The following is a 144,179-nucleotide window of genomic DNA, read 5'->3' on the forward strand; positions in this document are numbered from 1 at the left end:
CATAATTCCCTGACAACATCATTATTAAGCAATTTTTTCTAGGATATCCATTTTTCATGCTTCACATGCTAGCGGCCATCAGTAGGTAAAGTGTCATATGAATCCCATATGATTTCTTGATCATTACAAAACACCACATTTGAAGCCCAATCAGCTAAGCCATTTGTTTCCCTATAATTATGGGATATAATGCAATTTTGAAATGAATTAATAATATGGCCTACCTTAGAAATAATATTGCTTATAGTCTATGAAGGTGGGTAAATTTTCTTTAAGAAGTTTATGATATTAAGGGAATCACCTTCAATCCAAATTTTCTTAAAATTCAAATCTTTGGCAAAAATAAGACCATAAAGAGCAGTAGAGGCTTGGAATTAAATTTATAATCACCACTCCATTAGAATTTATAATCACCTCCAGTTATTAATATTTAGAATTTATAATCACCAAAAATCACCAAAAATCACCATTAGAATTTATAATCACCACTCCACAACCTACAATGCTTGGGTTCCCTTTTGAGGCCCCATTAAATTTCAACTTGAACCAATTGGTCGAAGGACAATCCCATCTAGCACTTTCCCTTGGGTTAGGATCCTTTGTGTTCAATATCAAAGTCCTAATATTCCAGTTATTAATCACCTCCATATCCCATTCATTAGAAGGTTGCTATCCCTTAACACAAATTTTGATATTTTCATGTAAAAGGACCTTGATTTTATGGAAAACCTAAATAGGATTGGATTCCACCCCTCTAAATATCTTGTCATTACATTCTTTCCAAACACCCTAGCAAAGATAAGGAAGTATAAAATCCCACAATTTAATAATTCGAGGGTTCTTAGAAGGAGCTTTCCAACAAGAAAAGAATAGTTGGATCGTAGCATGAGAGACCCAGTCCATGTTCATTAAACTCCAAATTATATCCCAAACCTTATTAGTAAAGGAACAATGGAGCATAATGTGATCCACTGACTCCTCATCATTCTTACAAAGAACACATCAATTAACAATGAAAAATCCCCTATTTTTAAGATTATCAAGAGTTAATATTTTGTTTTGCAAAAGAATCCAAAAAAAGATATTAATTTTAGGAGTCATACCTTTCACCCAAGCCATAGCCTAGTAGGGAATGCCATGATCCTCAAAAGAATTAGCATAAACTGATGCAGTAGAATACATGCCACTAGGATCCTTTTTCCAAATTAAAACATCCTCTTCATGATCCAGACAACAAACATTCAAACATTTTGCAAGCTCAGCCAAATTTAGATCCACCCTAAGGAGATTCACCCAAAAATCATCCTTCTAGTAATTGCTAACTAAAGTACCAAACTAAGTTTTGCACTGCTCCATAAACCCATTCCACCTTTGGTCTTCACAAAGGAGATAATCCAAAATCCAAATATCTTCCCAAAAAAGGATTTTCAAACCATTTCTAGCCTTCCTTTTAACTCCTTTGCTTAAAATGTGTTTAAATTTTTGAGCATTTTTCCATTATGAGATTCCCCTTGATCAGAATCAAAAAATAGGAAGTGCTAAAAATCAGAGTTACTCCAATTATATTTGTAATCCTAGATATTCCTCCATTCCCCCTCTTCCTTATACCATCTCCAAATAAGTTTAGTCAATAAAAGTTCATTCATAAAAGAAATCCTCCAAAGCCCAAGCCCTCCCTTCCCCTTGGGAATGCAAAGATTCTCCCAAGCAATAAGAGGAAGTCTCTTTTTGGTCTCCATACCTGTCCACAAGAAGGATTTCTATATTTTCTCAATAGCAATTGAAAACTTTCTAGGGATTTTAAAGACACTCAAAGCATAGCGTGGCACACTTTGAAGGATAGATTTCAAAACAATAACCTTCCCCACATGACTTAGGAGAGATCCCTTCTAGCCAGAAAATTTCAAGTGAATATTGTCAATTAGAGAGTTCCAAAAGCTATCAGGAGGAGATAAACTCAAAGGTAGCCCCAAATAAGTACCTGGCAAGGTTCCACTCTCACACCCAATAATCCTTTTAATCTTTGATTGTCTAGCCTCACTAACATTGATAAAGTAAATCACACTTTTATTCCAATTAATTGGTTTGGCCAGTAGCCTCCCCATAGTAAATTAAAGCCTTTTTAATGTTCCTAGAATTACACACCAAAGCCTCCCCCATGAAAATAGAGTCATCCACAAATTTTTGATGCGAGCACACAAGAGGAGAGGAAGAAGGGCTGAGACCCACAAAGTCTCCTCTCTCAATCATATTATTTATAAATCTTCCCAAGCATTCAGCCAAGATAATAAAAAGAATAGGAGAAATTGGGTTTCCCCATCTAAGGCCCCTAGAAGCTTTAAAAAAGGAGGAAGGGGAACCATTAACAAGAACTGAAAAGGAAGCTGAAGAAATTAACATAAAGATAAGATCCTTGAATCTCTTATTAAAACCAAATGCTTCCAAACTCCTAAGAAGGAAGTTCCAGTCCACTCTATCATACGCTTTGGAGAGATCACACTTAAGCAGAAACCCTTCCTTCTTAGACACCACTACAGAATGGATGGTTTCATGAACCAAAATAATGGAAACCAAAATCTACCTGCCAGGAATAAAACCATTTTGCTAACCAAAAATAATAGCCAGAAGAATGGAAAGAATTCTGAGAGTTAGAACTTTTGGAATAATCTTATAAAAAGAATTACATAAGCTGATAGGCCTAAACTTAGTATTTGTTGTGTAAAAAAAAATGAACAATTTGTATAGAACACCTTGATAAAAGTCCTAATATTATGATTCAATGTCCCAAAAATGGAAGGCAAGGTGCATGTCCACAGAAGAAGAAAATATATCACAAAAACAATTAGATCAACCATGAATAGAGAAGGCAAAAAAGCCTTTTAGTAAATGAGACTTTCCATTCAGATGCGACTGCAATGTGCCAATAGTCAGTGAAGAGATTAATGAACATTATAGACTAGTGCATCCAAGTGGTGCACTGAAAAAATTGGACTCTGAGGAGGAGTTGGAAGGGGAAGGGGAAATTGAATATATATATATATATATATATATATATATATATATATATATATATATATATATATATATATATATATATATATATATATATATATATATAATTTTACTTTGTACAATGTAAGTAAGTGATGTGTATCCATCAAAAATACTCTTGTAACAATATTTGTACAAAAATAAAGAGATCTTTTCTTTTAACTTTTGTTGTGATGTGTTGCAATGTGCATGTATTTAGTATGCTAATAAAAGACTTTAACATGAATATGAACTTTTACGTTATTATATTTTAATTGTTTTTTTATAAAATTTAGGAACATAATGACTCAAACTAGAGGGCATTAGGGGGAGGAGGGGTAACATTATTCTACGGAATCAAGAACCATTAGAACAAAATCAAGAATCACTAGAGCATAATCAAGAGCTACAAGAACAAAACCCAAAAACTGAAGAAAAAAAACCAAAACACAACAAACCAATATGAAAATGGTATAGCAGTCATCATCAACTTATTAACTAAAGAGAGAGACCAAATACATAACTTGGAGCAAACTGTTAGAGGTTTAAGGGATAGGAAACATTTTGAGGATATTTTAGACAACCCTCGAAGAAATATATAAAAATCCTACAAGAGTTTATGCAAGAGGCCACACTAATTGTGCCTTTATCACCTTTGAGAACCACTATGGGTGACTCTTCTCAACAAGGACTTAATTTCAATCCTTCTAAAGGTATCCAAAACATTGCCCTGCCCAAATTTGATGGAAAAAATGTTGTGGATATTGTTGAAGATTGGCTGATAGAAATGGAGAAGTATTTTGAATTGATAGACTACCCCAAAAATATGAAAGAAAGTTTGGGAGCATATCAGTTAACTTGGGAATTTTCTAGCTAGTGGACCAATACAAAAGAGGGGCATAGTTACAATAAAGAACCTTTGAGCTGGAAATAGTTTGTGGAGCACTTTCATGAAAGGTGCACATTTATATTATGATGAAAAGATGATAGAATTTATGAATTTAAAACAAGGACATTTATGAGTCCAACAATATTGGGATCATTTTGCTAAGCTAGTGAAATTTATTCCTATCTACCAAAAGGGAAAAAGGGTGCAAGCAAGAAAATTCATTCTAGGTTTGAATGCATAAATTGGAGTTGAGGAAATATGTTTTTTCTCAAGGGTCTGAATCAAGTTCTAGAACAAGCCCGCAAGCAGGGGAAAAAAATTAATCCTTAGTAATAGCCAAAAAACCATTTCAAGATGAAAGGAAACCTTTTAAAAGAAAGGTGGAACATAAAAACTTCAAGGAAAAAAGTAATAATAGAAGGAGAGGTCCCCTAGAATCAACAATAACATCAAACTAGTACCAAGGAAATAATTTTATCATGAATACACCAATGACTAGTTGGAATACGTAACCTTGAAAAAAAGGGACTAGTGGGAGAATGTTTTGTGTGAGGAGGCAACCATTATGCTGAAGATTGTACAAAGGTGAAAGGAATAGGTCATAGATAGCTTCCACCACAATGCCAAATATATGTTGCGGTAAGAAATCAGCAAACCAAGCATCAAAACACCCCACTAGAAATAATAGGTGCACTTTTTGGTAAATCCATTTCAATTTTGATAGAAACTCGTTCATTAGAAAATTTGATTTCACCAAAATTTGTTCAAAAAATGCTTTGACTCATAAGGGAAATGGATACATCATGGACGATCTAGTATGGTGACAAGTCTATTAGAACAATTAGAAAATAATTTGAGGACACTCTTATTAAGTTTCCCAAAAATGAAAACTAGACTTATCTTATATGTTTCCCCTTTAGGAACATACAATGTTATAATTGGAATCAATTGGTTAACTGACCATAGAGTCATGTTTTATTGTCTCCATAAGATAGTGCAATGCATAGATGATGATGGGTATGGAGTTGAAATCTACAAAAAACATGAACATATAGCTATAGGAACCATATTAGCTATGCAACTAAGGAAATCAAGGTAGAAGTGGGGAAGTCAAACATATATGGTAGCCTTGAGTGAGAAGGAAGATAAATAACCTCCAACTTTGGAGAAGGGTCCCTTCCTTCAAGAATCTTGCGATGTATTCCTTGAAGAGTTACCAAGTTTTCCACCCAAGAGAGAATTTGACTTCTCCATTCAGTTATTGCTAAGAACTACACCAATATCAAAAGTTCCATACAAGATGAACACTACTGAGCTTTTAGAATTAAAAATAAAGTTACATTAATTGTTAGAAAGGGGATTAACTACACCTAGTGTCTCCCCTTGGGGTGCTCTCATAATATTTTTTGAAAAAGAAAGATGGAATCTTGATGTTGTGCATTGATTATAAAATCTTGAACAAGGTAAATATAAAAAATTGATACTCAATGTTGGAATATTTAGAATAACTAAGAAGGGATGTGAATCAGTTATCCAAGGTCCAATTATACAAATAAATCTTTTCATTACTTCAACTTATACTTATGCATGCATTGATCATTCAATATTGTAAACCTTTGAATATTCTTGTCCTAGGTCAAAATAACTTTGCAAAAATGTAGGCATGAAATACCACAAAATCAATCACACATTTTCACAAGGATTTTACATGGAACCCCAATTTGGAATAAAACACCAATAACATGCTACCAATTTTCGCTCTTCTGAAGTGAGCCCTATGAGGAGCCAACCCTATAAAGGTTACAATGCACATTGTTAAATGTGACCTTGATTAAAGGATTTCAATCACCTTATTAGGAGTGAGCCTTGTTAGAGGACTTCATTATAATAGTACCCTATTAATGGATTTATTCATGACTATTAGGTCAACCTTAATCCAAAGGATTTATCTAGACTGATACAATTTTTAGAAAGTAACTATAGGTATTGATTTGATAACCAAAAAAACTCACTTGCATATTACAGATCTCACATTTAGTCCTCCATTCTATTTGGTATTCATCATCTTTGTCTCTAATAGATTGTTCACCCTTCAAGAATTCATCATCTTAAGCCTTCTTTCTTAGTATACCAACTACTAACTCTTTCATTCATCCACCATATGAGGCAACACCTTAGACTTCTTGCCTTTCTCAAGTTCACACTCATCTCACCTTGCTTCTGACATATTATCTCCTTATATATAAAATTTAGATGTTTTGTCACTTATTCACAATTGTCCAATTTAGAGTTAGGCGAGATTCATTGAATCTACCCATCTTTTCATTTTATTTCCTTCTGGAAACTTCCTTTACAATGCTCTTTGAATTTGTCTCAAAATGGTTTATCTTGAATTTTGTGCCACTAGCTCAACCTTGTTATCTTCCACACACTTTACACAATTCAAGAAATTAACTTTGTCAGCTCATATTCATCAAATATTTGATCAAAATCATTTTTTTGGCACTAAGCAATAACATGTTTTTTTCTCGGCAAACATTGTCTTTTGATGCTTAGCCAACACTAGGTTGCTCAGCTTCAACTAACTTTATGCTCAACCTACATTGACTTGCTTGACTTCCATTGTTTGCTTGGTTAGGCTTGGTAGACACATTTCTTTTCTTAGCTTTCTTGTAGTCTTTGCTTAAGTATCCTTTCATTATAGCCTTAAGTGGATAAAAAAATACACTATATCATCAAAGTCTTGCATGGTCCTAATGCTCCATTTATACACCATATAACTCAACCTTTCTCTAGGTTCTCTTGTTATCCTTTCCTTTCAAATCCTCTTCATTAATAAATCAAATGACAGCATTCAAACCAAAGTAATCAATTGTCTCACTAACAAGCAAAAGGTCTGACATTAGTGAGAAAATAATGATAGTTTTTCATCAATCTTCTCCATTTCAACAATCTCCCTCTTTGGAATTGATGGAAAACCAATACAAAAAAGAAACTTAATACCTTTTCTTGAAATCTCTTCCTCTATCAATATGTGTAAATCTCTTCCCTAGATAACTCCTTCATCTAGTCTTGTCCCACTTTGACAATCTTTCTCCTTCCTTCTCTGATATCTCCCTATTTTTGAGATCTTTATCTCCCTCTTTGACAACAATTCCAAAAACTTGTCATCTAGACATGCAGATATAATCAATTCAGGTTCTCCCTCCTTCACCTTGCATGCAACTATAAATCTTGTATTTTCAACTCCTTTACTTTAGGCAAATCCTAAAGTAAGATCCAATACATCAAATTATACAGTATGTCATTCAACTCAGTTGATGTAGGGCACTACTCTTACTTCTTAAGTAGCTTTGGATAGAGGTATCACCCTAGTTTACCTCTAAGACATTCATGTGAATACTTAGGTAAATCCTTTGTGAATATATCAATTGTCTATTATTTTGTATTCACATATTCCATTCTCACTTCTTTTTTTTGAACCAATTCTCTTAAGTAATTATACTTGATGTCAATGTGATTTGTCTTTGTGTGCATCACAGGTTTCTTAGATATTTTTATAACATTTGTATTATCATAGTAGAGTACCATAGGTTCATCAATTTCTTCCTTCATTCCTTTGAGTAGCTATTTAATCCATACCATATTTATGCAATTCACTATAGCAACCATATATTCAGCTTCAACAATAGATTGTGAAATACAATTTTGTTTCTTTCTAGTCCAAGAGACAAATCTTTTTCCTAAGAGAAATGCTCCTCCACTTGTACTTTTTTTGTCATCAATATTTCTAGCCCAATCAACATCTGTATAGGCTCTTATAGGCTCTCAATTGAAACTTGTCATTTTTCTTTTAGTATAGCCCATAGGCTTATGTTCCTTTCAAGTATTTATTAATCCTTTTAACAATCATTAAGTGATTCTTCTTAGGATTTGTAGAAAATCTTGAAACAATCCCAATAGCTAGAACAAGGTTAGGTTTGATATGAACTACATGTTGCAATTTTTCAAGTAGACCTATGCAATGTTTGATTTACTTCAGAAAAATCATCAGTTTTGGATAGTTTGTATCCTATCACCAAAGGATAACTAACTAGTTTTGAATCTTCCATACCAAAAAATTTCAAGATTTCCTTTACATACTTGGACTGATTAATGTAAATACCATAATTCATCTAATATACTTGCAATCCAACAAAGGAATTTATTTCTCCAAACATAGATATCTCAAACTCTTGCATCATTTCATTTGCAAATGTCTTACACAGTGCATTTTTTCTTCCAAATATGATATCATCAAAAAATATTTCAGCTAGTAAGACTCCTTTACCTCCTCATGTCTTCAAGTATAGATTTTTTCTATCAACAAACTTTTGAAAACTAATGTTCATAAGATAGTTATGTAATCTTTCATACCATGTTCTTGGAGCTTGCTTCAAACCATATAAAGCTTTGTATAGTCTACACACCATGTTCTTATTGTTTGGATCAAAAAATCCTTTAGGTTGTTCAATGTAAACCTCCTCTTCCAATTTACCATTTAGAAATGTTGACTTAACATCCATTTGATAAACTTTAAATCATTTGAAAGTAGAATAAGTAAGTAGAGTTCTTACTCCTTCCAATCTTGCAACTAGGGTAAATGTCTCTCCATAGTCAATTCTCTCTTCTTGTGTGTATCCTTTGAAAACTAATCTTGTCTTATTCCTTGTAACTTCACCATTTTGATCCAGTGTTTTTTTTTCTATACAACCACTTTGTTCCAATAAAATTCTTGGTCTTAGGTTTGGGTACTAGTGTCTAGGTTTTGTTCTTCTCAATTTGATCAATTTCTTCTTTCATGACTTGATTCTAGTCTTCATTGTCTAATGCATCCTTCACTGACTTAGGCTTATGCATGCTTAACAAATATGTGTCATTTCTCAACCTATTCCTTTTCATTGATCTTTCTTCTTTATCTCCAATAATTTTTTTAGTGGGATAATGTCTTCTAACATACTTTGATAACCTTGGCTATGTTCTCCTTTCTACAATGAGTGTTTCATGAAGTTTAATTTCAGATATACTATGCACTTCTCTATCAGGTAAGTTAGCATTCCTTTCATGTAAACTAATCATAGTATTAGAATGTACCTCAAATTTTGATTACAACTTAGCTCCTGACTATGACTAAGCTCTTGAATGCAACTCAACATCCATTGTATGTAACTTGACAATCACTAATTCTTGCTGATTAGAAACTTTGTTTGTAGAATTATTAGCATTGTTAGACATTTCTTCATAGTAGTACATAAAGGTTCTATAATTTTTAAGTTCCTTCTTTGGTTCATCTTCATGCACTTTTGTGTATTCATCAAAATTTACATTTGCACTTTCCACAACTTTGTTAGTGTGAGTATTTAAACACTTACAAGCTTTACTTCTTGTGGAATAACTAGGAATATACCTTCTTCACTTGTAGTTGTTGGCATTACTTTAAAATAATTGAGAGGGCTAGTGAATCAATTATTCAAGGTCCAAATGTTTAAATAAAACTTTTAAAAAATTCAGTGAACCCATAAAATGTTCAAACCCATGGATGCATCCACTATGCATTTACTAAAAACTTGTATGTTACTGTCAAATCTATTTACAAAAATGTAAAGCATGAAACACAACACATTCATCAACACACTTGACATAATTATTTACAAGGAAACCTAATTTGGGAAAAGCCACCAATAACATGCTACTCCTTTTTCACTCTTTTAAAGTGATACCCTTTGAAAGGCTAACCCTATTAAAGGTTACAATGCATACTGTTAAATGTAATTTAGTTAAGGGATTTTAATCACCCTATTAAAGGTGAGCCTTGTTAGAGGAATTTAGGCCATTCATTTGGAATACCAACCTATTAAAGGATTTTCCAATGATTGTTAGGTCCACCTTAATCCAAAGGATTTACCTTAGACTAATACAATTGTTAGAGAGTAACATTAGAGCTTTGATCTGATACAACTTACAACTTCACTTGTAAATTACAAATCTCTATTCAATCTGAATTATGCTTGGCATTCATATTTTTCAGCTTTGACAGCTTGTTCACCCTTCAGTTATTCATCTCCTTAAGCTTTCTTTCTTAATATGCCATTGCAGACTCTTCTCTTGGGTCACTTGATGGAGCAAAACCTTTGATTCCTTCTCCTCCTTAGGTTTTTGCACATGACACTAACCTCTCTCTAACTTTTTTACTTCATGACCATACATTCTTATAAATAGGAAATTAGAATATTTTCCTGCTCATTATCCATCATCCAAATTATGGTTTTGGATGGATTAGGTAGGATGCAAAGTATCTACCCCATATCTTGTCTATTCTAGAAACTTCTCCAAGAATCCATTTGAATTCACCTAAAAATAGTTTGCATTAAATTTTTGTGCCATGAGCTCATCAATCTTATCTTCTTCCTAGTTCATAATTTTCGAGAAAACAAACTTGTCAGCTTAGATTCAGCAAATCTTTGATCTTTAGCATAATGCAACAACTCAGCACTATCAACCTTCTGATGCTCGGCACATACTGTGTTGCTCAACATCAACTATAAAATCACTCGGCATCAACTAAATTTTGTTGATACTTGACAATGACTAAACTTTACTCAACATCAACTATTTTCCTCAGCATCCACTAGAATTTTCTTTCACTCAGCTCCAATTGACTTTTTCCTCAACTTGCACTAACTTTGCTCAACACCTACTATCCACTTAGTCAAGCTTGGCAGACAAACTTTGTTTAACTTATTCTTCTAAACATTCTAAGTGTAGCCAGCCATTATTTAACCTTAAGTAGATTATCAATATATCATGACATCACTATCTTAACTAATCCTTGTGCTTCATTACATAATCATAACTCAACCTTTCCTTTAGGTGCTTTTGTTACATCTTATTGATCAAATCCTCCTCATCAATCAACTAAGTGATAGTACTTGAATCTTATAAGCAATTGTCTTACCAACAAATAGCAAGTTTGACATTACTGACAAAACAATGATTGAAACACATAATCTTTCTTCAATAATCTCCCTCTTTTTCAATCAGATTTCAACAATCTCCCTCTTTAGCATTGATGGCAAACCAAACTGATCAACCAGGTCAATCAAATGATGAATATCTTGTACAACCAATCTAACTAGGTTAAAACAATAAGGTGATACCAAAGAAAGAACTTATATTTCTCCCTTTATCAACAACTTCCATCTTCTAATTAGGTTACAAAACTCTTTCTTAAAACTCCATCTGAGTTCGTTCTTGTATCTCCCTCTTTCTAGGTAGATTAGGATCTCTCCCTCTTTATTTTATTCTAGAAAGATCAGTAGAGTATCTCCCTCTGATGTGATCTTTCTAGCTTTGTGATCAATGTGTTCCTCTTAGTTTTGACTAAATTTTTGATATCTTTCTCCCTCTCTAATCAGCATATTGGTTTAGAACATTCTCCCACTTTATCTCTTGCACTTGATTAGTAAAACTCTTCTTCTAATGATGGTCAATTTAATGCACTTTCTCCCTCTTTGACAACAATTCCAAAGACCTACACCAAAGAAACTTGTCATCTTTAAAATATGGAGATTTAAGCTTTACAGATTTCTTAGTTTCTCCCTCTATCACCTTGCTTATGACTGATTTGAATTTTTAGCTTTCTAATTACTTTAAGCAATTCCTAAATTAAGATCCACTGCATCAATTTGTATTATATGAACATCAACTTGCTTGATACAAGGCACTCCTTTTGTTTCTTACACAACCTTTGATAGGGGTATCACCCCTAGTTTACCTCTTAGATATTCATGAGCATCCTTAGGTAAGGGTTTTGTGAAGATATCAATAATTTTTTTCTTTGAGGTAACATATTCCATCTTCACCTCTTTGTCTTGAACTAATTCTCTTACATAATGATACTTGATTGCAATGTGCTCTATCTTTGTGTACATCACTAGATTCTTTGATATATTGATAACACTTGTATTATCACAATAAAGTATCACTAGTTCTATGATTTCTTCCTTCATTCCTTTGAGTAGCTGTTTGTTCCATACAATGTTTCTATAGTTTATAGTAGCAACCACATATTCTTCTTCAATAGTAGATTGTGAAGTACAACTTTTCTTCTTGCTTGTCCATCTAACTAGTCTTTTGCCTAATAAAAATGCTCCTCCATTGGTGTTCTTTCTATCATCAATGTTTCTAGCCCAGTCAGTATTACTATAGGCTCTCAAGTCAAACCTTTCATTCTTCTTGTAGTATAGACTAAACTCTTATGTTCCTTTCAAATATGTCATTATCCTTTTTCACAGCCATTAAGTGATTCTCCCTGGGATTAGTAGAGAATCTTGCAACTATCCCTACAGATAATGCAATATGAAGTCTACTATGTACTACATATTGAAATTTTCCAATTATAGACCTATACAATGTTTGATTGACCTCAGTTGAATCATCATTCTTTAACAACTTGTGTCCTATTACCATAGGTGTACTTACTGGTTTGAAATCCTATAGTCTAAATGTCTTCAATATCTCTTTGACATACTTTTATTGAGTGGTGTATATACCATACTTCATCTAATATACTTGTTATCCCACAGAAAATGTGATTTCTCCAAACATAGATATTTCAAATTCTTACTTCATCTAATTTGCAAAGTCCCTACATAAAGCATCTTATCCTCCAAATATGATATCATCAACAACTATTTTAGATAGAAAAATACCTTTATCTTTTTCTACTTTTATGTATAGATTGTTGTTATCATCAGTCCTTTCAAATCCAATCCTCATAAGATAAGTATGAAATCTCTCATACCATGCTCTTGGTGCTTGCTTCAATTCATATAGGACTTTGTGCAGTCTACATACCATGTACTCGTTGTTTTCATCACCAAATCCTTCTAGTTGCTTCTTTGTTTCTTGTCACTTACCCATGCTCATCTAGCTTGTTTTTGAATATCCACTTGGTACCAATCACATTCTTGTCTTTTGGTCTAGGAACTAGACTCCATGTTTTGTTCTTTTATATCTGTTGATTCTCTTCTTCCATGGCCTTGTACCAGTCATCATCTTCCAATGAATATTTCAATATTTTGGGCTCCTTCATGCTTAACAAACATGATTCACTTTTCAATCTATTTCTTGTCATTCATCTAGCATCTTTGTTTCCTATGATTTGATTAGTAGGATGATGGCTTTTAACATATTTAGACAATCTTGGCTTAGCTAGTGTTTCTACATTTTGTCTTTCAGCTTTAGAGTCACTGTGTACATCTTTTTTAGGTATCTCAACATCTCTTTCATGTGTACTAATCTTAGAATCAAAATGTGCATTTCCTTCATTTTCCAACTCAGCTTCTAAATGTAGCTTGATTCTTGAATGCAACTCATCATTCACAAGATGTGACTTGGCAGTTACTAAAACTTGATGTTGATTTGTTACTTGATTTGTAGCATCTTCTTTAGTAGGCATTCCTTCATAAAAGTATACAAATGATTTGTATTCTTCTAGCTCTTTCTTAGGCTTAGCCTCATATACTTCTGTAAATTCATCAAAATTCACATTTTCACTTTCCACAATTTTGTAAGTGTTAGTATTTAAAAACTTATAAGGTTTTTTTCTTGTGGAGTATCTGTTGGTGTTTTATTTTGATGTTAACAGTACTAAAACTACTAGGCGACAAAAGGCTTAGTACCTAGATATCAGTACATACACAACCTAAAGAATAGCCAATTCTCATTATCACTTGCATATGCAAAGTACTAGGGCCCAACTTCAACAAAACCTTAGACGGTTTTCTACTCTTTTGGAGGGCGGGTGCACCCGGGGATGGTTCAAAGATGGAATAATTGTATGAGAATTATCCTTAGTTTCATTTTGATTCTCATCTCTAAATCCTCAAACATATAGGTAAATAACTGATAAACACATCCCTTGAACAGATATGGCCAAGAAATCTTCTATAGCTCTGCAGATGTTTCCAACAACAATGGCTAAATGAAGCTAAAACAATCCAGGCAGGCAAGTGCTGGCCAACTTTGAAAATCTTACAGGAAAGATAAATGAAAATTGATTTTATGATGTATTTTGAAAAAAGCTAGTTATAATATACTTCTCTTTTGGCTGAAATACTTTCGATCAGTGCCTAATCCATTGGGAATTCAGAGTCAAGTAAATTCTTAGATCTAATTTGTTGCCTTGCAACGAATTTTCATCAGCAATTCTTACCAGAATTTATCATTCAAAAATCCTTATTAACACCCAAGAAACCTCATCACATTCATCAAAGCCTTTACTTAATCCATTGAATTAACAACAATAACAAATGGATGTACAGTCTTACTAAATTGCAATCAATTGCATAAGCTTTTACTCACACAACATCAAGGTAGCTCAGTATTAAAAAGGAGACAAAATTCAGAGAAGAACAGATATGAGGACAGTTCATAATTTGTATTCATTTCCTTTGAAAATGGTATATCCTTTACAAAGGACCCAGAAAAACCTTCAGAGAAGAAGCACAGTTCTTTCTACATTCATCCATATCTCAGAAATTTTGACAGAAAAAGTATACTATAAATTTCTTTCCCAAAATGTTTGGACCAAAAAGAACTAAGCACAACACTTAGTGAAAATCAAATTCGGACCATTCTTTAGCCTTGGGATCTCATTTAAATAATGTGAGATGCAACAAGCTTCAGGCTACAGAAGGTGACAGGTGTCCTTCTTTTAAAAAAACAAAAAACAAGAATAATAGAAAGGTTGATTACAACAGCATTTCTTGGCGGGTCCCTTTTTGTTATGCTTCTTGGTTGTTATGATTTGCTCTCGCAATCATTCCTCATCTTCAGAGTACATACCCATAAGGTCTGCAAGTGATGTATCATCTTCTGTTACATGCAAAATCACTTTAACCTGGGGATTTTCTATGTCATCATTGCTGACTACAAGAGTAACTATTACTCTTACATCTTCCTCGTCATCTTCTCCTGACATCTGTTCACTAAACTGATCTTTCCATCTGTTGAAAGTATCATCATCTGGCCAATCAAAACTTAGGGTTTCTCTTTGTATCTTTATTAAAGAATTGGCATTTTCTTCTAAATCATCGAATTCTTTTCTTATATCAGCATAATACAATTGTATTTTTACCAGCTCTTCATTTGTCTTTGCCCAAAACCAATAGCCAGTCTCACTGATGATGTTTGTTATTCTGTTATCAAATAATTCATCCATTTCCTTTTTCCATTTGTCTTTTTCCTTTACTGCATCAACAGATTCTAAGGCACAAGGAAATAGGGTGAATTTTTTAGCAAGATATCTTGAAAAATAGAGTGTCAATTTCCTCTGTAAAGAATCTCTTTTATTTTCAAAATTATCTAATTGATTCAATAAATCAAAAATCCTCTCAACCTGATGGTAAGGCATTTGAACTGTAGATATACAAATAATTGTAACATCATTATTCCTCTGTGTCCACTTCTGTGCAAGAGAATCTAGTCCATTCTTTTCTTTATTTAACTCATCTATGAGGGTTACAATCCTTGTCAATTGGTCATAAAAATTTGACCATTGTATTTTATCCCTCAAGTATGTCACACCTTGCCTCCATTTCTCTTCCTGCTGATTTCTAAATTCTATCTGCCACTCATGTAATTTGGTTTTTTCTGCTTCAAATTCCTCTGTAGTATAGAATTGGGGTCTTTCAGGGGTGTCAGGTATCTCAATAATAGGGGTTAATCCCATAGATGACTGTGGGGGATATGCAATTCTTAATGTACTGGATTCTCCCACTTTTCTCTTTCCAAGTACCTTTTCTAATTGAGATACCCTGTTCTCTAACTCAATTCTCCTTTTTACCTCTTGATTATAGGCTTCCACCACTACTTCATATTTATTATGCATATCCATCATTTCCCTCTCTTCTCTTTCCGCAGTAGCCAGGGCAAATTTAGAATAATCCACATTCATGTGGGCTACCTGTACATTGGAAGTGTCAGCAACTCTTCTTACAATGATACTCCCTGTCAATCCTGAATCATCAGACTGTGATGAAGTAACTCTGGATCCTCTTCTCAGGGACCACATAACAAGGGCAGCTTGATCATTGCTGAATGTTGTACCCAAGAATTCCTCTTTATTTGGATCCTGGAGTCCTAAATTATTTGAAACAGAATTAAAAACTAATGCATCAGCAATGTCCCAATTGGGCAATAATAAAACATTAGCATTTTTTACCATCTGTCTTCCCTCATCAGGGGTTATATTTTGGAACTCTTGAACCATTTGTTCCTTTATTAGATTTTGAATGGAGGTCTCATCCATTTCTGGATGTTCTGCTCTCATATTATTGCACCTTTGCTCAAAAATGTGCATGTTTACTCTCCACGCAAACTGATGGAAAGCCCTAGATCTTACAAAATTGTTATCAGACAGAAAATGCTGACTGGCTTGTTCCAAAATAGGGTCCAATTCCCTTCCTCTGAAATCTACTGTAGTTAATTCAAAACTTGGTATAGGGGGTTCCTGAGGGTTCCCTTCATCAATCTCTGCTTGTGTAACAAAAATTTCTCCTTGTGACCCCATTTGTTCGAATTGCACATTGGTGAGTTGTTCTTCCTCAACTCTTATTGGGGTTTGAGAAGGTGAGCCACTTTCATCAGGGGATTCTTCCTCCCTTATTATTCTTCTTCTTTTGGGGGAAGGTTCAGGGGGTCTTTCTTCTAGGATAGTGCTGGAAGATCCAACAATCTATTTTTCTTTATGCACAACGAGCACCTGCTGTCGGACAATAGTATATCCTATTTTCTTCCGTACCACCAGTGGACCTATTCCAATGTTGGGAGTGAAACCCAATTTTCTCATAATTTCTCTGGCTTTATCTGGAAAAGAATTAACAAAATGTTGTTTCTTCTCATTCATTACCTCCATTATCTCAGAGAAATTACTCATGAGCTTATGTATTTTATCTGCATTGTTCGCAGCATTACTAAGAGGACTAAAATTTTTATCAAAACAATTAATGAATTCCAAAACTTTTGAATAGACTCTCCATTTTTCTTTCTTTATTTCTTGCTCATGGAGAAAGTATTCATTTCTTATTATATCTTCTGGAAAATAGAATTCATGTTGAACTGGACGAAGCTTGATTCTCAATCTAAGGGCAGAGTTGAAGAAACCTTCTGTATCACAAAAACGAGCGTGAGACACTGCCATTTTATATTGATCCAAAAATTTATGGAGGAAGACCCACCCTTCTTTAGTTATCACAAACTGGTGGGCTATAGTACAAGTAGGAAAAATTGATCCTGTCCCCCTTTTGTGCAAAAAGGCCTCCTCCACTCCTCCCAACTGCCACAAAAATTCAGCTATCCCTACCTTCAAGGGTACCTGATAGGGTAACACATGGGGTGTTCCTTTGAAACCATAGACCCTGATGACCATTGAGACTGAATATGGGATAATATCTCCCCAATTATGTGAAACTTTTAGATTGTGGGTTTTGTCCATAGGCCTGATAAGGTGCATTAATGCCTTAGGGATTCTGGGATTGTCACTCAATAAGAGGCACCTTAGTTTGGAGGCAAAATTCCTATCAAATCTAACGAAGCTAGCATTTTCTGCTTCCCAGGTGATGTCTGCACTCCATAATTGGACTGGTAGTGCTTCCCCTTCTTGTTCTCTATTCAAAACCATTTCTTTACCAAAATAAGTGGCCCCTTTAAAAAGAAACATATGCATCAGTAAGGAATACTGACCCCAAACCTTTTCCACCTTGCCCTGTGCAATCCCCACCAATCCATGATGGATCTCATTTGCCAAGTAAGATGCAAAATCAAAAATTATTTCCACACCAAAAGAAGAGATTTGGGTGATCATATACATGAAGCTCACCGGAATAAAATCTTCTTCGCCCTCTCCGAAGACTCTGCACAGGGTCCTATATATCTCCACTGCCCTGGCATTAAAACATGATTTCTTGAAGGGCTCTTTAGAAGATGATGTTATGGTTGGGAGGCCTCCAATTTGACCTATGTGGGCTTGCAATGCACCCTGTCTAACTACATCCCTCTTGGATATATATTCTTTTTCTAAATCTATCAGATTAATGGGCACATGATACATGGTGAGGGGTCCCAGACTGAAAACCTTCCTAATCTCCTCGGGACTGATGGTAACTAAAGCCTCACCATCTACTCTCCTCACTACCTTAGTGGCTTGGTCATAGTTTTTTGCTATGGCTTCAAGCAGGTCAAAATCCATAAACACGCTGGGGACAATAAGCTTCCCAAGATCAAAATTCCAAATGTTGGCATGAGGGGCATATAACTTTCTCTCTGCAAACCATTTCTTGAATAAACTCAAACCAGTTTGAGCAGTTTGAGCATCCCGGACCCAATTACCCTTATCATACAATCCATCAGCTACCCTAAGCCGAGGATTGAGTGAGGTTAACCTCTTGACTTGCACCGTTTCTACAGTGGACTCAGGAAGTAACTCAAGCAAATCATCATGCACATTTCTATCCAGGTAGTTTACTGCTCCTGTAAATCCCTTCTTAGGAGGCATCTTGGGCTATCCTTTTTAAAACTTAAAAGCTCACAAAGATGATGGCAGTTTTACTTACTTGAATTCTGTCTCAATTCTCCTCTGTATTCCTGCAAAATTTCAGCGAACAGATAACTTGACAATTTTTTATCAACCTTGGCACGCTTTTCTTTCAGTAATAGCTTCTGCACAAGAATGGCTTCAAATATTTTCTCGCGTGAAATGAAACTGATGCAATCTCTCTGTATTATACTCTGTTTTTTCTCACGGATGAAGCTTTCTTGTCTAATTAATACAGAGAGTGGCACTACATTTTTTATTTAAAACTGCTCCGTTGATCTTCAAAGATCCTACGATCATGCGGTACAAAGAGAACAACTAGGAGTTATACTTGCCATGTCAGTTATTTTACCCAATGAGAGCTTGCCACGTACATAATTCTTTCTTTTGATGGCGCTTACCTTTAGACCCACTGACGTCGGAGAACACGTGTCAGCATGTCGCTACTTCGTTATGCATAAAGAACAAGCACCTTGCCATAACGAGGCGGTGACAACCGTTGATCGGATCAAGAAATGATCGAAAGATACGCTACAGGACTTCTTAAGAAAGAAGGCGGTGGGCCCATCTCGCTATGTCGCTGTAATTATCGTCCATGCAACTCTTCATAGTGAGGTAGCAAGCTCCGTTGATTCACTTCAAGCTGACGTTCCAGATTTCTTGTACATTTAGTCAGGTAGGTATTAATGAGAATCGGATCTCTGCATAGCTGGCACATGTCAAAATTTATCACAGTCATCTGTCATTACACGTCATCATAGATCTTGCCGATCTTTTACCATTTTATGGGACCTCGCTAACTCGCTAACGGTGAAGTGCCTCAATTTTCTGATAGCGAGGTAGCGAGCTTCGGCACTTAAAAGGATTCCGTGCCGGAAAAAGCAAGGGGGTACCCAGTAATTACTTCTGTTAATTAAAACTGATTCTGACAACGGTATTTATGACTGGTCATGCCACCTGGTGTAATTATGATACAAGCAAGATGCAATGTCATCATTTTTAGATTTTCATGTGGCCTCGCTACTTCGCTAACGGTGAAGTGCCTGAATTTTCCGATAGCAAGGTGGCGGAACTTTCGGAAAAATCAACATTCCGGCTCTGATGTCAGATATTCTAGTGGGTCCTTCTTCCCCTTTTTATGGCGAATTGCAAAGTGTACCTGCACAATATAGCAATTAATAAGCAAATCTCTGATCGCCGCACCTTCACTTCATGGTCCCACCGCTTAAAAACTCAATACTTGCTATCTCGCTATACTTAATGAGCATGCAACTCCCAATAGTGAGGTAACGCCAGCGGTAGATCTAATTGGATCTGACGGTTGGGACAAATAGGAAGAAAGGTAACCCGGGAGAAAGGAAAAGGAATACGAAAGCATATTTGCTTCCTTTGAAAATTTGAAAACTTCGCGCCCGACCATTTATGAATAGGGATGAAAATAGGGCTTATATGGCGAATATTTCTTATAGATGGTTTATCCAAAACCTTATACTTCACTTAGACATAGAACATCTGACTTTTCTATGGTTTAACTGAAAAATTTTTTTACTGCAGAAAAAGTCAGACCAACAGTGGCTCTGTCTGGGGATGATAGACTACTTGAGTCTATGCAAGGATTCAGAATCTATGGGAGAGAAGACCACACATCCGGGAAGTGACAACTTCTTCAGAGAGCACAAAGCAACACACAAAAACAAAAACTCAGACTGTAAAAGGATTTACAGAAAACAGGACGCTAGGAAAACCTAAAACTAATGTTCATGGAAGAAACTAAGTATTTTTTCAAGAAAAATACCTCTTCAAGAACTGTCCATGAACTGGCAATTCAAGAATATTATCAAATACATCTTTGATTATGTAGGAATCTTCACCCCAAGCATTCTCAATGAGATATGGGCCTAACCAAATGGGATCAAATTTACCATGTTTTCCTTTATCTTCAATTCTGGCGTTCCACATTAAGACTAGGTCTCCATTTTCAAATTTCTTGTTTACAGTTCTTTTATCATAGAGTGTTTTGACTTGTAACTGCAATTTTTGATTTCTCAGAGATGCTTCTCTTCTGGCTTCGGTCAATCCTACCAATTCATTCATTCTTTCTTTCATTTCATCAGTAGTATCTTCATCATATGACTGGATGTAATTGTATAATCCCATCAAATTGTTCTGGGGCATTCTAGCTTGAATTCCATACACTAAATCAAATGGAGCCACCCCAATTGCCTTCTTTATAGTTACTCTGTCAGCCCATATTGCCAACTGTAACTTGGAATCCCATGCCCTTTTATTATCGTCCAAGGTTCTCTTAATGATTTTCAACAGGCTTTTATTTGTGGACTCAGCTTGTCCATTCCCTTATGGATGATATGGGGCAGACGTTGTTCTTTTCATTCCATATTTATCACAAAACTTGATGAATTCCTCAGACCTAAAACACATAGCATTATCTGTGACAACTTTCTGTGGACATCCAAATCTGGAAATGACATTATTCAATAAGAAATTATTTACTACTTTACTCGTTGCATTTCTGGTAGGGATAGCCTCTACCCATTTTGTAAAGTAGTCAGTAGCAACCAGAATCCAAGAATAGCCAGTACTGGACTTGGGAAAAATTTCGCCTATGAAGTCCAGACCCCATTGTTGAAAAGGTGCTTTAGTTTCAACTGGCTTCAGTGGAGTATTTCCTGAGAATTTCAGCTTCCCAGCAAATCTCTGACAAGGATCACATTTTTTAACCATAATTTGAGCATCTTTGAACAAAGTGGGCCACCAGAAACCAGCTCTCATTATCTTATGCGCAGTAGTTTTGGCCATGTAATGTCCTCCACATACTCCAGCATGCATTTCTTTCAAAATCTCTTTTGCCCTTTCTCTGTCAACACATTTCAACAGAACTCCTTCAAAGTTTCTCCACCATAAGTTATTTTAAACAATTACATACCTGATGGCTTGCAATTTAATATTCCTTTTTTCATTATCAGGCAGATGGGGAGGAACTTCCATGTGTTGCAAATAATGTATAACATTAATGTACCAGTCACACTGGTCCATGTCGCATAAATCAGTTCTGAAATCATCATTTACTAGGTTTATCTGATTAGCTTCCAGGTTAGTTTCGGCCATAAGTTTGGCCAAACCTTGACCTCTGACTAACTTAGTTATCTGCATATCAATGTTAAATTCTTGGATTCTATTGATCCATCTGCATCTCCTTCCTGACACTTCTTGCTGAGAGAAAATATCTTTAACTGCAGCACTAGGTACAAAGGCAATAATAGTAGCACCTACCAAATAACTTCTGAATGCTTTTACAGCCTTTACCAAAGCATATGCTTGTTTTTCATTTATTTCATACTTCAGTTCAGCATGCTGCAGGGATTTGCTAAAAAAGGCAATAGGCTGTTCATACCCTTCTTGGTTTTTCTGTAATAAAACTACAGCCACAGTATGGAAAGATGCAAAAGAAAAAATATGCATGGGTTTTGTATAATCTGGGGTCCTCAACACTGGAGCATTTTTTATCGCAGTTTTTATATCCTGGAATGCTTGTGAAGGTTCACCATTCCAATCTATAACAGCTCCTTTCTTGAGCATTTTCGAAATGGGTCTACTGATTTCAGCGAAGTTGGTAACAAACCTCCTCAGAAAATTAACCTGGCCAAAAAAGGACTGTATACCTTTCACGTTTTTAGGTTTAGGGACTTTATCAATAGCTATTACCCTTTCTGGGTCTATTTTTACCCCATCCTTGGACACTATGTGTCCTAATAACTTTCCTTCTGTGACCCCAAATGAGCATTTCTTTGGGTTTAGGGATACCCCATATTCCAGGGCTTTTACAAAAAAAAATTCCGAATGTTTGCAGTGATCTTCAGCCTTGTTAGAATACGCTGTAAGATCATCCTGGTACACAACCATAAATTTGTCAATATATTCATGAAATGCTACATCCATGGCTCTTTGGAAAGTAGCTCCTGCATTAATCAAGCCAAAAGGCATCCTCACATACACATACGTTCCCCAAGGGGTTGTGAAGGCTGTTTTGAACTGTTCACTTTCTTTTACCAGAACTTGATTATATCCAAAAAAGCCATCCATCATTGACATCAATTCAGATCCGGTCACTTGTTGCAACATGGCTTCCATATTAGGTAAGCCATAATTATCGTTTAGAGATGCAATGTTTAGATTTCTAAAATCCACACAAAGCCTAATATCTCCATTCTTTTTTCTTACAGGAACAAGGTTTGAAACCCAAGTGGAATGCCTAATTGGTTTGATTATTCCACCATCTCTCAGTTTTGTCAGTTCTTCCTGCATTTTTGGGGCAAGGGTAGGATTGATTGGCCTCTGCTTTTGCCTAAAAGGTTTTACATTTTCTTTCAACAGTATGACATGCTGGAAAAGGTCCTCCCTATAAGCTTTAAGGTCATCATATGACCAAGCAAAAACATGCCTGTACTTTCTAAGTAGGTCAATCAATGCTTTTCTGATTTGAACTGGCAGATCTTGGCCGATGTAAACCTTTTTAGGGATTTCATTCGTTCCCAAATTCACTTCTTCTAGCTCCTGCAGTTTGGGGTCCTTTATTTCCGATCTTACTCTGTCTTGGTTATCAAAAATGTTCTCCAAGACTACCAACCCCTTAGGCATCTTATTTGTTTTTAATTGCATGATTTCTTGACCAAAAATGGTTTCTTTCCCATTTATGGTTTCAATCAGTCCATTGCAGTCCATCTCCTGCCCATGGTATTTGTCTTCATTTAGCAAAAAATTTGTGATATCTTTGTCATCTTCAAACACCTGCCAATTGTCAATGTTGTCAGGTATAGAAGGTCTGTTTTGAATCTCAATCTGGGAGATTCCTGCAAATGATATTTCTTTTGGTTTGATAGCTACATTAGCCAGAAGATCAGCCATTTTATTCTGGGTTCTATCTCTCCATGAGATCCCAAATGCATCAAAGAATTCTATTTGATCCCAGACCGCGTTTCTATATTGTTTTAATCTCCTATTTTTTGAGGAGTATGTTCCTTTAATCTGAGAGATGATCAATTCAGAATCCCCTATGACACACAATTTCTTAATTTTGTGATGTGTGGCCACTTTGAGACCTAGCAGCAATGCTTCATATTCAGCAATGTTATTTGTGCAAGCAAACTTCAAGGTGAATGAATACCTGAAGGTCTTATTTTCAGGGGACACAAAGACTACACCTGCCCCTGCACCCTCTTTAGAACTAGCCCCATCAAAGAACATTGTCCATGGTTTTGGTGAATTCATGCAACATTCAACCTCATTTTCAATGATATCAGGTAAGTTTTCCACTTCCTGAATAATTAATTCAGCCCTGAAAGCATTAATCCCAGTGTCTAGGAAACAGGTGGTATCTTTGTCAATTTCTTCACCCAAGATGTGGTTAACCCTTGGTTCCCTATTTACCCTGACAGCTTTGTCCCCTATATGGAAAGTGGCATAAGTAAGGTCACATTGTAGGCTCCCCCCCATGGCGGCACTCCATTTTCTGGAAAGTAGCATCCCGTAATGTGGGGGTATATCCACTACAAGGACAGACATGGTTAATTCCACCTCAAGAAATGCAGCCAGTTTGAATGGTAAGGCATTTATAGTACCTATTACTGGAACCTCTCTAGCATCCATCCCTCGGCATCTACCTTGCTTAGTATCCACCTTCAATCCTAGGGCTTCCATTACTTTAAAAGGCATTATAGTGTTGGAAGCTCCAGAATCTATCATACAGTTTTTCAAGGTTTTCCCTTTTATGATTAAACTAAGGAAAAAAGGATCAATATCTTGTATGAACACAACTAATGAATCATCTAAGAACATCTGAGGAATCTGGGATATAATACCATTGTCCTCTATTATTAATGGGGTCTGTTGGGCTACAGCTTGATTATCAATACTATTGTTGTTTGCTATCCCACCCAACCATGACAAAGCTTTATTTTTATGCTCTTCAATTCTAAAAAGCTCAGACAAGGGTACTTTCATAGTAATTTGAGATAACATGGCAATCATATCAACAGGTTCAACCATAGTAGGTTTTACAATAGTACCTGGGATTGGAGTCTTTTGAGTAATGGGCACCACTTTTAGCTTGACAACATCCGGTTCTGATTTCTCTGGTTGCACTACGGTCTTTGTTGCTTCACCTTTCTGAAATTGAACCTTCTTTTTTGGTTCCCATTTCTGACCCTTGTTCTCCTTGATCTTAGACACATCTATACTGACTTTCTTGTGTTGATCATCTGTCTTATGAGTGGTGTCTTTGATGAACATACTAGATGGCCTTCCTGCCTCATTATTTATTGCTCTATTTCTCAAATTGTAATTACTGTGGACTTGTGAAATCATTTCGGCTATAATTCTATCAATTTCCTCCTTGGAGGGGATTCTTAAGTTTGTGAAACCTACTTCAGAAAATGTATTGCATACCTTATCTGTATCATTCTTTTCATCATCTGAAAATATTTGCTGATGATGTAACTGGTAAGCAATTCTCTGGCTAGTAACATCATTCTCAGGTTCTTCTGAATCAGAATCTATCAAATCATCAGATGTGTTCGCCATATTGCAACTTATATCATCATGGTTTTTTTCTTCTATTTCTTCTTCTGCTTGCACTCCTTGAGCTTGGGCGAATGATTGGGCAACAGCACAATAATCAGCAGAATGAGGTGATTGGCATATAATGCACCAAGGTACATCATCATTCATATTTATAGTGTTCCTTTGCAAGGGGTCTGGGGTACCCTTATCTTTCATATTTTGGATCTGGTTAGGAACTGGTTTACCATCTTTCCATTGGGTGGTGTAAGGGTAATTCTGCATCCTAGGCTGTCTGTTGAAATTGCTGTTATTCATAGGGGTTCTCTCAGTAACATTTGTCTTATTGAAATTAGTGGGATTCATTTTCTTAAGCATTTCTAAAACATGGCCTATGGTAGGTTCTTCAGGCCTTTTTCCTATGGGAGTTTTGTCACCTTCCCTTTTATTATTATTCTTAGGGTTGAAAAGCTTAGGATCATCCCTCCTCCCTAATTTGCCAGAGGCCTTTCTATTATTTTCTATATTCACTGCAACTCTATAGGCATCTCTCAGAGTTTTAGGATCTTTATCTCTCAGTTGGTAGGCCATTTTGCTATCAAAGGCATTAAAATAGGTTGTAAGACAGACGTCTTCATTTAACCACATAAACTGAAATAGTTTGTACATCCCTTTCTGAAATCTCACATTGAAATCAAATGTGGATTCATTTGGATTCTTCTTGATATTGTTGAACTCATTCAACATGAATCCTGCATTAGTATTGTCCCCATATTGTTCTTTGAACAATTTCTCCAAATCACTCCATGAAGTAATACTATCATCAGGCAACCTCCTAAACCAATCCCTTGCATCCTCTGTGAGTGAATGCACAAATAATTTCATCACCATGTCCTCATGTTCAACTTCATAATCATTGAGCATGTCAATGAAAATTCTCAAATGTTCTTCACCAGTAACAGCATTATTTCCAGAAAACTTAACCACTTTATCGATTAAATCAAAAGATATGGGATGGGGGGCACCAGGAATACCGGCAAATGATATTTGTCTATATTTTTCAAGGTATATAGGCTTCTTCTGGAAACCAGGAGCGTTAGAGGTACTAGCTGCATTAGCTTGAGTTAGGAGAGCAGCTTGGGATAGCTGTGGAGGGACAAATGGGACTTGAGTGCCAATATTGGAAGATGAGGTAGGAGCAGATTGGGGTGCTTTCTGAGTCGGGATTATGGGAGCATTAACTGGTGCAGGATTTGTAGGTGGGATAGACAAACTAGGCCATGAATTCAATGCAGAATTAGACTTTATGAATTGGATTTTCTTTCTGGTTTCTGCGGCCTGAGCTTCATTTTCAACCTTCTCAAGTTCTTTTGCAAGGTCTTCCTTCTCCTTTCGAGCCTTCTCTAATTCTAGATCTATTTTTGATATGGAGGATTGTATAGGTTTGGTTGGTATGGCTTGAGGCTCATTTATTTGGATTCCTATAGCCTTGCCTTTCCCTTTATCTGGAACTATTCTAGTGGGCTCTATTGGATTAACTTGAATGGGTTTATAAGCTTGAACTTGAGCAATAATTGGTTCTTGTCTTTGATTTAGGAGTTTTTCCTGTTGTTGAACTTTAGCTCTTAGATTATCAATATTTCCAAAGACGTCCTGATGGAGAGTGGGGGTATTCTCTTCTAATTTTTTATTTTGCTCTTTCAAAGCAGCCATCCTTCTTAGCAAATTATCTCTTTCTATTATTGCATCCAAAGTGGCTCGCTCCCTTTCCTTTTCAAGACGGATGCACTTAGCTTCTTCCTCAGCAATCCATTTCTTCAAAAATCCTATTTCAGATTGAACTTCTTTAGAATCAGCAGAGGTTGCCTCGGAATCAGCAGGATCATCTAGATCTATAAGGTTTGGTTCCATATATGGGGCTACTCTGGGATTAAAAAGGGTATCAGATGAACTCTTGAATCCTAGCCTACAATTTATATCTGCTACAGGCCCTGGTCTGGGTGAAGCAATTCCCATAGTAGATACGTCTTTATCTTGAAAAACTCTCTGATCTGGTAATGGGGTACTGAAAATACCTCCTAAAAGTCTTGTATTTTTGGATTCAGAACTAAGCGAAGATGATTCTCTTGCTATTATCGGTTGATAATGGGAATTTACAGAGGCATTACCTCTAGGCTTCCAAGTAGGATTTGGATCTATTCTTTTCTTATTTTGGTTCTTCCTACCACCTTGGGGTAAATCAGTATACATCGATACATCGGGATTGGCTCTCATGTAAGCCCTTGTGTTTTTTCTCTTGTCAGCCATATTCTCCTTTTGTTACAATAAGCACTAGCTTCAAAACCTTGATTGAGTCGCCACCCTTTTTCGAGAAAATATAATAACACTTCTTACTGACAGAAAGAAAACAATACACAAGTGGAAACAAAAAAATGACACAAAGAGATCAATCACTGATGTTTTAAGACTGCAACTCTTGCTTGTTAGATAAGACACTCGGATAAGCTGGATGCGTCAGTGTGTAGCAATGGTACTTGGGTTTATATCTTCTTTAGATTCTCAAGTTTTGACACTAAAGATTCCCCTATAGCTACAGGCAAAATAAAGATCACACGACACAAACTTACTTAGTAAGACTAAAGACAACTGCAGTACTTTTTACAGATGTGTTAGAGATTCCCCAGCAGAGTCGCCATTTTGTTGGTGTTTTATTTTGATGTTAACAGTACTAAAACTACTAGGCGACAAAAGGCTTAGTACCTAGATATCAGTACATACACAACCTAAAGAATAGCCAATTCTCATTATCACTTGCATATGCAAAGTACTAGGGCCCAACTTCAACAAAACCTTAGACGGTTTTCTACTCTTTTGGCTCTGTAAAACCAGGGCGGGTGCACCCGAGGATGGTTCAAAGATGGAATAATTGTATGAGAATTATCCTTAGTTTCATTTTGATTCTCATCTCTAAATCCTCAAACATATAGGTAAATAACTGATAAACACATCCCTTGAACAGATATGGCCAAGAAATCTTCTATAGCTCTGCAGATGTTTCCAACAACAATGGCTAAATGAAGCTAAAACAATCCAGGCAGGCAAGTGCTGGCCAACTTTGAAAATCTTACAGGAAAGATAAATGAAAATTGATTTTATGATGTATTTTGAAAAAAGCTAGTTATAATATACTTCTCTTTTGGCTGAAATACTTTCGATCAGTGCCTAATCCATTGGGAATTCAGAGTCAAGTAAATTCTTAGATCTAATTTGTTGCCTTGCAACGAATTTTCATCAGCAATTCTTACCAGAATTTATCATTCAAAAATCCTTATTAACACCCAAGCAACCTCATCACATTCATCAAAGCCTTTACTTAATCCATTGAATTAACAGCAATAACAAATGGATGTACAGTCTTACTAAATTGCAATCAATTGCATAGGCTTTTACTCACACAACATCAAGGTAGCTCAGTATTAAAAAGGAGACAAAATTTAGAGAAGAACAGATATGAGGACAGTTCATAATTTGTATTCATTTCCTTTGAAAATGGTATATCCTTTACAAAGGACCCAGAAAAACCTTCAGAGAAGAAGCACAGTTCTTTCTACATTCATCCATATCTCAGAAATTTTGACAGAAAAAGTATACTATAAATTTCTTTCCCAAAATGTTTGGACCAAAAAGAACTAAGCACAACACTTAGTGAAAATCAAATTCGGACCATTCTTTAGCCTTGGGATCTCATTTAAATAATGTGAGATGCAACAAGCTTCAAGCTACAGAAGGTGACAGGTGTCCTTCTTTTAAAAAAACAAAAAACAAGAATAATAGAAAGGTTGATTACAACAGCATTTCTTGGCGGGTCCCTTTTTGTTATGCTTCTTGGTTGTTATGATTTGCTCTCGCAATCATTCCTCATCTTCAGAGTACATACCCATAAGGTCTGCAAGTGATGTATCATCTTCTGTTACATGCAAAATCACTTTAACCTGGGGATTTTCTATGTCATCATTGCTGACTACAAGAGTAACTATTACTCTTACATCTTCCTCGTCATCTTCTCCTGACATCTGTTCACTAAACTGATCTTTCCATCTGTTGAAAGTATCATCATTTGGCCAATCAAAACTTAGGGTTTCTCTTTGTATCTTTATTAAAGAATTGGCATTTTCTTCTAAATCATCGAATTCTTTTCTTATATCAGCATAATACAATTGTATTTTTACCAGCTCTTCATTTGTCTTTGCCCAAAACCAATAGCCAGTCTCACTGATGATGTTTGTTATTCTGTTATCAAATAATTCATCCATTTCCTTTTTCCATTTGTCTTTTTCCTTTACTGCATCAACAGATTCTAAGGCACAAGGAAATAGGGTGAATTTTTTAGCAAGATATCTTGAAAAACAGAGTGTCAATTTCCTCTGTAAAGAATCTCTTTTATTTTCAAAATTATCTAATTGATTCAATAAATCAAAAATCCTCTCAACCTGATGGTAAGGCATTTGAACTGTAGATATACAAATAATTGTAACATCATTATTCCTCTATCTCCACTTCTGTGCAAGAGAATCTAGTCCATTCTTTTCTTTATTTAACTCATCTATGAGGGTTACAATCCTTGTCAACTGGTCATAAAAATTTGACCATTGTATTTTATCCCTCAAGTATGTCACACCCTGCCTCCATTTCTCTTCCTGCTGATTTCTAAATTCTATCTGCCACTCATGTAATTTGGTTTTTTTTTCTTCAAATTCCTCTGCAGGATAGAATTGGGGTCTTTCAGGGGTGTCAGGTATCTCAATAATAGGGGTTAATCCCACAGATGACTGTGGGGGATATGCAATTCTTAATGTAATGGATTCTCCCACTTTTCTCTTTCCAAGTACCTTTTCTAATTGAGATACCCTGTTCTCTAACTCAATTCTCCTTTTTACCTCTTGATTATAGGCTTCCACCACTACTTCATATTTATTATGCATATCCATCATTTCCCTCTCTTCTCTTTCCGCAGTAGCCAGGGCAAATTTAGAATAATCCACATTCATGTGGGCTGCCTGTACATTGGAAGTGTCAGCAACTCTTCTTACAATGATACTCCCTGTCAATCCTGAATCATCAGGCTGTGATGAAGTAACTCTGGATCCTCTTCTCAGGGACCACATAACAAGGGCAGCTTGATCATTGCTGAATGTTGTACCCAATAATTCCTCTTTATTTGGATCCTAGAGTCCTAAATTATTTGTAACAGAATTAAAAACTAATGCGTCAGCAATGTCCCAATTGGGCAATAATAAAACATTAGCATTTTTTACCATCTGTCTTCCCTCATTAGGAGTTATATTTTGTAACTCTTGAACCATTTGTTCCTTTATTAGATTTTGAATGGAGGTCTCATCCATTTCTGGATGTTCTGCTCTCATATTATTGCACCTTTGCTCAAAAATGTGCATGTTTACTCTCCACGCAAACTGATGGAAAGCCCTAGATCTTACAAAATTGTTATCAGACAGAAAATGCTGACTGGCTTGTTCCAAAATAGGGTCCAATTCCCTTCCTCTGAAATCTTCTGTAGTTAATTCAAAACTTGGTACAGGGGGTTCCTGAGGGTTCCCTTCATCAATCTCTGCTTGTGTAACAAAAATTTCTCCTTGTGACCCCATTTGTTCGAATTGCTCATTGGTGAGTTGTTCTTCCTCAACTCTTATTGGGGTTTGAGAAGGTGAGCCACTTTCATCAGGGGATTCTTCCTCCCTTATTATTCTTCTTATTTTGGGGGAAGGTTCAGGGGGTCTTTCTTCTAGGACAGTGCTGGAAGATCCAACAATCTATTTTTCTTTATGCACAACAGGCACCTGTTGTCGGACAATAGTATATCCTGTTTTCTTCCGTACCACTAGTGGACCTATTCCAATGTTGGGAGTGAAACCCAATTTTCTCATAATTTCTCTGGCTTTATCTGGAAAAGAATTAATAAAATGCTGTTTCTTCTCATTCATTACCTCAATTATCTCAGAGAAATTACTCATGAGCTTATGTATTTTATCTGCATTGTTCGCAGCATTACTAAGAGGACTGAAATTTTTATCAAAACAATTAATGAATTCCAAAACTTTTGAATAGACTCTCCATTTTTCTTTCTTTATTTCTTGCTCATGGAGAGGGTATTCATTTCTTATTATATCTTCTGGAAAATAGAATTCATGCTGAACTGGACGAAGCTTGATTCTCAATCTAAGGGCAGAGTTGAAGAAACCTTCTGTATCACAAAAATGAGCGTGAGACACTGCCATTTTATATTGATCCAAAAATTTATGGAGGAAGACCCACCCTTCTTTAGTTATCACAAACTGGTGGGCTATAGTACAAGTAGGAAAAATTGATCCTGTCCCCCTTTTGTGCAAAAAGGCCTCCTCCACTCCTCCCAACTGCCACAAAAATTCAGCTATCCCTACCTTCAAGGGTACCTGATAGGGTAACACATGGGGTGTTCTTTTGAAACCATAGACCCTGATGACCGTTGAGACTGAATATGGGATAATATCTCCCCAATTATGTGAAACTTTTAGATTGTGGGTTTTGTCCATAGGCCTGATAAGGTGCATTAATGCCTTAGGGATTCTGGGATTGTCACTCAATAAGAGGCACCTTAGTTTGGAGGCAAAATGCCTATCAAATCTAATGAAGCTAGCATTTTCTGCTTTCCAGGTCATGTCTGCACTCCATAATTGGACTGGTAGTGCTTCCCCTTCTTGTTCTCTATTCAAAACCATTTCTTTACCAAAATAAGTGGCCCCTTTAAAAAGAAACATATGCATCAGTAAGGAATACTAACCCCAAACCATTTCCACCTTGCCCTGTGCAATCCCCACCAATCCATGATGGATCTCATTTGCCAAGTAAGATGCAAAATCAAAAATTATTTCCACACCAAAAGAAGAGATTTGGGTGATCATATACATGAAGCTCACCGGAATAAAATCTTCTTCGCCCTCTCCGAAGACTCTGCACAGGGTCCTATATATCTCCACTGCCCTGGCATTAAAACATGATTTCTTGAAGGGCTCTTTAGAAGATGATGTTATGGTTGGGAGGCCTCCAATTCGGCCTATGTGGGCTTTCAATGCACCCTGTCTAACTACATCCCTCTTGGATATATATTCTTTTTCTAAATCTATCAGATTAATGGGCACATGATACATGGTGAGGGGTCCCAGACTGAAAACCTTCCTAATCTCCTCGGGACTGATGGTAACTAAAGCCTCACCATCTACTCTCCTCACTACCTTAGTGGCTTGGTCATAGTTTTTTGCTATGGCTTCAAGCAGGTCAAAATCCATAAACACGCTGGGGACAACAAGCTTCCCAAGATCAAAATTCCAAATGTTGGCATGAGGGGCATATAACTTTCTCTCTGCAAACCATTTCTTGAATAAACTCAAACCAGTTTGAGCAGTTTGAGCATCCCGGACCCAATTACCCTTATCATACAATCCATCAGCTACCCTAAGCCAAGGATTGAGTGAGGTTAACCTCTTGACTTGCACCGTTTCTACAGTGGACTCAAGAAGTAACTCAAGCAAATCATCATGCACATTTCTATCCAGGTAGTTTACTGCTCCTGTAAATCCCTTCTTAGGAGGCATCTTGGGCTATCCTTTTTAAAACTTAAAAGCTCACAAAGATGATGGCAGTTTTACTTACTTGAATTCTGTCTCAATTCTCCTCTGTATTCCTGCAAAATTTTAGTGAACAGATAACTTGACATTTTTTTATCAACCTTGGCACGCTTTTCTTTTAGTAATAGCTTCTGCACAAGAATGACTTCAAATCTTTTCTCGCGTGAAATGAAACTGATGCAATCTCTCTGTATTATACTCTATTTTTTCTCATGGACGAAGCTTTCTTGTCTAATTAATACAGAGACTGGCACTACATTTTTTATTTAAAACTGTGCCGTTGATCTTCAAAGATCCTACGATCATGCGGTACAAAGAGAACAACTAGGAGTTATACTTGCCATGTCAGTTATTTTACCCAATGAGAGCTTGCCACGTACATAATTCTTTCTTTTGATGGCGCTTACCTTTAGACCCACTGACATCGGAGAACACGTGTCAGCATGTCGCTACTTCGTTATGCATAAAGAACAAGCACCTTGCCATAACAAGGCGGCGACAACCGTTGATCGGATCAAGAAATGATCGAAAGATACGCTACAGGACTTCTTAAGAAAGAAGGCGATGGGCCCATCTCGCTATGTCACTGTAATTATCGTCCATGCAACTCTTCATAGCGAGGTAGCGAGCTCCGTTGATTCACTTCAAGCTGACGTTCCAGATTTCTTGTACATTTAGTCAGGTAGGTATTAATGAGAATCGGATCTCTGCATAGCTGGCACATGTCAAAATTTATCACAGTCATCTGTCATTACACGTCATCATAGATCTTGCCGATCTTTTACCATTTTACGGGACCTTGCTAACTCGCTAATGGTGAAGTGCCTCAATTTTCCGATAGCGAGGTAGCAAGCTTCGGCACTTAAAAGGATTCCGTGCCGGAAAAAGCAAGGGGGTACCCAGTAATTACTTCTGTTAATTAAAACTGATTCTGACAACGGTATTTATGACTGGTCATGCCACCTGGTGTAATTATGATACAAGCAAGATGCAATGTCATCATTTTTAGATTTTCACGTGGCCTCGCTACTTCGCTAACGGTGAAGTGCCTAAATTTTCCGATAGCGAGGTGGCAGAACTTCCGGAAAAATCAACATTCTGGCTCTGATGTCAGATATTCTAGTGGGTCCTTCTTCCCCTTTTTATGGCGAATTGCAAAGTGTACCTGCACAATACAACAATTAATAAGCAAATCTCCGATCGCCGCACCTTCACTTCATGGTCCCACCGCTTAAAAACTCAATACTCGCTATCTCGCTATACTTAATGAGCATGCAACTCCCAATAGCGAGGTAATGCCAGCGGTAGATCTAATCGGATCTGACGGTTGGGACAAATAGGAAGAAAGGTAACCCGGGAGAAAGGAAAAGGAATACGAAAGCATATTCGCTTCCTTTGAAAATTTGAAAACTTCGCGCCCGACCATTTATGAATAGGGATGAAAATAGGGCTTATATGGCGAATATTTCTTATAGATGGTTTATCCAAAACCTTATACTTCACTTAGACATAGAACATCTGACTTTTCTATGGTTTAACTGAAAAAAAATTTTACTGCAGAAAAAGTCAGACCAACAGTATCCAAGGAATATACCTTCTTAATTTTTTGCATCAAACTTTCCATTCCTAACATCTTTAAGAATATAACATTTACTTCAAAATACCTTAAAGTATTTCACATTTGGTGGATATACATACCATAGTTCAAAAGGTGTTGAATAAGTACCTTTCTTGACTTGCACATGGTTCAAGGTATATACAATAGTACTTACAACTTCTCTCTAGTATTTTAGAGCAACATTCTTCTCCATCATAAGTGTTCTAGCACAATCCATTATAGACCTATTTCTCCTTTTAGCAATTCTATTTTGTGAAAGGGTCTTGGGTGCAGAATTCTATCTTTTGATTCCTCTATCTAATCTTAAGCATTTGAGACTCTTACCTATCTCTTTATCAACTCTTGCTAAGTACCACTTAAACATTTGAAAAGCATCAGATTTCTATTTTAGAAACATAATTGTCATTATCCTACAGTAATCATCAACAAATAGCATTATGTACTTATCTCCTTTGTAGCTTTGTACTTCAATTGGTCCAAATAAGTTAGTATGAACAATTTCTAGTATTTCTTTAAAGATATCAAATTTATTCTTCAAGCTTGACTTTGACATTTTTCCTAGCTGACATTGTTTGCACACTATATTATTAGGTTTCTTCAACTTAGGCAGTCCTCTAACTCTCTTCAAGTTGCTGATATTAACCAAGTTATCAAAATTAACATGACATAATTTCTTGTGCCAAAGCCATACATCATCAAGTTTTGCAATAAGACAAGTAGAATCCTTTATATCTAGATAGAATAGACTACTTCTAGTTTGATCACCTTTTCCAATCGTTATTCTATTTGTGTCATATATCTTGGCAGTTTTGTTTCCAAATTCAACGTTGCATCCCAGATTATTCAATTGTGACACACTTAACAAATTATAATTTAGTCCTTCAACATTGTAAGCATTGTCACATGAAATCTTATCTTTGATTTTGATAGAGCATTTTTCTTTTATCAAACATGGTACATCAATACCAAATCTTACACTATTTCCATCATAATTTCCATCATAACAAGTTAAGGTAATGAACTTACTTTTGTCTCCAGTCATGTGATGTAAGCATCCACTGTCAATGATCCATATATCATTCTTGTTCACACAAGTCACAAGTGCAGTTGTCTCATCTTCATTAAACTTGTCCTTTATTGCAACATATGCCACTTCATCATCATATTCATCAGAGTCATGTTCATCAGCAATATAGCATGACTTCTTGCCTTTTTCTTTGTAATCTTTGTTGTCATCTTATCTTCTATTTTTGTACTTATTTCCTTCTCGATAATTCTTCTTATTTGTACATCTTGCAGCAATATGTCCAACTTCATTGCAATTGAAACAAATTATGGGTAATTCACCTTTGAACTTGCCTTTACCTCTATGAAATCTTCTTTCTAGTAGTGCTTCCAATTGTTCAATTTCTGCCTCATCTATATCAATATCACTAGATGCATATTTTATCTTTCTTGTCTTCTTCTTCTACTTCACCTCATCATAATCCTTCAATAACAACTTAGCTTTGAAAGTAGATTCAAGACACTCTAGTTTGTAATTATCAAAGTTAGATAGCTCAAAAGTAGTGATTCTACCTACCAGACCTTCAAGGGTTATATCATTTCCTAGAATGCATCTCAACTCTTGGATTGTAGAAATTAATAGCATAAATAGGCAGTAATGTTCTCAAGACTCTACTTAACACAGTATCATCATTTATATGACCAGTAGCTCCTCTTATTGCACTAACAACTTCTTTTATCCTAGCAACATATTGAGCAATAATTTCATCTTCTTCCATTCTCATATCACCAAACTTGCTTCTAAGGATCTTAGATTTGGCTCTTTGAATATTTTTGTCTCCACCATAGATGGTGGTCAAGGCATCCCACATTTTCTTGGTAGTATCATAGCCTTCGATATCATTAAATTTGACATAGCTTAGGGCAGAGGAAATCTCCATCATTGCTTGATTGTGTTCCATTTTCTTCTTCATATATTTAGCAGTTAGGGCTTTTGCAAGATCAACATGTTCCACTATAATAGTAGATTGTGCATGATCTCCAAGTCCTCCAAGGTGTAGCTTCATCAAACTTGTCCATGCAGGAAAGTTATCTCTGTTGAGCTTGGGTACTTCTCTTTTAGACATCTTGATCTTTGTGTTAGTGCCTTAAAAATAGTCCTCTTAAGCAGATGGCTCTGGTACCAATTGTTGGAATTACTTTAGAATAAGTTGGGGGGGGGTGTGAATTACTCATGCATGCATCCATTGTGTATTTACTAAAAAATTGTATGTTACTATCAAATCTATTTATAGAAATGTAAAGCATAAAAAACAACACATTCATTAGCACACTTGACACAATAATTTATGTGGAAACCCAATTTGGGAAAAACCACTAGTAACATGTTTCTCCTTTTTCACTCTTCTAAAGTGATGCCCTATGAAAGGCCAACCTTGTTAAAGATTATAATGCACACTATTAAATGTGACTCAGTTAAGGGATTTAAATCACCCTATTAAAATTGAGCCTTGTTAGAGGACTTTAGGCCATTCACTTGGAATGGCACCCTATTAAAGGATTTTCCAATGACTGTAAGGTCAACCTTAATCCAAAGGATTTACCCTAGACTGATATAATTGTTAGAGAGTAATAGTAGAGCTTTGATCTGATACAACTTACAACTTCACTTACATATTACAGATCTCTATTTAGTCCTCAATTCTACTTGGATTTCATACTTTGCATCTCCGATAGCTTTTTCACCCTTCAAGCATTCATCTCCTTAAGCCTTCTTGCTTAATATGCCATTACAGACTCTTCTCTTGGGTCACTCAATGAAGTAAAACCTTTAATTCCTTCTCCACCTTAGGTTTTTGCACATGACACTAACCTATCTCTAACTTTTTTTCTTCATGACTAGACATTCCTATAAATAAGAAATTAGAATATTTTCTTGCTCATTAGCCATTGTTCAAATTAGGGTTTTGGATGGATTAGGTAGGATACAATGTATCTACCTGATATCTTATCTATTCTAGAAACTTCTCTTAGAATCCATTTGAATTTGTATAAAACTAGTTTGCATCAAATTATGTGCCACCAACTCATCAATCTTATTTTCCTCTTGGTTCACAAGTTTCAAGAAAACAAACTTGTCGGCTTAGATTCAAATTTTTTTTTATCTTTATCACAATGCAGTGACTCAGCATTATCAACCTTCTAATGCTTGACACATACTATGTTTCTTGGCATCAACTAAATTTTAGTTATGCTCAACATCAACTAAATTTTACTTAGCATCAATTTTCTTTCTCGACATCCACTAGAATTGTCTTTCACTCAGCTCCAACTAACTTTGTGCTTGGCTTGCACTAACTTTTCTCAGCACCTACTATCCACTTAGTCAAGCTTGGTAGATAAACTTTGTTTAACTTGTTTTCTAAAATTTCTAAGTGTAGCCAACCATTTTATAACCTTAAGTAGATCATCAATACATCATGTAATCATTGTCTTAATTGATCCTTGTACTTCATTACATAATCATAACTCAACCTTTCCTCTAGGTGCTTTTGTGACATCTTATTGACCAAATCCTCCTAGGTAGTCCCACACAACTGGTTCCCACTTTCCACTGTGAAGGAATTGGATGGAAAGTCGGGAAACCAAATTTCAATGACTTTGCATGAAGTAAAGGCTTCGAGCGAAGTGCACATGGCACTTCGCTCAAAGTTAGGTAGCCGAGGCTTCGAGCGAAGTCGACAGCACCAATTCAAAAGTAGTTTCCCACTTTGCGGTTTCGTTCGAAGTTGCTATGAGCGAAGCACTTCAAATGAAGACGTCTTTGCACGAAGCCTCCAAAATGAAACTTTTTTCTAGTTTATATAAAATTCACCCTTTTTTTCCATTTGGAGGGCTCAAACAAGGGCCAAATAGGTCTAAATTTTTAAACTAAACTTGAAAAAATATTCTCCTTTCAATAAGCTTTCTAATGAATATATTTTTAGCATATATTTTTTTGATTATGATGTTATAGTTTTAGTTTTAGTAAGTATAAGTTTTTAAATCATTTTAGAAACCTCAATTCAAAGCTTTCAATAGTAGAAACATATAATCTTCTTCAACAATCTCCCTCTTTTTCAATTAGATTTCAATAGTAGCATCAAGTTTACCATTTTTATTGTCCTTAATAATCTAACACTTGCTTCCAAACACCTTAAAATATTTGACATTGGGTGAGTATCCATGTCATAATTCAAAATGTGTGGAATTTGTGCCTTTATTGATTTAAACTTGGTTCAAAGTATAGATAGATGTACTGATAGCTTCTCTCCAGTTGTAAGGTCTTGCCCTATTAAGGACTTTCAAAGCCATTAAACATTGGCTTTTATGCATGGCTATCAATTGATGGTTAATTTTTCATAATTAATAACATGATTAAGGAAAGTTCAATTGTAATTACTACAATTGACTTCACGAATCATTGTTCAATTGAATAGAGTTGGCCTAGTGTATGTGACCATCTAAATACTATATTGAAGAAATGAATCATGATACATTTCATGTTTGATGGATTATTTAATATGTGATGACATAATTGTGTGTATACCTTAATTGGCTAGCATGATCAACGTTATGCATCATCAATTTATTTTATTAGATGATGATAAATAGATAAATACTTTGATTAATCATTCCATGCCTAGTTGAATAGATAATGAGGTTTAATGAATATATTCTATCTCTATTTATCCATGATATGGTTTTGAAGTTGAATTATGCACATTGGTATTTCCAAATTTTACAAACAATAGATTGATTTATTTAAATGTGAGATGGAGTCATGTTAGTGATAGTGAGTTATTTACATTTTTAACAAATTTATTAGCTACTAATATTTGAATTGTGCATGAAAATCCACATACTTCAGAGAGTTGAGACAAGCTTATGGATAATGGTCTATAATACCTTGCTTTGACATGGCTTAATACATATTACAGAGTCACTTGGTTCCTCAAGCATGTATACGTGAATTTATAATTATATAATATCATGGATATTCCATGTGTAAGAGGTTGATGCGGGAAATGACATGTAAAACTAAGGGTGAGTGTGTTGTAATCTAAGCTCGGTTTGTGCCTTGTAGGATTCCTAAGTGAAACCCTTGGGCAATAAATTTTAAATGAGGCCAAAAGATGTAAAATTCATATGCAAACTCTTAGTAGAGTTTAGGAGGTCCTATGTAGCTCCTAGAATTAGATTATGATCTTATTTCAAGACCCTTATGATATACCTTGGGGTTAGGGTTATTTTTAAGTATATAAATCTTCTTTAGGTGCCTAGGAGACCACCCAAAAGTTAAGTTTTCTAAGCTGGTCAAATTTGGAAGAGTTAGGCATGGGGAACATCTTTGGAAAATGTGAAAAAAAGGGGAATTTCTTGTGTATGGTGTGAGTGGGGAGCCAAAACAAAAACAAAGGGAATCTTCTTGTGTATTGTGCAAGTGGAGGAAGAAAACCAAGGCCACTCACAACATCTCCAAGGAGGTTGAAGATTTTAAGGGGAAGGTTAGAATTTATAGGGGGGATTCATGCTGAATTTTCTTTGGGGGCTAAGGAATAGAGTTGCAAAAAATTAGAGGGAAAAGAGAGGAAGACAAGGGATGGAGTTAAGAGAAAGTAGGAGAAGGGAGAAGAGGGAGACATGGAGAAGGAAGTGGACTGGTTTTCAAGAGAGTGATACATGGAGAGCCTATGAGGAAGATAAGTGTTTATTTCCCTTGTCATTTCATTTTATGTAATTGTGAGTCAAATTTAAATGAAGGGATCTCTAATTGAGATAAAGACACCATTGATTTCCTTGGTGCAAAGAGATCTCTTGCCCAATGGTATGGCTAAGGTTCAAAGGCCCCATGATGCCATTATGGTAGGGTGGAAATAGGAAACTATGTGAATATTTGGTAATCAATGTTGTATTCTTGTAAAGATATATGGATGAGATCTATTAAATTTTATGTATTGTCATCTAGTCCAAGATTTTACTATTTGAATGTGTAAATGTAAAATATAAGATTTTAGGACGTATATCTATGATTTAGATGGGAAATGTTTACTTTATGGGTTATTTCATGTGTTGAGTTAGTTTGGGATATAAGACTATGTAAGAATATATTTTAGTTCCTTATACTTGGTTACTCAAGAAGGTGTGCGATTATATTGTAGGCAAAAGTTTGATTTGTTAGGCCTTAATCTATTTCCACAAAATTAAGAAAAAAAATGTGAATGTTGCATTATTATTATAGAATGATATATAGTTGTAATCTAAATAGTGTGTGCAAATAGATCTAAACTTATGCTTCAAAAAAAATAGTGTTGTTTTTAGCAGTCTTATTTTGGGACATGACAAAAATATTTCAAAGCAACATTCTTCTCCATCATGAGTTTTCTAGCACAATCCATTGCATATATGTTCCTCCTTTCAATAATCCCATTTTGTGGAGGGGTCCTAGGTGTAAAAGTTTGTATTTTGATTCCTCTGTCATTGTAGAAATTTTTGAACTCATTTGATGTAAACTCTCCACCTCTGTCAGATCTCAGACATTTCAAGCTTTTATTATTTTCCTTTTCAACTCTTTCTAGATACCATGTAAAAATTTGAAAAGCATTAGATTTTTCTCTTAAAAACATTATTGTCATCATTCTAGAGTAATCATCAAAAAATAGTATAATGCACTTGTCACCTTTGTAGCTTTTTAGTTCAATTGGTCCACATAAATTAGTATGAACTAGTTCTAGAATTTCTTTTGAAGTATGAATCTTATTTTTCAAACTAGACATTGTCATCTTGCCTAACTAACATTGTTTACAAATCACATTACCAAGTTTCTTTAGTTTTTGCAAATCTCTAACTCTTTTCATCTTACTAATGCTGACCAAATTGTCAAAATTTACATGACACAACCTTTTGTGCCATAGCCACACATCATCAAATTGTACAACAAGACAATTAGCATCATTCATGTCAAGATAGAATAGATTATCTCTAGTCTAATCTCCACTTCCAATTAGTTTTCCATCAATTTCATAGATCTTATCCATCCTATTATCAAATTCAACTTTTCATCCTAAATTATTCAATTGTGACACACTCAACATATTATAATTAAGTCCTTCCACATAGTAAGCATTGTCACCCATGATCTTGTCTATCAATATTATTGATCCTTTTCTTTTTATCAAATAGGGTGCATCATTACCAAATTTAACACTATTTCCATTGTAATACTCAAGTGTAATGAACTTACTTTTGTCTCCAATCATGTGATGTGAACATCCACTGCTAATGATCCATCTATCACTTTTGTTTACTTACGATATCAATGCAATTACACATCTTCATTAGAATCATATTGCATATCAACATAGACAACTTCATCATCATGATCATCAAATTCATCATTGGATTCTTCTTCAGCAATGTAACAAGCCTTCTTTCCATTATCATTATAGCCTTTGTTACTATCATCTTTTCTACCTTTTTATTTGTCTTCATTCTTATTGTTTGAACTTTTAGGACATCTTGTTGCAATATGACCAACCTCGTTACAATTAAAACATATGATGGGTAACTTACCTTTGTATTTTCCTTTGCCTCTATGAAATTTCCTAGCTAGTAGTGGTTATAGTTCTTCTAGCTCTCCATCATTTGTATCACTATCACTAGCAGCATGTTTGACGTTTTTCTTTTTCTTATCTTTTGATTCTTTTAGTGTCAGCTTAGGTTTAAAAGAAGATTCAACATTCTCAAATTTAAAATTATTAAAATATGAAAGTTCAAAAGTAGTGAGTCCACCAACCAATCCTTCAAGGGTCAGTTTACTACCAGGAGTACACCTCAGTTCTTGTATATTAGAGACTCTAATATCATAGATTGGCAACAGGGTTCTCAATACTTTGTTGATCACAGTATCATCTATACTTTGTGGAAAAGATCCTTGAATTGTATTAACATATTTGATTCTTATACAATAGTGGAATATAGTCTCACCTTCTTGCATTCTCATTTCATAAAAATTTTGTCTAAGACTTTCAAGTTTGGCTCTCATCACATTTTTTTCTTCTCCATAGATCTTTTATAGGTAATCCCACATCTTAGCAGAATTACATCCTTTGATGTCATCAAACTCTGAATAACTTAGCGAAAATGCAATCTCTAATATTGTGTGATTGTGTTCCCTCTTCTATTTCAATTTTTCAATAGTTGGGGCTCCAGTTGGATCAATATGTTTAGTGGTGATAGTTGATTGTGTGTAATCTCCAAGTCCTCCTAGATGTAGCTTCATCAAGCTTTGTCATGCAGGAAATTTTTCCTTGTTTAACTTGGCACCTCCTTTCTATATATCTTGATCTTTATCTTTAAGTACCTTCAAACTTTTTCCTTCACAAGCACTTGATGCTTTGATACCAATTGTTGGAATGTTTAGAATAACTAAGAAGGGGTGAATCAGTTATCCAAGGTCCAAATGTCCAAATAAAATTTTTCAATACTTCAACTTATACTTATGTATGCATTGATCATTCAATATCTTAAACCTTTGCATATTCTTTTCTTAGGTCAAAATAAATTTGTAAAAATGTAAACATGAAATACCACAAAACTAATCACACATTTTGATACTATTGGTCTAATTTTTCACAATGCAAAAATTATGGAAAATTTTAGTGAAAAATTATTTGAGTCTTAAAATCTTGCAAATTAGGGTTTTGTTCCTTGTATTTTTCAAACCCATAGATTGCCCTAGTTTTAAAAAACCCTCAAATTTTTTTATTACTTTTACCCCAAGGAAGGGCTTGCGCAAGCATGAATTCATTATAATTTTGTCTAAACTTTATGTGGTCGTTCTTGGCCTATAAATTTTTTGATCATTCTATTAGGAAATACCTCTGATGACACAAAGTCTTTATAATCGTTGATCTTGTTCAGATCAACGGGTGTTGCATTCTCACAATTTTGATAGGCAAGGTTTTTAAATAATGTGGGCATGTGACTCGGTGACATGTAGCCCTTTCTTTTTTTAAGTTTCAGTGAACCATAAAGTTTGTGGGGAGTCATAAGTTGTCAGAAACTTTTGCAGGTTTGTCATTACTTTTCGTGCACATCTGGATTTTCTGCGATATCATTGGTTGAGTTACTAACGGAGATATGCCTTTATCACCAAGAAGCGTCAACCATTGATTTCATTTGAATCAAGGGCTAGCACTTTTCCACAAGAAGGAGATTCTTGTGAAATAAATAATGCATGGAAGTGTCAATAGGAAAAGTGGCATAGTCTAACAAGATGAGCCCGTTGTTCTCAAGGATGATGTTGAGATGTCTTCTGTGGCAAGTGTCAGACTAGTTGGAATGGTTAGATATTTTTTATTCATCACTTCAACCAATGTGGTGTTTAAGATACCTAATTCTATAACCATAGATCTATCAAAGATCAAAGGCCAGTGCATGCCTGCATTTTGAAGCTACACAAGAGATAAATGATGTGGGCAAGCGATTTTTTGACATATGGCAAGGTGGGGTCAAGAACTGTTAGTGTGTGTTGCAGTGTGCCAAGCTATAAAACAATTGTTGATATGTACTGCTAGTTATGCAAATAAAGTGTTTTGTTTGCCAAATCAACTAAAGTTTTTTTAGACTGTAAATCCTTCAAAGATTAAGGGCTAGCGTATGCCCACATTATGAAGCTGCTAGTCAAATAAGGAATGCGGGTATACACCTTTGTGATGCGTGTCACAGTGGGGCTAAATTATAGAAGAATTATGAGTCACACCATGTGGTCTACCACTTGTCCTTAGCTAGAAATAGTTATGATGTGGGGGTGGAAAGTTTCAAAAATTAATGCAATAGTCAGATGAGTCAGAACATGCAAATTGAAAGCAGTCACTTCATTGGCCCACGTGGATGATGCAAGCATAAAATGCAGAATTGTTTTGCACTGTTGATCCTATCCTGATCAACAAAGGGAACTTGCCAACATTAAGAACTTGAGTGAAGTTTAAACAAAGCAAGAATGTGCCATGCAGACATGTGTCCATGGTAACGTCACTTTTCTCATCTTGTAAGGTTTACAGAATCCCAATATTACCACCGTTGATCTTTCAAAGATTGACGACTAGTGTAAGCCCATGATTTAAAGATGCTCATCAAATAAGAAAAGTAGGAATGTGCTAGCTTGACACGTGGAAAGAATGATGTCAAGTACCTACTCACTCAGAAGAAGATATGGGACCTGTTGGTGTGGGAGTTGTTAGAAGGTGCAAACTCATATAAAGGCTTCTTATTGGTCAGTATAGCTGACTAGACTTTGTTCAAATATGAATTGATCTGATTGTTGATCTTGTCTTGATCAATGAGTGGCACTTCCCCACAATTCTAAGGTGCAAGAAATTTAAGAAATGCGGGAAAACGATATTGTGACATGTGGCCTTTTTTTTAAAGCCATAAAGCTTGTTTCCTTTTAAATCAAAGTCATCCAATCTGGTGAAAATCTATGAATAGGATTCAAATTTGGTTGCAATTTGGAGGTAACATTTACTGAGAGTAAATATGGTTCAAATTTCATTTGTGCGATTTTAATTTATGAAAAGAACTCACGATCTCACCATTAATGAATCACCAAAGCACAGAAAGAACATCAGGGCATAAAAAATTCTCAGAGCTAGGGCACAAAAATTTTAGCTAGAGATCCAATAAAATTGTAGAAGAAATCACATAGTGTAGAAGTGCAAATTCTAGCAAGTAAGTACTTTGTGACTCTTTAAAAAATTCAAGTATCTGCTATTATAAAATTTATAGGGTTTTATTCAAAATGCCTCCTCGAAAAGAGTTCACTAGACAAATGAATTATTTGAAGTATTCTATGCACAATGATTTTCTTGAACAATTCCCCTTATCAATACATGAAATAACTAAGGGGAGGAAAATCATCCCAAAACACCCAAGAGTAGCTCTAGCAAAAGGTTTTTATGATAGAACAAATTGGGTAAGAGATGCCTAGGTTTCCATGGGGGGCCTGGAGTTGTTTAAGAAATGGTTTTCAGAGAAAAAACTAGACACTCCTATGAGAAATGTATGGGAGTTTGACATTGGTAAATTAACAGTCCCTGCAATTTTCATTGATAGTGATTTTTTGATGGATTTGGCCAAGAAATATGATCTGATTACAGGGTGGGTAAAGAACCATGCTGGAGTGAATCTCTTTAGGGTTTTCCCTGAATTAATTAGTGAGGTTTTTAACCCCAATACTAACCATTTTTTGTATGAAACTATTGATATAGATGCCTTTCAAGTAAGGTATGATGCATAAAGGATTTACCTAAGAACAGGGCCATTGCAGGAGCATGCTGCTAAAATTGGCACCTTTCCTGTGATTTCAGCTAGCACCCCAGAGCCATTGCTAAGAAGGCATTTCAACCTGAGAGCTCAAGCATTATATTTTTCTCTTTGAAAGATTTTTGGGATGGATGAAGTTGATCAAATTCTAGGCTCTATTGTCCTTATCATGGCTCAAAGTCTTCAATTTGGGATGAGCACTATTCTGGATTTTGCTACTTTCCTTGCAAAAGAAATTCAAAATGGTCTGGTGGGGATAGCATGGGGAAAAGTGGACAAACCATTCTATTGGTATTCATTACTTATGCATGTATTCTTGTACAAGGGATTTACCTTCTTCTCCAAGGGTATGGAGCTAGAAATGACCAGGGATGGAGAGAGGAATCCAGTGCAGCTGTGGAGTGTAGATATGACTTTAGAAGCAGCAGATGCTAGTTATGTGAGATTTGATAGATACTTTGCATCAAATCTTAGGCTGCTTTTGAAAGGGGATAGCCCCAAAATTGCACAAGCATTGTTAGAATTGGTCAGACCCAAGGACCATGCACAAGGACTATTGGTTAGTCATAATTGGGGGGATATAGTCCCTTATAATGTTTCAACGGTAATAAGAGTATATGGTTTTTTGGGAAAGCCACATGTGTTTCCTTTTCATGTGCCCTTGAAGATAGGGATAGTCAAGCTCCTATGGCACATAGGCACTATAGATGAGAGGGAATTGTCTAAGAAGGGTACTTTTTTCCAATTATTATTGTGGTACATGATTTTGTCTTTGTCAGGAAGGGGTGGAAGCACCTGAATTTTTTTTTAGATCGATATAACATGGCAAAATCTCATGCCAGATTTATTGATCTTGAAGGATTCTATGAGCTCTTAAGAGAGAGGTTGAAAGCTTCTCACATGGTACAACAAGTTTATTATCCAGAGGATATAATCAAAAATATTTTCACTTTGCAAGAACAAGAACTGAGGAAAGAAAAATGGATAATATTCAGCAAGACCCTAGAATTTATTACTGCTTTTGACCCCTACTATGACCCATTGAAAGACAAAAAATATTGGGGAGCCAAAATGCAACATTAATGAATAATTTTTTTGTGATCATCCAAACTATGAATGAAAAGAAAGCCATGTATATTGAGACATATCCAAGGCTACAGAAGTACAAAGGAAGATAAGCAGCAAAAATATAGTGGCTCCTGGCCAGTATACATTGTAGAGAATGGTAGGTTATCTCATGGTTCAAAGTGTGCAATAGGCACCCCTTCATTAGAGGCCAAGGTCATGAAGTCCATCTATAGCCAGCTCTCCAAAAAGGCAAAAATTAGAGCAGGGGTCTTCTTCTTCTCAAAAAGAACAATACTCCCCAAGCTAGTCCCCAATCTAAATAGATGATGAAGCATCTCTAAAGGAGCATCTTAGAAAAATTGGTGGATAAGGGGATGCAATTGTTACATCCACAAATTTGGAGATTGGAGAACCACAAGAACCTCCTATGCCTTCCTTGGATTTAATTGTTGTTGATTACCAAGGTAAGGAAATTGATCCAATAGTTGCCCAAGCCTCTAAAAGTTTTATTAATTATGAGAATTTTGTAAAATCTAGGGCTTTTTCTCAATTTTTTTGGAGATTAAACATGGGAAATTTTGAGAAAACCTATGAGAAGATCAAGGCTAAGAAACTAGACAAACCTGATTCAGATATTAAGGAAGAGGTGAAATCTAAATTTTTTAATGATTTTGCTAAATTTACTCTTGAAGCTAGGAGGCAAATAGTTAGAGAGTTAGAATTCCTCCTTCTGCTAGAATGGGATATAGCAAATGCCATTGTTTTTTATTTAGTAAGGAAACAGAGGGATGTTCAACTAAGGACTACTGAAGAAATACTACAGGCTCATAGAGAAGTCAAATTTAGTGATGACCACCAAGCCCTTGTTATATGGTCCATGGAAAAAAGGGAGAATACCAGAATGCATGAGATTCCCACTACAGAGCATACTGGTGCATCGACAATGTTCAGGGTTGGAGAGATAGGTAGTAAACAAATAATTGGGATGGCATCAAAGATGCTAAAATTTGGTAGCATGGTGTCTAGCCAAGAGGAAGATAAATATTCTCAACTCAATGCTAGGTTTGAAGAAGTTTTGAAAGCATATGAGGAGAGGGGTATGCAAATACAATCATTAAAAAATAAAGTAACTCAAATGGAGAATATGCTTGGGAAAAGAAAATTAGGAGAGACTAGTAAACCCAGGATTGCATACCCCCACGGCCACCTGTTGAGCCTTTTAAATCAACACCAATTATTGAGATACCTGATACTCTAGAAAGGCCTCAGTTCTATACTGTAGAGGATTTTGAAGAGGAGAAAAATAAGTTATATGCAATGCATGTAGAACTTAATAATCAGTATGAAGAAAAATTGAGGCAAGGTATCATGTATTTAATAGATAGGATAGAATGGTCCACATTTTTTGATCAATTAGTAGGGATTTAAGCTATCGGGGATGAACTAAAAAGAAATGAATCTATATTCAAACCCATTGTATAGGAATGGACAGAGAGAAATGAAGATATCACTGCTATGCATATATCTTTTATTCAGCAAACTTATCTTCAGATAGAAGAAATTTTTGATTTACTAAATAAGTTGCAAGGTTTTGATGATAAGAAAGATTCTTTCTACAAAAGATTAACTATTTTTTTTTCCAAGTATTTTGTGGAAAATTTTGATTTATTCCCTTGTGCTCTAAAAATAATTGATAAAATAAAGGAAAAGGAAGAATGTAAGAGGGAGCTAGATGAAGTCTTTTGTGAAAGAATGAATAAGCTTATAAATGAAACATGCCATTTCTTACGGACGATGACAAATGAGGAGTTGGTAAAAGTGTAGTTATTCTATAATATCATCATAAAAGATTTTGTTGATTTAGAGGCAAATGCAAATTCTTTAGTAACTGTACAAAGAGAAGTTCTAAATTTTAAATGACCAAAGGACACTACCTACAACAAGTGGAAGGAAGAGTTTATGTCTACAAAATAGAAAAAAGGAGATGATGAGGTGGAGGATGATGATAAAGAAGAGGGTAAAAAAGTAGAATCCACCTTTACCATTGATTATAAAGACAAAGAGGACCCCCAGGTAGCAGGAGATCACTCATAACTGCCACATTTGATGGCCACCTATCTCGAGGAACCAAAATGCTAAACGAATCTGATCAAAGTATTTTTGCCTTTCCAAAGGAAATAACAAAAGTGGACCCACATAGGAATGTTCGATGTATTAGCCTTTCTATTATTTTCTTTTTGTCTTTTGTTACAGGTGTATGTAAAAATATTTTTGAAGGACACATGTCAATCACATTTTCTCTTTGCTTTTTGCAACTCATGTCTATATAAATGAGTTTTCAAGGCAATGTGAAGGTCTGAATCTTGTATAATTTTTAGTCTTTTGAGAGAATACAGTCGTTCCAATAGTGTGTAGTTGTTTTGAGTTTATTTCAAGTTTTATTTTCTGATGATATATTGAAATAAAAGAAATAAAAATCTATTTGGGGCTTCCAATTTGTCTCTATTGATCATTGTATTAGTCATCTGAAAGGATAATACAAAAGGGTATTTACACTATATCTGTATCATCAATTTTTTTCTCTATTTTATGGGGTTATCTACTTTGAATTCATTTAAATAAGGTTTAAATTGACTGAATGCAATCTAGATGGGTTGTATACTAATTTCATTGTTGCTTTTAATTCAAGGAATTATAGAAATGCTTCAGTGAATCAATAGGGTTTATGAATTTATGAGAGGGATACTTCATAAGAATGGGAATGTGTGATTATAATTGATTAATTTATTTACAAGCTATTTGAATTAGATCTCCCGCCAATAGTCAATTTTCTACCCAATGGATAAGGCACTGGTCACATAAGTCAGAAGTGAACAAGGATGAATTCTGTTGCTACATATCAAACCAGTTATAAAATCAAAATTATTTTTCATTCCATTTTGTTCAAAGTTATAAATGTTGGTCACTACTCATTTATATTTATTCTTTGAGTCTTAGGTAGCTGCTATTTCCAGGAATATTTGTAAATCCTAGGAGAATTATGACCAAAATTGCTAATAGGGGATGCATATAGATTTAAGAAACTTGTAGAGAAAATTGATAAACTTTGTATGTACCTGAGGTAAAAGATGAGAATCAGAATGAAACTAAGATAATTTCATACCATAGTTTGCATTAGAATCATCCCTAGGTATACCCACCTTGGTTTAGCAGAGCCTAAAGAGTAGGAAACCATCCTTTGATTTTGCTGAAGTTGGGTCAAAGTGGTTTATTCATATAATTTCTATTAGGAATTGGCTAATCCTTAGATTGTGTGAGTAACTTCACTGTGATTTTGAGTATTTTGTTGGTTAGTAGTTTCAAACAGCAACAGATATAAGGATTTTACATGGAGACCCAATTTAGGAAAAACCACAAGTAACATGCTACCAATCTTCACACTTCTGAGGTGAGCCCTGTTAGGAGCCAACCTTGTTAAAGGTTATAAAGTACACTATTAAATGTGACCTTGATTAAAGGATTTCAATCACCCTATTAGGAGTGAGCCTTATTAGAGGACTTTAGAGCATTCAATTAGAATGTCACCATGTTAAAGGATCTACTCATGACTTTTAGGTCAATCTTAATCCAAAAGATTTATCTAGACTAGTAAAATTGTTAGAAAGTAACATCAAGACTTGATTTGATAACAAAAACAACTCACTTGTAGATTAGAGATCTCACATTAAGTCCTCAATTCTTCTTTGCATTCATCCTGTTCATCTCTAATAGATTTTTCACCCTTCAAGTATTCATCATCTTAAGCCTTCTTTCTTAGTATGCCAATTGTGGACTCTTTCAATCATCCACCATATGAAGCAACATCTAAGGCTTCTTGTCTTTCTTAGGTTTTCACTCTTCCCACTTTGATTCTGGCCTGTTATCTCCTTATATAAAAAATTTAGATCTTTTTTCACTTAACCACAATCATCCATTTTAGAGTTAGGTTAGATTCATTGAATCTACCCATCTTTCCATTTGATTTCCTTCTAAAAACTTCCTTTACAATCCTCTTTGAATTCATCTCAAAATGGTTTATCTTGAATTTTGTGCCACTAGCTCAACATAGTTATCTTCCACACACCTCACATAATTCAAGAAATCAACTTTGTAAGCTCAGATTTGTCAAATCTTTGATCAAACCCATTTTATCAGCACCCAACAATAACATTTTCTCTCAACGAACATTGTCTTCTGATACTCGACCAACATTGGGTTGTTCAGCATATACTATTTTTACTCATTTGCTACTATCATCTTCTAATGCTCAGCACATACTAAGATTTCCTTTGCTTGACACATACTACACTTCCTTCACTCAGCTTCAACCAACTTTACCCTCAACCTGAACTGACTATCGTGACTTCCACTATTTGCTCAATCAGGCTTGGCAGACACATTTGTTTGCTTAACATTCTTCTAGTATTTTCTCAAGTATCCTTTCATTATAGCCTTAAGTACATTAAAAAATACACTATATCATCAAAGTCTTTCTTGGTCTTAGTGCTCCATTTATACACCATATAACTCAACCTTTCTCTAGGTTCTCTTGGTATCCTTTCTTTTCAAGTCATCTTCATCAATCAATCAAATGATAGCATTCAAATCAAAGTAAGAAAGTGTCTCACCAACAAGTAGCAGGTTTGACATCAATGAAAAAGTAATGATAGGTTTCCTCAATCTTCACCATTTAAATAATCTCCTTTCAACACATGTGCCTCAAATTGATGATTTATTTGATCAGATGAAAGGGGCAACAAGATTGACCTTCAGTCAAGGTACCATCAATTAGGGATAAAGGATGAGGATATATCAAAAAAAAAAAAATTGGACTAGATATGGGCATTATGAATTTACAATAGTACCTTTTGGGCTAACTAATGCACCATTCACTTTTATGAACTTAATGAATAATGTTTTTCATGACTATTTAGATAAATTTTTGATAGTATTTCTTGACAATGTCCTAATCTATTCCAAAAATGAAGAAGAACATTTAGTGTATCTCTAGTTAACAATCCAAGGGCTCTAGAAACAAAAGTTATGTAGAAAATTGTCTAAATGTTCTTTCTTTGAAAAAAATCAACTACTTGAGGCATATCATTTCAGTAGAGGGCATTTTTGTAGACCTAAATAAGATCATAGCTAAAACTGAATAGCCAATACCTAAAATGCATATAAGAAGTTTTATGGGCTTAGTAGGATATTATAGAAGGTTTGTTAAAGACTTTTCAAGGGTAAAATATCCTAGTACTACATTGCCAAGGAAGAACCAAAAGTTCATCTAGATCGAACAATGTGATAATGATTTCCTAACTTCAAAGGAAAAGCTAACAACACCCCTATACTAAGAGTACCTAATCCTAATGGTCATTGTACCATAGCTATAGATGCATCCATAAAAGCTCTTGCAGGAATCTTGATGCAAGGTGAAGTTGTAGTTTCTTATGAGTCTCGAAATCTCAAAATATGGAGTAAACTACACTCATCATGACCTTGAACTAACAACCATAGTGCATGCTTTAAAGAAGTGGAGGCATTTCTTACTAGGAAAACCCTTTGAGTTAAAAACATATCATTAAGGGTTAAAATACATCTTTACTCAACCTCACTTAAATGCAAGGCAAATAAGATGGCAAGAATTTTTTAGTAAGTATGATTTCAAAATTGAGTATATCAAGGGGAAACAAAATTGGGTAGTTGATGCTCTTAGAAGAAGAAGACATCTATTGGAAATCTCTCCCTTACAAATCAACTTGAAGCAATGGATTATAATGGAGCAAGTTAAAGACCCATGGTATTTGCAAGTTAAGGATGCACTTGGAACATTTTCTACGAAACCCAAGTATGAAGGATACGCTTTAGAGCCTAATGTGATGGTAAAATATTATGGTCAGATTTATGTCCCTGACCTTGAAGGATTAAGGGAAACTATTATAATTGAATCCCATAGTGCTCCCTAATTAGGACACCCTAGAGTAAAAAAGATGTATTCTGATCTAAATAAATTATACTATTTTTCGAGTATGAAAAAGGGTATAGTCATGAAAATGGCTAAATGCCTTGAATACCAATGGATAAAAGTTGAACATGTGCACCCTGCATGACTACTTTATCCACATAGTGTGCTATAATATAAATGGCAAGTCATAGGCATGGATTTTGTTCAAGGATTAACTATGATATCCCATTGACATAATTGCATTTTGGTAATTGTAGACAAGCTTATAAAGGCAACACATTTTATCTTAGGAAATTCAATAGATGATGCTCTAGCAATAGCTCAAAATTTTATTTAAGATATTTTTAGGCTACGTGGTATACTTGGAAATATTATATTAGATAGGGATGCCAAATTCACATCAAGGGTTTAGACCACCTTAAAATTTTCCTTAGGAATGTAACTGAACTTTAGCACTACATCCCATCTAGAAATTGATGGGAAAATTGAAAGAACTAACCAGGTTTTAGAAGATCTATTCAGTATGTATTCTATGAATCAACAGACCAAATGGGAAGCATACCTATCATTAGTGGACTTTTCTTATAATAATTTCTTTCATGCTACTATTATTATGGCTCCATTTGAAGCACTTTATAGAAGGAAATATCGAACACCATTCAGTTGGGATATATTAAATGGTAGAGTCATAATTGTGCTTGAGATGTTGTAGGACATAGATAATCAAGTACACCTAATCAAGTAGAGAATGAAGGAAGAAACCAACAGGCATAAAAGCTATGAAAATAAAAATGGAACTTTTTGAAATTTGTAGATTGGTGAAAAAGTATTTCTTAGAGTTTTTCCTCATACGAGATCCATATCTTTTGGAAGAAAATCCAAACTAGCTCCACATTTTGTTGGACCTTTTCAAGTTTTGGAGGAGATTAATCTTGTGGCCTATCACTTAGCTTTTCCTCTGGCATTGAGCCATATTCATGATGTATTTCATATTTCCTTATTGAAAAGACATAAACCTAATCCTAAACACATTTTGAACTGGAATAAACTATAGTTGGAAGAGCCTAGAACTATAACAATCAAGTTGTACTAGGTCATAAAGAGGCACCAATAACAACTATGCAACCAAATGGTGGATCAATGCAAGGTTCAATGGGGTCAGTATTCAATATAAAAATTGTTGGTAAATAGATTTATCTTTTCAATAGAATAAACAATTACAACTCTTTCTTCCCAACCACTTGAGACAAACACAACTTTCCAATAGTTGAAGAATTGATATTCTTTAATTCTTCTCAAAATTTTACTAAGGATTAGCACCCTTATCAAATGTTTAATAGAATCACTTTTAAATTTGAATTACTTTTGACTAGAAAGCAATAAGATATCCTATCTATTCTTGGATAGAGGGAGAAATTAGATAAATACAAATGAAATAATATGAACCAAACATACAATAATGGAAATACACAGTTTTTCCATTAGTACATGCATTCAAGAGGAACAATAACAAAACAACTAAATATTTAGAATGTACATCATATATGTATCTAGTAACAAAAAATAGTTCCACAACTCAAAATTGATTCAAAAATAAACCAACAATGAATAACCCAAAGCAAAAAGACTTTTAATAGTTTATGGGACCTTACATTCATTCAAAAATCATTCCATTTTTGTGTGCTACTAATGATTCAAAATACTTGTAGAGAATTCAAAAGTAAATACTAAACTAAAGTATTTAGTTTGATATCAATCAAAAACTACCCACTATCATTTAGACTCATTGAAGATTTTCAATAGGTTAACCAACCTGTTCTTTGTCAAGTTCACTGTCGATCTAAATATTCATTAGGTTCTAGTCATGTTGACATCTCAAATTTTCTCTTGGAATTGGTTTTCCACACTAAGGAGGTATCAGTACCCTTCACACTATTAGTTCTTGAAGATCTCCTATTACCTACAAGTTTAAGGGTAATATTAGAACATTTGGGGTTAGCTAATTTTTGAACACATTTTCTCTTTTTCATATTTAGCCAAGAATTTTTTCTTTTAAAGATGACTTTCATCATTTCAAGAATACTATCTTCCTCTTTTGAATCATAGTTTATGACAACTTGTTTGGAAACTAGGGACTCAGTTGCTTGAGTGTCAATAAGATCTTACTTATCTTCTTTGACACATGTGATCTCCACATCCATATTTAGCTGATGTAGATTAATCTAAGAAATGGTAAACCTAAAGGATTCTCTTTTTCACACTTCCAATTCATCTACACAATCCTCCCAAAAGTCCTCAACATTATGAATAGGCAAAAACTTGACATTGGTTTCAGACAAGCTATGGAATATCCCCTTACTATCAAAATTGTGCCTAGCATGATAGAAACCAAAAATAAAGTTGACTAAGTCTAAAATTATACATATGGAATTGTCCATACTTCTACAAGTTAATTTTCCTAATTTAAGTGGGAGAATAATATATGATGCTTCTTCAGTGGAAAACTTGTTTATGATAGTAATTAGTTGTCGATACACCTTTGCTAGGATAAAGCAATCAAGAGCATATCTACGGAGTTGCATGGGTTCATCATCAAATCCTCCTATCCTCAAATAAGTAAATTTAGGAATATTGAATGTATATGCTCCCATAGGATTGAACAAGCTTCTGAGACTCATGAGAGAATCTATGATGAGAACCCTTCCTTTAAAAACATAGCTTCCTAAAGAAAATATCATGGACTTTTCTAAAATTTTCCAAGGCTTTGTCTTTATGCAACATAGGGAAATAATTATATACAGTGATGTCTTTGGTCCAGGTTTCATGAGGTAAATATTGCAAATCTTGGGTACTAGCTAACATATACATCAAATATGAGTACATATAAAAATGTTTCTTTAGGTTCAAAGCCCACTTGAGTTGGTTCCTCAAAGAGCTAGTAATTAACTCAACCCAATTCAAAAAATGTGACCCTTCCAACACAATCTGGATGTGAAAATACATCCAATCTTCAAATAGACTCACATCTAGAGAACCACGTATTCTACATAGAAAAAATGTTAAATCATGAACTCATGGGGACATGTGATCCTTGATAAGGGTTTTCAACAACCTAGAACCAGCTTTGTAATATGAAATAGTCCATCTCCTTGTGATGACATTCATATAGATGTCTGGAGTTGCTGAAAAATTCACCAAAGATGACATATGAGTCATGTTGGAAAACTCTTTTTCTTCAAGGCAGAAAAATTTAGACATGGATTCTCTGGTAATTCTTAGCAACACACTCCCATCCTTTTTTATAATATTATAGTTGGGTACATCATAATTTGAACACATTCTTGGATCAATTATGGATAGAGATATGCAGGTGGGAAAGTAGAAGCCATAAGAAGATCACAATCCAAGATTTTCATGGAAAAGGGTTCTAAGAGTCTTTCTCATAGCCTCTCCATCATTCCCTCTAAATTAACCCCTGGGAGGTTTTTATGTGATATGACAGGTGACTTACTTTACCACCAAGTATTTTCAAACATATGCAGAGTAGACCTCATGAATCAAAACCTTGCCTTTTGGAAATAAAAGAACTAGTCACTACCCTATTTATCAAAAGATGAAATGAAAGAATGGGAAATATGAAAGTTACATGATGAACAACAACTATGGCAACCATGAAAGCTAATTCTTTCTCTAGACTTCTGCAACTAGCATTCAAATCACTAGATGAAACTTATGCTTCTTTTTCCAAAGAATAATTTACCTCATATAGGCTTTGAGACAATGACAAAGAATTAATTATGAAATGATCATAATGAATGCTTACATGCCATGAAAAAGGGGAGATGGGCCTACTATGGTGTCTAGCATTAATTACCAAGAAAGGAGTTCAAATGATATTGTGTCTTTGCATGTGTCAAATCTTTACTTTTAATCCAAAAATCAATATCTTAGCATGATTATTAATGATGGCCCTACCTCAAAACATTAACCATCTATCACCTTTTCATAAATGATCAAATTGCATACAAGTGTATCAATTCTAGAATGGTATCTAGTAGTAGGGCAATTTCCCCTTGAACTTTGTAGCATGTCCAGCTAGGGCCCACCATAAAGTGTTGTGTGAGAATCAAAAAAAAATTGAACCAAAGGAACCATTGAACTATTGAACTGGATACAAGGGGTACAAAGAGGTTCAAGACTCCTTTGTGCCATTCAAGAGTGGTACAAAGTGGTTCAAGATTACTTAAAGAAACTTTGAACCTTTTAGCTTGATAAAAGAAAAAAACTTGGTATGAGGTTTCATGGGTCAAACTTGGTCAACAATAGACAAAGAAAGAGAAAAGGATACTATTAGGATAGGGTCTACAAGTGAGCTATTGTAAATTGTATATTGCTTCTTAATTTAAGAGATTGACAAAAGGTATAACTGATGGTTCAAAAATAAATAATTCAAGAAAGACTAAATCAAAAAATATATCAAGAGAAATGGTGACTCTAAAATTGCCAAACTAACAAAATGCAACCTGGGAGGATAACACAAAAATGGAGAAACACTATCCATATTTTTTTTGAAATTTTTAACAAGCTACAAACTCTTCTTGTTTTGATGCATGTTATTTTGAGAAACTCCCCAATAACTTGATATTTTGACACTTAGTAGTATAGATTTTAACATTTTATATTTGAGAAATTTTGATATGCATACCATGTTACTAAAATTGTGCAAAAAGATATTTAGAACTTTTATGCATCGGGACGATGCATTTTTTTGGGGGAAAGGTGTTGGGAACTTATAATTAGAACAATTATTGTTTTGTCATTGATGTTAAATCTATTAATGAGAAATATTGCTACCTAATCAAAATATCATACCTATTTGATTGGTGAAGAGAATTTGAGAAGTTTCTCATAATAATACCACCTAGAGGAAAGGTTGAGTTATGAAAAGGAAGTTACATTGGACATTTGATTAGATAGACTTTGATAAATAAAAGTGATTATTTATGTAAAGAAAGTTAAGAAAAGCCAAGAAGAAGTATAGAATACAGTTAGTATTGAGTAATACTAGTGTCAACCAAGCTATAGTTAGTGCTAAGAAAATCTAGCATTGATCAAGCATTAGCATCGACTGAGAAAGACAGTTGATGTCAAGCCAGAAAGATTTATAGCAACTAAGTATTTCAGTGATGACCAAGTGCTAGAATTTATAGATTATCAAGTGACAGTATAAGAATAAATTCAAGGAAATTGTGAGATCAAGCCGACTCAATTAATTTATTGGGAGATGTAAACCACATAGAAGATAAGATTTGCATCATTAAATTCAAGGCAAGGATTAGGTCAAGGCCTAATAGACAAATTATAGAGAAGTTTTTAGAAGAAGATTAAAAATATGGACAGATATAGTGAATTGAGTTGAACCTGATCATAAACCCTAAGATCTACGATGGATGTAGAAAATGGTAAAGAACAAATTGGCTATTTAATGACATAAAGAGTCTAACAATTGGTGTATATGTGTGCAGTGCATATGTGTGTGTATGGGCAAAGCTTGTATGTGAAGAGAGACGTACAGAGCAAGGTTGATTAGAAATGAAAGAGTGTGAGTGAATACAAAGCTAATAGAGAAAGCTTGCAAATATGATGTTTTTATTCATAAATACATTAGAGCAGATTGCTTAAGTGTTGGTGAGAGGAGTTGACTAATTGCTTGAAGGGTGTTCAAGCAAATCAAGATTAGAGATGTAAATGGAAGACTTATCAATAAACTAGCATAAGGATCGAACATAGATCTAAACCTAAAAAAATGAGTTGTAATCACACAAATAAAAACCTATTTTTTTCTTTCTAGTCATTGTAAATAGTTTGTATTGAAATTCTTTTAATAGAGGTTGACCTAAGAATCATCTAAAGACTTAAGATTCTATGTAAATCCTTTAACTAGGAGACATTCTAAATGGAATGATCAAAGTCCTCGTACAAGGCCACTCCTAACAAGGTGATTAAATCCTCTAACTAGGTCACATTTAACCATGTGTTTTGTAACCTTTAATAGGGTTGGCTCATAATAGAGCTCACTTTGAAAGAGTGAAAAAGAGTGACATGTTTCTAGTGGGTTTTCCTAAATTGGTTTTCCACATAAAATCCTAGTGTCAAAACTATGATGAATGCTTTATGTGTTTACATTTGATAATTTTTTCATTATGCAAAGCAAGTTATGTTTAGGATCATTTTACAATATAAATTGAGCAACAACAAGATAAGTAGAATAATAAATTATTTATTGTTTAATTGTTCAAGTGGTATACACTGACCTTGAGTAATAGATTAACCCCCCACCCCCCCTCTCAGTTATTCTAATCATTTCTAACAAAGGGATGCATGTCCTTTGCAAAACTCCTATTTACTTATTGATGACTTAAAAAGTATGAATTGCAATCTTTCATCATCAATTTGCATTAAATTTTTAATTTCTTACAAGTAAATTATTTAAATGTCTTGTGAATAATTAAATTGTTCTCATGCGATGTTTAATTCTATTCCTTGGGAAGCTATTATTTAAATATTTAGTGATTATTTAATTTTTCCCTTAGGTATTGTTCTTATAAATATCTCATGATTATTTAATGGAATTGATATTCCTTAATTTTTTGAGAAGTTATTTATTTGATTATTACTTGGTTATTTGATTTAGTAATTATTTTAGATGTTTTTAAAATAAGATTATTTAATTTGATTTTTGGGAAACTATGTATTTAAACATTTTGAATATATTTAATTTGGTCTCTTAAGTATTAAATATTTTTTCAAATATTTAATTAGATTTCTTTTACATTTTGCAAATGTTTAATCTAATTGATTCTTCTAGATGATATTCATTAATTCTTGCATCTTATAATATTGAGAAAATTTAGAATAGAAAATCATTTCAAAAGACAATATTTGGAACAATTAAATTCAATAGGATTTTATTTAATAAAATAATCATTAAATAATTGGCTTAATGGATACAATATTATTGTACCATCATTTATTGTTATAATAATTATTAAAATTTGGGGATGACCCCATAGCATGATAGTAACGTCATGAACCTAATTTGTATGAGGTCAATTGTTTGAATCTCGATGGGGTGTTCATGTTGTGATTTTAGGCGGGGTCATCAATTTCATTATTTGCCTCATGCCCATGTTTCTCATTGGTGGTTCATTAGCAATGCTCACCCATGCACCTTGTTAGTCATTGACTATGTAGTTGTTGTGCCCATGGGATTAAAAAAATATTGCTGCCAACTGAAATTGTTAGGTGAAGAACCTTCTTGGAGTGATAAGGTGTGGTGTGTATGCTCGTTGTGGTGAATGCACTCAACACCATGTTGGATAAACTTTTTAGGGGTCATTGATTACAATTTGGGAGTCATAAGGTATTTGCAATGGTTGGTAGGGTCTACATGAGGAGTGATAAGGTGGAATAGAGAGATAAGGGGTGGAGGGATAAGGTGAAATGGAGAGATAAGGTCTTGAGTGATAAGGTGGACTAGAGAGATCAGGCATGGATTGATAAGGTGGAATGGAGAGATAAGGTATTATGGACTGATAAGGTGGAATTAAATATATATGGATCAGCAATCATATTCAAGAGGTATTTATAGTTGGAGAGAGTAGAGGGTTGCTAGGAAATAAAATAATAGGAAAGGTCAAGTACGTCTGTTGCTAACTTTCTAGCCTTAGCAAAAAAAACTTCTAGGTATCTTAGCATTCCTTTCTTTTATTACTCTCCTGCAACTTAGGATTGGAAAAATTAATGTGGCTTAAGCATTCATATCTTTGAAAAGAAATCTACTGTGATAGCATAGGAAAACTCCATCATTTATTTCTGAATTTGTAAATTAATGATGCTTAATTATAGTTGAAAAGAAGAATGTTGAGAATACTAGGTGATCTAGGGTTAAAAAGGTTTATTTCATATAGCTTGAGATAACATGTCATATTTTAATTTAGAGTTTAAAAAAATCATATGCACTCTTCCTATCCTGAAAATTTTACTTGGACAATTTTGTATTTTTGTCTTATTACTTCCATCATGTTCTTTGATTATTTTGTAAGCTTTATACTTCTCATCTGCATGACATAAAATACTGATGAACTCTAACATATATATTCTTTATTTTAGAATCCTGAGAATGATATAAATTATTTCTTTTCCTTCTAGTTTGTATAAAATTTGGAAAAAACAAAGATATAGTTGCTCACTTCATATTCAACCTATACACCACTATTAGGAGGAGATTTAGATATTTCCCCATTTCAACTTCTACAAAATTTGAATATTCTAAATAACATAGACTGTTTGACAATATGTCCTATTGTTAAAACTGTTGGCTATAGGTTAAGTAAAAAGGTGTTGTGTGGTATTACACCATAATTATGAGTTGGAAATTCATTTAAGAGTGAACTATACTTCCTAAACCATTATTGCTATGGACCTATTTGCTGAAAATGACCTTGAGCCAGTTTTCCTTTTAATTCTGAGGAAGCCTCTTTTAAGGTTTTCCTATTAATTTTCTAGAAAAGTTGTCATTCATAGAAATAACAATCAACTATAAGAAACATTAGCTGATTTGAAATTTTAGTTATTTTATTTATAAAATTTCTTTAGAAATACTATGATCTTTTACTCTATTATAGGGTCTATAAATAATGGACTAGTTTTAGAGAGCACTTTATTAGTTAGTAAATATTCTAGATTTTTTTTTGAAGTGTATATAGAAAATGAGTTATGGATATAACATCCTCTAAAGGATTTGGTTTAATTCCTCTACGTATTGTTTAGAACCTCTTTTGGAAAAGAACAAAGCACTAGTGGGATTAACCCTTCAATAACACTTGGACCTATGACTAGTTGACACTAAAATAGATGAATTCAAGTTACTGAGAGTTAAATCCTTGGAAAAAAAAAAAAGTATATATGTGTGTAGTGTCACCTTCAGTCTAACAACAACCTTCAATCATTATTAAACTTTAGATATTCAAGCACTAAAAGTATGTTGAACTATTTCAAAAGAACAAGCCTTGGAAATGATAACAGAGAGGAGTAGGACATGTGCACATAGGTAAAATCTTTACATAGTATGGTTATATTTTTTAGGATAAAATTATTTGGAGAAAATAATATATATAGTTAACTATGTTTTCATATTAAACTTTAGCAAAGTTACAATATATGGTATGAATTACTATCTAATTCACCCAAATGGGTGTATAATGGTGAAGAACTACTTGGAAAGGAATCAAGCCCCAAAAGGGTCATCTCTAGAGTAGTTACGCCAAACCTAGAACAAATAGAACTACATATCATTAGCAAGTGTGCATTCCATTTGGAGTCTTGATCTCATGGATACATATATGTAAGTAGTTTGGAAGGTGAAGAATACCTCTAGAGCATATATACCTTGGACATAGATTTTGTGGCTACTTGACCCTCATTAAGTTATAAATTTCTAAACTAATACAACTTAGAATACAAATGGATTATTAGGAATGTACCTATACCTAGCCAAAAGCCCAAAACCTGAGACAAGGTATAGGATTTAGGAAACTTTTAGTAGTCTAGCACCTAGTTGTATGCTTGAAACCCAAGGAAGGGTATAGATTTATATGTTAACCTTGCTTAGAACCTTGGCACACCTGTAGGGATGGCCATGAAATTCTAGCAAGTAGCCCTAGACCCGAATGGTCCCGAAGGGTAAAATAAAACCAATGATCAAAGTATACTAATATTCATGTCTATACAAGAGCCATCTTGAATGGATGGAAGAAGGCCATTTTAAAAAATTGTTTATTTATATTCCCAAAAAATTGAAGCTAGTTTGGTTGACTAGTTTGTTGCTCTAGATAGAAGAGCCTGGGTGGATAAGTGAAGTTTTGTCCCATATGGACTCATCTCATTAGTAATACATAATTAGCTTCAAAAAAATGTTATGAATTCTTTGTTGAATTGTTATTATCATTCTTCTAGTAAATTAGTTATTATTTCCTAAGATTAGGTTGGTCCTTACATAAGATTTAATAAGAGAAAATAAATAAGTAAATTTGTGAAGTTATAACAATCAGTTTAAAAAAATTGGGGTCAGTTACACATAATAAGGGTAGTTAAAATAACTAGACACCATTCTTGAAGGACACGGTTGGAAGTTGGAGAAGAGTGGAGCTAGATGAAGGGGAAATTGGAGTTAACTCTAGACAAGCGCATTGCTCCAAGTTCTCATACTTCCTAATTTTTATTCCCTTGAGAATGATGACATTTCTTTTCTTTTTCTCTCTACATTGCTCTAAATATTAAGAAAAATGTATGGAAAACATTTTGGGATATTGGGAAAAAGACTCAATCTACATAACTATGGTCTTGCTAGTTAGTGTTATTATTTAAGCTAAAGAAGTTCTACGTTTCCATTCTTTTGCAATGGAAGAATAAATCAAGAAAATTTCATATTGTCTTAATTAAATGTTTGGTTTATGTGTCATGAAAATCAAGGGGAAAGTAAATTTTCTTATATTATAGCTAATCCCCAAATATATTCACAATAACCAAATCTAGAAGATGTGGGAAACTATGTTGTTTAACTCCCTTTGATGTTTTGTTAGATATACTTGACATATAGTTGAATCATAGTTGTTCTAAGGTTTCTTAATTGAATGGGTTAAATTATAAACTTTCCATTAATTCCTCATTAGACTATTATGTCTTTGTATAATGTCATACATGATAAGCTGAGTATTGTGTTCTTTATAAGCTTCAATAAAGGTTAATTGAAATTTTAGTGAAAATTGTGAATCAGTTACAAATGTAATAATTATGGTACTTGTTTAGCCTTATATATAAATAATGTTGGTGGCTTAATACCCTAGTCATTACCATGTTTTGGCATGCATGTGTATTCATTTCCATTTTTATTTTTTTGACATAGCAGTGTCTCTATAATTGGAAAATTAGGGCTCATCCATATCTTCCTTCCTACAATATTTAATCAAATGGAATGTGTGTGGTTAATGGAAAAGAACCAAATACAGTATGGTTATTGATGAAACAATTTGGTTGTAAATATTCAATCTAAAGTGCTGACTAAAATCCATAAGCACGAGTCTTTTGAAGAAAGCGATAATTACAATGCATACAACCTTAGAACCAAGATCTGGCCTCATCGCTTCATCTTTTTGAACTCAAACCTTACCATCTAATGAAATCCATGAGGTGACCTAGTTTGAAATGAAAAGTGCATTGAATGCAATTATTTTAATCATTAATGTAACCAATGGTTGTATTTTACTATAGAACTGGTGGTGCATGTAGTTATTTGGGTTAGATTGTGTCAATTGCATTATAAATATCATGAGCAACTGAAAGATGTATTGTGTACATAAGTGTGCCCTAGTAAAAATTGTGCAAGAAATCACATGTGTCTATCCATATGTAGGCCAAAAGTATCCAATTACCTTTCAACATTTTTACATTGGCATAAATGAATGGCTATAGCTATTTATACCTAGTGTAACTTAACATAATTGTGAGACTTGCATGATAACAAATATGAATTGTCAGCTTCTTCCATAAACATTGATAGACTTCATTCCTAATAATTATGTTATCTTCTAGGTTTCCTTAATTATATAATGACAATTTAGAATAGTAAACAAACAAATTTTAATTTATGAACAATCTATTACACATTATATTTTCATATATTCCAACTATCTATGAAATTGTTTCTTTTTCATAGAGCAAGTGTCTATATAGGATTTAATCCAGTTTTAATGCTCATATCAGAAGAATAATTAGTATTGCATGCAAATAGAGTAGTTAACATATGAACATTCTACTAAATGTATGTTTTTGAAATATTAAGCAACCAAAATAAGGGGGTTGGCCCTTACAAAAAGTCAAGCTGGCCGACTACTAGAAAATTACCATTCCAAGAAAAAATACCCCCTACCCCAACTTAACACACCAAAAACATAGCACGAAATACATGAGAACAACTAGTCATCATACTAAGATAACCATAGCTAGCATTGTTTAAACATAAAGAGTTTTCAAACATAGGCAACACTGCCTTAAAATTGACTAAGTCAGAGATCCACCCAAAACCGTATAAAACTAGAAGAGGGCCAAGGCACTATTTAATGTTTTCATCACCTTTTCCCTTGAGGAGCACATTCTCCCAATCTTCTACTAGGAACCCAAATAGTAATTTGGAGTCCTCCTAGTTCAGATCTTCACCCTATTTATCTTTCAGCAAATGCAAGATCGTAGTTGTCACATGGATCACTTTGATGGTGAATTTGGACAAAGGCCAAACTTTTCCTCTAGGACCATCATTTTCTCTCTTAGCTCCTTGACCTCAATTTTTAGAGTTGCCATAGTTTCCTCCAAATAGCTACATGACTTTCCCTTCTCCATCTCTAAGTTGTTAACCTACAAAACTAGGGAATCAAAACTAATTACCCCTTTAGAATTCACCTGAGTAGGGGAGAACACTATCATGGGGGAGGGGGCCATATCCACCATCTCCAGAAATTGATCCACCATCATTGTAATAAATGTATGTTACCATAGTATACCAAAAGAATGGAGATACAATTATAACTGCTTTCTTTTATATTATTCAGAACTATGTGTTGGAAACTATAGTTCAGATAATTGTTATGTTGTCATTAATGTCAAAACTAATTGGTAAGATAGTTTTCTATCTGATTTGAGTTCCATATCAAGATGATTGTTGAAGAGGATTTGAGAAGATGGACATAAAAAAATCACCTAGAGGAAAGGTTGACTTATGAGAGGAAATTCAATGGGCACTTGATTAGTTAGACTTTGACAAGATAAATAAATTGTTTAAACATACAACAAGTGAAGAAGACAATTATATTGAAGCCTTGAAGAAGTGATCAAAGATGGACCAAATACATAGGCTTGACTAAGCAAAAGAGTAGAAGATTATAAAACTTGAAGTGTATGTCGAGTGATGCTAGTGTCGACCAAGTTCTAGTATAAGATGAAAAATTTTAGTGTCAACCAAGAATCAGTATTGACATAGCATCATTATATGTGATGAAAACAAAAGTTAATAGTGATCAAATAATCTAGTTATGACCGAGTGTCAGAACACAGTGTTGGTTGAGGGACAACATCTAATAAATTGTGAGGGAATCATGATTTCCAGCCAACATAATTGATTTCTTGGAATATATAAAATGTGTGGAAGATAAGGATGGATGACCTAGAGCATTTAGTTTGATGGAAGCCATGTTTGAGCATTTCTATGCAAGAATTCAAGGCAAATTTTGGAAAAGTTTATAGAAAAGAAAAGAGGAGATGAAATGTTGGAAAGATACGATGAATCTGATCAAACCTTAAGATCTACGGTGATGTTTAAGTGGGAAAAAATAGAATTACCTATTTAAGGAGGAATAAGGACTAATATAAAGTTTATGAGAGGTTAGCAGAGTTTGTGAAGACATAGAGAGGTTGGAAGCAATTGTTGATGCTATTGATTTGAAACCTTAAGTTCGAGGTTGAGAAGAGTTGTCAAGAGTCAAAGTTTAATTGCTTGAAGGAGTGCCAAGAAGATCATAGAGTGAGATGAAAATGAAGGAAAGCCAATGGATCAACATGTGAACCAAACTATGATATATATTTCCAAGGAGAGTTTTATTTGCTAGATTAAACCTAATGTTGCTTTCTAACCATTGTATTAGTACTAAAATCCTTTAGTCAAGTTTGACCTAATAGTCACATGTAAATCCTTTAATCAAGGTAGCATTCTAATGGAATATTCTTAAGTCCTCTAACAAGACCTCTCCTAAAAAGATGATTAAATCCTTTAACAATGTGCTTTGTAAGCTTTAGAAGTGTTGGCTCCTAATAGAGCTCACTTCAGAAGAGTGAAAGCTTGGTGACATGCTACTGGTGGTTTTTCCCAAATTGGATTTCCACATTAAATCCTATTGTCAACTTGTGTGAATGTTATTTGTGAAATTTTACATTCTACAAGTTTGATAAGTATTGGGATAGTGGACAACACATTTATGCTATTGATTGTTTACTATAGAGGCTGATCTATCAGATTCTTAGATCTGCATTAGTTGAAGTATTTAAATGTTTAATTGGTACATTTGAACCTTAGATAATTGATTCAACCCCCCTATCATTTTTTCTACATATTCTCACAATTGGTATCAAAGCATTGGTGCTTGTGGAGAAAACTTTGAAGGTACTTGAAGCTAAATATCAAGATGTACAAAAAGAAAGTGCCAAAGTTGAACAAAGAGAATTTCCCTACATGGTAGAGTTTGATAAAATTGAATCTAACTAGAATTGGTGATGGTGTAATATACTATACATAAAATGCATATGTGGCAATAATAAAAATTCCTCTTACAACTCAACAAATAAAAGAGAAGCAAGAACACAACTAGGATATGTTGGAGATTGCATTATCCCTAAGCTACATCAAGTTTGATGACATAAAGGATTGCACTACTACAAAAAGAAATGTGGGATACATTATAGTATTGACATTAGGTTCAATTTGTCTATCAATGACTCAACACTAAGTCAATCGGTTACATTGCTACCAAGCTCCACAATTACTAGTTAGCTTATCACTCAATTTGTAGTATTAACCAAGTGATTCAAAAAATTTTGAGCCTACTAGTCATAATATAGTTTCTACCAAGCACTTGAGTTAGTTTTCAATGTTGTCGAGTTACACAGTGTTTACCAAGCATGTATAGTGCAAACTAACAATAGTAGAGGCTACTAAGCTATTCAGTGGAAGTGAAGAAGATCATAGTGTTAACCAAGATCTATATTGTTAACCAAGTCCAATAGTGTCTATTGAGCTCAAAGGTTTAACAATGTGAATCTAGTGTTGATCGAGTCATGCTGTGTTAACTGAGTGATTCAGTTTCTACCAAGTTTCTCAATATGTACCGAATCACACAGTGTTGAATGAGTTCAAGCTACTTGGAAGTGATTAGAATAGACCAAGCTTCAAGTTCAATTGAGTGCCAAATATTTCCAAGTGTTGATAGTGTTTTTTGAGTATCAGAACATCGCCAAGTTGTCTTTAGAACCTGAGTTACAGCAGTTGGGCCAACTTTGTGAATTATGATGAAATTGGTATTGTAGCTGACTATAGTAAGTTATGATTTAGATTGGTATATATGTAATGCATTATATCATATCCAAGAAGATATATATGGAAGAGTTTGTGATGAATAGAAGTGAAAATTAAAGAAGGATATAAGTAGTATAAGGGAGAATAAATATTTATCTATCATAGTCAAGTGATCATTGCAATACAAGGAATCTCATCCAACAAATCAAAGTTGCAGTTTAGAGATTAGCCATTGGTTCATCCTAAAAAATACATCAGTCAAATAATTTAGCAAGGTATACTTAATAGTCTTTGCTAAATCTCCCAACTAATTGCATACTTCATTGCATGTTTGTAAATCCTTTAACAAGGTGGACTGCACAGTCCTAATTATTGCTCCTAATAGGGCAGATCACTAGAAGTTATCAATTGTAAGCCTTAACAAGTTAACTTTATACTACAGTACTAAAGCTCATGGGTATCATCCCCACCCCAGTTTTACTTTCTATTTGGAAGGTTTTTGGGTCACCATATCTTTTGCCAAAGTGTTATGAATGTTTATTTTCTTTCATTTTTTCATGCATGTAATTAGATCATAATATTATATGAAGGATTAATTGGTGAAGTAAGATATAAAAAAATTATTGGTTCTTGATTCACCCTAACCCTCTTAGTAACCTTGTCTACCTTAATTTCCAATAATTGGTATCAGATCTTATTTAGGTTCTCACATCAGAAGTTTAACAACTTGAGAAAAGATCAGAGGCAATGGAGGTATATAGGCTAGGTAAGGCTATTGACATTTAAAAGTTGGATCTTGAATTGTCCATTGTACAACTCAAGAAAGAAAAGGAGCAACTTTCTCAATTATTGAAAAGAAGGAAATATCTTGTAGTACAAATGAATGACAATATCTATACTAAAGAAAGAATTGAATACATATATCCAAAAATAAATTCAGATGAAACTGATGAAGCAATCAAAGACCTATTAGAAAAGAATTCCAATCTTCAAGAAGAAGTCAAAAAGATGAAAAGGGAACAAGAAATCCATTTAGTGATATTATGTGAAGTTGTGGAAGAAAAAGACAAAGCATAAGAAGAGATAGAAGAAAAGAATTCAAAAACTCAACAACTATCCCATTAGCAAGAAGACTTCATTAATCAAATCACCAATACAAATGATGAACTTATGAATCTAAGATCAGAGAATGAAAAACTAAAGAATGATCTCAAGATTGAAAATAAAACCTATGAAAGAATGACGAAATATTAGGAAAGCATGAATTAATTGAATGAACAAAGTTATTACAAACACAAAGGAAAAGCTAGAGTATGATACACAGAAGAAGTTGGATCATCTTAGCAAGGAGCTCAAAAGAATAAAAGACCTTACAAATCAATCATTTCAACTTAGTTCCTTATGGAGATCACTGGAGCTATGATTCAGAAAAAGCAATCTAACATCAGTTCTAGGTAGCAAGAAGAAAGATCCAAATTAGCATTCAACATGTAAAGGGATCACCAAGCATGATGAAAAGTAGGAGACCTTACTAAGAAAGGTTGGGTTGCATATTATTGTAGACATAGAATTGGTAGTTCCTATTGAGTGATGGTGACTCTATCAAGCTGTAGATGTCTCTCAAGCATTAAAGAATAAATTGAGCAAAGGAAAACCTATCACCGAGTGAATATGAAGTACAAAGAATTAATGGTGATCAATTAGAGGAAATTTGTTGAAAGGAAGATATTTAAGGCATTATTTCACTATGAATTTCTAGAGCTATTTATGCCAAACGATTACAGAGCCCCTAAGAGGATTGAGTATTTTTTGTTGAATAATTCTCAAAGTTTTCAGAAACCCTACCGGCATGGCATCTTCAAGTAGAAAAATTAAGAAAAGATCTAAAATGTTGATTCATGGAGTCAACTACAAGGCATCTAATTTCAAGTTGAGTCCAATAATTGCAGAGGCACTCAACCTAGTTGGTGCTACAAGTCTAAAAGTAATGATAAAGAAGTTGTTTATGTTGCTATGAAAATATATTCTAATGGAGATCAGAAAATTGCATTAATTTTATATGTGAGTAAAGGTAATAGGTTGATAATTGATAGTGGTTTTTTACATCACATGACTGGTGATAAAAGTAAATTTGAGGCCACAAAACCATACAAGGGTAGATGTGTTAAGTTTGTTAATGATGCACCATGTCTTGTGAAAGGTAAAAGATTAATACAATTGATTGATGAGATCAAGTGTGACAATGTTTATTGGGTTGAAGGGCTTAACTATAACTTATTGAGTGTTTCACACTTGAAAAAATTAGGATACAGAGTTGAATCTCATCACAAGAAGGCCAAGATATTTGATGCAACTAGTGAACTTATTGGAAGTGGCGATCAGACAAGAGGTAACTTGTTCTATTTAGAATTATTTGATGAGACATGTTTGTTTGCACAAAATGAAGATATATGGTTATGGCATAAGAGGTTATGTCACATGAACTTTGATTACTAAGATTGAAGAAACCTAATAATGCTATGTGTAAACAATGTCGATTAGGAAAAATGATAAAGTCTAGTTTCAAAAGAAAGACACACACACATCTAATGATATTTTGGAATTGGTTCATACTAACCTTTTTGGACCTATTGGTGTACAAAGATAATATGGAGAAAAATGTTTCATTCTATTTGTTGATGACTATTCTAGAATGATGACTGTGATGTTTCTTATAGAAAAATTTGACTCTTTTCAGTTGTTTAAGTGGCATTAGGCCAGAGTTAAAAAGGAAACAAGTAAGAGTCTGAAGTGCTTGAGATCTAATAGAGGAGGAGAACTTATCTCTAATGAATTCAATATATTCTACAATGATAGAGGAATCAAAAGACATATGTCAGCACCTAGGAACCCTCTCCAAAATGGAATTTTTGAAAGGAGAAATAGATCAATTAGGGACTATGCTAGAATATTTATGATGGAGAAGAATGTGTCACATATATACTAGACATAAGCTATAAGTACACCAGTTTATACTTTCAATAGAGTACAAGTCAAGAAAGGTATAAATGTTACACCCTTTGAACTATGGTATGCATATGTGCCTAATGTGAAGTATTTTGAAGCTTTTGGAAGTAAATGTTATTTACTAAAGGATAATAGAATTAGAAAACTTGATGCAAAAAGTGACGAAGGCATATTCCTAAGATATTCCACAAAGGAAAAAGCTTATAAGTGTTTGAACTCCAATACTAACAAAGTTGTGAAAAGTGCAAATGTGAAAGTTGATGAATATGCATAAAAGAATGAAGTTGGATGCAAGATAGAACCTGAAGATTACATCATATTAATTTATGTGGATGAAGTTTTTCACTGTACCTTACCTAAGCAAGAGAATAAAGCTATCGAATAACAACAAATAGTGAATGTTATTTGCAGTAATAGGCTACTAAAAAAAAAAAATTAGGTATTGAGCATCAGTAGAATGATGGCAAGAGACATCTAGTAGATGTCCAACATCAGAAAGACAATGTCAAGAAAGAAGAACCTAGACCAGAGAGATAAAATGATCTAGAAATCATTTTTTAAGATGAACCTGTGCAAGAAGTAAGAAGGACAAATTTAGACTAGCAAAGTATGAGAGAATAAACCATACACTTGAGAAAATCATTGAGACAAAGAATATAGAGTTATGAGAAGGAAAAGACTCAGAAGTGATACATGTTTACTTTGTGATTTTGAACCAAAATTAGTAAAATATGCTTTGGAGAAATTGAATGAATGAAGAAATTGAACAGATAGAGAAGAATAAATCTCGAACACTAGTACCTAGACCAAAGGAAAAGAATGTTATTGGAATAAAGTGGGTATTCAAAAATAAATTGAATGAAAAATGAGAAGTCACAAGGAACAAGGCTATACTAGTATGCAAAGGATATGCAGAAGAATAAGGAATTGACTATGGGGAAACATTTGCCCCAATTGCAAGATTGGAAGGAATTAGAACACTACTAGTATGAATGTTGATGGTATTCCTTTGGGGGAGTATCCTAAGCATTGGTGATCATGTAGCATGATTTACATGTTGCATTAATGACTATTTTTATCATTGATGAAAACATAGTATGGTTTCTATGAAGACTAGCAGAGTTTTAGAAAGAGATCATAGTATTACAGATAGAGATTTGATGTTCAAGTTACGTGCAATTAAGGACATGTTCTACATTGTGTCCTAATGATGAGGTTAAGTATGCATGGAGTAAGTCAAATATATGTAGAAGATATCATTGATTTATAGAGAGTAGTATAGAGATAGAGTACCTGATAAGCAACTTTTGATAATTGGATTGTATCTTCCTAATAGTGATAGAATCATGTTGTGCAAAGTTATACAGTGCTAGGTGATAGTCTAATGATGATTTCAATGAGTATGCAAAGTCTGGAGTTGCATGTGTGAGAAGTTGTAAATACTATCAGCCAACAATGTAATGTGATTGCAAAATTTTTAATTATCTTACTGTTGTCCTATTATAATTAATTGGGAAAGCCTCAAGGCTAACTCAAGAAAATTTTTTAAGGACAAGGTATAAAGGAAGGATATTTTTCTTTTGGTAAAGTGTGTGTTGGATGAAAATTACAATTAAGGAGTTTGAATAAGAGTAGAGTATTTGGTAAATGTGAGTAAGCAATCGAAAGGATTATTGGATGTGAAGTTGGTGGTCTAGTATCAAGATCAAAAGAAGTAGAGAAGTTTGGTTGATAGGAAAGAGGAAGAGGAAGTAATAATATTATTCATTTCTATTATTCTTCAAGGAATAATACAAAGATCATTTGGATAGTGGGTTCATTGGTCTTGCTCCTAAAGTTGTTTGGACAATGGGTCCATCTGCCTTCTACAACTCTTAACAGGGTTGGCACACCTCCTAATAGAAGTGGAATCTCCTAAAAGGGATTTAAAGTCTCCTAATAGGGACTGATATGTAATGATTTTTTTTCATGGACTCCTAACAAGGTCCATCCTCTAACAAAGAATATTTATATTAGTACATCATTTTGTGGGTACCATCCTCACCTAAGTTTTCCCTCTCATCAAGGGTTTCTCTAGTTAACATACTTGGTGTTATTGTGTATGAGTATCTTGTTATGGTTCCTAATTATATTGCTCATATGTTTAAAGATTTATAAGATTGATAATTGTGATAATTGTGATAATATTTGGGTAATTGAGTCACACCCCTCCTCTCATTTATATTGGTGGACTTTATATTCTAACAATTGGTATCAGAGCCTCAAGTCCTTGAAGAGAAATCTTAAAAAATTTGGGAGATCAATGGTGATTCACATCATAAAATTAATTCCTAATTTAGATGGAGGAAATTTTTTTACTCCAAATATGGAGCTTCTTGGTGAGATATCAGAACTATGTACAAAACTAGGCATCGAGTTTCCAAATCCATAATCATTTTTTTGCATACAAAAGAATAGGAGCACAAGTAAAAACAAATCCAAATCCAAAGAAGGCAAGAAGATCAAAGAAGGTATTGATCTGCCTATGAAAGAGAGTTAGAAGGTATGAAAAAAATTATTTTTTGGACATGTAAAGAGTTTTGTCATTTTTAGTCCAGATGTCATAAGAGAATAAGAAATACTAGAAAGAATTTTTTTTTTGATAATGATGAAGAATTTAAAGCAAGTGTGGAAAGACTCTTAAATGATAATGAGGACAAAAATAATGAGCCTGAATTGGTTAAGAAAGAGGAAGTATTAGAAGAGACAACTTTAGTAACCATTATTGATGATTATGAGGAAGAAGACAATCCTAGAATTGTTAGAGAGAATGCAAAATTTAATTTTTCTTTGAAACTAACAATGAATTGCATAATTATGTACAAATTATTGAGAAAAGAGGAGAACAAAGATATGAACAAAGAGAAGAGATAAGAGTTGAGATAGTGAATTTTACACCTAAAAAGAACTTGATAAAGAACCACTCTGTAGAGCAGAGAATTGGAAGCAAAGAAAAAGGAGTAATGACAAGAAACAGAGTCAATGAGGAATTATGTTTAATTTCTCATGTGGAACCTAAGAGTATAGATGAGGTATGTAAAGATGATCATTGGATTCAATAAATGAAGGAAGAACTAGATCAAATTGTGAAGAATGACATATGAGAATTGGTTCCTAAACCAAAGGACAAAATTGTTATAGGAACTAAATGGGTATTCAAAAATTAGATGAATGAACAAGGTGAAGTTGTGAGAAATGAAAATAGACTAGTATGCAAAGGTTATTCATAGAAAGAATGAATTTATTATGAAGAGACATATGCCCCTATAGCCAGAATGGAAGTAGTAAGAATGTTTTTGGCTTATGCAACAAATAATAAGTTCAAAGTGTATTGAATGGATGTCAAATCAGCATTTTTGAATGGAGAACTTGAAGAAGAGATATATATTGAGTAGCTTGAAAGATTCCTTTTGATAGAAGGCAAGGATATGATATGTAGATTGAGGAAATCTCTATATGGTCTAAAGAAATCACCTAGAACATTGTATGCAAGGTTGACCAAGTATTTGGCAAAGCTTGGATTTGCTAAAGGTGCAATATATAGTAACTTGTATTTGAAAGAAATTAAGAATGGTTTTCTGATAATAATGATATTTGTTGATGACATAATCTTTGGAGGAAATTATGAATCAAGTGATAAGTTTAATAAAGAAATGAAGAATGAGTTTGAGAGGAGCATGATTGGTGAGATGAAATTCTTTCTAGGTTTACAAATTGTACAAAATAATGATTTTTTTCATATCACAAGATAAGTATTTGAAAGACTTGTTGAAAATATTTGGTTTGGAAAGTTGTAAGCTTGTTGGTACACCAATGATAATTGGTCATACATTATCTAGCAAAGATGAGACACCTCCAATTGACTAGAACAAGTACAGATCAATTATTAGAGGTTTGTGGTATTTGAGTCACACCAGAATAGATATAGAAAATGCAATTGGGATTGTAGATAGATTTCAAGATGATCCTAAGGAGTATCATTATGCAGTATTAAAGAGAATATTTAGATATTTGAAGTGAACATTTAATTATGGCATATGGTATTACATATCAAGTGATTTTCTTTGTGTGCTTATACTAATGCAGATTGGGTAGGCAGTATGGATGATAGAAAAAACACCAATGGTAGAGCATTTTTCTTAGGAGGAAGACTGGTTTCTTAGATAAGCAAGAAACAAGATTGTATTTCACATAGTACAACTAAAGCAAAGTATGTAAGAACAACAAACAATTATAATTGAATCATGTGGATGAAGCAGATATTGAAGGATATTGGGATATAATTTTTAGATCCTATTGTCATACATTATGATAACACAACTACAGTAAGTATTTCTAAGAATATCATATTGTACTTTTAGATTAAGCATATATCTATTAAGTATCATGTTTTGAGAGAGAAAGTTACAAAGAAAGAAACCAAATTGGAGTATGTCAGTACTAAAGATCAAATTGTAGATATCTCTACAAAGCCCTTGCCTAAAGACACTTTTGAGTACCTTAGAGGTATGCTTGGGGTTATGCCCCTTCCCACTTCTAAGTAGATGATGCAGAGATTGCATCAGTCTAGTGGTTTAGTGCACTATTGTTTGACTTGACTAAATGTTGATGCTTCATTTATGAGGGAGTATTTGAGTTAAGCAAAGTCATCAAGGACCCTTGGTAGCTAGTTTTGAATAGTGTATTTGAACACTTGAGTTGATTGAAGGCTTGGAGAAGATGATTGACATAATGAATCCTTTCTCATTGATGGCAATGGGGGAGATAAGTGTGCATGAAAAACATCTCATAGTATGAATGGGGGAGAGAATGGAAAAACATCTCCTTAGTATTGTGGAGGAGAGATTGCATAGAGAAGCACCATGTATGGGGGAGAAGATCCTCTAATGGAGGAAAGATTTATGGGAGTTAACATTGAATGTGAAATAAACTAAGATTTTTTTAGTGTATGAATAACTAATGCCAATCCTAAAAGATGCAAAATAGAGCAATGTTCCAAAGCTTTTCATATTTGATTGATGAAGAGGATTTGGAAAGAAGAGAACATCAACAATTATAGTAGAGAATTGTTTTGGTATTCTTGGAACTTAGATGTTCTTCATCTATGTTTTCATCAATGCCAAAGAGGGATATTATTAGCATGAATGTTGGTGGTATTCCTTTCGTGGAGTATCCTAAGCATTGGTGTACATGTAGCATGATTGATGTGTTGCATTCATGACTATGTTTGCAATTGATGACAACATAGTATGGTTTCTATGAAGGCTGGTAGAGCTGCAGAAAAAGATCATAGTCATACAAAAAAATATTTGATGTTTAGATTATGTGTGGCTAAGGACTTGTTCTACTCTATGTCCTGATGATGAGGTTAAGTGCACATTGATTTAGTCAAAGATATGGTTGATTTATAGAGAGCAGTATAGAGATAGAGTACCTTATAATAATTTTTCAATGAATGGATTGTATCTCTTATAGAAATAGAATCATGATGTGTGATGTTATATAGTGATAGATGACAGTCTGATGATGACATCACTAAGTGTGCAAAGTCTAAAGTTACACATGTAAGAAGTTGTAAAGATTGCAAGCTAACAATGTTATGTAACTACAAAATAATTAATTATATTAATGTGCTCCTATTATAATTAACTTGGAAAACCTCAAGGCAGACTTGAGGAATAGTTTTGAAGACAAGGTATAAAGGAAGGATATTTTCCTTTTGGTAAAGTGTGTGTTGGATGAAAATTTTTATTGAGTGTGAACAAGAGAAAAGTATTTGGTAAATGTGAGTAAGTGATCTAAGGCATTATTAGATGCAAAGTTTGTGATTTGGTATCAAGATCAGAAGAAGTAGAGAAGTATAGATAATAGGAAAGAGGAAGAGGAAGTAATAGTATAGTTCATTTATATTATTCTACAAGGACTAATATAGAGATCATTTGGATAAGGGGTTCATTGGTCTTGACCCTAAATCAATTTGGACAGTGGATCTGTCTACCTTTTACAACTCCTAATAGGGTTGGAATCTCCTAACAACAATTCAAAATCTCCTAGCAAGGATTGATATCTACTGAATGCTTTTACTGAATCCTAATAGGTTCCATCCTCTAATAAGGAATATTTATATTAGTACATCATTTTGTGGGTACCATCCCCATCAGGGTTTTCCTTCTGATCAACGATTTCCCTAGTTAACATATTTGGTGCTATTGAGTATGAGTATCTTCTTATGGTTGCTGATTATATTTCTCACATGGTTAAAGATTTATAAGGTTGATAATTGTGATAATAGTTGGATAATTGATTCATCACACCCCCCCCCCCCCCTCTCAGTTATATTGGTGGACTTTATATTCTAACAAACACTACTTGCACATTCTTCTTATAAAGAATTGAAATTATACCAAATGGATATCAAATATGCATTTCTAAATGGAATACTTGAAGAAGAGGTTTAAATTGAAAAACCTAAAGGATTTATAGATCCAAAAAAGAAGAACATGGTATGTAAATTGCACAAGGCTCTATATGGTTTGAAACTAGGCCCTAGAGCATGGTATGAAAGACTACATTATTATTTAGTGAAGATTGGATTTGCAAGCACTAATGATAACAATAATGTGTACTTGAAGACCAAAGGTAACAATAAGATATTGCTATCTATTTTTTTTGTTGATGATATCATATTTGTAGGAAAGGTTGCATTATGCAAATCATTTATAGATGAGATGAGGAAAGAATTTGAAATGTCTATGTTTGGTGAGATCAAATTCATTGTTGGTTTACAAGTATATTAAATGAAGCAAGGAATCTTCATTACTCAATCAAAATACATTAAGAAGATATTGAAAACCTTTGGAATGGAAGATTCAAGAGTAGTTAGTGTTGGAAGCATGAACATTGATGATATTCCTATGAGGGAGTATTGTAGAAACATTATTTCTATGATATGTTACATTCATGACTGTGTTTGTCATTGATGTCAACATAGTTGTTTTCTATGGTATTTGATATAAGAACAGTGTTAAAGATCAAGTTGGTATAGACATATTGTTAAGCATTTTCACTAGCAAGGTTAATGGGAGATACTAATATGTGTCTATCATATAAAGTTAACCTTGGTTGTATAATATATTAAGTATGGATGAAGTTATGAAAGTTTTGATAAAGACTATTCTAAGATAGAGTTTATAGAAGCATATTTTGGTAAACTTGATATATCTCTTAACAGTGTTGTAATTCTAAGAACAAAGGTTAAATGTGTGTAGAAAACATGTTGGAGATGACATGGCTAAGCTTGTTCATCATAATATTACACATATGGAAATTTATTCAAGTTACAAGGTGACAAATTAATGTTATCACTAAGTATAAAGTGTTCTTAATGAGGTCCTATAATAATTAATTAAGAAGATGTCATAGCTAACTCAAGGAATTATTTTATGGATTTGATATAAAGGAAGTACATTTTCCTTTGTTATGGATGAATGATTGCAAGAAGCATGAAGAGTATAATAGAAGAGAAATAATTTGATATCTGAAGATAAGCAAAGAAAAGTGAAGTTGGAGAAAACTTCATTACTGAGGTTTTATTTTGAGATTCGAGGTTTGATAATTGGATTCAAGGTCCATGACCTAGTCTACAAGGTCTAAAAATGATTGGTCTGGTTGAAAGGATAGAGGAAAGAGAATAAAGCATAGTAAAAACAATTATTCTACAAGGAATAGTTGAGAGATCACTTAGACAGTGAAATTCAATGGCCTTACCCTAGAAGTTATTCGAACAGTGGGTCCTTCTACATTCTACAACTCCTAATAGGGTTGAAATCTCCTAACAAGGATTCAAATTCTCCTAATAGGGACTCTTCTGTACTGAATGTGTTTATAGACTCCTAACAGGGTCCATCCTCTAAAGAGGAACATATATATTAGCATATCTTTGTGGGCATCATTCCCACTGAGGTTTTCCCTCTGATCAAGAGTTTCCCTAGTTATTAAATCTGGTGTAATTGTGTGTATACATCTTGTTATGGTTGATGTTTACTCTAATTGGATGGTCAAGATTAATTAAGGTTGATAAAAAATTTAATTGGACAACTTTGGGAGATCCATGGCTAACATTTTAGAAAGGATAGTCTAAAGTTTGATGGAACAAATTATGACAACTGGAAGGAAAATATGAAGACATGTCTACTATGTATGGGTCTAGGATATTGGATCTTGACAAAATTAGAAAAGATTTTTTTTTTTGAAAGTGTGCTACAAACTTGTACCGAGGATGTGAGAGAACTTTTTATGTGCGACATGAGAGATAGAGAAGCACTATTGTTTGCACTTCCTAAAATAGATTACAACCAAGTAAAATCACTTGATACTTCTCATAAGATTCAGAAAGCTTTGGAAAATATTTTTGAAGGTGATGAAAATTATAAAAAATTAAGACTAAAATGTTGGATTTGTGCATTGCAAAATGCTAAAATTATGGAAGATGAATCTATAAGAACATGTGTAGACAAAATATCAGAAATTACTGTAGGTATTAGATCTCAAGGAGGAACCAAGGAAGATGAGGAGGTGATCTGGAAGATATTAAAGAGTTTAATTCCACCATTTAAGTAGGTAGTTCAAATGATATAGTTGTTGATCTCTTGTACCAAATATTTCACCAAGGAAACATTACTTGGGAGACTTGAAGGGGTAAGGTTATTCTTAGCCTGTGCAGCACATAATAACTTCAAAGTGTATTAGATTGATGTCAACTCAACATTTTTGAATGGAGAACTTGAAGAAGAGGTATACATAGAATATCTTGAAGGTTTTCCTTTAAAATATGACAAGGACATGGTATGTAAATTGAAGAAAGCATTGTATGGCTTAAAACAAGCACCTTGAACCTAGTATGCAAGATTGGAAAAGCATTTGACAAAACTTGGATTTAGCAAAGGTATGGCAGACAATAATCTATATTGGAAAGAAATAGATGATGGATTAATGATTTTGGTAAAATTTGTTAATGATATCATATTTGGAGGAGATGATAATGAAAGTGACAAGTTTGTAGAAGAAATGAAGAATGGATTTGAAATGAGTGTGATAGGAGAAATGAATTACTTCCTACAAATATAGATTATGCAGGATATAGAAGGAATCTTTATTTCTCAAACTAAGTATTTGAAAGATCTATTGAAAAGGTTTGGTTTGGAAACATGTAAACTAGTTGGAACAACTTTGATAACTAGACACAAGTTATCTACAAAGGATGAGACACCTACTATTGAGAAAAAGAATTACAAATCTATGATTGGAGCATTACAATATTTGACTCACACAAAGTCAGATATAGAAAATTCAGTTGGAATTGTTGCAAGATTTCAAGTTGATCCTAGAGAAGCACATTATGCAATAGTTAAAAGGATATTTAAATATCTAAAGGGACCACCAAAGTTCAGATTGCGGTATGACAGATCTAATGATTTCACTCTATATTTTTATACCGATGTTGATTGGGTGGGCAATATGGATGACAGAAAGAGCACCAGTGGTGGAGCATTTTTCTTCAAGGAAGATTCATTTCTTGGTTAAGAAAGAAGCATGATTGTATCTCACAAAGTACAACAGAGGAAAAATATGTTGCAACAACAAACAATTGTAATCAAGTTGTTTGGATGAAGTAGATGTTGAAGGCTATAAGGATAGAATTTAGTGAACCTATTGTCATACATTGTGATAACACAAGCACAATGAATATGTCTAAGAATCTAGTGTTGCATTCTAAGACTAAGCACATTTCTATCAAATATCACATGTTGAGAGAGAAAGTTTCAAAAAGGGAAATTAGATTGGAGTATGTAAGTACTAAAGAGCATATTACAAATATTTTCACCAAGCCTCTTCCCAAAGAGAATTTTGAGTATTTTCAAGGTATGCTAGGGGTTATGCCCCTACCTACATCAGAGTAAATGATGCAAGAATGCATCAGTCCAATGATACAAATGTTGGAATTCTTTAGAATAACTTGCGGGGGGTTGAATCAATTATCCAAGGTCCAAATGTATAAATAAAACATTTCACAGCATAGTGAACCCATAAAACATTCATACCCATGCATGCATCCTTAAGATTATGCAATCACTTAAAACTTGTGGGGGATTGTCAAATCAACTTACAAAAATGTAAAGCATGAAACATAATAGATTCATGAAATAACACAATGATTTACATCAAAACTTAATTTGGGAAAAACCAACAATAACATGCTACTCTTTTCACTCTTCTAGAGTGATGCCCTATGAAATGCCAACCTTTGTAAAGGTTACAATGCATACTATTAAATGTGACCCTATTAAAGGATTTCAATCACCCTTGAGGAGTGAGCCTTGTTAGAGGATTTTAGATCATTCAGTTGGATTATCACTCTATTAAAAGATTTACAAATGACTGTTACGTCAACCTTAATCCAAAGTATTTACCCTATACTGATACAATTGTTAGAGAGTAACAGTCAAGCTTGATCTGATACAACTTACAAATTTATTTGTAGATTACAGATCTCTGTTTAGACCTCCATTCTGCTTGGGTTACACTCATTATAGATTTGATAGCTTATTCATCCTTTAAGCATATATATCTCCTTAATCCTTCTTTCTTAACATGCCATTGCATACTCTTCTCTTAGGTCACTTGATGAAGTAAAACCCCTTGTCTCCCTTAGGTTCTTGCATATGAAAACCTTGCTTCATGACCACCCATTCGTATAAATAGGATATTAAGATTTATTTCCACTTATTCTCCATTATCCAATTCAGGGTTTGGACGGATTAGGTAGGATACAATGTATCTACCCCATATTTCATATCTCTTATAGAAAATTCTCTAGAATCCACTATGAATTCACCTTAAAATGGTTTACCTTGATTTCTATGCCACTAGCTCATCAACCTTATCTTCCTCCTAGTTTACAAGTTTCAAGAAAATAAATTTGTCAACTTAGATTCATCAAATCCACGATCTTTAAAATAATGCAGAAACTTGGCATTATCAACATTCTGATGCTTAGCACACACTATGTTACTCGACATCCTCTAAAGTTTACTTGTGCTTGGCATCAACTAAACATTACTCAACATCAACTATCTTGCTCAACATCCACTAGAATTTGCTTTTCTCTTCCAATTGATTTTTTGCTTGGCTTGCACTAACTTAAAGCTCTGCACCTACTATCCACTCGGTCAAGCTTGGCAGACAAACTTTGTGTAACTTGTTCTTCTAAACTTTCTTAGTGTAACCAAAATTTGTAACCTTAAGTAGATTATCAACACATCATGCTATCACTATGTTGACTGATTCTTGTGTTTCATTACATAATCATCACTCAACCTTTTCTCTAGGTGCTATTGTTAAATCTTTTTATCAAATCCTCATCATCAATCAACTAAGTGATAGTACTTGAATCTTAGAAGAAATTGTCTTACCAATAAATAGCAAGTTTGACATTAGTGACAAAACAATGATTAAACTGAATAGTCTTCTTCAACAATCTCTCTCAACAATTATCTCAATAATCTCCTTCTTTTATTAACTTCTTCAATCCATTTTCAACAATCTAACTCTTTGGCATTGATGGCAAATCAAACTGATCAACCAAATCAATCAAATGATGAACATCTTGTTCAACCAAACTACCTAGGTTAAAACAATAAGACAGTACCAAAAAGAAAATTTGTATCAAAATTTCTCCCTCTATCTCTAACTTCAATCTTCTAATTAGGTTACAAAAACTCTTTCTTATAACTCCCTCTAAGTTCCTTCTTGTATCTCCCTCTTACTAGGTAGATTAGGATTTCTCCCTTTTTCTTGTAATCTTCTCTATCTCCCTCATCATTCTTGTGTTCTCGTCTGATTAGAAATATCAGCTTGCTTTGACTAATACTCTTTTATCCTCAGTAATCTCTTGTATACTAACTTGATCAGCAGAATATCATCAACCTCTTTGACAATAATCTTTGGATGTCTCCTTCTTGAGTAATACTATTGATCAGCAACATTATCTCCCTCTTTGACAACAATGCCAAAGACGTATCATATTTACATGTAGATATTATATTTTTTAGTTTCTCCCTCTATCACCTTGCTTGTGAATAATTTGGAAATTTTAGCTCTTTGATTACTTTAGGCAACTCCTAAAGTAAGATCCATTGCATCAATTTGTAACATATGAACATCAGCTTGCTTTATGCAAGGCACTCCTGTTGTTACTTAGATAGCCTTTGATAGGGGTATCACCCCCAATTTACCTCTTAGATACACATGAGCATCCTTAGCTAATGCTTTTGTGAAGATATCAACAATTTTCTCCTTTGTATTAACATATTGCATCTTCACCTTTTTATCTTGTACTAATTCTCTCAAGTAATGATACTTGATTACAATGTGCTTGTCTTTATATGCATCATTGGATTCTTTGATATATTGATAGCACTTGTATTATCACAATAAAGTATCATTGGTTCTGTGATCTCTTCCTTCATTCCTTTGAGTAATTTCTTGATCCACACAATATTTGTACAATTTATAGCAACAACAACATATTAAACTTCAGCAATATATTGTGAAGTGTGATTTTGTTTCGACTAGTCTATGTAGCTAGTCTCTTGCCTAAGAAAAATGCTTGTCCACTGGTGCTCTTTTTGTCATCGATGTTTCCAGCCCAATCAACATCAGTGTAGGCCCTCAATTCAAATTTCTCATTCTTCTTATAGTATAGACCAAACTCTTGTATTCCTTTTAGATATCTCATTATTCTCTTCATAGCCATTATATAATTCTCCTTGGGATTAGCAAAGAATTTTGCAACTATCCCTATAGATAATGCAATGTTAGGTCTGTTATGTACCACATATTGCAATTTTCCAATCATAGACCTATACAATGTTTAATTCACCTTAGTTGAATCATCATTCTTTGATAGCTTGTGTCCTGTCACCATAGGTATACAAACTGGTTTGGAATCCTCCAATCCAAAAGTTTTCAATATTTCCTCGATATACTTTGACAGAATGATGTATATACCATATTTCATTTGATATACTTGCGAACCCACAAAAAATTTGATCTCTTAAAATATAGACATTTTAAATTCTTGCTAGATTTAATTTGCAAAATCCTTACATAAAGCATCTTGACCTCCAAATATGATATCATGAACAAATATTTCAGATAAAAAAATGCCTTTTTCCTTTCTTTGTCTTCATGTACATATTGTTGTTACCATCAATCCTTTCAAATCCAATCTTCACAAGATAATTATGAAGTCTCTCATACCATGCTCTTGGTGCTTGTTTCAAACCATATAGAGTTTTATGCAATCTACATACCATGTTCTTATTATTAACATCAAAAAAACCTTATGGTTGTTCTATGTAAATTTCTTCCTCTAATATGCCATTTAAAAATGTAGATATAACATCCATCATATAAACTTTGAAACCTTCGTATGCAGAATAAGCAAGCAAAGTTCTTACTCCCTCCATTCTAGCAACAGAGGCAAATATCTCTCCATAGTCAATTCCTTCTTCTTGTGCATATCCTTTGGAAACTAATCTTGTTTTGTTTCTTATGACTTAACCATTTTCACCTTTCTTGTTTCTAAATACCCACTTGGTGCCAATCATATTTTTGTCTTCTAATCTAGGAACTACACTACATATTTTGTTCTTCTCTATTTGTTCAATCTCTTCTTCCATGGCTTTATACCAGTCAAAATCTTCTTGCATCTTTCACTGTTTTGGGCTCCTTCATGCTCAGCAAACATGATTCACTTCTCAATCTATTTCTTGTCATTGGCCTAGCATCTTTATCTCCAATGATTTGAGCATTAGGATGATGTCTTTTAATATATTTGGACAATCTTGGCTCAGTTCTTGTTTCTTCATTTTGTCTTTCAAATTCAGAATCACTATGTGCATTTCTATCAAGTATCTTGGCATCTCTTTCATGTGTACTAATCTCAGAATTAAAATGTGCATTCACTTCATTCTATAACTCGACATTTGAATGTGGCTCGATTGCTTAATGCAACTCGACATTCACGGGATGTGACTTGGTAGTGACTAAACCTTGTTGGTTTCCAACTTCATTTACAACATCTTCATTAGCAAGCATTCCTTCATAAAAGTATACAAAAAATTTGTATTTTTTTGTTCTTTCATAGGTTTAGCCTCATAAACTTCTATATATTCATCAAAATTCACATTTTCACTTTCCACAACTTTGTTAATGTTAGTATTCAAACACTTATAGGCTTTACTTCTTCTAGAGTATCCAAGGAATGTAACTTCTTCACTTTTTGCATCAAGTTTACCATTCCTAACATCTTTAAAAATGTAACATTTTCTTCCAAATACTTTAAAATATTTTGCATTTGGTGAGTGTCCATACCATAGTTCAAAAGCTGTCAAGTGAGTACCTTTCTTGACTTACACATGGTTCACGGTATAGATAGTTTTACTTACAACTTCTCTCTAGTATTTCAAAACAACATTCTTCTCCATCATGAGTGTTCTAGCACAGTCCATTATAGATCTATTTCTCCTTTCAATAATACCATTTTGTGGATGGGTTCTACCTACAGATGTCTATCTTTTGATTCCTCTATCATTGAAAAACATCTCAAGTTCATTTGATGTGAATTATACTCCTCTATTTGATCTCAAACTTTTTAGACTCTTACCCATTTCTTTCTCAACTCTGGCTAAGTACCACATAAACATTTGAAAAGAATTAGATTTCTATTTCAAAAACATGACTATCATTATTCTAGAATAATCATCAACAAATAACATTATAATATACTTATCTCCTTTGTAGCTTTGCATATCAATTGGTCTACACAAGTCAATGTGAACAATCTCTAGTATTTCTTTAGAGGTATAATTTTTACTCTTAAAACTTGACTTTGTCATTTTGCCTAACTGACATTGTTTGCACATTATATTGTTAGGTTTCTTCAACTTAGGAAAACCTCTAACTTTCTTCATGTTACTGATACTAACCAAGTTATAAAATTAATATGATATAATCTCTTGTGCCATAGCAACACATCATCAAATTTTACATCAAGACAAGTAGCATCCTCTATATCAAGATAGAATAGATTACTTCTAGTTTGATCACACTTTCCAATCAATTTCCCATCAGTATCATATATCTTAGCAATCTTGTTTTCAAACTCAACCTTACATCCTGAATTATTCAATTGTGACACACTCAAAAGATTATAATTTTGTCCTTCAACATAGTAAGCATTTTCACATAGTATCTTATTTGTGAGCTTGATAGAACCTTTTCCTTTTATCAAACATGGTGCATCATTACCAAATCTTACACTATTTCCTTCATAACAATTTAAGGTAATGAAGTTACTTTTCTTTCCAATAATATTATCTGAGCATCCACTATCAACGATCCATTTGTCATTTTTGTTTACACAAGTCACAAGTGTAGTTGCCTCATCTTTATCAGATTTTTCCTTCATTGAAACATACACCACTTCATCCTCATGTTCATCAAATTTATCTTTTATTTTCTCTTCAACAATGTAGCATGACTTCTTGCATTTATCTTTGTAATCTTTGTTTCCATCTTCTCTTCTATTTTTGTACTTGTCATCACCTCTATAATTCTTCTACCATGTACATCTTGCAGCAATATTATCACTCTCATTGCAATTGAAATAAATGATAGGTAACTTACCTTTGAACTTGCCTTTACCTCTATGAAATCTTCTTGCCAATAGTGCTTCTAGTTGTTCAACATCTTCCTCATCTATATGACTGTCACCAGACACATATTTTATCTTTCTCCTCTTCTTTTGCTTGGGCTCTTTAGAGTCCTTCAATAATAGCTTAGCTTTGAAACCAGATTCAAGACTCTCTGGTTTGTAATGATCAAAGTTAGATAGCTCAAAAGTAGCGAGTCTACCTACTAGACCTTCAAGGGTTAGATTGTTTCCTGGAATACATCTCAGTTCTTGAATTGTAGAAACTCTAATAGCATAAATAGGTAGTAGTGTTCTAAATATTTTTCTTAGAATAGTATCATCATCTATATGACTAATAGCTCCTTTTATTGCACTAACAAATTCTTTTATTCTAGCAACATATTGAGCAATATTCTCACCTTCTTTCATTCTCATATCATCAAACTTACCTCTGAGACTTTTAGATTTGGCTCTTACAACATTTTTTTCTCCTCCATTGATACTATTTAGGGCATCACATATTTTCTTTGTAGTATCATAGCCTTTGATATCATCATATTCAACATAGCTTAGGGTGGAGGCAATCTCCAACATGGCATGATTGTGTTATTTCTTCTTCTTCTTATCCTCGGTAGTTAGGGCTCCTACTGGATCAACATGTTCCACTAAAATGGTAGCTTGTGCATGATCTCCAAGTCCTCAAAGGTATAGCTTCATCAAACTTTTCAATGCAAGAAATTTATCTCTATTAAGCATGGGTGCATCTCTTTTTGACATCTTGATCTTTGTGCTTCTAGTACCTTCAAACTAGTCCTCTTAAGAAAATGGCTTTGATACCAATTGTTGGAATTCTTTAGAATAACTAGGGGGGTGAATGAGTTATCCAAGGTCCAGATGTATAAATAAAACATTTCATAGCTTAGTGAACCCATAAAACATTCATACACATGCAGACATCCTCAAAATTATGCAATCACTTAAAACTTGTAGGTTATTATGAAATCAACTTGTGGAAATGTAAAGCATGAAACATAATAGATTCATCATCACACATAACACAATCATTTATGTTGAAACTCAATTTAGGAAAAACCACCAGTAACATGCTACTCTTTTCACTCTTCTGAAGTGACTCCCTATGAAAGGCCAACCCAATCAAAGGTTACAATGTACACTATTAAATGTGACCTTGTTTAAGGGTTTTAATCACCCTATTAGGAGTGAGCCTTGTTAGAGGACTTTAGACCATTCACTTGGAATGCCAACTAGTTAAAGGATTTACAAATGGCTATTATATCAACCTTAATCTAAAGGATTTACCCTAGACTGATATAATTGTTAGAGAGTAATAGTAAGGCTTGATCTAATACAACTTACAACTTCATTTGTAGATTACATATCTCTATTCAGTCCTCCATTCTATTTGTCTTTCACTCATTGTAGCTCTAATAGCTTGTTCACCCTTCAAGCATATATATCTCCTTGATCCTTCTTGCTTAACATGCCATTTTAGACTCTTCTCTTAGGTCACTTGATGAAGCAAAACCCTTTGAATCCTTGTCTCCATTAGGTTCTCATATATGACAACCTTGCTTCATGACCAGTCATTCCTATAAGGAAATTAAGGTCTTTTCTGCTCATTCTCCATCATCCAATTTAGGGTTTGGATGGTTTAGGTAGGATACAATGTATCTACCCCATATTACATATCTCTTCTAGAAAATTCTCCTAGAATCCACTTTGAATTCACCTCAAAATGGTTTACCTTGAATTCTGTGTCACTAGCTCATTAACCTTATCTTCCTCCTAGTTTACAAGTTTCAAGAAAACAAACTTATCAGCTCAAATTCATTGAATCCATGATCTTTAAAATAATGTAGCATCTCGACATTATCAACATTATAATGCTTGACAAACATTGTGTTACTCAGCATCCTCTAAAGTCTCTGTGTGCTTGGCATCAACTAAAATTTATTCAACATCAACTATCTTGCTTTGCATCCACTAGAATTTGCTTTTAGTCAGCTCCAACTAATTTTCTTCTTAGCTTGCACTAACTTTTCTTGACACCTACTATCCACTTGGTCAAGCTTGATAGACAAACTTTGTGTAACTTGTTCTTCTAAACTTTTTTGGTGTAGCCAAAATTTGTAACATTAAGTATATTCTCAATACATCATGCTATCACTATCTCAACTGATTCTTGTGCTTCATTACATAATCATAACTCAACCTTTCCTCTAGATTCTATTGTTACATTTTTTTATCAAATCCTCTTCATCAATCAACTAAGTGATAGTACTTGAATCTTATAAGAAATTGTCTTACCAACAAATAGTAGGTTTGACATTAGTGATAAAACAATGATTGAACCACATAGTCTTCTTCAACAATCTCTATCAACAATGATCTCAACAATCTCATTCTTTTATTAGCTTCTTCAATCCATTCTCAACAATAGAGCACTATTATTTGTCTGGACTGAATGTTGATGCTTCCTATATGGGAGAGAATCTATGAAGGATAGAGTCATCTAGGACTCTTGATAGATGTTGCTTTGAATAGTGTCTTTGGACACTTGAGCAGGTCAGAGACGGTTGTTGTAGTGATAGATGGTTGTTGAAACCTTTGAGATTGATGTCAATGGGGGAGGGATTAATGAATGAAAATATTTTGATATAGATCACATTGAGGTATATCAATGAGGGAGAATGATTGATGAAGAGGATTCGAAAAGAAAGGATAACAGTCTTTAACAGTTGGTATTTTTGGAACTAGATGTTTTTCATCTGTGTTGGCATCAATGCCAAAGGGGAAGATTGTTGGAAGCATGAATTTTGATGATATTCATATAGGGGAGTATTGTAGAAACATTATTTTGATGATATGTTACATTCATGACTATGTTTTTCATTGATGTCAACATAACAATTTTCTATGGTATTTGACAAAAGAACAATGGTAAAGATCAAGTTGGTATGATAGATTGTTGAGAATTTTCACTAGCGAGGTTAATGGGAGATACTATTAAGTGTCTAAAATATGTAGTTAATCTAGGTTGCATAAGATATTAAGCCTGGAAGAAGTTATGAAAGTTTTGGTGAAGACTGTTCTAAGATAGATTTTATAGAAGCATGTTTTGGGAAACATGTTATATCTCTTAATAGAGTTGTTATTCTAAGAAGAAAGGTTAAAGACATGTAGAATAAATGTTGTAGATGACCAGGCTAAACTCACTCATCATAATATTACATGTACAAAAAGTTATTCAAGTTACAAGGTGACAGATTAATGTTATCACTAAGTATAACGTGTTCTTAATAAGGTCCTATAATAATTAATTAAGAAGGCTTCATAGCTGACTCATGGAATTTTTTTTATGGATTTAGTATAAAAGAAGGAAATTTTCCTTTTTAATGGATGAAAAATTGGAAGAAACATGAAGAGTAGAATAGAAGAGAAACAAGTTGATATGCGAGGATAAGCAGAGCAGAGCAAATTTGAAGAAAAATTTGTTGCTGAAGTTCTATTTTGAGATCAAAGGTTTGATATTTAGCTCTAAGGTTCATGACCTAATCTACAAGGTTAGATAGTGACTAGTCTAGATGATAGGATAGAGGAAAGAGGATAAAGCATAATACAAATAATTATTCTGCAAGGAATAGTTGAGAGATCCATTGGACAGTTAAGTTCAATGGTCTTGCCTCTAAAGCTATTTGGACAGTAGGTCCTTCTACCTTTTGCAACTGCTAACAAGGTTGGCATAACTCCTAATAGGGTTGGAATCTCCTAACAGGGATTCAAAGTCTCTTAATAGGAATCTTATGTACTAAATGTGTTTATATCTACTCCTAATAGGGTCCATCCTCTAGAAATGAACATATATATATATATATATATATATATATATATATATATATATATATATACAACGGTATATTTTTGTGGGCATCTTTCCCACCAGGGATTTCCCTCTAATCAAGGGTTTCCCTAGTTAACAAATATGGTGTAATTGTGTATGTGCATCTTGTTATGGTTGTTTATTTTGATTGGATGGTTAAGATTAATTAAGTTTGATAAATGTTTTAATTGGATAACTGATTCACCACCCCCCCTCTCCCCCCCCCCCCCCCCCCCCATTTATCTTGGTGGACTATTATTTCTAATAGTTTATATACCTATGGCTACAAGACATAACCTATCTAATAATGATGATTCTACAGATGTGAACCAGACATTATATAGATCAATGATTGGGAAACGACAATGTGTTGTTAACAATAGACTTGATATTGCCCTAGCAATTGGAATTATTGCAAGATTCTCTACAAACCCTAGATAATCATGTGATGGAATTGAAAAGGATACAAAAATATATGAAAGGAAGAAAAGACTATGTCCTATATTACAAGAAGAATGACAAGATTGAATTGAAAGTGTTCACTGATTTTGGTTGGGCATGCAATGTTGACAACAGAAAGAGTATAAGTGGTGAAGCTTTATTTCTAGGAAACTTACTAATCTCATGGACAAGAAATAAATATAATTTTATTTTACAATCAAAAAATGAATCTGAATATGTGGCAGTAACAGTAAATTGTTCAAATATTATATGGATCAAAAAATTGTTGAAAGGGATGAAAGAATAGATCACTAGTCTAGTTGTTATCTATTGTAATAACACAAGTTCTATAAATATATCAAAGAACCCTATGATGCATAGAAAGACCAAGCATATTTATATCAAGTATTGTTACTTGAGAGAGCTAGTTCAAGCCAAAGAAGTGAGATCGGAGTATGTAAACACTAAGCAGAAAATAGTTGATATTTTCACTAAGGCTTTACCTAAGAATGCTCATTATATCTAAGAGTCCCCTATAAAATGCTACTTAAGCTAAGATGGAGCTCTACATCAAATGTGTTGAGCATAATATCTTATAAGTTGATGTAGAAAGTCATACTTTAGGCATTGTTTAAATTAGTGAAGGAAGAAGAGCATAATGTTGTATCAATCATAGACTAGATGACAAAGGTGAATTACGTACTGACATGAAGATATCTACATGATAAAGATGTATGAGAAGAATGTAATGTATTTCGCATTATTGTCAAAGAGGTAGAATATGACAGTTACCATGAAGTAATAAGAGAGAGGAAGAGTATGCCAATTACCATATAAAGACGGAGCTATTTAGTAAGGAGATGTTGCAAATAGGGAGAATTTATACAAGGTATTGCCAACAATATAGAAGAATCTGATTGATTTCATGATTTGATAGAGAGATCTTATGTGAGTTGCATGGACTAGAATTAGTCAAATGAAACTGAAACAAAGAGATTGTTGGACATGGAGATGAAAATCAAAATGAAACTAAGGATGTCAATGAATATCAAATACTAAACATAGAGGGAGATTACTTGATGCAATGCCTGTTTTAGATTGTATGGTAACTAGAGGTACTATTACCATTAATGCCAAAGAGGGAGAGTGTTGGAAACTAAAATTGAGACAATTATTATGTTGTCATTGATGTCAAAACTAATTGGTAAGACAATTTTCTATTTGATTTGAGTGTCATATCAAGATGATTGATGAAGAGGATTTGAGAAGATGGACATAACAAAAGCACCTAGAGGAAAGGTTGAGTTATGAGAGGAATTTCAATGGGGACTTGATTAGTTAGACTTTGAAAAGATAAAGGGATTGTTTAAACATGCTACAAGTGAAGAAGATAATTGTATTGAAGCCTAGAAGAAGTGATCAAAGATTGACCAAATACATGGGCTTGACCAAGTAAAAGAGTATAAAATTATGGAACTTGAAGTGTATGTCGAGCGATGCTAGTATCGATTGAGTTCTAGTATGAGCCAAGAAAATTTAGTGTTGATCAAGCATCAAAATTGACCAAGAGTTAGTATATGTGCCAAATAAAAAAAGTTAGTAGTGATTGAGTAATCTAGTGATGATCGAACATTAGAACATTATGTTGGCCAAGGGACAACATTTGATATTATGAGGAAATCATGATTTCTAGCTAACACAGTTGGTTACTTGAAATATGTAGAACATGTGGAAGATAAGGATGGATGACTCAGAGAGGGAAACCATGTTTGAGAATTTCTATGAAAGAAGTCAAGGAAAAGTTTGGAGAATTTTCGAGAAGAGAAAAGTGGAGACAAAATATTGGAAGGATTCGACAAATCTAACCAAACCCTAAGATCTACAGTAGTGTTTGAGAGGAAAAGGATCATAATTACCTATTTAAGGAGGCATAAGGACTAATCTAAAGTGTATGAGAGGTTAGCAGAGTTGGTGAAGACCTAAAGAGGTTGGAAGCAGTTATTGATGCTATTGATTAGAAAACTTAAGCTAGAGGATGAGAAGAGTTGTGAAGAGTCTAAGTGTGATTGATTGAAGGAGTGCTAAGAATATTAGAAATAGAGATGAAAATGAAGGCCAGTTAGTGGATCAACATGTGAACCAAACCATGATCTGTATTTACAAAGAGAGTTGTATTTTCCAAATCAAACCTACTGTTACTTTCTAACTATTGTATCAATAGTAAAATCCTTTAATCAATATTGACCTAACAGTCATATATGAATCCTTTATACAAGGTGGAATTCTAATGGAATGTTCTTAAGTCCTCTAACATGGCCACTCCTAATGGCGTGATTAAATCCTTTAACAAGGTCACATTTAACAATGTGTTTTGTAATCTCTAATAGGGTTGGCTCCTAATAGAGCTCAATTCAAAAGAGTGAAAGATTGGTGACATGTTACTAGTGGTTTTTCTCAAATTGGGTTTCCATGTTAAATCCTAGTGTCAACTTGTGTGGATAGTGGACTACAAGTTTATGTTGTTGATTGTTTACCATAGAGGCCAAGCTACTGGATTCTTAAATCTATATTAGTTGAAGTTTTTAAATGTTTAATTGGTACATCTAGACCTTGGATAACTGATTCACCCCCACTCCCCCTAGTTATTCTAAATATTCTAACACTATGAATTCATAGTGTTTTGGGAATGGTATTGTCATTATTGACTTACTAGACTAGATTTCTACACTCGAAATGAGATGTACTTACTTATCCCATAATTACTGCACCTTTTCTTGACATGCAATTTGGAAATGAATGTAAATCATTATTATTGGGTAATATTGGTCTAGTAATAACAAAGTTAGCGATTGCATGAAATTAAATCTAGATTGGATGAAGTCATTGGTATCATGGGATTGTCTTGAAATCTAGTAGTCTTTAAGCAAATGGTTTAGCTAATTGTGTGTTATCATTTCTCAAATGTGAATAATGATTAGCTAAATTGGTACAAAATTGTATTACCCTATCTATGGATAATTGTATACTTGGAAGATTTTTTTTGCACTATAAGAGTTACCTTGTAAATCCCTCAATTCTTTTGGAAGTAAGTGTTTCTTTTGAGGCTTTAACATGCACATGATGACTTATGATTTGGTTTCATGAAATGCATGAAATTGTTTGATAATGTGAAATGATCTTATGAGTAAACATATGGAGGATATGTTATATTTTGAACAATTTATATTACTCTTCTTAGTTTGCTTGGTTCTTCTTCCTCAATGTCTAGTTGGGTATCTTTCATGTCAGGAAAGATTTTGGGAAAGCTTAATAGCTCTATGGTAGGGTGGTAAAGCACTCCTCCAATATTATTTCCCTCTTAAATTATTGGATAGGTTCAGGAGCCTTTGATAGTTGGATCGACAGGTTCAGTACATGATAAAAATCCAATAACTAGTTGGTGGTTTGTTTAACACATTTCATTTTATTTCCTATCTTTATTTCTTTTAAGTTTTAATGGTAATAAAAATTTATCATTGACTGGTCAATATTGAAAGGATTTTGACTCTCTTTGATTTTTTGCATTTGATAGAGATTGTTGATGCGACATTGGTTTTTCACAGCTAGTCTTTACAATATTACAATTAAAACCATAAATAAGAAAAGTTAGATTTATTTTACTTTTCTAATTAAAAAATCAATATAAATATATCATAAATTTTAAACTCTAATTCTCATATTTTTATATAAAATGGAGGCATTAAATTTTGTGTAATGATAATTATTAATGCTTAGAAAATAAATGCAACTCATATTTCTCATTCACTATAGCAATAATTATTATAATGTGTTAACTTCTATAATTACAATTAATATCTAAATTAAAAGGTAAGTATTGGCATTGACACTTTTAATTACCCTTTCATCATATCAAAATTCAATTTTACATATTCCCAAAGACTACATTCAAACTGCTAAAGATCTCTTGTTCTTTGAATTGAACTACTGATAGAGAACTTATATTTGAATTAGAGGCCACAAGCCTTTCAAATATAACTATAAACAATTTATAAATCCAAAAACAAAATTTTCCAATTATACTATTTGTGAACTCAACTGTAATTTTTATTAGTTCCTATCATAGAACTATAAGCATCAAACTAAATTGAACTCCTTATTGTTAAATGTTTTTTAAACAAATCAAGCTCAAGATCTTTTCTTGTTTCAAATAATATTAAGTTCTATTAATGTGAAATTGCTCAATTTTTAACAAAATATAATAATAAAATCTATTTTCTAAAATGTCATTGGCTAACACAAATCACCCGATAAGGGCAGATTTTCTAGAAATATTTTTTTGAAACTACAAAGTTTCATATAAATTATTTTAATACTTCCTTTCAGAACTATGAAACTATAATACTTTTAATTTTGTATTTTAATATAAACATAATTTTTTTCAGAAATATTTGTTTATATAGATTTGAGTTTTATTTTATATTTGTTTAAATTTTGAGTTCAAACATGGTACATAGATTTCAATTTAATTTTTTGAAATTTATACTGTATTATTCCTATTACTATAATTAGATTGTCATAACATAAACATAGTACATGCAAATGTGACAAATAATTTTTCCTTCTATAACCATTCATAATATATTACTAAACAATATTTAAGTTTAATATAACTAAGGACACAGGTAAGGATAAACATCAATTGGTGGTGCAATATTATTTGTCTTGTTTGAATAATCTTTAATCTGGATGTAAATGAATAAGTAGATTTATAAACCACTTCAAAGAAAATTTTATATTGTGTATTTAACCAAAGTTAAAATAATTTCATAGATGATTTAAAATATAATAAATATTTGATCCCATTTAACTCTAGTAGGCAAATTGGACTAGAATAAACAAAAATTTATTTTAATATAACACTTTTAATTGTATATTAATATAAACATATTTTTAAACAAATATTTTGAGGTGTAAATTCAATAATAATAATATATTACTAAATAATATTTAAGTTTTGATATAACTAAGGACATAGCTAAGGATAAACATTAATTGGTGGTGCAATGTTATTTCTCTTTCTTATAATCTTTAATGTGCATGTAAATGAATAAGTAAATTTATAAACTACTTAAAGAAAAAGTTATATTATGTATTTAACAAAAGCTAAAATAATATCATATATCTTAGATGATTTTTTTTTTTTTTAAATGTTTAATCCCATTTAACTCTAGTAGGCAAATTGGACTAGAGTACACGAAAGATTTTAAGATGTAAATTATTTATCAACAATCTTCTAAACAATTGTACAAATTTAAATGGTGCAACTAAACATAATATGTAATTATACTATTTTAGTTTGCAATGAAATTAAACCTTAAGAACATAGTTAAACTTTTCATAATTTGATAAATATTTTTAAAACTAATGATTCAATTACACTTCAAAAATTAAATTATGAATCATTTAATTAAGTTTTGATAGTTTATATAAATACTAATTAATATAATCATTTTTCATTTTATTAAACTTATTAATTAAAATAAAACTTCCTTAATTAATTTTTAAATTTATTTGAAAACTTACTTTACAAATAAAGTCAATGGTAGGAACTACGCTACTCTGTAGCCTTGCCTTGTTTTTGAACTACTCCCTAATATAAATAGAATATAATTATATTAGATCTAATTAGCTATATAATAAATTATGATTATATAATAATCAACATAATATACTTTATTTAAATCTTACAATATTTCTTTGTTTCTTTATAACTAACATTCAACATTAACAAGATACATCTACAATCATAATTATAAGATCATTACCAATATAATATTTATTATTATTATATAATACATTAGCATTATATGTTTTATTTAAATAATATAATATTTTCATTTTTTTATAACTACCATATATCATTAGCAAGATATAACTATAGTTAACATTATAATTATATAGAACATTAATAATTCAGAATTTATTCAATTTTCTATATTTTTCCATTTTTTTTAAAGATTTTTTAATTTAATTTTTTAATCTTATTTTCTTATTCTATATTAATTTAATATTTTATTTATAATAATAAAAAATCATAAAATAATATACAAAATATTAATATAAATACAAGTTATTCTATATATTTATTTTCTACTTTTCATATATTGTTTTATTTTATTAAAACCAAAAGAAATCTAAAATTTGAATGTGTCTACAACTTTCTTCAAATTACCAATACACTAATTATCCAACTTACACTAAAAATTAGAAAGCACATGCACAAACTGTATGCAAGTTTAAGTGATGTAACGAGTACTATATAAAACATTAAAACATAAATAATGTGTTCCTCACTAGTCAAAGTCTTATCTTGGTCCACATAAAATGTTTTGTTTGTCAAGTACACTTCAAACACACACAATGAACAAACATGGAAGTATATATATTGAATTCTTGTCTAATTAGGGTTTCAAAGGTCCATGTGTTAGGTTGTACTATGTGTTCATAATTAACAAACTAATGGAAACCTACCCAATTCCCACCTATGTTTGGAACATTGGACATTGAACTTTTGAAAAGTAGTTTTGATATTTGACATGGATAATGATTGCTAGAGTTTAGTACTATAAAACGTTGATATAAAAATCTATGATTTATTTTGTTTTATTTGGAGTATACGTAGAATTTAAAGTTTATTAGAGTTTTAGGTAGATGTTATTTGTAGAGGTAGAAGGGTAAGTGTTCAGGTGGAAATCATTTTTATAGGTTAGTTGTAATAGTTATATATTAGGTAAGAATTTATAGTATAATAGCAAATTGTGAGACTTGAGCTTAGTATATAATAATAGTTAATTCTAATTTAATAAATAAATAATAATTAACTTAGTTTCAACCCGTTAAATATCATAAGGTTTCATGGTTGTATATGATTGTATAATTTTGATATAAGATGTTATAATTTTAGTATATTATATGTTATATTTGAATTTTCTTAAAGATGAGATGAGATCTTAAGTTTGAAGCCTCAGTAATTAGTATTATATTAAAAATAAATAAAAAGAAGGAGTATCATATAAATAGATAGATTATATGATTTCATTAATCAAATTAATTAACAATGTAAATTTTAATTAATAAGAAATATAATTGCACAATTTTCAATTGTAAAATGTAATATTTTAATTGTTTAAAAATAAATAAAATATTATAATAAATATTTTAAATGTATAAAAAAATCTTGTAATAATACAAATATTTTTCCTAAGACGTGTATATATATTTTAATTAATAAACATGTGTGTGTGTGTGTGTGTGTGTGTGTGTGTGTGTGTGTGTGTGTGTGTGTGTGTGTGTGTGTGTTGGTATAAAGTTATTTGCCATTAGTGACAACACTCATCTCACGATTTTAACCGAGCATCGAGTAATACAGTGCAGACCGAATAATGGCAACACAGTTCTAACCAAGCATCGATTAATACAGTACAGACCGAATGATGGCAACACAGTTCAAACCGAGCACTGAAGACACAGTATTAACCGAGTGAAGTTACACTTAGTGTCAACCAAGTAAAGATGCACTCAGTATTAACCGAGTGAAGTTGCACTTAGTGTCAACCAAGTAAAGATGCACTCAGTATTAACCAAGTGAAGTTGCACTTAGTATCAACCGAGTAAAGATGCACTCAGTATTAACCGAGTAAGGAAGCACTTAGTGATAACCGAGCTCAGGAGGTTAACGAAAAAGTTAGTTTCTACCAAGTGACACTATATCTATCGAGTCACCAATGGTTACTGAGTTCCAGGCAATGTTGTATGATTAGTATGAATTGAGCCCCTACCTCTACCGAGTGCATGACGATGCTGAGTAACGTAGTGGATGCCGCGTATCAGAAGGTCATCAAGTCTGTTTGAAGAAATCGAGTTTATTTTACTATTTGGCCGACTCAGTTATATTTTGTTTACTTGTTTTTGGCCGACCTTGCATGAATAATTATTGGAATGGTATATATATATAATGTATTATATCATTCAAGAGATATATACAATTGACACATTCAAGAATATAGAAGAGATAGAATATTGCAAAAAAGGAGTGACATAAGATATGATATGCGAATTCATCAGCAGAAAAGAATACTCAGCAAGGTCTACCAGGAGCGAAAATGATTTCATCAATCACAAAAGGTGATCTACAATAAAGAACTCAGTCAAATTGTAAGTTGATCTGTTGGTTCATCCTAACAAGTGAATCATTTTTGTAAATCCTTTAATAGGGTAGACTTAACCGTCTTTATTCAAATCTCCTAACAGAGTGCATACTTGTAAAGTATGTTTGTAAATCCTCTAACCAGGTGGATCTAGCAATCCTCTATCCTCCTAATAGGGCAGATCACCAGAAGTGATCATTGTAAGCCTTAACCGGCCAACTTCATACTGCAGTAACGAAGCTTTGTGGGTATCATCCCCACCCCAGTTTTACTTTCTATTTTTGGAAGGTTTCTTGGTCACCAAATCTCTGTGCATATATGGTTTAAATGTTTAATAGTTTTTTATGCAGCAGGATAGATGAGTAAATGTTGTGTATGGTTGACTTAAAAGTTTTATTGTTACTGATTCACCCCTCCCCTCTCAGTAACCTATTATATCTTGAATATTTCCAACAATTGGTATCAGAGCTTTTTGGTTCTCAGGAAAAAGTTTGATAGCTTGAGAAAAGATCTAAGTTATGGAGATATTCAGACTGGAGAAAGTTATTGAAAATGAAAAGTTAGATCTAGAAATGGCCATGGTTCAACTCAAAGAAGCAAAGGAGCATCTTTCTCAATCCCTAAAAAGAAGAAAGGAACTTGCAAGACAAATGAATGACCATCACTATGTTGAAGAAAAGATTGAAGATTTGTTACCATCAAGTAGTTCAGAAGAAGTTGACAAGGCAATCAAAGAACTTCTAGAAAAGAATGGATCCCTGCAAGAAGAGGTAAGAAAGCTTAAAAGAGAGCAAGAAATACAGTCAATTAGGCTATGTGAAGTTTTGGAACAAATAAATAAAGCACAAGAAGAATTGGAAGATAAAAGCCATAATCAAACCCATCAGCATGAAGACCTTACAGACCAACTCTCTAATGCAAATGAAGAAATCAGGATTTTCAGAGTACAAAATGAAAGTCTACAGAATGATTTAAGAACTGAGAAACAAATCAATGAAAGCTTGGAAAATGATCTAATCTCTGAAAGGAAAGTCAATGAAAGAATGATGAAATCCCAAGCAGATATGAATCAATTAAATCAACGAAATGAGGAAAATATTTATAGACATAAAGGTAAAGCTAGTCTTGGATACAAAGAAGAAGGTGAATCCTCCAAACAAGGTGAACGAAGGAATCAAAAAGCCACTTGTAATCACTATGGCAAGTTAGGTCATACATCAAACAAATGCTGGAGCAATGGAAAAGAAAAATTCAATGGTAAATGCTTCAATTGCAATCAGCATGGTCACAAAGCAAATGAGTGCAAGGAAAAACCAAAATTTGAAGGCAACTGTCACAAATGCAAAAAACATGGTCACAAGGCATTCCAATGTAGATCCAAATCATTCAATCCAACTGAACAACTTGTCAAAGCCATATTTGGATGGGACTACAACACCTTGTGCAGATGTCACTATTGTGGAGAATATGGACGTACTAGCATAAATTGTGCAAGACATCACCTAAGGAAGAAGGACACTACTGTAAGGTGCTACACTTGTACAGAACTTGGTTATATAGCTAGAAATTGCATGAATATAGAAAGAATTGAAGATGAGAAGAAAATCAAAGCAGACAACATTCGGAAGCAAATGAAGCAACAGTGGATTCCAAAATCCACCGAACAAGATAAGTCAAGCAATGGCAATATCACTCAAGAAATGAGTGATTCCACCTTTTCCAATTAATACTCATAAAAGAAAGTATGGAACTGCATCCTCCAAGAATCATCCTAAATAGTTCCACAAGAAGAAAGATGATCAGAACAGTATTTAGATACACTTTGTTCCTAGTCTTAACCAAGTTTTATTGGGTGCGATAAAGTTTCATTTACCAAGTTATATCAACCGAGCAAGGTAGGTTTGTGACCTTACCGAGTTAGGTCGGTACATCAATGTCTTCTCTTGGTTACCAAGTTGATAGTATCTACCAAGAAAGTGGATGAAAACTTGTCATTTCATCTACCATCGTACCAAGCATTTATGATGAATGTTTCATCAAAAAAGGAAAAATTTGATCTCATTCTTCACTATGAACTTTGAGTTAAGTTATCTTCTGCGATTCTAGAGCAAGCTTAAAGAAATTTCGAGCGAATTTTTTTTAGAGAGAAGAATATGTTCAGAACTTCTCTACACTTACCAAGCAGCAATGGCATCCAGTAGTAGCAGCTCCAAGGCAAAGAGAGGCTCAAAAATGCTGGTTAAAGGTGTGGAATGGAAGGCACCGAACTTCAAATTGGCACCAGCAACTGCAGAATCACTTGACCCTAATGGTGCTCAGTCTCAAATTCCTCCAAAGGTACTCCTTGTAAATGAAATTCACTCTCATTTCAAATGTTCCATTCAAGAACTTGGAAACCTAGAAATTGATAATGCCCTAGGAGAAATGAGGGTAGATGGAAATTTGAAACCCGAGCATAAGCATCTTGAAACAAAAGGGTTAACCCACATTTCACATTTGCCAAAAAAATTTCAAATTAAATGGGTTAGGTATGTACTCAGTCGGGTTCACAATGGGCAATTGTGGTTAGAGCAACCAGTGCTTATCACAAAGAAAATGATTAACAAGATCACTGGCCTTCCCATATTGAGCAAAGCTAAAACTACCAAAACCCTAGGTCAAGAAGAATTGCAAAGGCTAACCCAAGCAGAATGCGATGGTAGAGGACTCAAGCTTAGTACAGTAGCTGACGCTGAATTAAGATTTGGTATTCACATCATTGCTCATAAAATTTACAGTTCCAGCCATCCAAACAGTGTACCTTGAGAAGCAGTAGATTTAGCATATAAGGTAGTAAAGAAGAATGTTGAGTTTGATCTGTCTGAATTGCTTTTGTCTCAATTTAACAAAAATATGGAAAGCATAAGGACTTCAAAGAAAAATTCTTGCAAATTTGGTTCACTTTTGATCTGTTTATTTTTCTATGTTCAAAAGTCTTTTCCATCAAAAGGATCAATAGTATGGAGAAAATATATTCCCGTTCTTTATCAAATAAATGAGTTCATTGCAGAGTTAGGAGAAAATTTTGACAGTGTTTTGGATAATTACTTTGAAGATTTCATGGAAAGAATGAACAATAGGTTTCGAATTCCACCAAAACTGGTTGAGGAATATAAAGAAGATGTATGCTTTATGGTAGATTGTGACAAAGTATACATACAGGCAGTCAGGCCCCGAGTTGCATGGGTGAAACCTCTTCCTTATGAGGTTAATATTGATGAAACTAGAGATATCATAGAAGCACTGGTGAATGAACCAGTAGACCCAAAGCAACCAGTCTTTGGAACTTATGATGAAGCTAAAGCCAGAATTGAGCCTTCAATCAAAATCCCTTAGGTCATTAGCAAAGGAAAGAGGAAGATTGCAAAGCTAAAAATAGAACTTGGTCCTCTGATGATTACTGAAGGGAAAGGAGAAGATGATGAAGAAGAAGAGGAAACCGAGTCAGAAAAAGAAGAGGAGCCTCAATGGAAGAAAGGTAAGGTGATTATCACCAAACCTAAAAGGCAAGCTACTGCAGTCTTCTCTAGAAGAACAAGACAGGGGAGGAAGGAACCTGTATTTGTCAAGCCTCCACTCACATTTGAGGCAAGGTTGAAGCAATTAGAAGAAGGTACTAGCTTCACAAACTTCAAAGCATTGAAGTTTGAGACAAGAATAGAACAGGAGAAAATGCAGATTGAGGAGTTGATATTAAATAAAATGGGAAGATGGAAATACTCTCCAGATGAGATCGCCTCTCAGATCCCCAAAGAGCTATTGGAGAGGTTGCAACCAAGATGGGAAATTGCAACCAAAACTGTCAAAGATATCTTTGAGCAAACCCTGAAAAATCTCCTGCCGAGTCTCACTAATGCAGAAGTGAAGAAATCACTGAAAGATCATTAAGGTAATATGATGATTAGATTTCACACTTGTTTTATAATTATCAAAGACATTGAGCATGTTGTCAATGATGCAACAAACCTGTGGAAACACATCTATCATCTACATAAATCCAGTGAGGATATTGTTGAAATCAAAGACAATGATAGCAATGATGATGATGACATTGAAGATATTCCAGGGGATCTGCATTCAATGATGATAAATGTTGAGGAAGAATTCAAGGAAGATGAAATAGAGGAAGACGACAAGGAAATGGAGGAAGAAGAAGCTGATCAAGCTAAGGAGGAAGATGACCCTGTAAAAATTGCAGCCAAAGTCATTGCATCTCTTCCTCACTCTCCACCTAAAGCAGCTACATCAACTACGGAGATAGCCTCTACTAGTGAGATTGTGTGCATAATAGCTTCATCAATTGCCCAATCTTCACCTGTCTCCTCTCAGCTCCGAGCACCACCTATGTAAGTGTCTACCACTTCATTAACCGAGCTGCAACCATCTTCATTGACCGAGGCATCATCAGCTACAGTAGTAAGTTCATCAAGCATATCAACTTCTACTGCAGCATGTACAGTAAGTGTACCCACTAGTACTCCAATTTTGACAACTTCATCTGCTCCAATTTTTGCATCTGTTAGTTCTCCCATACCAACTTGTACATCAATCTTGGGAAGAACATCAATTTTTGATACTGTTAGCACTTCTCTCTGTTTTCCTCTAGCTAGTCCTATTCCAGTTTTGTCAACCAGTCCAGCCTCATCAATTATTGTTTTAGATTCAAAGGGAAAAAGTGAAGTCACTATAGGAAAAGCAAAAAGATACATGATTTCCAGCAAGGTAGTGGATGAGGAAATAGACTTGGATAAGGACATTGTCATTCCTAAGATAGATCTAGATAATACATCAATTGATGAAATGAGAATGATCAGTTAGCTATTAGATCAGAAGGCAAGGCAAAAACAACTGAGGCATGAGAGAGACCAGGAATATAGCATTATTGAAAGTGCTAAGAATATTCTAACAAAAGCTATTGGTGTTGAAGTAGATTCTACTCAACACATTTTGAATTAGTTAGAAGAGGCTGTATATAAATTCAATAAGGATACCTCCGGCCAAGAAAAATTGATTGAAAAGGCAGAGAAGAAATTTGACAATAAGGTGCTTGAGCACATTGCTCAGCATATTACATTAAAACAGGTAGAACTGTCTACAATTTTGGGTAATTTTGAACATTCTTTTAATAATGTAACTTCACTTTTTGGAAAACTTTGTTATGTTACCGAGTATACTAAGGAAATCAAAGAAAAGTTGAATAAAATTGATGAGGATATGAAGGTCAATGCACGAATGTTGCAGCTTGACCACAGTTCAAGTTCATCCCGTCATCTCAGAATAAGATTTTTGTCAAAGAAATAGGCAGAATTGTTGAGAGAAGAAGCAAGGATTAGGTGTACTCTGATTGACATCAAAAATATGATCCTTCCTATCATGGACACAATGCAGAAGCATATTGCCCATTCCAAAACATTGATTCATGACAAAAACTTCTCAATTGCAGATTTTATAATTGAACTCTTTGCAGAAGTTCAAATAGAACTCTCCGCCAGCAAACTTTTGCAAGAAAATTGGGATAAGACATTGGCTCTTATTCTCAAGGTACATTCTGAGTTTATCTCTCATTTTGGACTTTCTGTGTAAATATATCTTGTTTAATTTGGCATTATTGTCAAAAAGGGGGAGATAGCACACTCCAGGAGATAAAATTGTGCAAATATGTGTAATGACTTGTAAATACTGTGCATACTGTATGGGGGAGACACATGTAAGAAAAATATGTGTAAATAAGACTTGCAAAGAGCAATTTTGGAAATTTAGAACTGTATGTCAATTTTTTTTAAAAATTTTTTGCACAAAAACCTTGAATCATAATTGTTTTTGTCACTAATGCCAAAGGGGGAGATTGTTGGTATAAGTTATTTTCCATTAGTGACAACACTCATCTCACAGTTTTAACTGAGCATCGAGTAATACAGTGCAGAACAAATAATGGCAACACAGTTCTAACCGAGCATCGAGCAATATAGTACAGACCGAATGATGGCAACACATTTCAAACCGAGCACTGAAGACACAGTATTAACCGAGTGAAGTTGCACTTAGTGTCAACCGAGTAAAGATGCACTCAGTATTAACCGAGTGAAGTTGCACTTAGTGCCAACCAAGTAAAGATGCACTCAGTATTAACCGAGTGAAGTTGCACTTAGTGTCAATTGAGTAAATATGCACTTAGTATAATCGAGTGAAGTTGCACTTAGTGTCAACTGAGTAAAGATGCACTCAGTATTAACCGAGTAAGGAAGCACTTAGTGATAATCGAGCTCAGGAGGTTAACGAAAAAGTTAGTTCCTACCGAGTGACACTATATCTACCGAGTCACCAATGGTTACCGAGTTCCAGGCAACATTGTATGACTAGTATGAACCAAGCCCCTACCTCTACCAAGTGCATGACGATGCTGAGTAACGTAGTGGATGCCGTGTATCAGAAGGTCATCAAGTCTATTTGAAGAACTCGAGTTTATTTTACTATTTGGACAACTTAGTTATATATTTTTTACTTGTTTTTGGCTGACCTTGCATGAATAATTATTGGAATGGTATATATATATAATGTATTATATCATTCAAGAGATATATACAATTGACACATTCAAGAATACAGAAGAGATAGAATATTGCAAAAAAGGAGTGACATAAGATATGATATGCGAATTCATCAGCAGAAAAGAATACTCAGCAAGGTCTACCAGGAGCAAAAATGATTTCATCAATCACAGAAGGTGATCTACAATAAAGAACTCAGTCAAATTGTAAGTTGATCTTTTGGTTCATCCTAATAGGTGAATCATTTTTGTAAATCCTTTAACAGGGTAGACTTAACCGTCTTTATTCAAATCTCCTAACAGAGTGCATACTTGTAAAGTATGTTTGTAAATCCTCTAACTAGGTGGATCTAGCAATCCTCTGTGCTCCTAACAGGGCAGATCACCAGAAGTGATCATTGTAAGCCTTAATCAGCCAACTTCATACTGCAGTAACGAAGCTTTGTGGGTATCATCCCCACCCCAGTTTTACTTTCTATTTTTGGAACGTTTCTGGGTCACCAAATCTCTGTGCATATATGGTTTAAATGTTTAATAGTTTTTTATGCAGTAGGATAGATGAGTAAATGTTGTGTATGGTTGACTTAAAAGTTTTGTTGTTATTGATTCACCCTTCCCCTCTCAGTAACCTATTATATCTTGAATATTTCCAACTCTGTGTGTGTGTGTGTGTGTGTGTGTGTGTGTGTGTGTGTGTGTGTGTGTGTGTGTGTGTGTGTGTGTGTGTGTGTGTGTGTGAAAGAGATTTTCATAAATTGTACTTCTTAACTTTTATTTGACATATAAGATGAAATGCCAAATATAACACCATTAATTAGTGGTGTTTATGCTCTCTCATAAAAACAAGTTTTTCTCACTTAAATTGGAACTTGTGAACTTTTTTATCAATAATTTAGTTAACTATTCTTCGAGGCCCTTGTTGATTTAACAACAACTAAATTTTTTTCTTTTCCTTTTTTTTATAATATTGGCTCTTAAGACCATTTCGAAACATGCATGTTTTTTTAAATTATTTTTTCCTATTAGCTACTATAGTCCAACCACCTTTTTGATCAATACTAAATTTGTAAAACTTTTTCATCCACAACACCTATTTCAAAAATGGAATCCTTTGTAATGAGGGGATCAAACCACTCAGAATACTATATCATTAAACTAAATATGTTATTTAATTGATCAACGATACAACCAAAATATTCAACTAATTCTCCCATTACAATTCGAGTAGATCAAAGCATTCTCTCTTAATGGTATTATCATAATCTAGAACAAAATTAGCTCTTGCTCAAAAATAATGTTCTCTAATATAAGTTCCATAAGAAAATAGTATCCAAGCCCTTCATGAATCATCTACATGGGATGTAGGAGATTGCTTAGGTAAGGTTCATCTCCATTTGGGAAAAAATAAAGGGATTCCAACTTGTTAATGAAAAATATTCATATTTAGCCACCAAGTTACTTTATCATTTTTATTTTTCTTAGACATATCTATCAACTCACAATTCCCAAAACACTTTCGAAATCTATAAGTTAGTTTTCGATAATCAACTATTGTGATGTAGAGCCTAATCAAACTTAGAGCACAATTTTTGGTGTGATTTCTCCCAAAATAATTTCTATGGGGATTTGGGGGCAGCACCCCCAAGATGAGGTCAAGGGGTAGCACCCCTTGTAAGGTCTTGGGACAGAGACCCAAGTGTGCTCCCTGTCACTTTCTAGGGTGGAGTTGAGGACAATGACCCGCGGGGGTTTTGGGGGATAGTGCCCCCAAAAGCTTAACCAAATTTATTATTGTAAGAGGCGTTGGGTGTTATTTTTCTATTGGATGACTTATTCTAGCCCTAATTTTGTAAGCGGAATTTTTTTTTTATAGAATGGTTTAGGATTAGCAATTTCATAATTTATGATGAGATTGTAGCTTCTTGCAGTGGTATTGATTTGTAAGGGATTAAATATTGTAATTAGGTTGTGATCACTAGATAATAAGAATATTGGACTCACTATTTCATGGATGTAGCCCATGGACTGGGTGAACCACATTAAATCTTTGTGTCTTGTGTTCTCTTCTATGTGATTTATTTTTAAATTAGATTGGTTATATTTGCATGTAATTATTATTTATGTCTCATTAATCCTTACAAGTGGTATAAAATTAGGGTTTTTTTTAGTTATCCTATGCAAGAAGGTCTCACATCTGAGTGGGAGCAATGAAAGATGCAAGTAAGTTGAAGATTAAGAAGTTTAATGGGTAGAACTTTCAGTTATGGAAAATACAAATGGAGGACTATCTTTATGAGATGTATTGATGGCGATCATTACAAGGAAAATCTAAGAAACTAATTGTTATGATAGATGAAGACTGAGATATATTGGATCAAAAGACACTTATAAGTATTCATTTATGTTTGGCATAATCTATGGCATTTAATATTATGAAAACTAAGATGACAGAAGAGTTGATGCAAACCCTAGCGAAGCTATATGAAAAGTCATTCGCTTCAAATAAGGTATTTCTCATGAGGCATTTATTTAATAGGAAGATGGTAGAAGGTGGATCTATTGCAAATAATTTAAATGAGTTCAATACAGTTACTAGTCAATTATCTTCTATAAATGTTAATTTTGATGAAGAAATTAGAGCTCTCTTGATTTTGTGTTCTTTGCCTAAAAGATTGAATGGCTTGGTAATGGTTGTGAGTAATTATGTTTTTGGATCTAATACTCTAAAATTTAATGATGTGATTAGTGTTATTCTAATTGAGGAAACTCATATGAAAAGCTCAGGTGGATCTACATCAAGAAGCGTTTTGAACACACAAAGAAAAGGTAGAACAAATAAGAGAGGAAACAATTAAGAAAATCATGAGAAATCAAGAGTAAAGTCAAAGGGGAAGAGCTCTCAATCTAGAGGACCAAGAGATTGCTAGTACTATGGGAAACCAGGGCATAAGAAGAAATATTGTTGGACTCAGAACAACAATGAAGGAGACAAACAAGAAGGAAATAAGGAAGAAAATGTGTAATTAATAAATTCAAAGAGGATGCATTGCTTATTTCTTTAGAAAGTGTTGATAATTCATGGGTTTTAGATTTAGAAGCCTCATTTTATGCTACTCCCCATAGAGGTTATTTTCTTGATTATTTCTAGGGGGCTAAAGTGGGCTTGTTTATTTGGGATATAATGGACCCTATCAATTGTTGGAAAAGGGAAAATTGAGATTAAGTTACAAAATGAGAATCATTGGCTACTATAAGAGGTAAGACATGTTCCAAGGCTGAGTAGGAATTTAATTTCAGTAGGGAAACTACATGATGAGGGTTGTATAGTTACATTTAATGATAAAATTTGGAAGGTTTCAAAAGGATCCTTAGTAGTAGAAAGGGTAAGAAATTAGGTACCTTATATCTTTGTAAAATTCATATCATTCCTTCCACTTTAATTATTTTAGAGAAAAATGAATATTTGGGAAAAAATTTTGTAGATGAGCAAGGAGAACAAACATGTGATGTAGACTCTTATACAACACTATTACACAACACACTTGGGCACATGAGTGAGAAAGTTATCAAATTACTTCATTCAAAGAAAGTTTTACCAAGTATAAAATGTGTCAATATGAATTTCTATGAAATCTATGTGTATGGAAAATAAAAGAGAGTTAGTTTTGTGAAGAGTGGGAAGGAAAAGAAAAATAAGAAATTAGAGGTTGTGCATACAGATGTATGGGAACCAACTCAGGTATCTTTCCATGGTGGCTCTTATTATTATGTTGCATTCATCAATGAAACAACTAGAAAAGTATGGGTTTATTTCCTTAGACATAAATATGATGTATTTCAAACTTTTAAGAAATGGAAATGCTTGGTTGAGAATGAGACTGATAAAAGATTAAAATGCCTTAGATCTGATAATATTGGTGAGTATTGTAGCAATGAATTTCAAGATTATTGTTCCACTAATGGTATTCATAAGCAAAAAAATTCTCCAAACTCCACAAGAAAATAAAGTGGTTGAACACATGAACAAGACTATAATGGAACATGAGGTTGCATGTTAGGCTATCCTTAAACATGTAGGTTAAGGTTGTTAATACTATTGTATATTTGACCAATAGAGGTGTAACACTGCTAAGGGATCCAAAAAAACTAACCTAAAGTTTTAACTAAGTTTTCCAAAAATATTCTTTTAAGATAACATATAACAAAAATCATAAAGTAGTAGAAGCACTAACATACAATCATACATAAGAAAACATAATAGATTACATTCCTTAAGGATCCGAAGATGTTGAGTCACATTTAAATTTAAATAATACTAAGTCAAATAAATAACACATCCATATGAAAGTACAACTACAAGTCCACACCACTTAAGTAATATACATTTGTTCTGAATGCCACTTGGCAATAAAATTTAGAATGCACAATCATCCACTATACATGTCATAGGGTATGAAAGGCTAAAAGAGTATACATTTATAAAAATAGATAGCATCATCCCTTTCGGATCCATGAAACAAAGTACAATACAATAAGTGAAATCATCCATCATAAAGATATAACCATCCATCATAATACACATAGATAGAATTAAAGGAAATGCAAGCAAGGAACTCCAGCCACAACATCAATGGACAGATCTCAATGGTAAGAGTAAAAAGCACTACCACCTCACTGCGTGGTAACCCAAAAAAGTCCACTCCCATCGCACTGAGGAGATAGTCTCAAGTCCCAAATAGGATAACAATGCCAAAATCAAAAGTAACATCTAAGTCCAAGAAACCCTTAAAGTAATCTAACTCAAAGGTTCCAAGAAAAATTGACATCTAGACACAGAGGCACACAAAGAAACATAGGGAATCTACTATGTGAACAGGCAAGTGTCATCACATGAATCAACGTTAGAGTTATCCTGGTAGTCTAACTTGACCCCAGCCCCCTAGTGACTATATGCGATACTAGTATCATTTTGTAATGACAAGGCATACCAACAATGCATAGTTGCAACCAAGTGTTCTCTCTACTCCTGTTTGTACTAGCACTTGAGGAATGGGCAAGAACATACAAATACTCTTATTAGGTTCATTTTACTCTCATTTAGTGTAGTTTATTCACTTATTAAACAACTCACAATGGGTTAACCTGGTAGCCACTTTGGGCCTCAACCTCCATTGTAAGCCACTTCCCGACATTACATATAGGTAACCTACTCTAAGCTCATAAAATCACAAATCAAAGAATCATAGTATTTCCCTTAGTCCTATACAAGTGACTAGAAAACATCAAAAGATAAATCACAATAACCCATCAATTCTTTACAAGCAACTAGTAATCATCCCAAAAATACTAATCGAAGACTCAAAAAGGTTAAGTTAAACATGTCATAACATGACATCACCAAGAACAAATCATGCAAACACCTCAGTCCTATAAAAATGACTAGAAAGAAATAACAATCAATAGATCAACACACATCACAAAGCATACCAGACACATTACCATGGTTGAGTACAAAAGATCAAGATCAGAACATTAGTGTGACATCACAAAAGAGAACTCCTGAGCCTCTGGTAAATATCGTGATTGGTCAAAGCTAATAAGTCAACCCCAAACCCAACTTATAAGAAAGCATACAACTAACAGTGTAATTCACTATCAGTTTGGTTTTGCAAACATGCAGTTTGATGTTAATGATAGGGTTTAGGTTTCAATTTTTGATATATGTTTTCAAACTAATAAGGTTTGCCAATTTTCCCTTATGACTAATCCAAATCCTGGTTTAAATCAAATCACACCATTACCCATAACTTATAAAAATACAAGGGTCACAATTAAATATTATAAAATAATTTAAGAATAATAACTATTTATAAAATTATTAAAATAATAATTAATGATTATTTTAATAAAATAATTACAATTTTATAAATAATTAAAATGATTACATAATAACATAATAAATAAGTTTAAATTTTATTAAATAATATTCATTTATTAATTAAAACTTAATTAATCTTGATTAATTAAATCAATTAATAAATACTTAAAATTAAAACACTTAAATTATTAATTACTAATAAATTAATAATTTATTAAAACTATTATTAAAAAATATTAATAAGAATTTATTAAATAAAATTTAAACAAAAAACTAAATTTTAAAATAAATAATTTCCTATGTGTTTAGGGCCTGCCTGACTGGCATTAAAGATGCCATAGCAGAGTACTATTGTGTCAGTAGTATATCTTGTTGTTGTAGTACTGTTGTCATGGCATTACATTCTCATCGGCAATAAGGAGAGGAGGAGAAGGGGGTTGGGGGGTGGTGGCCCTCACCCACCCAAAATAATTTTATTAATTTTTTATTTTTATTTTTTTATATTAAAACAAAACCATGTCCCCCTTAAATGTCATTTTAATAAAATGTAATAATATAATTGCAGAGTGATTATAAATTACTGTGTGTGTGTGTGTGTGTGTGTGTGTGTGTGTGTGTGTGTGTGTGTGTGTGTGTGTGTGTGTGTGTGTGTGTGTGTGTGTGTGTGTGTGTGTGTGTGTGTGTGTGTGTGTGTTTGTGTGTGTGTGTCTAAATTTCCAATACAAATCTAATATAAAAACCTAGATCAATCAATTAAATTCTATACAATAAAATTTTTTTTCTTATCAAAACCCAAAACCCAATTTAAACATCCAATTACGAAATAGGTTCTCAAATTTGTTTGATTTCTTATCCAAACCCTACTTGTAATAAAAATATAATTTCTCTAAAATATACTCAACCAGGTTTTCAACTAAATCCATTCACAAAATAATTCTAATATGAGGGTTTCAAACTCTTAAAGCATAAACAAATGTTTGTCAACCAAAGAACAAATATTCACATACAAGGATTCCAACCTAAAACATTCTAAAACTGGCACATACAATAGACATGAAAAAGATAGAAGTTTGAAGAGAAAAAACTATTGTACAAATAAACCACGAGATCCTACCTAGATCTAATGCTAAGACAACAACCGCATAGAACATGCAACCATTCTCTTTTTCTAAAAACCCGCCACCCTAAAATTGTTTTTGAAATATAAAGAGACCAAAAAGGGGGGTCGGCCCTTACAAAAAAGTTGGTAACCAGCACACCAGCAAACACCTATAGAAATAACAAGGTGCAACCTAGCCACATAGAAAATATCAACCAAAAAGCACTAGCAATAAGAAAGCAAAGCTAGTAGAAGTCTAAAATAATCTAACCAACTAATGATCAAGAATGTATAACCAAACACAGTAGCCAAAAACTATAGTACTAAAAAAACTATAAAGTTTCAAATAAAAAACTATTGGCTCAAACAAGCCAACCCAAGTCTTAGTAATAGTTGTGAACTAGCAACTATGTTGCAGTAGAAAACAAATAAAAAACTAGGATCCTTAAATCCCTAAAAAATAGTCAATTTTTTTCTTTTCCTTTCCTAGCCAAAAGGACCTGGGCCCAGTCATTAGCAAGAAACTTGTAGAGGAGCTTATTATCTTCCATGTCCATCCCTGAATCATCCTTCTTTTGTGCTAGCAATTGGAGGGTGTTAGCTACTGCATGAGTGACCTTCAGTGCAAATTTAGAGAAAGTATGAAATCCCTCCTCCAAGGTTCTAACCCTTTTTTCTAGTGGTGCAGTCTTTTCATTTCGTCCCTCCTCTTTTTCATTTCCATCCTTATTAACCTTTCTAGGTCCCTCATTAGTCTTTGTCAATTAATTTTTATCCTACAAAACTTGAGGGTTAGTAAAAACATTACATTTTTCTTTAACGAGGGAGGAAATTTTGATGGGGGACCTGTCCACTTTGTTATTGTCTTCACAAAAGTAATGGGCTAAAGGGTGAAACTGGCCAATACATGAGTCTTGATGGTAATGTCTTTACTAGCTGACACTAGGGTATTACACCTGGGAATTATTCGCTAAGTTTTCACTTTTCTCTTTTTTCCCTTCCTCTTTATCTCTCTTGGAGTTAGAGAGGTTTTCCTCCTCTAGCTTCCTTTCCTTGCTCTCATAACTCTCCTCTTCCTCCTCTTCCAACCTATATCTTTTGGACTTCTACTATACCAAGCTTGGGATTTAGCCAACCTTCTCAACCTTCTCCTACCCTTACCCCCTCTCTCCTCTTTTGACTCCTCAATTTCCACCTCTACAACTTTTTCAACCTTAATTTTTTTACAACCCTTTTGTCAATAGTCGACTTTGGTTTTTTCTTTTTCTTAACATCTCCACTGGGTAGGGCCACGAGGTGTAGATTTTGGTACCTATGCTGGTACTCAAGGGGGGAATTTTGATTTTGGCGCAGGTTATCAACCACAATAACCCTAGGGGGACAAAGGGCGAGGTGGAACTAATAGAGCCTAAAAATTAGGCCTTGGTGGATAATGGTAAAATTTAGACCCTTACTCCTTTTTTCCCTAACATCATTAACCATATCCTCTAGAGAATATAAGAGAAAAAATGGAATAGAAATGAAATCCCTTTTCTAAAATGATTGAGCAGTGGAAAGTAATAGTATTAGTAAACTCCAAACCTACCTTCAAGTGTAAGGTATTTCATAATCACCAGGAAAACATCATCCCACGGAGCTAGAAGTTTGTCCCTTCTAAATCCTCCCCTATACCTCACTGGTTCTTCATTCTCCTCAAATAAGTTGATCATATTGGCCTCGTCCATAGTTTTCGTGACCTTCTACCATTTTTTCCCCTTCATGGATAGCCTAGTAGCCATTGTAATCACTTTCTCATTAACTTGGAATGTAATGCCATTTATTGTGACCTTGCACTCATTCCACCCATTCACAAATTGGAGTGCACAATTTTCATCATATCCTACCATCACCTACATATAGGAAAGAAATCCTCCCTACTTCAATAGAAACTAGGTTGCTATTTTGTCTTTAAAATTTTCAATTTTTGATGGTTCTAGTCTATTCAAATCTCCACCCATCTCCTCCTCACTAATTTTCAACCCTCCAACCTCAACAAATCACATTTGAATTTCCTTACCGTCAAGATTCTTGTAAATATCAATCACCAATATCATAGCAATTCTACGATTAACACCAACAGGGTTTTAGTCATCTCTCACACTAGTTTTTGGGTTGTTTTGAAATCCCAATCAAAATTAAGATAGGATTTTCACATACTTAGCATTATTATTCTCACATCCCTGAATGCACTGACAACCTTGGTACTGGAAGATTTTGTACTTTTGAAAAGGAAGTAATTCAAATTTCACCTTGTGTTACCCTAATGGTGAAATAAATGCCACCTCAAATCACCTCCATTCATTATCTAATCAGTATAGTACCATCTTATCAAATTCCCCTTAAACTGTCCATTAAATTTAGCACATTTTGTCTTCCTAGGTATAATGTTGCCAAAATTGGCACTAACCTTTATTTTCCAAATCAGGCTTAACTTTTGCTCCCCTTCTTTCCCTTGTTGATCAAGGCCTTCATTTCCTCCTTTAAATTTGCTAAGTTTCTCCAGCATGTCAATTTCCTTAATTCAAATCTCATGGCGGTAGCAGCATTTGCCACCATATTTCCTTCTCTGTAAATATGTTTTAATTGGACTTTCTGTAATGCCCCACCAAGGGATCCAAAGAATTAACCTATAATTTCACTAAGTTTGGTAGCATTTTTTTTTTTTACATGAAAGTAAATACCACACATATCTTATGCACAATAACGGAAGCAATAGTAATGTCCATTTGAAATTAAACATAACATACATAATAGATTACATTCTTTAAGATCCCTTAACGTTGAATTACATACATGAATCCATTTAGTACAACATCCACATGAAATAATAATGATAAGTCCAATGTTTATACATTACATTTCAAATACTCAATCATCCACTGTACATGTCACAGGGTATGACAAGCTCAAAGAATATACAATACATAGAATAAGGTACATCATCCCATTCTAATCCATGATACATCAAAGTAGAGATAATCACATGATACACATGATACAACATCATAGAAGACATATACATCCATCATAAAGATCAAACATAATAAACTAAGTGCATGGTTCCTCCCAACCGTTAATAGCATCATTAGACCATCGTGGATCCTAGCCATCCCTTCGTGCGTAACATCCCAAATCACCGAAGAGATCATCGGTATTACATAGTAGGAATGTCACTCCTAATATATACAACATCATATGTAGAAAGTAATCTAACATGCAAATAAAAGCATAAGATAACATCATCTAACATATGCTAATCATCAATGAAAAAGGATACATATCCACCATCATGAAGGACGCAACAACCACGATGTCTCAATGAAACTCAAATGATAAGAGTGGAAAATACACTACCACCCGACCACGTGGTACCTAAGTGGTCCACTCCCACCGTGCTAAGGAGATAACCTCAAGTCCCAAATAGGCTAACAAAATCACATAGCACAAATCTCTATAAGTCAGGGAATCCTAAAAGTATACTAACTCAAAGGTTCCAAACACAAAATCTAACATCTAATCCCAAAGGCACACAATGACATGTAGGAACCTACTATGCAAGAGGGAAAGTGTCATCGCAATTATCATGTACAAATTACCCTAGCAGTTAGCTAAACTCCACAGGTCCATACTGATTTCATGCGGCCACTAGTATCCTCTCATATTGACGAGGCATACTACGAAATGCAAGGTCGCAACCATGTGTCTCACTACTCCCATCCTAGCCTATACAAGCACTCAAGTCATGGGTGAGAACAAAACACTTATCTTTTTAGGTTCATTTAGTTAGTATTAGGTGTGAATGTTATCACTTATTAATCCAACTTACAATGAGTTACCTTGGCAGGCTCTTAGGGCCCCGGCCCCCATTGCAAGCCACTTCCCATCACTACATGCATATATCCTACCCTAATGCTCATGGAATCATAAATCTCAAAATCACAAAAGATAATCCATAAAATCATCAAATATGCATAAAAGCATCAAATCTCCATGAGCTAACATCCATAGAAAATCATGAACACAATAGCTCTCTATTGGCAACTGAAGTATCACTGATAATCAAAGTATCCAAACGATCTCAATAACTATATATATATATATATCTCAATCATACTGATCGAAGACTCCAAAAATGGTTGAGTCAAACATGTCACAACATGACATCATCAAAAATAAATCCACATCACAGTCCCATCATGGCGACTAGAAAATGACCATGGATAACTGATCGATGACCAAAATAATGGTTAAGTCAAGTGTCTCATACATAAGAATCTCAACTATAACAGTTAGTAATCACAACCAATACATAGAGCATTCCATCACATAACCATGGTTGGGTTTATAAAGATCGAGATTAAAACATCATCATGTCACCACAATCACATAACCCCCAAGCCTCCGGTAGACATCCTATACTGGTCAACACTAGTCAACCCAAAACCCAAAACAATAGCATAAAGAATACACAATGCAAACACATGTTTTGGTTTTACCAAGTTTACAACTTGAATTTAAATGTAGAGATCTCAATTTAAGTTTCCAAGTTTGAAGAATGAATGGAGGAACACATATATTGTTTTTGGATAAAAGTTTTCCTTAATAGAACTAAAAATCCATTTTCCAATTTATAATATTTGTTTGATACATCCCCCACCAAACTATCAATTCTTTATTTAATAATTTAAAACAATTAAATTATTAAATAGTTGAAAGTTATTAAAGAGTCACCTTTATGAAAATAAACCTTTAATATAAATCATTTATCAAATAATAATAACTTAAATTTATTAATACCACATTTACATATTACATATATATATATATATATATATATATATATATATATATATATATATATATATATATATATATATATATATATATATATATATATATATATATATATATATATATATATACACATACATACATATGTAAATATATAAATAGTTATTACGTTTCATAAAATCAATTTAACAATTTCGATTGACACCATATTATATAACAATGAGAATTGATTTCATATAACGTTTGTTTATAAACATTTTTTGCAACATAACGTTTTTGCATAACATTATCATTAATTAACAATGATAATGTTATGAAAAAATGTTATGTTGCAAAAAACGTTTATGTGAAAACGTTTATAAACAAACGTTATACGAAATCGATTCTCATTGTTATATAATATGGTGTCAATCAAACTTGTTAAATCGATTTTATGAAACGTAATAACTATTTATATATTTACATATGTATGTATGTATATATATATATATATATATATATATATATATATATATATATATATATATATATATATATATATATATATATATATATATATATATATATATATATATATATATATATATATATATATATATGTAAATATGTTATTAATAAATTTAAGTTATTATTATTTGATAAATGATTTATATTGAAGGTTTATTTTCATAAAGGTGACTCTTTAATAACTTTCAACTATTTAATAATTTAATTGTTTTAAATTATTAAATAAAGAATTGATAGTTTGGTGGGGGATGTATCAAACAAATATTATAAATTGGAAAATGGATTTTTAGTTCTATTAAGGAAAACTTTTATCCAATAACAATATATGGGTTCCTCCATTCATTCTTCAAACTTGGAAACTTAAACTGAGATCTCTACATTTAAATTCAAGTTGTAAACTTGGTAAAACCAAAACATGTGTTTGCATTGTGTATTCTTTATGCTATTGTTTTGGGTTTTGGGTTGACTAGTGTTGACCAATATAGGACGTCTACCAGAGGCTTGGGGGTTATGTGATTGTGGTGACATGATGATGTTTTAATCTCGATCTTTATAAACCCAACCATGGTTATGTGATGGAATGCTCTATGTATTGGTTATGATTATTGATTATTATAGTTGAGATTCTTATCTATGAGACACTTGACTTAACCATTATTTTGGTCATCGATCAGTTATCCATGGTCATTTTCTAGTCGCCGTGATGGGACTATGATGTGGATTTATTTTTGATGATGTCATGTTGTGACATATTTGACTCAACCATTTTTATAGTCTTTGATTAGTATGATTGAGATATATATATATAGTTATTGAGATTGTTTGGATACTTTGATTATCAGTGATACTTCAGTTGCCAATAGAGAGCTATTGTGTTCATGATTTTCTATGGATGTTAGCTCATGGAGATTTGATTCTTTTATGCATATTTGATGATTTTATGGATTATCTTTTATGATTTTGAGATTTATGATTCCATGAGCATTAAGGTAGGATATCTGCATGTAGTTACGGGAAGTGGCTTGCAATGGGGGTCGGGGCCCTAAGAGGCTGCCAGGGTAACTCATTGTAAGTTGGATTAATAAGTGATAACATTCACACCTAATACTAACTAAATGAACCTAAAAAGATAAGTGTTCCATTCTCGCCCATGCCTTGAGTGCTTATACAGACTAGGATGGGAGTAGTGAGATGCATGGTTGCGACCTTGCATTCCGTAGTATGCCTCATCAATATGAGAGGATACTAGTAGCCCCATGAAATCAGTATGGACCCATGGAGTTTAGCTGACTGCCAGGGTAACTTGTATGTGATAATTGCAATGACACTTTCCCGCTTGCATAGTAGGTTCCTACATGTCATTGTGTGCCTTTAGGATTAGATGTCAAATTTTGTGTTTGGAACCTTTGAGTTAGTATACTTTTAGGATTCCTGGACTTATAGAGATTTGTGCTATGTGATTTTGTTAGCCTGTTTGGGACTTGAGATTATCTCCTTAGCACAATGGGAGTGGACCACTTAGGTACCACACGATCGGGTGGTAGTGTATTTTCCACTCTTATCATTTGAGTTTCATTGAGACATCGTGGTTGTTGCATCCTTCATGATGGTGGATATGTATCCTTTTTCATTGATGATTAGCATATGTTAGATGATGTTATCTTATGCTTTTATTTTCAAGTTAGATTACTTTCTACATATGATGTTGTATATATTAGGAGTGACATTCCTACTATGTAATACCGATGATCTCTTTGGTGATTTGGAATGTTACGCACGGAGGGATGGCTAGGATCCACGATGGTCTAATGATGCTATTAACGATTGGGAGGAATTGTGCACTTAGTTGATTATGTTTGATCTTTATGATTGATGTATATGTCTTCTATGATGTTGTATCATGTGTATCATGTGATTATCTCTACTTTGATGTATCATGGATTAGAATGGGATGATGTACCTTATTCTATGTATGTATATTCTTTGAGCTTGTCATACCCTATGACATGTACAGTGGATGATTAAGTATTTGAAATGTAATGTATAAACATTGGACTTATCATTATTATTTCATGTGGATGTTGTACTAAATGGATTCATGTATGTAATTCAACGTTAAGGGATCTTAAAGAATTTAATCTGTTATATATGTTATGTTTAATTTCAAATGGACATTACTATTGCTTCGTTATTGTGCATAAGATATGTGTGGTATTTACTTTCATGTATAAAAAAAAAATGCTACCAAACTTAGTGAAATTCTAGGTTAATTCTTTGGATCCCTTGGCGGGGCATTACACTTTCTCCATCCCATCTACAATATGTCTTATATCCATGATAACATTTAGGATATTCTAGCCAGGTTTAGAAACTCCCTTCACGAAATCAATGATTAATTTGGAATCCCCTTCTGTGGTTATTTCCTTTATCTACATTTCCCTTATCAATTGCAAGCCCTAGAGAAAATCCATTGATTCAGCCAAATTATTACTTCCTCCTCAAACATTTCCAAAATATACTAGTAGCACATCTCCATTTCTATCTCTTAGCAAACAACCTGCCACTCCCATTCCCCCTTTTGTAACACCATCAAAATTTAGTTTGAGTTGTGTTAACATTGGTGGTTCCCATTTTTTTTTCTATCGCTTTAAGACCTTGGAGTTATCAAAATGATTGAAACCCAACTGGATAACTCATCACTCTACTATTTGTGTTTCTTTTCCACCTGGTTCTTCCTTTGGTACCTTGCATTTAGCAGTCATTATATTTTTCTTTAACAAATTTTGCATGATTCCCATGAAAACCTCCTCTGGTTTTTCCTCCTCCTGAAAGATTCTATTATTTCTTTCTTTCCAAATGTGCCAGCAAATATAGGGTGGAACACTTTTCCATAGAAGTATTAATTTAGGGTGATAGAAGGGACAATCCTAGTTTTCCATGAATTGACTTAATTTATCCTTCAACACCGAACATAATCCCAATTTCTCCCAAACAAACTCCCATATCTTTAAATTATATGGGCATTTTAGAAATAGGTGGAAGATATTATCCTCTTCTCCTTTGTAAAGATAACATCTATTTGGTACAATAAAACCCCTTTTTTTTAGAATTGTCCAATGTTAGAACTTTGCCATGCTGAACATTCCACCAAAAAAAAAATTTGGGGAGGAGATTGCTTATCCAAACTTTATGCCTTATTAGGGGGTATAAGTCTTTACTCCATAGATGTTTGTAAGCTGAATTTACTATAAAGTTACCACTAGGAGTTAAGTCCTATACTACTTTATCCTCTTGAATTAGAATTGGGATTCTTTGTGCTTCCATCGATTCTTCTAGTTCTTCAAGGAGTTGAATATACTCCTAAGAATACATATCATTTTGCAATTTCTTCCACCTTCTTCCCTAGACAATATGATCCACCACTCATTGTCCTATCACCTCTTTCAACTTCTCTATTATTCTTCTAAATTTGTTGTAAACCAATGGTTTCCCTTCCATCCAGCTATCTTCCCATAACCTTATTTTGTGCCCATTACCCAAGATCCATATTACCCCTTCCCTTAGCAGCCCCCTACTCCTATAATATTCATCCAAATTTTGGAACCTCCCAGAAGATCATTATTAAATAGATTATGGAAGAATAGGGAGGTTGAGATATATTTAGCTTTCATGATATTGCTCCAATCAGTATTTCGTACTCCTAATCTCCATCCAAATTTTGCAAGGAGAGTCTTATTCAAGTCTCAAAGTCTTATAACTCCCAATCCCCAGTTTCCTTTGGTTTAAAAACCTCCTCCCAAATAAATAAGTTTAATTTGTTCCTATTTTACGTTCTTGACCATAGAAAGTTCCTCTGTATTTTCTCTATTTTGTTAGCCATGTTATGATTAATCTTAAAAAGGGACAAAAAATAGATTGGAATGCCCTGGAGGTTTGTAGAGACTAACTTTAATTTACCAGCATTACTCAGAATCTTCCCTTTCCATCCTACCAACTTCCTTTGGGTTCTTTCCACAATGGTGTTCTAAAATTCATTGGTCACCTCCCAAGTGGTTAACGGTAGTCCTAGATATATGTCTAGGAGGTTGGCTAACTAACAACCTAATATGTTCCTTATCATCCTTTGCATAATAGCCTTAGTATTGAAGAAATAAAGCTTACTCTTAGAGTAATTTATTTTCTTCGCTGAGCTTTCTTCATAATTTCTAAGTATACTTTTCCAAGCCTCAACTTCCATAATAGAGGATTTGCCAAATGAAATGTGTCATCCACAAATTGTTGTAACACCTCAGTATAAACAATAGTTGTAGGTTTTATTCCTTTCACACATCCTGTATTAACCAATTTATAAAATAATCTCCTCAACACCTCTGCCACCATAATAAAAAGATAACGAGATAGCAGATCACCCTATCTTAGTCCTCTTTCTACAATAAAATTACCCCAAGGAGATCCATTTAGAAGGATGGCATATTGAACCATCCCTACCATCATCTTAATAAGGTTTAAAACTCTATCATTAAACCTCACTCTTCTAAGAACATCATAAAGGAAATCCCACTTTACCTTATCATATGCCTTAGATATATCCAGCTTGAAAGCCATACTAGGTTTTTTATTCTTTTCCATAGAATGTATGATTTCACATGTAGTAATCGTTGCATCTAGGATTTGTCTACCCAGCACAAACCCCTTCTGTGGTATTCCTATAATAGTTTCCAGGAAAGGCTTAATTCTATTCACTAACACTTTTGCAAATATGTTATACACTATGTTACAGAGGCTTATCGGTTTAAAATCTAGTAGACTCACTAGTGTCGGGGTCTTTGGAACCACGACAATAAAGGTTTTATTTATTGTTTTTAGCATCTTCCCTATTTTGAAGAAATCTTTGGTAGCCCATATTAGTTCACTTTTAATGAGCTCCCAAAAATGTTGGAAAAATGTAGGGGAGAAGCCATCTGGACCTGGGGCCTTATAGGCTTTCATTGACAACACAACCCATTTCACTTCCTCTTCTGTGATATTACCTAAAATGCCCACCCTAAAATTGTACCTCTAAAACCTCCTCTTTGGAAAATGAACTCTAAATTGCTGATAAGGAGTTCTCCCCTAAATTTGGGGCATTAATTGTGTGATCACCTGAGTGAACTCCTTGATCACAACCCTTTAACTCTTTATTATCCTTTTTTATGTTTTTGTGCACACTTTAAGCAATTTAAAATATCTTTATTAAACTAATTTGCTTTCTCTCCTTAATTTAATTTATTATATTTTAATTTCATGCATACGCTTTATGCAATTTAATTTAAATAAACTTTATTAAATAATTTTTTACTCTCTCTTATTAATTTTTGAAACATTTTTAATATAAAATTTAGTAACTTAAATAATAATAATATTTTGCATTTATTTTAAAAAGATCTCCTAAACATATTTTTATTAAGTTAATTAAATATTTTTATGCTCTCAAAATATATTATAATTCTCTCTTTAAATTTAATTCTTTTTATTTAATTAATTTTCTAATTAATTAAATATAATTAAATATTGAAATTATCATAATAATTTTTCATTAAATTAAATCATTAATCAATCTTTTAATTTGACTTAATTAATAGAAAAATCACCAAATACCTAAACGACGAAATATGAAAACCCATCATAAAATTTCACATACAAGATCAAACTCAAGGTTTATAATCATGAATTTATGTCATATGACGCATTTTGAAGGGTAAACATCTTAGATACTTTTTTTAATTTTCTAGGACTATTGGTTTAAAGGTTTAAGATTTGGACTCAAGAATTTATCTCCCCTCTCTTACCATTGAGATAATGTGATAGGGTATGCTCATCCTGGCAATTCAAGGAAGTCGATACCTGGTACCTGCAATCTACATAAAATTCACGCATGTACAAACACATATATACTAAACTAAATAGGCAATGGTAGGAAATGGTGCATCGTGTAGATATCGACTATTAGGTGACTATGACTCCCTTCCTTAACCACATTAGAAATGTCATACATAAAGAAAATATACATGCACACCACACACATGCAGTACATGGGGTAAGTATCCATAGGAAAACAAATATAATAATCTATCTAACTAATCATCACCAATTAACTGAAATCACTATAATAATCATCATCATGCATACATGAAGTAAATAGTACCAAGTAGTCTCATCATAAAATCAACTAAATATGAAACAATATCTGATAATTTGAAAGATAATGCTACTAATCATTAAGCATAAAACTAGCCTAAAAGAGTTCAGCAATAATAATAAAATGTAAATTAAGGGCAGACACTACAAGAGGTCCCTCTACTCCTTTGGGTTGTGGCATTCCAAAGGAAGCATGGAATGGTAATAAGGTGAGTTATTATTTTCTCAAAAAAATTGATTGTGAAGCATTTTCACATATAGATTCTAAAATCAAAACCAATCTAGAAGCTAAGTAAAAAAAATGTGTATTTTTTGGATATGGCATTGATGAATTTGGTTATAGGCTTTGGGATTTTAAAAATCATAAAATTGTAAAAAGTGAGGATGCCTTTTGAATTCTTTGTTATTGGCTTCATTATCAGGCAATTTAGTTGCATTTCCAGCTACAGGCAGTTTTGGTATTTTGCTCATATCTTCTTCACTACTTTTTCAACGCTTATGCTGCTTTGAGGGACTAATATTACGAAGGTAGTAGACTGATGAAGGACAAAGCACTATAGCAGCAAGTTTGAAAGCATGGGCTAGAGTATTATGTCAATACTACTGAAGTAATTAGTGAGTTGATAAATCTGCCATGTATTTGGTTTTATGAATTCTGAAAATAACATTTTATTAGCAGCAGTTCATTTCCACTTTGCATATTATTGTAGTTTCTTTCTTGTTTATGTTGTATGATACCAATTCCATGCACAAAACACAACAAACAAATAAATGTTTAATTTTTGGAGTTATAAGGGGTTTAAAACATTAAACAGAGAAATAAGAGGTTGAATGCAAACTGTTTGACAAAATTCCTTTCAGCAAATTGGTTTAGTTTTTTGGGACATCCAGGGGTGCCCATTACAGTGGTATCAGAGCTATAAGTCCTGCCATCCTGTGGAGGTCTTATAGGGAATTTGGAATAGCCATATAGAGGGAAAAGTGTTTGACGAAATGTCAAAACACTAAAATCAGAAATAAAAACACACAGGCTAAGCATTTATGTTTGAGCATGTGACAGGGGCCTTATAATTTTTGCGATACCAGAGCAAGACAAAATAGGATTTTAGACATGCAAAGCAAACAGTCTAGTACATCCATGCAGGGGGACATTGAATCCAGCCATACAGACACAGAGGAGATATTCTTTGATCAGGACAACAATATGGGTGATCGAGATGATAGGAATACAAGATTAGGCAGAGGCGAGAATGCTAGTCCAAATCAGGGGGACATAATGTTCAGACAATTACTGGATACATTAGAGCAAGGGAAGCATATGCATCAGGAGCAGAATAGGTGAATGGACATGATGTTGCAGCTCATGGCTAGACAGATGAGTGTCAATATTAATCCAGGTGATGCCAACAACAGAAACAATAACAATGAGGGAAACAATAACAATGGGGGAAACAATAACCATGGAGGCCAAGGCAACAAAAATGGTCCTGAGAATAACATTAATGGTAATAATGGACACGGCAACAATGGGAATGAGGCTAATAACTTTAGACACGTTGCACGCCCAATGCAGACCGCGAGCTCAAGACCTCTTCTACCCACCTTCCCACCCAGAGATCCGGTTCAACCAGTAAACGAACCACAGATTATCAAGTTACAGGATTAGTTTAGGAGGGACTAGGAGGCTAGTGGACCAGATTTTTAGGCAAATATTTCTCTCAGAGATTATATGGACTTGAGGATGAGACACATGCCTAGAGCAGGAGGGAGGAATCAAAACTTTGAGCTAAGAAAGAAAGTTGGAAAACTTTCCTTACCTTATTATGATGCTTCAGGGAAGATGACTACACGAGCTTGGGTGCAGAAGGTAGATACATACTTGCAGCTAAATCATATGCCTAAGGAGGAGGCTATCAAGTATGCAGCTATGCACTTGGATGGAATTGCACATGAATGGTGGCATCATTGCATGGTGACTTTGGGGCATAATCATATTACATCCTATGAGGAATTCACCAAAGCATTGATTGAGAGATTTGACACTAGGGATCCTGAGTTACATTTCAAGGAACTAGCACAGTTAAAACAGTCAGGTTCTGTGGATGCTTACATTGCCGAGTTTCAGTGCTTGTCTGTACTTGTTACTGATATCTCTCCTAGGAGATTGGTGGTGTTATTTCATGATGGTCTTGCTGATCCATTACGAGGTTGGGTGAAGGGACATGATCCACTCACCTTAGCTAAAGCAACTAAAAAGGCACGAGATTTAGCCCCTTCGATATACAAAGGAAAAAACCATTCAACAGATTCTTCCTACTGCAAGGACAAAGACAAAAAACCATTTCAGAAAGAGTATAGAAAACCCAAAGAAGGATCAAAAGGACTAGACAATGAAAGCTTGAATAAACTTCAAAAGAAGAAGTTGTGCTTCCATTGTAGAGAGACTTGGGACTTATCTCATAAATGTTCTCTCAAGGCTAAGGCAAATCAAATGGAGTATTTTTCAGCAGAAGATTCAGAGTTAGAGGGGGAGGATCAACACTCTGATTCGGATGAGGGTAACACTATAGAGGAGAGCATCATTCCTAAGGATGATAGATCGTTGGCACACTTGACAGGGGCCCAAAAGGCAATCACATTTAAGGTCAGGGGTACTATCCAGGGGCAAAAAGTGATATCTCTTATTGACACTGGGGCTACACATAACTTCATAGATGCACAGTTGGTAGCTAGGAGAGGGTTACAGAAAGAGGAGCATGATGGGTTTAGAGTCATGGTGGCTAACGGTGATAAATTATTATGCACTCAGAAGATATCTAATCTTCACATCAGGTTTGGAGATGGCTATGAGTTGAAGGATGAGTTCTATGTTGTGGACATGGGAGATTATGATGTCATCCTCGGCATGACATGGATGGCTTCACTAGTGGAGTTCACACTCAACCTAGAAAAATTGGAGATGAGATTCCAGCATGAGGGTAGAATTGTGGTACTTAGAGGACTTTTAGATGGAGGTTGCAGAGTAGTCTCCTTGAGGAGAATGCAGAGACTTTTTCATCATGATGACATAGAGTGGGCGGCAGAGTGCTACATTATGCCAATTTCACCAGAGCCACAAGAAAAGAGTCATCCACTAGATATCCAGAAGATACTTGATAGACATGCTAAACTATTTAGCAATATTCTTCATAGGGTTCCTCCTGACAGAGGGATGGAACATGTTATTGAGCTCGAGGAGGGAGCCAAACCAGTTATGATTACTCCCTATAGTCATCCTAAGAAACACAAGGATGAGATAGAGAAGGTGATTAAGGATTTGTTGGAGATGGGGCATATCAGGTCTAGTAAGAGCCCCTTTGCTTCAACAGTAGTATTGGTAAAGAAGAAGGATGAGACAATGCGCATGTGCATCGATTACAGGGCACTAAATAACAAAACAATTAAAAATAGGTATTCCATTCCTAGGATTGATGAGCTGATTGATGAGTTGCATGGAGCATGCTTCTTCACCAAAATTGATTTGCGATCCGGATACCATTAGATTAGGATGAGAGCAAAGGACATTGAGAAAATAGCCTTCTGATGTCACTATGGCCACTTTGATTTCATGGTTATGCCATTTGGTCTAACCAATGCACCCGCTACATTTCAAAGTTGTATGAACCAGGTATTCAGGAAGTAACTGAGGAGATTTGTCTTGATCTTCTTTGATGACATCTTGGTCTTCAATAAGACCTAGGAGGATAACTTACATCATTTGGAGGAGGTGTTATCTATTCTAGAGAGAGATTCATTGTATGCCAAGGAATCTAAATGTGAGTTTGGCATGACTGAGCTCCTTTACCTTGGGCATATCATTAGTGCAGATGGCATTCAGGTTGATCTCGAAAAGATTAGAGCTATTGTAGAGTGCCCTACTTCCACAAACCTTACATACCTTAAGGGATTCTTTGGTTTATGTGGCTTTTATAGGAGGTTTTTTAAGGGATTCTCATAGATTGCTACACCCTTGAAAAATATTACCAGGAAAGGAGCCTTTGTGTGGACAGGGGTAGCATAGAGGTGTTTTGAGCATTTCAAGTAGGTAATGTCTTCATGTCCAGTTCTAGCTCTACCAGATTTTACGAAGCCTTTTGAGCTTCATTGTGATGCATCAAGTGATGGGATTGGAGTAGTATTGATGCAGGAGAAGCATCCCATTGCATTCGAGAGTAGGAAGCTCCGAGGAGTTGAGAAGAGTTATTCTATCTATGACCGGGAGATGTTGACCATAATGCATGCATTGGCCAAATTTTGATCATATTTGGTAGGTGGACATTTTGTGATCAAGACTGATCACAATAGTATTAAATACTTCATGAGCTAGCATGATCTTAATGACCAGAAACAAAAATGGGTGACTAAATTGCAGGCTTATGACTTTGACATAGATTTTTTCAAAGGTAAGAAAAATGTGGGGTCTGATGCCTTATCTTGGAGACCTCACTTATGTGCTCTGGCAGAGATTTTAGGAGATTGGAGAGATCAGATTTGTAGCAGAGTATGTCAGAGATGCTTGGGCTTCTGGATTGATTTCAGGTACCATACAGGATGATCACTATGAAGTGATAGATGGATTGATCAGAGTTCAGGACAGGGTTTATTTGATTCTGTCATCACATTTGAGAGATGCGATACTGAAGGCATTTCATGATGCACCCACAGAAGGACATTCGGTGGTCTTCAAGACCTACAAGTAGATCCAAGAGTGATTTTGATGGAAAGGGCTCAAGGATGATGTTCAGAGGTATGTCAGGGAGTGTGTGGTTTGTCAACAGAATAAGGGGGAGCACACATTTCCTGTAGGTTTATTATAGCCCTTTCCCATTCCTGATAGGAAATGGGAAAATATTTTGATGGACTTCATCACTGGTTTACGACGAGTGCAGGGAAGGGATTGCATTTATGTGGTGGTGGACCGCTTGACAAAGTTTGCTCACTTCTTTGCTATTCCGTCCACTTACACAGCAGCATAGGTGGCAGATCTTTTCTTTAGAGAGATATTTAGGTTACATGGGCTACCCAGATTCATTGTTAGCGACTAGGATAGTAAGTTTATGAGTGTTTTTTGGCAAGAGTTATTTAGGTTGTGTGGTACAAATCTTACACCTAGCACTAGTTATCATCCACAAACAGATGGGCAAACAGAGATTGTGAATAAATGGGTGGCAGGATATTTGGGGAACTATGTAACTACACAACAAAAGGCTTGGATCAGATGGTTGCATATGAGAGTATTTTTATAACACCACTTATCATATTTCCATCAAGATGACTCCTTTCATGGCACTCTATGGTTATGAAGCACCTAGCTTCGTGGATTTAGTTTTGGGGGACAGTACAGTGCCCAAAGCCAAAAATTTATTGCAGGATAGTCAGGACATCTTGAAAGTGCTCAAAGAGAATATACAACAGGCCCAGAATCAATAGAAATTGTATGCTAATCAGTACTGAATAGAGCGTATCTTCGAGGTAGGGGATATGGTTTACTTGAGGTTAAAACCATATAGATAGTTATCGCTCAAGAAGAGCGGAGCTAAAATGTTGAAACCTAGATGTTATGGTCCCTATAGGGTGATTCGCAAAGTGGGCAAAGTTGCCTATGAGCTTGAACTTCCAAAGGGCAATCAAGTGCACAATGTGTTTCATGTGTCTAGGCTTAAGAAAGCAATTGGTCAGAATGTAGCGCCTTCTACAGATTTACCCCCTTTGGATGAGGAGGGGAAGCTTGTGTTAGTACCCAAGGCTATTCTAGACACCAGAGAGAGAAAGCTTAGGAATAGGATAGTGAAGGAGTATTTGGTCAGATGGAGAGACCTGCCAGAGGAAGATTCTACATGGGAGAGTGAGCAGGTTATTCAGTAGGCTGGACTGAGATTGCTTGAGGACAAGCAATTTCAAGGGGGATGGACTGTAATGTCCCCATTTTAGCAGTTGACCAAGTTTGTGTGCATTAGCCTTGTTCTACATGGTCCTAAGGGCTAATGAAGGGTTTAATGGGATCCTGGAGTGTTTTGGCCTAGTCATTTCCAGTTTGGGCCAAAATGAAGTTGATTTACTCAATTTCAAGCATACTTACTATTTTTAGTAAGTCGGCAGGACACAGTGCAGGTCAATTTTGGTGATTGGATTTGATACTCCTCAGTGAGAGCTTTCCAATGAGCTATCACTCGCATTATTTGGAGTCCAATTGCTAATACATTTTAATGCCTAAAGTTCTATTAAAGTAACATCTAATTTAATTATAAAATATTAAAGTGTTACTTTAATATTTATTTTATGGGGATGTGTACCCAAGGGAGACATAAGGGGTATTTTAATATATGTTTTATAAACTACACATATTTTATCCCACATTGCCCATATGAGTTGAGTGGACCCTTGGAAATAGAATAAAAGGAAGTATTTGTGGCTTCATTAGCGAGGTTGAATATGAGAAGAAATTGGTGTGTGAGTTGCAGCTCTATTCTTGGCATTTGAGGATGCCTATCCTCTCTTGTAACATTCTAGATTTCATTCCCTTGGGGTTTGGCCTTTGGAATTCTTTGTTATTGGCTTCATTATCAGGCAATTTAGTTGCATTTCTAGATACAAGCAGATTTGGTATTTTGCTCATATCTTCTTCACTACTTTTCTGACACTTATGTCACTTTGAGGGAATGATATTACGAAGGTAGTAGACTGATTGAAGCACAAAGCACTATAGCAGCAAGTTCAAAAGCATGGGCTGGAGTATTATGTCAATAATGCTGAAGTAATTAGTGAGTTGATAAATCTGCCATGTATTTGGTTTTATGAATTCTAAAAATAATATTTTATTAGCAGCAGTTCATTTCCACTTTGCATATTATTGTAGTTTCTTTCTTGTTTATGTTGTATGATACCAATTCCATGCACAAAACACAACAAACAAATAAATGTTTGATTTTCAAAGTTATAAGGGGTTTAAAACATTAAACGGAGAAATAAGAGGTTGAATGCAAACTATTTGACAAAATTCCTTTCAGCAAATTGGTTTAGTTTTTTGGGACATCCAGGGGTGCCCATTACATTCATTAGCTTGGATTTCTGTTTCAATTATGGTGGTATATCTTCTTGGTTGAGGATCATGGTTATTTGGTTTCTTTTGAGGAGCTCATGATGTGCACTTTGAGTTCTTTGATGGTTTGATGCCTTTTTTGATTCTCATGGTTAGACGATGGCTTTTTCATCATGATGTCATGGATAGCTTGGATACATGGTTTAGTGGAAGCTTGTGACAAAGATGAGGTGACAGTGCAGGATTAGTTCCTGGTTTTGTTTGGATCTTCATATAGGAGATGGATTTTATGATGCCATAGGTGACTTGGTACCACGGTTGAGTGGGAGTTGTTGGCATTGATATATTTATTGAGTATTTGCAGATGTTGGAGGTTTGTCTTAGATCTTGTTGCTGCATAAGCGTCTTTGACATTTGCATGGTGCACTGTTATATTCATGGTGTGTGAAGATGGATAGATCTTAAGGACTCATGGGGTTCTTGGTTATCTTCATGGTGTGTGGAGATGGTTCTTCCTGGTATGTGGAGATGGTTTTCTTCATAGTGTGTGGAGATGGTTACATCTTGAGGACTCACAGAGTTCTTGGCAAAGGTGTGGTTTATCCTTTTATTTGGCATGTTATCCTTGGTATGAGGATGGTTTCATTATTATGTCATGGTATACTCTTGATACACATTTAGAGTTGTGACATGTTATGGTATGTTCATATGGAGCATGTTATCTCTTTTGGTTGAGATGGTTAGATCATGTTGTCATGTTTATGTTCCTAAGGCCATGGTTGGAACTTTGACATTGATCTTGATTTAGCTTCTTCGTATTGAGTACACTGATCATAAGCTGGATACTTCATGATATTGCTATGTTGCATTTGGATTTGGCATGGATTGATTGGTTACAGGTGCTCATGGATACTTAGAGACGATGGTGATGCTGATTTTTCTTGGATTAGAGAAGTATTTGTTGGGACGGTAACATGTAAAGATTTCCATGGAATATTCTTGATGAGTTGTATTGTAACATTTTGATAATATTTCATGTTATTATTTAATAATTGGAAAAAAGAATTAAATGCCCAATATTAAATGTGGGGTCAGTGGGTTAGGTAGCACATGGTTTATGTAATACCACTTAGTGGTTTTGTGGGACTTGTTACTATATAAGCAGCCACAAGGGTAGTTGTTGTAGAGAGAAGAAGAGTGAGAAAGGCAAGAGTCGAGTGGGACAAGGCTTGACAGGTTAGCCAAGGGAGCATTTGTGAAGGTTGGAAGCATGGCATGGGATGTGTGGATTCATGCTTGTTCACATAATTTGCTCGATTGTGGCTATGGCCATGAAGGCTTTCATGGTTGTATTGAAATGGTATTTTTGCTGAATAATACATGGTGATGGATGCTTTTGAAGGCTGGGTTTTTTCCCTCAATGAGGGTTTCCCAGGGTATATCTTGTGTCACAATTTTGTGGGTATGTTTTCTATTCTCTTGCATGTGGATTTTAATTTTGTATTTATTTCAAATCTATTATGGGTTATGTGGAAACAGTTATATTCTTTGTTACCGATTTTCCTTACACTTAGTTTCATTTTTAGTATTTTGTATGCATATAAGAAGAGACCACCTTGGAAGATTTCTTCCCAACTTCAATCAGGAAGATCCCTTTTATTCGAACCCTAAAGAAAGAGAAGAAAGAGAAGAAGAAGAAGAAGAACTATTTGAGAATGTATTTGCAGAAGTACTAGATCAAGTCCAATCACCAACCACATCTGAAGAATCCTTCCATTTCAATAATCTTTTTTCTGAGCCATAATATCAAGATAATCCATTAGCTCTAGTCATTTATCAACCACCACTAGGACATCCACAAATGGAAACAACTCAGCCTACCTTTCCCTTTCCAATCCCTACTCAGTAGGGTAACCAAAATTTGAAGAATATACCCTCAGCTGCCCTACCCAAGTTCTATGGCCTTATTACTGAAGATCGAGAAACCTTTGTCTTTAAGTTTGACATCCTTTGTCAAAGTTATGACTATATCACTGATGCTCATAAACTGAAATTATTTCCATCAACTCTCAAAGAAGTTGCTTTAAGATGGTTTATGAGTCTAGGTGCCAATGTTGTTACAGGTTGGCCAACTATGAGTAATTTGTTCCTTAATAAATATAAGAAATATTGTAGAGGCCATGAATTAAAAGGAGATGACATTTTTAAGATGTCACAAAAGGAGGATGAGACTTTGGAGGACTGTCTTCCCCAGTTCATGTTTAACTTGCAATGCAATATGCAACAACAGTTGAATGAGGAATCCCAAAAGCATCTCTTCCTGAAAGGAGTGCCTGATAGGAGTATTGAAGCCTTAGACTTAATTGCTAGAGGTGACATTACATAGAAGACATGGGCTGAAATCTAGAACATTTTCTTGAGCTATTCCAGAGCAACAATAAAAAATGGATGAGGTTTGAGGGACTTACTCCAAAAGACCCCTAGTGTCAAAGTATCTAAGACAGAACTGTCAAACCTCTTGTCAAATTTCAAGCAAGACATCATTAATGATGTTGCTACACAACTAGAAACCATGCAAGCATGAAGGAAGAAGGAGGATGCTAATATTATGTTAGCAGAATATTGCCCTCACTATAGAGAGAAGAAACACAACTATCAATGCAAGCTTATTGCTAGTTTGGAATCATAGCATGTACCTACATAATTCAAGGCAACTCATGAAGACAAAGAAGTCCTCTATGTTGCTCAATAAAGGTCGTGGGCTCCAAGATTAGGTATTCCTCAAGACCCAGTCCATAATTATGGTGGTAATAGTCAATGGAAATAATAGCATGGTAATTATAATAATTGGCAGTAGCCTAACCAAGGTTGGTAGTAGCCTAAGCAAGAGTGGCAATAGCCTACCAAAGTTGGTAGTAGCCTAACTAAGGGTGGTGGTAGCCTCAGCAAGGTTGGTAGCAACCACAGAATTGGTAGTAGCAATAGCATCAACTAGCCTTGATTCAACCCCTTCAACAGCAAGCCTTAATGCCTCTTGCAGCCAATACAACCCCTCCAAAATAGCCACAGTTACCTACACAACCAACACCTAATCCCAATAGTGCAAAACCTTTAGCCAGGAAACAAAGTTATTCCATCACCTTGAATGATATTCATCTATAATCTGGAACAATGCTTACATCACCTCAGTAGCCCATTATAACAGAAGTAGATAATAAAAATGTTGAGTCAATTCAAGAACCTACCACTACTATCTCTCGTACAGCCAAGACACCACCATTTCCTACTAGGTTAACAAAGAAAATTTTTCCAAATGAAAATCAAGCTGCACTAGATTTGCTTGAGAAACTCAAGCAAATGATGATAAAAATTCCCTTGCTCGATGCAATAAAGGAAGAACCCATATATTCAAAAGCCATCAAAGAAGCTTGTATTAAAAATATAGGAAGGAAAAAAAAAGATCCAAAAACTATCCATGTCCTTGGCTAGCTTTCTGATCTTATGTTTGATAACTTCAGGATGCCCAAGTATGCAAACCTTGGAAGCCTAGTAGTAACCCTTGCCATTCAAGGAGTGAAAGTATAGAATGTCTTAATAGACCTCAGAGCATCCATTAATGTAATGACCAAGGAAGTAGTGTCCAAATTAAACATCATTGGTCTCAAACAAATGCCAACAATCTTGCAGTTAGCAAATAGTTCTACCATCATTTCTAATGGTGCGTTAGAAGATGTCACTGTCACATTACATTCATGGGATTATCCAGTTGATTTTGTGGTACTCTCTCCAAAAACAAGTACTAGAGGATATCCTATCATTCTAAGATGACCATGGTTAGCAATAGCTATGCTTATATTGCATGTCGATTAGGGAAAATGACTATTTAATATGGGACGAACACTAAAAACTTAACCTTGTATTCTCCTGATCAGCCTTTGTTGGAGGATGACCAAGTTGTCTAGCCAAATATGGGTGACTCTAATATGGAAATAGATTCTATTAAATAATTGATGATGATCTCAAGGGACTCATTTGTAAGCACTAAAGAAGAGGATGATGTCATTTCTTCTATCATACTAAATGAGTATGGAGCACAACCTAAGAGATCTTCTAAACATGATTGTGTTTTAGAAAGCATTCTGCCTTTACCCTTTGAACTTTATTATTCTGAGTCTGCACAACTTTTACATTCACTCTTGCAACATGAGATAGACTCACAACCAATTTCTCAAATTTCAATTGCTGAAATAGTAGTCAAAATAGCAATCGTGTCAGGGAGAGAACTAAACTTAAGCAAGTTCATGTCTCAGGCACAACATCATGATATCCTACAGTGATTACAAAAGCACCAAGATGCTTTTTCTTGGGATTATACATATATGAAAGGTTTGGAACCTGCACTCTATACTCATAGGATTTATATAAGTCTTGATTGCAAACCTGTGAGACAACCTCAACGTAGGATAAACCCATCATTACGAGATATTATCAAAAATGAACTACAAAATTTAATGATGGCTTCATATATCCTATTTTAGATAGTCAATGGGTTTCACCATTGGTTATTGTTCCCAAGAAGGGAGGACAATGGCGAGTCTACATAGATTATAAAGAACTTAACTCAGCTACCAAAAAGGATCATTTTCCATTACCTTTTTTCAATTAGGTTCTTGACAATCTTGTAGGAAATAAGTATTTTTCATTTTTGGATGGGTTCAGCAGCTAATATCAAATCTAGATAGCACCAGAGGATCAGGACAAGACTACATTCACATGTCCATGGGGAACATTTGCCTATGCTATCCTACCATTTGGTTTGTGCAATGCACCTGTAACTTTCCAAAGAGCCGTTATTAGCATTTTTTCTGACATATATACAAATTGTTTGGAAGTGTATATGGATGACTTCACCACATACAGGGAGACCTTTAAAGAAGCCAAAGAAAACTTGGACAAAGTTTTGCAAAGATGCAAAGACTATAACTTTTCTTTAAATAATGAAAAGTGTTTCATAATGATGCAAGAAGGAGTGGTGTTGGGACACTTTATTTACCCCAAAGGAATTGAAGTAGATCCAAAAAAGATAGAGGTCATACGCACATTGGCTATACCAAATAAATTGAAAGAAGTCAGGAGCTTTCTGGGACATGCAGGGTACTATCAATGTTTTATCAAAGATTTCAGTCAAATTATAGCACCCCTATATAAATTGCTTCAAAAAGATGCAAAGTTTGTATGGGATTTTGATTGTACAAAGGCCTTCCTATAGCTTAAGGAAGTCCTCTAAATAGCAGCAGTGCTCTAGTGACCAAATTGGGATTTACATTTTCACATACATACTGATGCTTCAGATCATGCCATTGGAGCAGTACCTAGCTAGAAGATAGATTCAGTAGAACATGCAATTTACCAACAAAAATCTTCAAGGAGCCGAGTATAACTACATTGTAATAGAGAAAGAACTACTTGCTGTAATTTATGCTCTAAATAAATTTAGACATTATATTACAGGGTACCAAATATTTTTACATGTAGATCACTTTGCTATCAAATATCTGATGAACAAACTAGCAATCTCTAGACGATTGGCTCGATGGTTGCTACTAATGTAAGAATTTGACATTACCATTATCGACAAACTAGGTAAAGAAAATTTTGTAGCTAATTTATTGTCTCTTCTTCAAACACCTAAGGATCCTAAAGCCATAAAAAATAGCTTTCCCAATGAATATCTCTTTCTTTTGTTAGCACAAAACCCTTGGTATGTTGACATTGCCAACTACCTAACCACTGGTAAAATACCTCCACATTTCTTTGCAAAGGAAAAATGGTTGTTGGTAGAAAAGAGTTTTAACTTTTCATGGATCTTAGGGTTCATGTTTTATACTAGACTAGACTAGGTCACACAAAAATATCTCAGAGAGGATGAAACTTATGATGTTCTTTATGCTTGTCATGATGAACCCTGTGGTGACCACTTTGCTAACAAAAGGACCACGTTGAAGATTTTAAACACAGGTTATTATTGGCCCACACTTCACAAAGATGCAACTCAATATACAAAAAGATGTGATAAATGTGAGAGAATAGATTGACCAATGAAAATAGATGAAATGCCCCTACAGCTACAAATAGTAGTAGCACCATTTGATAAATGGGGGATTGATTTTGTTGGCCCTATTGAACCACCATCAAAAGGAAAGAGTTACATCCTTGTTTGCACTAATTATGTTAGTAAATGGGAAGAAGTAAAGCCCATGAAGCATCCTCGTGACAATAATGTTGTAAAGTTTTTGTATGAATGTATCTTTACTAGATTCGATGTTCCAAAAGAATTACAATCAAATAAAGGGCCTCGGTTTACATCTAATCTAATAGTTGCACTCATGGAGGAGTAAAAAATTTAGCATGGCAAATCTTCTCCATATCATCCACAAGCCAATGGATAGGTTGAAGTGATAAATTAAGAGCTGGAAAATATACTCACTAAAATAGTGTCCTTGAATCAAAAAGATCGAGCAGCTCAACTTCCTGAAGACTTATAGGCATCCAGAATGACATGGAAATCCACTACTAGGTTTACACCTTTTGACCTCCTATATGGGAAGACAACTATCATGCCAATTGAATTTGAGCATAAGACTCTATGGATAGCTTTGGAACTTGATATTACCCTTCTTGCAACACAAAAGGATCGCATCTTGCATCTCAACAAGTTGGATGAATGGTGCAAATCAGCTCTTCATAACACAAAATTAATTCAGAGTCAAAGAAAGAAATGGCATGATAGATTCATTAAAGATAGAGAATTCTTTGTTGGTGATTGGGTGCTCTTGTATGACTCACAATATCAGCATCACCAAGGAAAATTTCAAACTTGATGGCTTGGTCCATATGAAATCATTGCAATTTTTAACAATGGAGCAATTTGACTATCAACAATTGATCTGCTCAAATTTAAACTCCTAGTTAATGAGCATCACCTAAAGTTATATCATAAACCAGGAATTCAGGAGGAATTTTTTCAATAGTTCAACACAATAGAAACATCTCTTCCTGTAGCTACTTTGTCTGAGTCTTCCACTTAGATGCCTACAACTTCTTGAATTTATTTCAAGGCCCTCATAATAAAAAAATTTGCACATATGTGAAATTCATTTCTTTTCCACCTCATTCCATCCCATCTTCTTGTCTTTCCATCATCATTCCATTCCATCTTCTTTCTATCATATGGTACTACTTGAAGCATCCTTCCTATCACACCTCAAGTCAGTTACACTAGACTCCTTTGCATTTATTTAAGTTTTTATTTATTTAGAAAAGCATGTTATTTTGATTTTTGAAATTTGCAATCTTTAAGGCCGGGTGGGACCCAGTCTCTGATAGGTTGGGGGGAGGGAAAATTGAAATCATAAATACAAATCAAGGTAAATCTTAACTTGGCATGTAGGATGTATGAGGTAGGGTCATCTCAATAATGAGGTTGTGCCCCTTTGTACTTTTGAAGTGTGTGAAATAATAAAAAAAGCCAACCATTAAATTATGATTTCACAAGCACAGAACCCCTCATTAATATGGTGTATTTTTTGGGTGTGATCTTTATCCTCATTATGTTTTAGTGATTAAAATGCCATCATGAAGTACTAAAGGATGTGTGAGTACTGAACGATGTGATGTTTGGAAAGTGTTGAAGTATTTGAAAAGCTTTTGTTTCCTTTTCCAAACGCCATTGTTGAAACCCCTGTAGCCATCTTCACCCACAGTTGCAATCACTTAAAGTGAATTTTCTAGTTATAGCATTTTTTTCAAAAAGAAAACATGGGTGGAAAACCTCAGTAACATGAACTAGCAGATCATAGAGTCTTGCTGGAAAATCCAGCAACATGCAACTTGTTTCAACAATGAGGTTGGTTGGCTTACTGTCTTAATTTGAAGCGGTTTGATTAGGAAATTGTGCTCCAATTTCATAATACACTAAGGGATGGATATGCAACTGTTAAGGGTATCTGAATAGAGTTTATAGAGGAGGTGGTGGCAGAAGTTTCTAGTTTTCCTACAAATGGAGAATGATGGACAGAGGACATGGATGCACGACAAGTAAAAGAGCAATTTTCAGTACATGGAGATTCTTAGCTGGAGGAAAACAAAAAGCAAGGTACATTACGGTCATCTCTCCCTCTTCAATTTATCCATCCTACTGAATTTATCATAAGGTATTTTACCTATGAGGGAAGGTATTCCTATTTGCATGTTGTTCATTTCAAAATTTTGAGTGGTTTGCGGCATGGTGATTGTCCTATAAATCTCCCAAGTTTCTTTTATAATATTATCAAAAGGCAAGCTACCTATGTATAGCAAGGAAAAACCTAGTCGGTATCCCACCATTTCTTAATTAGGGACATAGGTCAAAGGTAATTGACTAGGAAACACTTGGGAACATGGGAGGATTTTGTAAAACTCAAAATAGTGGGACCCCAAGGGGGTGGACCTCAAGGGCAAGGAATGGGGACAAGAGAGAAAACTACTGTAGGAATCAAGAAAGTAGTATATAAAATGGCTTAAGAAACTTTGGCTTCTACATCCGCACCCAAAACTATGAAAAAAAAAAATTACTCATAGAAGCCTCAACTTCTAAAAATAGAAAATCACACACAACTGCTATAGAGGAAGGATTAGAAGAAGTATCCCGAGTATCACAAGAAGTTGCACCCAACCTTAATAAAGGGAAATCTATTGATAAGCATAAGAAAACAATCTCTACCCCGTGACAAGTTACTAGATTGTCTGGGGTGGACTTGAAAAATGAACCTTCCATTCCACCTGTTGATTCAAAAACTCCAGTACGTAAACCTATGTTGTCCTCAAATCCTACAACCCATACTCCTAAACATAAAAGTGATCTTGAAGAAATTCTTGCAAAGCCAAATTGCGCTATTAACATTGATAGTGACACAGAGTCCTCAGAGAAAATAGTGTCTGGGTTTGAACAGCCAGCAGAGGAAACTGATAATTTACCACTAGAGGAATATCCATTCATTACACAAGAAATGGTTTATGACTTTGTTGAAACATTTCAAGTTAAAATAGCTATTGTGCACTATCTTATAGCCATTGTGCCTTCTAAAAAAGTTGACAATCATGTTGCTCATCATCCTCCTCAAGATGATAGCATTGTTGCTCGTCAAAATGATAGCTTTGTTGAGCATCACCATTCTAAGGATAAAAACACTATTGTTGGTCCAAGTGTCAACCCTTTTATCCACCATCATCCTGAGCACCACCTTGAAGATAATAGACATGTTATCTATCATCATACACCACTAGACATTTCTACTCCATTTATAGCTAACTTTATTTTATACAAATGGTTTGAATGGGAAAAAGCAAACTAGGACCTAGAAAGGAAACAATTGCTCAAAACTATCAAGGAACAAGCACAACAAATTGAAGAAAAAGATAGTGAAATTATGGTCTTATAGAAATGTTTCACGAAATTGATAAAGCTCATTACAAAGCTTGTAAATTGTAGGTCACCATCTCTAGTTTATACAATGTTCGTAAAAGAGAAAATGATTAATTTTCAATTGTCTCAAATTACTCAGGGGTTGAACCCTTCTTTGCACACTCATCAAGAATTTTATGCAGGATTCAAATTAATCCTGATGGCTCTACATAATCTCCTTTGCAATTTATATGTTCATAACCTTCTTGTTCTAGATGATAAGGATTAGAATTCATCATTATATGTGGGAGATGTACAGTTTAGGGCAATCATGTCATGGATGTAGAATGAGATCAGTGGAGACAATCAGGCCACTCCTTATAGGGAAAAATAAATGTTTGAACCATTATACATTCAGCCTAAGGTGAAAAACACTCATAGGCTATTCTTTGATTGGCTTTTTGTTAACAACAATAAAAGTGTTTCTCCTAAAATTCACCCTATCTGAGAATAGGCATTTCTAGATTTGGAGCAGCATTGTTTTACAATTGCCCCTGATGCCATATGAGCCTCTACTCAAAGATGGATCTGATTATCAAGAGACTTTGAAAACAAGGGAGTTGCACTCTTCTTAAAATTTAGTGTTGGCTATCAGTAGGATGCCCAGGTATATGATGCTAGCTAGAAATCAGAAATGTTATTGGGTTCCTCTTCATTTCCAACCACCAATACTCTTGCATCCAATGCTTGGAAAGTATGATTCATTTGCTGAATATAACATGTTTATTGAAGAACAAAAATGGGAAAGGTTGAAATAGAATCATGGATATTTTAATTACAAAGCTCATGAATTGGGGGAGAAGATCACCAATGATCTTAGGCTATGGATAAGGATCAGAAATCTATAGATGTTGAATATACTAGCATTAGGATGGTTAGGGGGGGAAATGATGGCATGAAGAAATAGAAGTCTTTTTGGCCATTTTTGTGAACATTTGTCTATAACATACTGAACTTTATCATCTTTTAAGTATAGTATTTTGAACTTTTGATGTATAAGGTATGGATATATAGCATAAGAATGATAATTGGAATTATATCTAAAAAGGGTTCATTTTGTGGTAAAAATCTTTCTTCATGAATGTTTGATATGGGTAGATCTTCCTGCATCCGAAGAGATTGCAAAAATTGTTAGTTGAATAATTAATGTTTTTTCCTTATAAACTAATAAATATAAATAAATTTTTGTGGGAAGTTTTGTGTGCATTAAATGTTGAACATATGAATAGAAGCAAAGCTGGAGTTAATCAAAAATAATTGCAAAGGATTAGCACTGAGGAATCTTTGGTAGTAAAGAGAAACATTATGACACCGTTGCAGCTGAAGACTTGGTGGCAAAGTCATAAGGGACCTATTTTAATGAATAACAAGAGGGACTTGATAAAGTAGCTAAGTGGGAAAGCAAGCATCAAAGTGATCAGTTAAACATGCAAAGAACTATTGCACGATACTAGGATTCCTAGGAGCTATTTAAGTTAGATAAAAGAGCAGATCTAGCATCTTCTATGCTCTATATTTATGGGAATTTAAGGAGATAACTAATGTCTTTCCAATTGCATGCTTGCATAAGTTAAAATATAACTGACTATCCTTCATGAGGAAGTTGTATTTGTAGGAGTCTTTTATTTCCTTTCTTTTAAATAAGACCTCATCTATATCTATGAGGTTAAGTAGTAAGAAGATTGATACAGTTGATAGATGTCTTATTTTTCCAAATTATTATAATACTACATATTTGAATGAATACATGACTTTGCTAAGTTTCTATACTTTCGTCTGAGTTGATCTTTCCTTCATTCTTCTGTGGGGGCCCATGTAGAAGGTGGAGTTTACTTTAGTAATTAGGAGTTAGACTCAGTTTTTTGAGTTGAGATTAGAACTGTTGTTCCTGCAGCCATTGGAAATAGAACTAGTCACTATTCTTGTAGCACTAGGTTCATAGATGTATGGTCAAGTAATAAGAATTTCCTTCCAAGTATTTGATAGTTTTATTTCCTTTGGATAATCTAGATTTCCTTAAAGGTTATTGCATTGAAGGTAGTAGTGACTTTTAGCAAAAACTAGAGCATATACTTTGCAAACATCATCTCAACTTCATGCTCCCGGATTGATATTTAATGAAGATCGGCATAGTACTTTAGTAGTAAGGGATGTCCAATCTTGTAACTAAAAAGGTGGTATATTGTCTTGATAGGTATAGATGGTGGTTTGATTGTCTAGTCATGCATAGTTATGGACATGTTTGACATAGTGTCTTGATGATGTGGTCAAGTTCACAGTGTATAAGTCAAAGACGTACAAAAGTTGTACTTGATTTATACAAAGTAGTTTAAAGACAGACTATTGGGAAACAAGTTCCTTATGTTTGTTGGCCATCTTACATCTTGGATGTAATGACAAGATGTGCAGTCATGCAGTGACAAAGGATAGTTTGTTGATGGCGTTAGTGAGTGTGCAAGCCTTAGTATTGCATGTGTGAAGTTTTGTATAGACTATGAGCCTATAGTGCTATTATAATTGTAATTAATTAATTATCTTATTTTAATTGATTAGGAAAGCCTCAAGGCTGACTCAAGGAATTATTATGAAGCTATGGTATAAAGGAAAGATGCTTTCCTTGATTGTAAAGTGTATTGTGTGTATTGAGATCATTATTAAAGTGTGAAGTACAAAGTGTGAAAAAGAGAAGAGTGCTTACTAAATGTGTGTAAGTGATCCAAGGGATTATTGGATACAAGATTCAAGATCTAGTTATAAGATCTAAAGGAGTAGAGGTCTAGTTGAAAGTATAGAGAAAGAGGAAAGAACAATATAGTACCATTCTATTATTCTACAAGGAATAATACAGGGATCATTTGGATAGTAGGTTCATTGGCCTTGCCCTTGAAACTATTTTGATGTAGGAGCATCTTGCATGGAAAAATTAAATTATTAGAAAAAAAAAAAAAAGAGCAAAAAAAAAGGGAAAAAAAAAAAAAAAATTTGTGGAGGAGAGAGAAAGTGACGAAAATGGAAGGAAAATAATTAAAAATAGAAAATAGGAAAAGTGGAGAAAAGAGGAATCTCTATTTTAAAGGTGCATGGGTGGCATAAATAGAAAAATAATATAAATAGTTGTTATTCCATTAAT

Source organism: Cupressus sempervirens, chromosome 11 (genome assembly GCF_028749045.1).
Source record: "Cupressus sempervirens isolate cs-2001-9-10 chromosome 11, ASM2874904v1, whole genome shotgun sequence".
Lineage (NCBI taxonomy): Eukaryota > Viridiplantae > Streptophyta > Pinopsida > Cupressales > Cupressaceae > Cupressus > Cupressus sempervirens.